Source organism: Cynocephalus volans, chromosome 7, assembly GCF_027409185.1.
Source record: "Cynocephalus volans isolate mCynVol1 chromosome 7, mCynVol1.pri, whole genome shotgun sequence".
NCBI classification, from domain to species: Eukaryota; Metazoa; Chordata; class Mammalia; order Dermoptera; family Cynocephalidae; genus Cynocephalus; species Cynocephalus volans.
In genome coordinates, this window is record NC_084466.1 from 152,413,892 (window position 1) to 152,558,070 (window position 144,179).

Consider the following 144,179-nt stretch of genomic DNA (forward strand, 5'->3'; position numbering starts at 1 on the left):
TAAAAGATGACCGGTAAGGGGATCTTAACTCTTGACTTGGTGTTGTCAGCACCACGCTCAGCCAGTGAGCGAACCGGCCATCCGTATGTGGGATCCGAACCCGGGGCCTTGGTGTTATCAGCACCGCACTCTCCCGAGTGAGCCACGGGCCGGCCCCATAATCACTAGAACTTTAAAGTATACGTAAAAAACATTTGCTGCTAGAAACAAATTAATTTTCTGTCAAGTAGGCTCTATTTGTGTTTGTTTTTTATCTTTTTTCACTGTTTTCAACAGAAACCTGGATGATTAAATCATTTCTGCCATATTTTGAAAGTAAACAATGTCATCAATCCATCACCAGTAAAACATGTACGGTATTCTTTTAAAAAAGGCAAAATGGGGGGAGGGGGGAGGGAGTACTTGTTTTAAAGCAAAAGTTTCATCTTTTTCTAAAGGCTGATGGGTTTTAACTACATCACCATATTGACACATTAATAATAGCAAGCATGTAAGGAAAGGTATTTTAGTTCTAATACACTGGCATTGATTTTCTAATTAATTCATGTAGACTCAGAAATTTAGGCTTAAGGGAACTTGGCTATCTTGCAAAGAGAACAAAACTAAGGTCTCAGCTCACATTAGTTTGAACTAAAGGCTTTGCCTCTCTAGACAAAAGAAAACAAAAAGAAATGAGCTATCAAGCCCTGAAAAGACATAGAGAAAACTTAAATACACATTGCTAAGTGAAAAAAGCCAATCTGAAAAGACTACATGCTATATGGTTCCAACTATATAACATTCTGGAAAAGGCAAAACTATTGACACAATAAAAAGATCAGCAGTTTCCAGGGGTTGCAGAGTGAATAGGGATGAATAAGTAGAGCACAGGGGATATGCAGGGCAGTGAAACGATTCTGTATTACACTGTAATGGTGGATACAAGTCATTACACATTTGTCCAAATCCATAGACTGTACAACACTAAGAGTGAAACCTAATGTAAACGACAAAATTTGGGTAATAATGTTGTCAATGTAGGTTCATCAATTGTAACAAATATACCTCTCTAGTGGGGAGTGTTGATAGTGGGGGAGGTTATGCATGTGCGAGGGTAGGGGATATATGGGAAATCCCTGTAACCTTCCTCTCAATTTTACTGTGAATCTAAAACTGCTCTAAAAAAAAAAAAAAAAAAAAAAAAAAAAAAAAAGCCTTAAAAAAACCCCCAAAATTAACTATGGTAACTTTTATAAACACATTTACTACAAAGGCTTGCAGAACGCATCTATAAGTTCTAAAATAGTGAAAATTTGTGAATGAAAGTCATTACAGAAATATCATATGTAGTAGAAAATTATCTTTTTCTGATTTCATAGGAGGAAACCAATTATTTCCCTGCTGATGAAATATATTTTGACAACTATGGAAAATACTGACTGTTAATAAATAACCCTGAACTACTCCTTGACTATAGTGCTATAGTATTTTACAGGTTTTCTGTTCATACTGGGGAACTAAACTGAATTAGCCATTTGAAATAGAAATGCTTTCAGGGATATTTTGTCTGATTTTTAACATAAACACTAAGCTAATTCAAATAACAGTTTCTCTATGTTGAGCTGGCATTGTTCTAAATATTAACAAATGCATAAAATCCATAGAATATGTAGGGAAGGGCCGAGCCCGTGGCGCACTCGGGAGAGTGCGGCGCTGGGAGTGCAGCAGTGCTCCCGCTGCGGGTTCGGATCCTATATAAGGATGGCCGGTGCGCTCACTGGCTGAGCACGGTGCGGCCGGTCACAAAAATGACAAAAAAAAAAAAAAAAATGTAGGGAAATCATAAATTTATTAATTTTCATATTGCCAAAATCTACTTTTTAAAATGGCTGTGATCTTGCTTCCCAATTACAATATTTCATCATCAAAACATGCAGAAGGAACTCAGAATCAGCCTTTCAACCGTCGGCATCTATCTTCATTAGTGGTCCTTAATCTGAATGCAGTGATTATGGCCACACTATAGTGAGGCATTCTGTGAATCAATGAACAGATCACAACTACCAGAAGCTACAGGACTATTAACTAACAGGTTCAGTCTTAAGTGAGACAGATTCCTCCTCAATAGCACAGGAAATACTATCTTATAGCTGTATATGTTATGACTGTTCCATAAATAATGGCCCATAAAGAACTAGCAAAAGTGACATTCAAATTGTCAAGTGATTGTGGTCAGAGTATGTTCCATATACTGTGTCACCTTTGTAGGATGATAAAAATGAACAAACAGTATATAAATTAGCCCTCATTTTAAAGAACAAATTTGCCAAAACAGTAAATAAATCTGAAATATCCCTTTTCTAAAAAATAAAACATTTTAAGCAAAGATTAGTTGAAAATAAAAGTTCTATTCACTTGAGACAAGTAGCTTCCAGAGTGAATGCATTTATTTTTTAGATGCAAATATATCACTCTTCAACACATATACAATGGTTATAAGTTCTGAAAATTAAGTCAGCCAAAGAGAACTGCAATCTCCTTGATTCATATTCCTTAATCCTCAGCATTTCATACTTTAAACACACCAGAAAAGGACTCTGGGGAGAAAAACTGTATTGGGCTCAAAAAAGAGAGACTTCCTGTTTGGGGTTATGCAGATCAGTCAAGACTACTGCTCCTGTATTACATGAAACACCAAATCCAAAGTAGTAATTGTAACAAGGAATGGGCCAGTTCTGATTTTTTACTTTCCTATCTACAGCTACACTGTAATGAAACAAATACTATTAATGGCCCCAGTGTGAACTAATTTTACACATGCCAAACACTGCATCTTATTATCACAGATAAACAATGCAAAATGTGAATTAATGATCTAAATTAAAGACTCCAAGTCTTAAGTATCTAATTTTCCAAGAAAAGGCAGAAAAAGAAAAAATATCAAATACTCTATGCATTATTTTTTCATACAAAGACTGTAAGGTCTTTGTATAAATAAAAAAATTCACTTCAATCAAACACATATACAAGCTATTGAACTGCTTTAGAAATCCTTAAACATTTTAAACACTCAAGCAACACAAGTATACATAAATTTCTGGTAAGAGTGAAAAATATTGCAAACAAAAATAACTTATGACCGTAACATGTTAACCAATAGTGTATAGTATGGATTTAAAATAACAAGTATAATAAAAATGAACACTGAGGTCACTTTATATAAGTAAAATAATAATCCTTCAAAGGACATGAAATACTTTTCATAACTTTTTTGGGTTCTGGCTTTGTAATAAATATGTAATAAATATCTGCAGTACACTGTATATGTTGACAGCTTATCTTTCGCCATTTGAAAGTCTTTCTCCAGAGTCATAAAGTCTTAGAGGCATCCCAGTGGGAGGGGAGCTGGGATTTTGCAGCAAGTCCATTAACAAAGCAATCTTATCGTCTATGTGCTCCTGGAGTTTATATATTCGCTGATCAATGTAGTCTGTAAGTTTCTTTTCCATCAGTTCCATACTTTTAGAAAGAATCTTTTCCAAGTATGAACAAACAGGCTGCTCTTCCATTCTAAAATTAAATTATAAAAAATATCAATTTCCCCAATATCAAAAACAATCAAGCTATACAACAAGCAGCAAAAATACATTGCTGAATCTGTCTCCACAACAGTATTGTCTCCTTACAAAACATTTCCGGGTTCTAATATCCATACACAACAGGTACCCATCGTCCTAAATGCCCAACGCATTCTTTTTCTTTAATTCTTTCAATTAAGTATACAAGTAAAATGGGAACATAAAAGTGAAGATGAACCCTTAAAAAAACAAGCCTTTAGAATGGGTCTTTTTGATTTTAAACCCCAAATCAAAACTGATCTTTCTTTCAGATTAGGGAAAATCAAAGGAAAAAACAAACTGATCTTGCCCAATTTTTAAAAAAGTCAACATGTATATTTTCCAAGTACTTCCTCAATCAACCCTATAATTTAAACAGTTTTTTCTTCTTTCTTACAATTTTATTAAAGTACTGAACTGTTCTTTTCTAACCTGATAAGAAAATGCTTAACAATTTAACTAGAATGAGCAAATTAAAATAAAAAAGTAAAGGGCCGACCCTGTGGCGCACTCGGAAGAGTGCGGCGCTGGGAGCGCAGCGATGCTCCCGCCGCAGGTTCGGACCCTATATAGGAATGGCCGGTGTGCTCACTGGCTGAGTACCAGTCACAAAAAAGGCAAATAAATAAATAAATAAAATAAAATAAAATAAAATAAAATAAATAAAAAATAAAAAAGTAAATAAAAAGCATACCAGTTTCTAAAGTTCAGAATGAACACAAACAGTGAATCTGAGTGTGGTCCACAAAACCCTGGGGGTCTCCATGACTCTTTCACGGATTCAATGAGGTCAAAAATATTTTTATACCAATACTAAGATGTTATTTGACTTTTTCATCTTCATACTCTCATAATTATACAGTAGAATTTTCCAGAGACTACAAAATGTATAATTCATTGCTGTGAGGACTAATAGAATTTGTAGCTGTATATTCTTCTCTTACCTAGAATTTCCTAAGGTAGTAGGTTTAGTGTATAAATATATGATTTTTCAGAGGTTAACTCAGTTTGTTCTCAGTATTCTTACTATGCTGTTACTAATTCTTGATCATACATACTACAATGCAGCATATATAAAAATGCAGCCAAAAGCTAATATAGATTTGCGTAAATTTAAAACAATACCATTCTCACTCAACTTTTTAATAGAAAATTGGTTTGTTTTTCATAAAGACTGTTATTTATTTTAATATATGACCTTATTGTTGTCATTTTAAAACAATAAACATAGCCTACATAAATAAAGTTTCTGGAGTACTCAATTAAGAGTATAAAGAGCAAAAGTTGAGAACTACTACTCTAGAATATACCAAGGAAGGCTTTTTAAAAAATTCTTTACTTTGAAATAATTAGATTCATAGGAAATTGCAAAAATACTAGAGTTTCTCAGTACCCTTCACCCAATCTTCCCAATGGTTACATCTTACCTAATTGATATAATCTCAAAACCAGGAAATTGACATTAGTACAATGTGTATATACAGTTCTATGCCACTGCCATTTTACCACTTGTATAAATACTCATGTCAACACCAGTGCAATCAAGATGCAGAACTGTTCTGTAACTACAAAGATGTCCTTCCTGCTACCCTTTATTGTCACACCTACTTCCCAAATCCCCTCCTTCCCTAACACCTGGCAACTACTAATATGTTGTCTCTATATTTTTGTTATTTCAAGAATATCATAAATGAAATCTTATAGTATGTGACCTCCTAAGATTCTCTTTTGTCACTCAGCATAATGCCCTTGAGAGCTATCCAAGGCACTGTTTTTTACTGCTGACCAGCATTTGGTATTGTTATCCTTTTTAATTTTTATCATTCAAGTAAGTGTATAGTGATTTATGGTTTTAATATGCATTTCCCTAATAGCGATGAGGTCAATGTTGATCATCTTTTCATGTGCCTATTTGCCATTTGTATATCCTCTCCAGTGGAATGGCTGTCTTTTTTGCCTGTGTTCTAAATGAATTGTATTTTTTTCAATGTTGACTTTTGAAAGTTCTTTATATATTTTAGATATAAGTCATTTGTTGGATTCGCAAATATTTTCTTCCAGTTTGTATTTTAATCCTCTTAAAATAAAAGAGTCTTTCACAGACAAAAGTTTTAAATTTAGATGGAGTCTAATATATCGATGTTTTATTTTATGAATCATGCTTTTGGTGTGATATCTAAGAATTCTTTTCCCAGTCATAGGTCCCTAAGTGTTTCTCCTATATATTATTAGAAAGGACTTACAGTTTTATATTTTACATTTTAGTTTATGATCCATTTTGTGTTCATTTTTGCATAAGGCAGAGGTTCAAGTCATAGTTCATTTTTTGCCTGTTGATATCCAGTTGCTCCAGCACCACGTTAAAAAGACTATATATAACTTTCCTTCACTGAATTACTTTTGCACCTTTGTCAAAAATCAGTTGGTGTAATTTTGTAGGGCTATTTCTGTGCTCTGTATTCTATGGATCTGTGTCTATCCCTCTGCCAATAATACCACAGTCTTGAATACTGTAGCTATATATCTTAAGATCAATTAGTGATTTCTCTCACTTTATTCTTCATTTTTCAGAATTGTTTTTTCTAGTCCCTTTATCCTTCCATTTATTTTAGAATTTTCCATTTCCAAATTTTAGAATCATATCATCCACATTTGCAAAAAATCTTGCTGAACTTTTGATAGGAATTGCATTAAACCTATCAATTTGGGGAGGTTTTTTTATTTTTTATTTTTCTGACCGATAAGGGGATCGTAACCCTTGGCTTGGCGCTGTCTGCATTGCGCTCAGCCAGTGAGTGCACCGGCCATCCCCATATAGGATCTGAACCCTGTGGTCTCGGTGCTACCAGCACTGCATTCTCCCGAGTGAGCCAGGGGGCCAGCCCTGGGGAGATATTTTTCGCTATACTGAGTCTTCAAATCCATGAACATGGTATGTCTCTCCATTTTCTTAAGTCTTTGATTTCTTTCACATTTTATAATTTTCAGTCCACAGATCTTGTACATGTTTTGTTACATTAATATGTATTTTTACAAACCTTATAATTCTTTGTATGGATTTGTATATTTTATATACACTTACATGTATTTCAATTTCTTTGGGGTCATGTAGCTTTGGTATCAGGGCTATACTGGCTTCAAAAATGAGTTGGGAATTCTTCCCTCCTCTTCTATTTTTAGAAGTATGTAAAATTTGTGCCCTTTAATTGTCTCGTAGAATCTTCCAGTGGAACCATCTGGGGCTGGATATTTCTTTTTCATGAGCTTTCCAGTCACAAATCCAGTATTTTTAGTGGTTACTGGACTATTTCATGTTGGTTAAATTTAGTAATTTGTAGTTTTTGAGGAATTAATCCATTCTAAGTTGTTAAGCTTAGAAGAAATGAGGATAAAGTTGTCTGTAATATTCCCTTATTATCTTTTTAATGGCCTTAGGATCTGTAGTGACATCCCCTATTATATTCCTGATATTGGTGATTTCTGTCTTCTCTCTTATCTTTGCCAGTCTTGCTAGAAGTTTATCAACTTTATCAAAATTTTCAAAGAACCAGCTTTTTGCTTCATTGATTTTCTTTATTGTTTTCCTGTTTTCAATTACACTGATTTCTGTTCTTTACCATTTCCTTCTTCCTGCTTGCTTTGGGTTTGTTTTGCTTGGCTTTTAAATTACAAAATCAATTTTTCTTGTGGTTATAGGACTGTTCAGATTATCTATTTCATTTGGTTGAGTTGTCATAGTTTTCTGCTATTGATTTAGAAACACTCCTGTTTCCTAATGTAAGTATTTAGTGCTATAAATATCCTTATCAATACTTCTTTAGCTGCATCCTACAAATTTTGATCTGTTGTATTTTTATTCACTTCCATGTATTTTAAAAATATTTCTGTTAATATTTCTTCTTGAATCATAGATTTAAATTTGTTTAATTTCCAATTATTTGGAAATTTTCTTGTTGTCTTCCTGTTATTGATTTCAAGTTGGACTCATTTACAGTAAAAGAATATACTTTGTCTGATGTCAACCCTTTTAAATTTGGTTAGGTTTAGTCTAAATATAACCTATTTTTGTGAATCTTCCATGAAAACCTGAAAAAAATGTATATTCTGCTATGGTTAGTACAGTCTTCTATAAATGTCAATTTGATCCTGTTGGTTGTTGGTGGTGTTTAGTTCCAAACTGATCCAATTACCTCATTTTCACATGAAAACTCTAAGCTATGGGAGATTAAACAGTGTGGGAAAATAGTTAAACCAAAACCATGACCAGAGTCCTGAATTCTAGTCTAGACCACTATTTTGACACACCAGATCTATGTAAAGGATTAGGAACACAGTAAGTATTTAGCCATCTCTTAATCAAACATGTGCTGCCAAAATAAGAGATTAGGATCAGGGGGTAAAAGCCTGTATACCACAAATAACTATCCTAATATAGTTTTTGATTATTCGAAAGTTAGACTAGACCAATATATTATAGATTTATTATAGATTAATACAGAAACTTTGTTACAATGACGTGCACAACACACCCATCCAAAAAAAGTACAAACAAATAAACAGTGTAAAGATTATGATTATCACTCTATTCAAACAAATAACTTTCTATTCTAACCCTTCTTTGATGCCTGTACCCCCTTCCACAAAACGCTTGAGAAGTGTGCAACACCTCCAGTTACAGGCACTTCCTTCAAAGCAATCCATTCTACTCTATAGAATAGTTATTCCCTATAAGTCTATTAATGGCAAAATGTAAAAGCTGCTAAAATTTTCTCTAGAAGCAGATTTTCAGGCAGTACTCATTGAAACAAATCTGTTTCCCTTCATCTGATTCTCCTCCCTACCAAAATCTAAACTATGTTTGTCTTGAAATAATACTTACCCTAAACCAAGAATGGCTTCGCTGGGCTTGGTGATGTTTCTCTGCCACTCAGCATTATGCCCCACATGGAGATGGTTAACTTGACTACATAAATTCTGGAGAAAAGGCAGCAACTCAGAGTTAGGTATATTTGAGTTGTCACTGGCTTTCTTTGGTAAGAAAGAAGATACTACATTTTTAAGATCATTTTCAAGAAGGGAGTGGTTTTGTGGCACAATTTTACACTCATCAAGGTATGCAGTATTTCCTCCACCAGGTGGCTGTGGACATTTATCAATGTAAGCTTTTAAGTTTTCAGTCATGTTTCCAAATGTCAATCCAGTTCTAAAAGGAAAAGATGTGGAGGATGACTTGTCTAAGGTTCCTGAAGCAGATGATGATTGCAGTCCAATGATATGCTTGTATGCAGTATTTCCCAAAACCGACTGAATCTGTTCTTCAATGGGAATACAATGCTAAACAAGGTAAATAAGTAAATGTTCATATTAATAATACTGACAGCTAACTCTTGGAGTAATTACTATGAGTCAATCACTGTACACTCTTTCATCTGATCTTCAAAACATCCTTATGAAGTAGGCTACTATTACTACTCCAATATTTAGTTGAGGAGACCAAGGCTAAAGGTACCTGGCCAAAGTAATCAGCTAGCAAGTGACAGAACTGGGACATGAACCCAGACCACTTAACTTCAGAGCCAAGGCTTTTAATCATTTCATGGTAGTTTTTCCTAAAAAAATGTATTAAAATAAATATTAGCATGCATAGCAAAATTACATTGACATATTTTAATGTTTTCACTACAAAGGCTTCCTTAATTTATGGTAATAGAATGCAGTACTCTCACCTGAGTCATAATAATTGATAATTTTCTTAGAATTCAATTATGTCACTCTTCAACTTTCAACATATGGTAAGCTACTCATTTTTACCTAATCATATCTTTTGCAATGAGTTTTTCATGGAGACTACACAGATAAGTTACACTATTTAAAGTCAAATGTTCTATGGGTACACTTACAAGATTCTCAGTGACTAAAATGAGCTATCATGTGGCTGTGTTTGCTTTAAGAATTTCCAGGATAATAAAAGTTATGTTTTGGAGCCTCAATTCAACTGCTTATGCAGTATTATTTCCTGAGAAGATTCTGGCTTACCTTCAAGAGAAAGTTATAATATCTCACTGTTATGCTCTTCAATTTTTCCCACTAGAGAATAGCAAAATGACCCCTAGTCTAACTAAGTGTTAAGGCATATGGCTCTGTCTTAAATTCAAAACACAGAAATCTACTACAGATTCTTATCAGGGGATATCATCCCATACTTAATGCTGTTAATAGCTGGTGAGAGAAAGACTGAAAAAATAATATTCAAGATTAGCTGAAGAAACTCAGTTCATACATTTATCTAGATATTCTAAAAAGTTATTGCTAGATGGAGCCAGACCGACATTCATTTATTCAACAAATATTTACCAGGAATCTAGTCTGTGATAGGCCCTGTTTAGTGCACTGGAAATACAGCAGTAAATAAAACAAATTAAAATCCCTGACCTCATGGAGCCTACATGATAGAGGAGCAGGGAGAGACAGACTACATGGAAAGAATGAAAGAAAATATATCACGGGATAGAGATGGTAATAAATACTTTAGGGAAAAATAAAACAAGATAGGGGAATAATAAGAGCCAGGGAAGTGGGTGGGGGAAAGGGAGAATTATAATGTTACGTCCCCATCCAACTTCTTGAACTGCACTTTGGAAAAATGCTCATTAATAGAGAAATGTTAACCTATTAATTTATCTTATTCTATCGAATGCAAGTTTTGAATAAACCTTAAAATCTTCCTGGAACAAGACAGATTATAAATCATAACATTTACGAAATTTTAACATTTGATGACTCTTCTGCAGCTCAAAGGAGTTTTACTCAGTCATAATAAAAAATTAATTTATTTCTCCATGATACCTCAAAAAAAGTATGGTAGAAAATTGACAAATCTATAGTAACAGTAATGTTATTTACACTAAAGTCAATGTCAAAATTATGGTGGCCATTAAGTAGGCAGAAAATTTAAGTAGAAAAATCTGTATGTAAGGTATTTGTTATGTAAATTTTTCTTTTCTGACATACAATATTCTGATTGTTTATAAGAAATTCACTGATTATAAAAATTAGTCATTGGTAGCAATGTAAAGTGGTATAGTGGTTATGGAAAACAGTAGGAGGTTCCCCGCAAAATTAAAATAGAACTACCATATGATCCAACAATCCCACTTCTGAGTATTTATCTAAAAGACCTGAAATCAGGATCTCAAGGAGATATCTGCTCTCTCATGCATACTGTGAATTGATGAAGCCAGTAGTGTTCACAACAGCCGAGATATGGAAACAACTGAAATGTCCATCGATTGATGTACTGATTAAAAAAAAAAAAGTGGTATATACTTGCAATGGAATACTATCCAGCCTTAAAAAAGAAGGAAACCTTGCCATATGCAATAAAATGGATAAATGTGGAGGACATTACACTAAGTGAAGTAAGCAAGTCACAGAAGGACAATAATGCATGAGTCCACTTACATGAGGTGTCTAAAATATCAGACTCATAGCAACAAAGAGTAGAATGAATGGTGGTTGCCAGCGGCTGGCAGGAAAGGGAAATGGGGAGTCACTATTCAACGGGTATGAACTTTCAGTTATACAAGATGAGCAGCTTTGAGAGATGTGTTGTACAACACTGTGTCTATTGTTAATAAAGGCACAATACTGTATTGTGCATTTAAAAATTCGTTAAGAAGGTAGATCTTATGTTAAGTGTTCTTACCACAATAAAAAACATGTCATACTTTCTGAGATGAGAGCTCTTCAGGTCATTTTTTCTGTTTGTATTAAATATCAAGAAATTCACATCTAAGTCTATAAGCCACTATAGGAAATGAGCAAACTTCAGGTGGCTCGTGGCTACTTGCTGTACCTTTTTTGTGAGCTTTTTCAATTTTTATTTTTGTTTTGTTAAATATTTTTTTGCAAGCCATATCAAATCCTTTTGAAAGTAAACTATAGCTGAATACATATTAAATAATTTAAAGGGCCTACCCTTTGCCAGAATAATTCCACTTCTAGAAATTTAAAGAAATATATAAAAATAGACATACAAGTTCCTTCTATGCACTGCTACTCATCAAAAAAAAAACTTAGAGATGCCTCTGGAGTTCTGAGGTGGCAAGGCCCACACTGCCCCCCACCCCCCATGGGCCTACTAATCAACCAGGCTGGTGACTGAGCCAGACCTGGGGTAGCCCTGCCTCCCCTTCCCCCTCCCCGCCAACATCTTAGAATATACTCATTATAAAAACATTTAAAAAATAAGTGACTTTTAAGTGAAAAATGTTTCTGAGTAACAGATATAGCATAAAAGCATTTAGACAAATTGTCCATATACTTATACATGGATATGTAAAGAACTGTATGTATATGTGCGTGTATATATATAACTACTTATGTCACACACATGCACCAATTTCTGAAAAATTAATAGTTTATCTCAATATATTGTAAAATTAATAAAAGTATAAATTTTCTATAACTTTTTGGTTTTTTTCATTATAAAGTGGTCAAACATGTATCACCTTCAATAATTGGAAAAAATAAAATAATAAAGTCATTTTTATTTTGTAGGGAAAAGAGTAATAGATTATAACTCCTCAATAACTGAACATTTTCTTTGAGAAAAGGGGATACATATCCTTTCATTTATATAATTAAATAACAATATGCTATGCTCTTTGATATAGAATTCCTATTTATTTATTCTAAGTTGCTAAAGCAAAAACAAATCAAGGCCAGCAACCTGGACTTCAAATACAAGGAAATAAGACATAACCTTAATATTTGTTGAACTATCATGAAGTAAGTTTTAGAGTATTTAACTTTAATAAACTTTCAAGGCACAAGTGAAATAGGGAGAGGCCAAGGACATCTAATGCAGTTCTGCAGGTTCTTTCTTTCCCTACGACAGGCCTTGCCCAAATTAATACACGGGGTTCTAAACAATGTATGTGATTACAACATTGACACAGAAAGAGATGTTCTGGTCATGAAACACCCCCACCCCATTTTATGCTCAGATAGTTAAACGGTTTACATCACCTTTTTCCATGCCTTAGAAATCCACAGATGCCTGGTTTGTTTACAAGAAACAATCCTAAACAATAAGGTACATCCTGTAAGAATCACTCCATAAATGAGGACTTTCCCTCTAGGAAGGAAGTCTTTCATTAGCATATTTAAAAGAATATTGAACTTGATCACCTTCTTTCTTCCCCAGGGTGTGCCCCATATGTCCCTGAGTGTAATGATTTAGTGGTGGGAGAACAGCAAGGCACAGCACAGTGTACAAAACAGTGACCCATGAGTGTTGGCTGGGAGCAGGGCTGATGTATGTTTCTATATGCATAGAAATCTCTAGAAGGGTGTATGCTAAACTGTTACCTGTGGTTACCTCTGGGGAATAGGATGGCAGCTGAGAAAACACTTTTATTTTTTACTTAATATTTCTATATTGATTGAAATTCAGGGCAAAGAAAACTGATCATTTATAGAATAAAATCATAAAAATTTTAAGACAAACCATACCTACCAGTTGCCAAAAACCAAAAAAAATTTAAAGACAAAGCTAAAACAAAAATTAGCCATCCATTTGGCAAAAGCCATAGAATTGTACAACAAAAGAGGAAACCCTAATGTAAAATTGGGTTAATAATAACAGATCAATATTGGTTCATAACTGTACTAAATGTACCACACTAATGTCACATGTTAATAAGAGGATAAGAAGCTGGGGGAAGAGGTCTGGGAACTGTCCGTACTTGCTGCTCAGTTTCTCTGCAAACCTGACTGCTCTAAAAACAAAGTTTATTAGAGAAAAAAATTTGGTGTCTAATTTCATTTTCCAAACTCAAGTTTTTAAAAGAGAGACGTCAGTCAGTAACTAGTTATTTTTAATTCATTAACTTCTTCTAAACATTTCCAAAATCATTTCACACATACAAAAACAATTTTTTCCTTTTTTAGATATCTTTTTTTTTTTTTTTGGTGGCTGGCCTGTATAGGGCCCTTGATTTTGATGTTGTAACACTGTGCTCTAACCAACTGAGCTAACTGGCCAGCCCTCTTCTTTTTAAAAATCTTTCACTAAAAGAGTTATTCTCAAACTACAACATGCATAAAACTCACCTAGGCGTGATTTTTTAAAATACTGATTCCTGGACCCCACCCTCTGGGACTGAGTAGGTGTGAGTGCCAGGAATCTGCATTTTAGACATTCCAGAGAATTCTGTACAGGTGTTCTATGGGACATACTTGAAAAAACACAACTGCCCTAAACTCTTAAAAAAGCTCAAATCTCACAAGCTTGACGATTTCTTCTATTATCCTCAATATTACTTTACACAATTATCTTCTAGTTTCCTCTTTATCTAAACTTATTGGGAAAAAAGCCATTTGCACTCAGTACCTCCAATCCCAAACACCCGGTTACTACCCTAATTCCTCAGAATCTGGTTTACATCTCACCACTGTTCAAACTGACCTCTGAAGATATCCTAGAAATATGAAGTTGATAAATCCAAGGGCATATATATGTATATGAACTTGGAGCCATAAATAAGACAGACAAAATAAACAAGAAACCAATACATAACAACAAGGTGGTCAATAGAGCACTGATGAAACTATGACAGAGATTTGGAAGAACAGGCTACTTTAAACTGTGTGACACAGAAGGTCTCACCAAGGATATAACATTTAAGAGGAGCACTGAATAATAAGAAAAACACAGATACAACATTACAGGGAGAGGATTTTGGCCAAAGAGAACAGTTAAGAGTGCAAAGATCCTAAGGTAGGAACACATTTGGATATTTGATGAATACACACAACAGATTGTCTGGAGCAAGGTACCCAAGAAAATGTGGCAGGAGATGAGATGAGGAGGCAAGCAGTGCCCAGATCTTAGAAGTCAGGGATACAAATCTGGATTAACTCTAGGTATAAAGGGAAGCAATCAGTGGGCTTCACATAGGGCACCTATGACCCTTTGAGATCACTCTGGTTGCACTGTGGAGAGTGGATTGTAGCAGAGCAGGAGGACCAGTTAGGAACCTCCTGAGGTATGGAGGTGAGCCAATGGTGGGGGAGGAAGAAAAGCACAGATTTCCATCTTTTTTGAAACTCCTTTCTGTGGTTTCCATAGTCTTCAGCTCTCCTGGTTCTCTGAATACTAGTACTAAATTAATATTTGTAAATCTCCCAATAATTATAAGGAGTTCTTTATCACATTATTTTAAATTTTCATATCAATCCTATAATTTTTATTTAATTCATTATGTATTTGGAGGGTTGTTTTGTTTATATAGCAGTTAACGTTATTTTACCTAATTCACCTTTTAATCTGTAATTCATGGCCCTCAATTCTAATAAATTTTTTTTTTTTTTTGGTGGCTGGCCGGTAAGGAGATCCAAACCTGTGTAGTATGCAAGCAAATGTACTTCACAGGGCCTGGTTTTCCAAAGACTTGCAGTTTCAAATATTGACCTTGCAAAGGACAGGAAATTTCCCCCAGGCTATATAGTCTCTGTGGTAAGATAAGAAATTGTTAACGCAGCGGCAAGGTTGCTGGCTCAAAGACAGACAGGTTACTGACTGATATGTAAAGATACTGGGAAATTGCTGTAAGAAGAGAATGTTCACTAAAATCAAGCTTTTGTTAGTGGATCGACTTAATTGCATTATAGAATGTCACCTTGCTTGTCTTACTGAATGTTACCAGCTTCTACTGTTAAACTTGTTAAACTTGTTAAACTATACTTAGCAAAAACCCCATCTATGTTCTCTTCCTGTAACTTCCTGGTCTGGAGAATAAATGCGGGAAGAGAACCCCAATTCGTGGTTAATTTCCCAATTGGAAGGAATGTCTTTCTCTCGAGGGTTCTCAGAAATTAACCCCTTTTTGGGGCTTCTCACTGCTCAGAAGAGATGGGCTTTCAGTAATCTTTGGTGGCTCCATCACCCAGGGGAAAAGGGGTGACAAATCTGTGGGAGGCAAAGCAACACAAACCCCCAATGTTGGTGTTATAACACTGAGCTCTAACCAACTGACCTAACCGGCCAGCCCTCCTGTGATTTTTACACAGTATTATCATTCAGATTTTGTATATGAAGAATTCATACTAAAAAAATATGAATGCCAAAGGATGCACAACTAATACGTGACAGAATAAGAACTTGAAGTCCTTTGCCTGATATCAAACCCTTTCTCTTCCTACTCTATCACGCTGCTGGTCTTCTACTCTTCTGCTTTCCTCTTCCCCGCTATATCCTTACCAAACATGGCTACTCTCCAAGGATCTTTCCTCCTTGCTTCAGTCTCTGCCTTCACCATGTTCCCTGTGAGCTGCTGTTGGGGAAAACTCTCAAACCTCCCTTCCAGCCACTGAAGGTTCACTCCACTTCTCCCAATTCCATGTTTCCAAATGCTTCCAACAGCCTTCCACACAATGTTTTCTTCATAGCTAAAACTCAATATTCCCAAAATTAAACTCCTTTTTCCCAGATGTCCTCCTCCCTTGGGTTACATTTATATACTGGTATCATCACCCTCAAAACTTCAATTTCGTGTTTGACTGTATTTTTCTCCTGCAATACCAACATTATGTTAGTTGTCAAGTCCCAATGGCTCCAATGTTTTAGAATCTCACAATCAGTTGCTATGTCCAATCTTAGACCATCATTATCTCTCATTCAAATGAAGGAAATCACATGTAGCTGATCTCCTTCTTGTAGTCTCAATACCTTATACATAGTAGCAAATTAAAATCTCTTAAAACATTTACAAATTTAAAATAGCATTTGAAACTCTACAATCCAGCTCAAATCTACTTTAACTTTCCTCAATTACTTCTTCACTCCAGGGAAATGAACTACTGTCCATTTCCCAGCTATATCCAATTCTTTCTAGCATTAAAGATTTTATTCACACTGTTTTCTTTCTCTGGAATGGCCTTCCTCCCTCCAAATTCACTTGCCTAATCCCACCAATGTTCTTTAAAGGCCTAATGAAATGCCCTTTCCTTTAGTAAGCCTTTCCTTATCTTCTTCAACATTCCCCACTTACATACTCTAAACTGTCAAAATCCTTACAGGCAGGCTGTAGACTAATTGACCATATTTGTACCCTCAAAAGTGCAAAAATTAATGCCTTGTTCACTGAGAAGGTGGTTAATAAATACTTGCTGAATCCATGATTGAATGAGTTCCTAAAAAATTGTGAAGATCTATAATCAAAACATTTTGTAAGGGGGAAAAGCTAAATAATAAAAGTAACAGTTAAAGCAATAATAAAAATTCAAAGAAAAATTTTAAGTCACTGCTCTTTCTTATTAAAAGCCATCACTTTGAAATTTTTAATGGTATCTAGAAAGAAATTCATTTCTACTTACCTGCTGCTGAAACCTAACCATATTCATCAACTGCTGAGCTCCAGGTGATAACTTTGACCCCATGGACTCCATCATAGTTTGGACCTTGTCAAGGTCTATCCTTGATCTTAGAGCAGGAGAACTTGGTGAAGAATTTGCTGAAATCAGTCTCATGTGTACCACAACTTTACTGATAAACACACACTGCTTTTCGCCAAAGGAGAGTAACTAGTATTAAACAAAAAGTTCCAGAAAATAATAATGATATTAAAAACAATCATCATTTAAGATCACTTCTTGATATTACCTAAGCAAGAGTGAAATATTCAAGAATCTAAAAATTAATTTCAAGTATGTTATTAAGTTTTCTCCAGAACTGTCATACTAAGAAAAAATTCCAATTTATCATGAGGTTTAGATGAACTATTTAAATAACAACATCCTTTGAAACTAAGAAACTATGTGTTAAATAACAAATGGAGGGTTAAGTAAAGTTTTACTTAGTTTCAGGAATTAAAAATACAGTAGCCCCCGCTTTTATGTGTGATGGATTTTATATACAGTACTATGTTTTTTCTTATACATGCATACCTATGATAAACTTTAATTTACAAATTAGGCAGAGTAAGAGATTAACAACAAAAACTAATAAAATAGAACAATTATAACAAAATACTATAATAGAAGTTATATAAATGTGGTCTTTCTCTCTCTCAAAAATCTTATTGTACTGTATTCACCCTTCTTGTGATGATGTGAGATGATAAAATGCTTAATGATGAGATGAAGTGATTTAGGCATTGTAACATTAGGCTACTATTGGCCTTCTGAAGATACCAATGGCTACTAAGTGACTAACGAGCAGTAGCATACACAGCGTGGATAATCTAGACAAAGGAATAGTTCATGTCCTGGGCAGGAAAGTATGAGATTTTATCCTGGTGCTCAGGATGTCGAGCAACCTAAAACTTATGAATTGTCTACTTCTGGATTTTCCATTTAACATTTTTGGACCACGTATGACAGCAGGTAACTGAAACCTCAGAAAGCAAAACCATGGATGACAGGGACTACTGTATACCAATCTGAGACCTTAATGTACCACAACTTGCCATAGTATTATTTAATATAAAATAAAGCTGTAAAAGTATTTACTGAAGCCCATGCAAAGTATTTACTGAAATACTAAATACAATTTGGTCTTTTAGAATTTAAAACTATAAGGGAATAGTAAGATGATCTAATACAGCTTACTGGTTTACACATAAAAAAGATGAATTTAGGAGTGATTTTCTAACTTGTCAAAGGGTACTCAATAAAGATCAGGCTTGGAACCTAGCTCTTCTGCTTCTATCACAGTAGTTTTTCCAACATTTTAATGCTGTGCATGTTTTTGAAACAGAAGACATTTCATGTGTGGTACAGAGTAGCAATGGAAAGGGAAAGTCCATCCCACAGGAAGTGTTTGCAGCACGGGCAGTAGGGGAGACGGGCCCACTGGGGGAATACTGGGGCACAGCAAAGACAGCTGATCTGCCTCCTAATCAGCATAGGACTACTCAGAGGAGAACAGTCAGGAATACAGAACTGAAGGGGGTGCAGTTTGATGAAAAGACTCTGGCCCAGACCAGTGTTTCTACACAACCCAGGTGCAGTGAATTTCACTAAACCTGGAAGTACCTATAAAGTCAACCATTAAAACCTGAGCTGCACAAAAAGCCTTCCCCAGGGAATCAGCAGCAAAGCAGCAATTTAGCTCAACCACAGAGCTCAAGCACTGGTCCCCACAGGAAGGTCCCCCATTTTAGAAGGAAGCAAAGGACAACAAATTAGTTTCAGCACAGAGTTTAAGTGGTGGGAACAGCAAATAATCCAACACAGAACTGTAAGAAAAAACAGAGTACCCATTGGGGCCCACCTGGGGTCCTGATGCATGGAGTGGAGACCAGACCCTCCACCCTCAACCAGGCACACTGCTTGTGCCATGGGGCCACCCAGGGTCCTGAGATCCGAAGCCAGAGACCAGACCCTCCGCCCACAACCAGGCACACTGTCAGTACCACGGGGCCTACCCAGGGTCCTGAGGCATGGATCTGAGAGCCACCAGCAACTAGGTAAGGAGCATACCAAAAACATCACCTTCATGTGGGTGGCCCACCACAGCCACCACAATAACCACGGCTGCCATGAAAGTGGCTAGATGCTACAACCACTGTGCAGATGGTCAGCCAGCCACTGGAATGCACTGACACAAGGAGAATCACCAGCAGAGACCAAAGGAAGGAAGAGGATGTCTCTTTCCACAAAGCCTATTCCAGAGAGACAGAAGAAGCATCTGCTCTACAATAATATTGGGGGACCTGAACACACCTCTCAGAATTGGACAGATCATCTAGGCAACAAATCAACAGAGTAATCATTACTCTTTCAGAAGGAGAGAAGAAATCTAGGGTTATCAGAGGTGGGAGGGGGGAGAGAGACGGGGATAGGGAGAGAGTGGACAAGGGGCATAAAGCATAAGTATGATTTGTAACAATATATATGCAAATAATATTGATTTGATCAATATATGTCAGCATTGAGCCCCCACAATATGTATAATCAATTATGTTTCAATAAAAATTAAAAGAAAAAAGAAAAAAAAGAAACAGACAAAACTGGGTTTAAATTATGACTGCTACTTACAACCTGTGTGACCCTGGGCAAATGCTAAACCTGAGTAAGGAATAAAATGAGAGAGGATAATAAGAATGATTTCACATGGCTGTTGTGAGGATTATGGTTTAATATTTCCAGGGTCTACTACTAAGTAAGTATTCAAAAGTCTGTATCAGTGACAATTTTTAAATTTTATCTTTCATATACTATTGCCCCAGAAGACCTAATAATACCAAGGTCACAGGTTCTGATCCCTATACCAGCCAGCACCAATAATAAATAAATAAATAAAATAAACTATTGCACCAGAATAAGCTTTCATACATATCTGAGGTTTCTCTAAATCAAACAACACATTGGACTCCCATGTGCTTCCATAGAACAATTACAAAAAACATTCGCCTTCGGAGACACTCACAAACCCATATGTCACACAAAGACATAGTTAAGTACAGACCTATGATCTAAAGACACTGAGTATGGCACCAAAGATGTGACCATCCTCAAAATTAAGGTAACATCCCATTAAATTTATACCCCACCTTCCAACTCCTCTATTATCTCCTGCTTTTAATCCCCAGACCCTTTCTCATCATCGAAAATAGTGCTTATTTTACTCAATGAGTCTACTTATTATTTGTCTTGCCCATTACAATACAATACAAGCTACATGAGGGTAGGCTTTCAATTTGTTTCATTACTGCTACTTCCTAAATATCTGGAACAGTATCTGGCACCAACAGGCACTCAAATATTTGTTGAATGAATGAATCTTTTTTTTTTTTTTTTTTTTTTGGCGGCTAGCCCGTACTGGGATCTGAATCCTTGACCTTGGTGTTCTAACACTGTGCTCTAACCAACTGAGCTAACCAGCCAGCCCAATAACTTTATTTAAATGGCTTTAGAAACTATTAGTATTTATTAACTAAAACAACATCTTGGAATAATCTGTTCTGTGAGTTTCCCTGCTATGAAAATAATTTATTTTTTCTCATTCTAAAGATGTCTCATAATCTTCTATAACTAATGATAACAAACACAGAATTTTACAGACAAAAAGAGTCCAAGAACTTATTTTCTCCAGCCCCCTAATTTTACCCATGAGGTAGATCCAAACAGGGTAAGAAAGTTGCCCAAGACTAGTCCACTAGTCAGCTGCAGAGCTGAATTATATTCAGCGCTTAGGATTTTCAACTCAGTACCCTATCTCCACATTCTGATGACATCACTATTGTTCACCTTAACAATATTTTCATGCTGAAGACCACATTCTATCCATTTATCTTTTTGCTCCCCTTGTCTGAAACTTCTCTAATTCCATTCTTTCTCGATAAATGGAGCAAAATCTGCTTGTGGTTTTTTCAGCACCACAGTTTTATTTATATTTTTACACAGTTTTATATAAAGATAAAAAAAATGGTTTCTAGCTCAGTTTCCCAAGGCTTCAAAATACAGCACTACTGTACTGACAATACATTTTCCACAGCTAATAATGATCAAATTTTAAAGAAAGAATTCAATGTGAAAAAGGATTAATAAGCTTTTAGAAAAGTAATGTGTTTTTACATGTCTAAGTATTTCTAAACTAAAACTAGGGACCAGTCGGACTAATTTTATTACCAAATCAACAGAAAACAAATACATATAGTACGAAAACAACTTTGTTGTCAAATTACTTAAAATTTAGTGATGACTTACTTTTATTTTACATACGTTTGTGGCAGGCTCCAATTTTAGATAATTTTTGTACAAAATAATCTTTTCATGATCACTAAAAATAAAAATAATAATAATTTTTTTACTTTCATACATTATCACTTTTAATAGTCACATTTAAAAATAGATGTTTCTAGGACAATACTTAAATCCTGAGATTCAGGTTTCCTGGTGAAGCATAAAGTTGGGGCTCCTTAATGAACAGCACCACCTATAAGGACTACATCTACCACTTACTAGCTATATGAGAAATAAATTAGATAATGTGTACAAAACCATGTAGCACAGAGCATATTTTAAAGCTCAATAAGCAGTCTTTGGCCATACCAGCATGAACATGCCCAATCTCGTCTGCTCTTGGAAAGCTCAATACCATAGCTATTACTTCCAACATGCACAGGAAATACAGTAGTTCATATTTTGGGTTACATTAAAGAAAGATGGGGGAAGAATATTGTAAAAAAAAAAAAGATCAAAAATTATAAGTGGATAACAGGTTAATAAATATTATGATATGGCATAGTCCTAGACTCCTATAGCATTTGTAATGGTCTTCCTAGAAGAAAATGAAACGTGTTCAAAGTTTCAGATTAACAGACAAAATGATTTTTGGAAAACAGATCCCTGTGAGTTAAAGGAAGGAGATAAGAAACTTTTATCAGAACGTCATTCTAATAAAACTCTTCCAATAACTAGTTATGACCTTCTACCAACTCACCTCCACTCTATTAGCTTTAAATTGTCACATTTATTTAAAAAAAAAAAAAAAAGGCTGATCTGGCCTGTCTTTAAGATTCCTAAAGGTCAGGCCGACCCCGAGGTTCACTCGAGAGAGTGTGTGGCGCTGGGAGCGCAGCGATGCTCCCACCGCAGGTTCAGATCCTCTATAGGGATGGCCGCTGAGCTCACTGGCTGAGCGCGGTGCAGACCACACCAAGCCAAAGGTTGCGATCCCCTTACCAGTCACAAAAAAAAAAAAAAAAAGATTCTTAAAGGTCTAACCTTATATGCCTACTGGTACGTTTTTATCTTCTCTCCCTTAAATGTCTGGCATCAATATCAGAGAATTATTAAATACCGCAAAAGCTGAGGAAAGTAAAAACACTAATTCCGAAGAACACTTTCAAGTGTGCAAGTCACAAACCTGTTATCCAGGACAGTACAAACATTCTTGCCCCTGCTGGTTCCACAGTACTCCTCTCCTAGATATACCTCCATATTTCTTGCTGAACTTAAAATGCCAATAGAAACGATTTCTTCACCTCCTTTAGGGTCACACCTCAGGTAAAGGAAGCAGGGGTTTTCATCTTGGCTGCTCAGGCTTCTCTTCAAAATCACCAGATCCTGGCTGAGAACAAAAGTGTTGAAAACATTACACAGTATAGTTCTCCCAACACTGCTCAGAACCCACGCTTTAGGCCACGGGTATTTCTTCTCACTTCCACTTGCCCTTGAGGTTCAACACCTTCCCGAGAACCCAACAAATGCTCAGTCCAGAATTGGTAAGGAAATGGAGGCTTCAGACGTCAGAGCTCTCCCTCTATTTTTCCCTCAATCACCGACATCCTACTCAGTGCCTCTAACTGATTCTCAGTGAATGAAGTAGATTCACTGCACACCTACTGTGCACACAGGAGCGGGGAGCAGAACACAGCAAAAGAGAAAAGCGCATCTTTTTCGAAACTAAGTGGACGACGGTCCTCTACGGTGGCACTTCTGAAAAGCCTGCTTTGGTCGACAGGAGGTTGACTTCTTTGTTTTGGGGGTAGATGGGCAGGTTGATGTTTCACAGGAGACCCGAAGAGCCGTCCTGACTGACCCAGGGGGATGTTTATGAAATTCCGAGGCTCCAGGTCACCTCCCCTCGCTCGGCTGCGCCCCCTACTCGAGCGCCCCGAGCCGCGGCCACTCCCCGTCGGACCCGCCCCGGCCCTCGCGAGGCCGGTCCTCGCCCCACCTCGCAGTCCCCGCTCCCCCGCAAAGACCCGGCACCAACTCGGCTCCCGGTTCCCGGCCCCAGACCTTCTCCCCTCGAGGCCCCCGCCTCCCCTCACGACTCCCCAGGAGCGTGGCTGTCACCGAGCGCAGCGACCCTCTCCTCGCCGGCCCCGCGCACCCCGGAGCAGGCGGCGCCAGCAGCTCCTCCCAGTCGAAGTCCGGGGCGCCGAGCCCAGCCCGGCTGAGAAGGAGGCTCTGGGTCAGGGCCCCACATGCGGCCTCCCAGGAAGAGGCCAGCGTCGGGCGGCGAGTCAGTCCCCAGTCCTCGGTCCCGGTCTCCATTCTGCAGCCTCCAGACGGGCTCGCTCCGGAACCTCTCTGCCAGCGCTTGAGTTTCCGTCAGTGCGGTCTGAAGTGAGGAAGCAGCGCGACTTGAGCGACTTCCGGCTGGTCCTAGTTCAAACTCAGGGAAGCCGGGGCTTCTCGCTCTTGTGGGGGAGAGAACCACCGCCGCAGACACGCATGCGCACGCCAGCTGGCTTCAGGAGCGACGTTCAAAATGTGCGGGGGAAGCGCTCAAGGGCGGAGCATGCGCACTGACAGCGCCTCGCCTGCCTCTGGAGACGGTGCGCAGGCGCGGCCGCTTCGCCCGGGAACGAGGGTTGTTTTTCGACGTTGGCTGTGGAGAAACGGCGGCAGGCGACGTGGACGACGATTGGCGGGCGGATGTGGAGGGCGGGTCCAATGAGGGGCGCCTGTGGTGAGGTAGGCGTGGTGTCGTCGCTCCACGCGACGTGTGGGGCCAACTCTCGACCTCGTTGTCTCGGGAACGGACGCCAGGGCCCTTCCCGCCTCCAGCCGGTGGTGGCTGCGGCATGTGGGGCGGCGAGCTCGGCGGGCGCGCTGTGGATTGGGGCATCATGTTTACTCCTCACCTGCTTTCCGCCGTGCCCACAGCCGTTCTCACGTTAGAGGGGAGCTGAGGCGGATGCTGGGAGGTCGGGGTTTGAACTGCGTGGTGGGCGGAATTGGGGCGGGGGCCTTTGCCAGGTGCGTCTTCGCTTAGGTCGGAGCGGCCGAGGGGCGCGGCCGGGACGTGGCCGACCTGCCCCTCCGGCTGCGGGAACCCAGGTAGCCAGGGTTGGGCGTCGTCGGTGACAGAAGACTGAAGGTGGAGAAAGACCCAGGTCCAAGGCGGGGACCGCACCATGAGATGTCCTCTGCTGGCACTGGGAAGAGCGAGTGGAAACGGGTCTCGAGTCTCTTTTGAAATGGAATCTGAACTCGGGCTGAAGGACTTTTAAGATTTGGATGCGAAAAAGTGGGAGTAGGTGGAACCTTCTAGGTGCTCCGCGGGTTGTGGAGTTAGATGGTGGGCCCCCCCATCCCCTCCCTGAGGAGGTTTATGTGGATGATTTTTACATATTTTGAAAGAAAAAAGTTCATTAGATTAAGAAAAGTGGAATGTCAGAGTTCCAAAGTTGCGTTAAGGTTGTCTAGAAAATAAAGTTTTTGCTCACCCATAATCTAATTTTGTCTCAGAACTTCCTACTCTAGGCTCATGATTCAAATTACTTTTTAATTTTATTTTTGCTTAAATTTTCATCTCAGTTTATATATTAGGATATGTACCCTCTAGCTAAAAATGAGAACAGAACACCCTTTTTGCGTTCTGTTTACCTATGTTGTGGGGCAAGAAAAATGAACACCGAATGTATTTTTCTTTTTTCTTTTTCTTTTCTTTTTTTTAAAAGATGACCGGTAAGGGGATCTTAACCCTTGACTTGGTGTTGTCAGCATCACACTCAGCCAGTGAGTGAACCGGCCATCCGTATATGGGATCCGAACCCGGGGCCTTGGTGTTATCAGCACCGCACTCTCCCGAGTGAGCCACGGGCCGGCCCCCCCTTTTTTTTTTTTTAAAAGACCGAATGTATTTTTCTATAGGTAATAACCAGAATGTACAGTAGGTAAATTACCCAAAATTGAAAGAGAAAGTCCACTGCAGTGGTTTGAGTGTCCCCACCAAAATTCATGTTGAAACTTAATCCCCAAGCTAGCAGTAATAAGAAGGTGGGAATCCAACCCTGGTATTTGAAAGATGGAGCTTTTAAGAGGTGATTGTATCATGAGAACGCTGTCCTCATGAATGGATTAGTCCATACATGGGCTACTGGGTTAATGGATTTATGGATTACAGTGGAAGTGCTACCGGTGGCTTGTTTTAAGAGGAGAAAGAGATCTGACTGCAATTAGCATGCTCTTGTTCTCTCACCATATGATGCCCTGTGCTGCCCTGGGATACTGCAGAGTTCCGACCAAGAAGGACCTCACCAGATGGCACCCTTCACCTTGGACTGCCTAGCCTCCAAAACTGTAAGAAATACATTTTATTCCTTTATAAACTATCCAGTTTCAGGTATTCTGTTATAAGCAGCAGAAGAAAAGCTAAGATATTCACCAAAGGTCTAATATGTGCAGAATACAAAAAGATCAAAGTCCCTAACTGTGAAGGTTCTAGTTTGCAAAGATTTTATAATGCTTCAGACTCATTCTAAGTTGTCTTGGTCATTATTTCTGTGTAACCTGTCCTGCTTCAGAGGTTAACTTTGATCCATATTAACATACATGGTCAGTCCAAAGGGAAATAGGCTGTTCTTCAATAACACTAATCTGCAATTTCATGAGCAATATCAATATTATCATCTGGATTTTGGCTTCCTTAAATAAAGCTATAAGATTAGGAATTAGAAAACCAAGACTTCTATGGTCTATGCTTTCTTTCATTCCCATACAGCCAATAAATCACCATGTCTTCATTTTCTTAAACACTTTTCTTTCTGCATTGTTTCTTCTGTTTTCAAGCACTAGCTTCATTTGAACAATTCCTGTAGTTTCTTTTCTGGTCATTCATTAGCTTTCCTTTTTATCACCTCCACATCATCTTCTGCACTGCCCTCTTCTGTTGATTGATGCTCCTAAGTGAATCACCATCCCCTCTACTCCTTAGCATGGCCTACAAAGCCCTCTGTACTCTGACCTTTGCCTGCTTCCTGTCTCCTACTTTTGCACATGCTCCCCCCTCTACCTAGAATGCCATTTCTTTTCAGTAGCAAGGAAAATTTTGTTTATCATTCAAAACCATGCTGACCTCCACTCTGCTATAGAATTAAACTAATTCCTCTGTGGGACACTTTAGGTACTATAATTCTCTTGTGGTCTCAGACTTTGCCAGTTTACATATTTGTATTCCCTACTATCTGCAAGCTTGTTGACATTAGTAATTATTTCGTGCCTGGTAGAGGTGTTGAGTACAGATTCTCTGTATGGAATTGATAGGTTAGTGAGGATTAGCTGACAGCTTTGTCACAAACAAAGAGGAGCAGAAAATGGCAAAAGTAGTAAATTAAATTTTATGGGTTGTTTTTTTTTTTTAAGCCAGGGTGGTTATGGTTCAGAGCTGACCTCAACCTTAAGATGATAAATTGCTCTTGTCATGAATTACAAATGGCTATTTTTTCTGCTTTATTTTTCCCCTGAAATAAATCATAAAATATGTGCTGGCAACTTCCCAACAATATCATGAGGATAAATTATGAAATTTTTTGGCTCACCTGTTTTAAACAGTTTTTTTAGTCTTTTTAAAGAGAGTGGAGTTGGTTGATGTTATTCGTAGCCTGTGACTCCCACACTTAGAACAGCAACAGCTATATCGCTTGGGGCCTGTAGTAGATTGAATTATGTCCCCGCAAAACTCCCTGAAGCTTGAATTGTGTCCCCCAAGTTTTATGTATTAGAAACTTAGCCTCCACAGTGACTGTTAAGAGGGTGGGAAATCCTATCATGGTAATTGAAAGGTGGAGTCTTAAAGGGGTGATTGGATTGTAGGATGGTGCAGTAGTGAATGGATTGAAAATGGTACAGGTGCGTGATTCTGAGGGCTTTAAAAGAAGAGGATAGTCTGTCTCTGTCTCTCCCTGCTCTCTCTGCTTCCACCATCTTGCAGTGTGAGACCCCTGCGTCACTGTTACCACCATCAGATGGACTTTGGACTTTCCAGCTCAGAAACTGTAAGCAATAAATTTTGTTTTTCTTTATAAATCACCCAGTCTCAGGTATTCTGTTATAGCAACAGGAACGGACTAGTACAGGGCCTCTTGCACATTGGTGTCTCCCCATTTGGTTTGTCTGATGGAGGTAGTGGCCAAGGAGGAGATGGTAACTGTCACTCCTGGTATATGTTTTGGTGCTGCAAATCCTGAAAAGTAAGGAGTAATTTGCTGCTGTGGTCAGATTAGGAAATTCCTTTGGAGTGAGCATAGCTTCAGCTGGATGTCTAAATACTCAGGTGTAGGGCCGGCCTGTGGCTCACTCGGGAGAGTGCGGTGCTGATAGCGCCAAGGCCCCGGGTTTGGATCCCATATGGGGATGGCCTGTTCGCTCACTGGCTGAGCGTGGTGCTGACAACACCAAAGTCAAGGGTTAAGATCTCCTTACCGGTCATCTTTTTAAAAAAAATAAAAATAAAAATAAATACTCAGGTGTAGTCAACCCGATCACCATAGTTTTCTTCACATATTCCTATGCCTCTTTATATTTGGGAATCTCAAGGGTTATAGATCAGATCATAATGGTCCCATCTGTGCACTGATCAAGATAGCCTGTAATGGTGTTATATGTTGTCATCTGTGCTCCCTTGGCAATTGTTCTGATTTGTTCCATGAGTCCCTTAGTGGAAGACTTACACTGAGTGTTGATGATGTGGAAGAGGAGAGGGCTGTCCGTGGTTGTGAGTTAATCCAGTCGATTGTTGCACCTGAGGGATACCCGACTGGAACGTTTCCTGTCTCCTTGTGCTTTTGGTGGCCAGTTGAGACCATGAAGGGTTTAAATCATTTTTGAACTTGTTCAGTATTTGCTCTTAGCTTGATGATCCTACTACTACCCCTATCATAATGTCACATATGACCTTGTACATTGAGGCAGTTTTGGTGATAGTAAAATAGACATTTGTATCTGTTAGATCTGCACAGAAAAGTGCCATCATTGCACCTATTTTAGGAACACTGCCTTTGAACATCTGGATCCCCATTCTTTCAGGAACATTAACCACTCTCAGGGCCGCGTGTAGACCCCTATATATAAATCAGAAGAAGAGAAAGCCTGGTGTTACATGATTGAATCTGCCCTTCCAATCTGCTCCCAACATAGATTTCACATTCCTCTTGAGATCTTCAGTGGTGCCTATTCTGGGACTCAGTTTCCCCAGGACTTGGGAATGGTTCAACTTCTCCTGTGGTTGAGGAGAAAGTACCAGACTCATCCATTATGGTATCTTCTGTACCCTCTCTGAAGGCATACTGACCATTGGGAGTTTTCATGGTGGTTTCTTTCAAACAGGTTATTGATATGTAGAAATTCAATATGCTCTTTAAGAGCATATTTCAAATCTGTTTTCAGGATACGAACCAGTGCATATTTTAAAGGTACATTTTAGAAATAAGTGACTTTAGGATATTAATCTTCTTGATCCCATGTATTTAGTAACGCTACAGTTTAGATATTTTGACTATCTTAAGTAGAGTCAGTTTTTACTCTATGAAAATATAGTATATACCCTGCCTTTTACCCAGGTGTATACTTTCCAGTAAGGTGGTTGTAGGAACTTAACTTTCCTCTCAGCTAGAACCACTTGGATTGTACTTCCACTCCTCCCTTTCCTCTTTCTGGTCCTTGCAGGTCCCACAGTTGCCTCAGTGGTTGGCCTGCAATTAAGGAAGGAGTAAGGAAGAAAGTTTAACCCTCCTACCCTTTTCCCCCAACTTCATTTATAGCCACTCTCCACCTCCGCCTCATTTATAATGTCTGGTTAGCAACATTGTTGAACTCTATACAGTTTTCAATACAACCTTTCAGAGGAAATATAGAAATGTTACAGAGGTTCCTGAACTATTCCTGAATATGTGCCCACATCCATGATTATTACCTATGTAGTACTTTCTTATCCTAAAGCTGTTATGCAGTAAAGGGTTAACTCAGGAAGTCTGGAAGGTTCATATCCTGCATCTTCCAAATAAACTGGCTCTTGACCAGCTCCTGGGAAAGAACCTCTCACTCACTAGAATATCCTGCCTGATAACAGTGTCTTTGTATACCTAGGAGCCTTGGGTCCCACAAGCTAGTTTATTGGAGGACAAGATGATTTATGATGAAGGCTCACACTTGAGCCGTACTGTATCAGTTTGACCTCTGATGGGGCTGTAGAGTGAGTAAATAAGGTCAGCACATGGGCGCTCTATGTCTGTGTGACTGACCCCAATAAAAATCTTGGACACCAAGACTCACTTGAGCTTCCCTGGTTGGCAGTACTGTGTACATATTGTCACACATTGCTGGAAGAACAAAGTGCTGTCCATGCAGTTCTACCAGGAAAGGACAACTGGAAGGTTGCACCTGGTCTCTCCTGGGTTTTGCCCTATGTGCCTTTGCTTTGCTAATTTTAATCTGTATCCTTTCACTATAGTAAACCACAACCATGAGTTAACTTCTTTTCTGCGTTCTATGAGTCCTTCTAGCAAGTCATTGAAGCTGAGGGTGGTCCTGGGGACTCCGAACACAGCTGTGATCAGTATATGTCAAGAATTGTACATTCTTCTATTAGTAACAGCAGTTAATTCTCAGTGGAAGAGTAGTAGAATTTTATTGGAGGACAGCGTGTATGGCTTTAAGAAAGAAACCCACATTATTCTTACATGCTTTCCTTGCTTCCCTATCTCTCCCCACCATCACTACCTTAGAATCTTAGTAAATACAGAAATTTAAAAATAAAAGTTAGGGGGAAAGGTTTTTTTGTTTGTTTGCTTGGTTGGTTGGTTTTTTTTCTTTTTTTTTTTAATACAAAGGTGGGTATTAAGGGTGAGATAGGTAGGAATCACATAATCTTGTCTAATTGTTAACTGTGCCTTATAACAGGTTCTTAAACACTTTGGTTTCAGGATTCCTTTATACCTTTAAATTATTGCAAACTGCAGAGAGCTTTTGTTTATATGGGTTTTATCTTCTTAATTAAAAAAAGAGATCAACAACCTTGTTTTTTGGGGGGTCTACCATAATGTACACTAATGTGAATGAATACTGTAAAGAGTGTATTGAAAAGGTAACCAGCATGAGTAACATAGTATTTATTATCTACGGGAAAAATCCACTCCAGCTTCAGAACACCTGGCTTAAAATGAACTTTCCATGGTATTGTTTTATTCTGCTTTCTTGTGAACTTGGCAGTAGTAATTTGGATTGTTTATCTAAAGTCTTAAAGAAAGGTCTAGGTGAACTAACTCTTTTTTTGGTAAATTAATAATGAAGGAAAGTAGCATCCAATCTAAATCAACTGTAGGATTTTGTCATTATTTTTGTTACGCTTTGTGGCACTTGCACATTCTAAAAAAGTAATCCATCAAAATTCTACATAATATGCTGACAATTTATTTTGAATATTGTACATTTCCTTCAGAAATTACCCTTCTTTATGCAGAATTATAGAATTATGAGGTATGTTTATGATTGTCCCTTCAGGGATATGTTATACTATCAGATGTCAGGTTAAGGGAAAGCTACAGAGTACTTTCCACCAGTTTGAACTTTGGTAGCTGTGCTTTTATATACAACATAATATGAATAACTAAGTGTAAATTTGTAATTATATTTTTCTCAATACACTATGGACATTTTACTTTTCTCACTTTCTCTCTTCAAATAAATCATAAGGGTTTTTAAGAGCAGAAGCTGTCTTTACTTATATCTGAATCCCCAGCATTTAATAGTCTGGTACACAAATATCATGTGAACAATGAATGAATAACTTTCACAGTGTTAAAGTACAAGGCCCACTTATTAAACTATTGTGTTTGTTTTACACATCTTTATAATTTAAACATAAAACACAGTGTTAGGAAGTAAGGGCACAGTGAGAAAGCTCATTGGAAATCTCTAGGAATTGCTTTCTTTCAAAGTTGTGTTGTAAGCTTAAGAAACTAAGGAATTGAAACCCAATTCACCATTGTTTCTAAATAGCAGAGGTAAAATTAAGATCCTCCCTTAGCAGAACTGCATCTTGTACCTTTGCTTTTTCCTCACACACTTTGGTAGTTCTTAGGGTTAGTGAGATTGATGATTATTCTGGGTCTAAGTACCCACTTTGAGCAGATTAGGTAATTTACTTGCTTTCAACCTCAGAAAACCAAGAGTAGATTGGTCTTTCGAAAATCAGAAAAACACTACATATTGTCAAGTTAGTTCAAGATCTGGTAATGTTTGAGTATCTGGCTCACATTTTAGGATACATTTGTTTTTTAAAACTCAATAGGGAGATAAGACTGGTGACATGAAGATGATTCAACTGCAAATGACATTGATGGTGAGTACAAAAGGAAGCCAGTAAGCTTATACATTTTACATTGGCCTAAACTTTGTAGGAGTTGTTGAAATTAGTATGTACAATTGAAGTGGGTATGAACAACATCTCATTGGAGAGTAAAGTAGGGAAGTTCATTTTCACAGGCCCATGGGTGGCTGGCAGCTGAGGGGACAAGCATATACTAAATGTAGGCTACTGTGTAACACATGTCTTAGTCGATCTCAGCAACTAGAAGTGAGATTTTTGCAGAGGTTGTAAACAATGCCATGGTGGCAAAGCCATATGTGAGCTAAGGTGAAACATTTCAAAGATGAAAATCTGTGACTAGAAAGAAGTTTCAGAATGCTTAGCTCTCTAGGAGTTAGTAAAGAAGGGTCAAGCAGCTTCACTCCAAGTTCAAAGCAGAGTGACTGTTCCAGCATGAAGCGTTACTGATCAACTTCCTCCTTTTCTGAAGATCAGAAGGGACATAATAATGACATCTGAGGCTGCACTTACTCAGTGACAGTTCCCATGTTACTTGATCAATCTAATGTAATAGTGATTTAAATCAAGTTTAACAACAAATCTAAGCAGGAGTGACCAGTGCCACTTCAGGTTATGTGTTTGTATGTCACGATGTCACATGTGAATATGTCAGTTCTTCCCAAATTGATCTATGGAGTCAACACAGTCCCCCCCAAATCCCAGCAAGTTGTTTTGTGGATATCAACAAACTGATTCTGAAGTTTATGTATAGAGGGAAAAGATCTAGAATAGCCAAGAAAATGTTGAAAGATTAGAACGAAGTTGAAACACTGATACTACCCTACTTCAAAACTTACTATAAAGCTACAGTAAGCAAAACAGTATGGTATTGGCAAAAGAATTGACAAATAGGTCAATAAACAAATAGAGAGCCCAGAAATAAACCCACACAAATATAGTCAACTAGCCTATGACAAAGGAACAAAGGCAATGCAATAGAGAAAAGATAGTCTTTTCAACAAATGGTGATGCAACAACTGGACATCCACATGCAAAAGAAAAAATGTAGACACAGACTTTACATCCTTCACAAAAATTAAAATGGATCACAGACCTCAATGTAAAACTCAAAACTATAAAACTCCTACAAAATAACATGAGAGAAAATCTAAAAGACCAGCCTTGGTGATGACGTTTTAGATATAACACCAAAGGAATAATCCATGAAAGAAGTAATTGATACGCTGGACTTCATTAAAATGTAAAAGGGCTGGTTAGCTCACTCAGTAGAGCATGGTGCTGATAACACTAAGATCAAGGGTTTCGATCCCAATACCAGCCAGCTGCAAAAAAATAAAGTAAAATAAAATTTAAAACTTATACTCAGCAAAAGACACTATCAGGAGAATACAAAAACTACAGACTAGGAGAAAATTACTTGCAACAGACATCTGAAAATATTTAGGGAGAGGCAGGGCAAGATGCGTACTAGAGGTACCTGGGGTGCATTCGTCCCATAGAAAAGGACCAGAACTAACAAACAGCTAAATATTGATGGGAGCATCTGTAAGAGAGCATAGAGTGCAGCAGGAGACTGGTGAGATCCCTGTGGAGCACAAAAGCCCAGGATGGTGGCCTAGTAAGGAGAGAGAGGCACACAGCCTCAGCTGCCATGTCTTCTACATCATGATTAGTGCAGGAGGAATTTTTACCTTGTAGTGAAAAGATAGGCAGTGGACCTAAACCAGCCCCCATCCTCACCACAGAGGCTAACAGATCCTCAGGCAGGATAAGCCCTGAGGCATGTATGATGAATGGCTTAGAATATACACACTGCACTGCTCTAGAACAGCACAAACACTGCAGGCCTGCCTAGCAGCCTCACCCACCAATTGGGAAGCTACTGGTTGGGGCCCCTTGCTGCAGGCCTGCCTACTGGCCCCACCCACCAACTGGGAAGTGGCTGATCAGGCCTCCTCACTGCAAGTCTGTCTAGTGGCCTTGCCAACAGTCTAAGAAGTGGCTGGACAGATCCCCTCACTGCAGACTTGACTAGTGGCTTTGCCCACTTCCTGAGAAGCAGCTCAGTAGCTCTGCCCTTCGTAGACCAGCTCCTGAACTGCAGATGTAAGGACAATCTCACATCAGGCCCCAAGAAGTGGCACAGTGAAGAGCCACCAGCAGACCCACACTCAGCTAGCTGAACCAGAGTGCACCCATGCCCCTGGCTCAGAGAAACAGCTCAGATGTCGTGTCTCTGGAAGACCTGCCTCCAAGTCTTTGAGTATTAGAGTGAGAAACAGCTTAGCTGATGTGCCTCTGGTGGGCTCACCCCTAATAAGAGAATCAGCACAGTGATCCTGCCACTGGCAAACCCGTCCTGGAGACCCTAACACACCATATGTCCACACCCCCAGCCTGACAGTCAATTCAGCAACCACATCCCCAGTTAGCTAACTCCTGAGATGACTGGCCCACAGGGTGCACATGCACACCCACAGCCTGTGAACCAATGTGATCCTCCCCCAGTAAAGCTGTGCCACTGCTGCCACAAACCTCCAAGAATAGGTCTCTGAGTCACTTGCAGACATAGTGAAAGTGGATTACAGCTGAAGAAATGACACAGAGTATACACTACTGCATCAATCCTAAACAAAGCCACTGGACTCTTATCTAATCAACACCCTAGGGCACATCTGCAGTAGAAAGAAAGTCTTTCCCCGTGCAAGCCATTCTGCAAAACTCAAACAGGTGACTGTTCCTCCAGATGCATAGATATCAATGCAGGAAGACAAGAAATATGAAAAAACATGGTAACATGACACCACCAAAAAAGAAACATAATAATGTTTCAGTACCTGATCCCAAAGAATCAGAAATAGCAGACTTGACAAAAAAGGAATTCAAATTAATGATCTTAAGGAAACTCACTGAGGTACAGGAGAATATAGACAGTTTGATGAAATCAGAAAAACAGTTCACAATCTGAATGAGAAATTCAATAAAGAGATAAATATCATTAAAAACTGTGGAATATACTATAAAGCACATGTACTTCACAGGTCCTGGTTTTCCAGGACTGTTGTTGGTAGGACCACTTAATTGACTTACACAAAGCAACAAAAAACCACTAAGCAGAAATCTTGGAATTGAAGAATTCATTGAATGAAATAAAAAATACATCTGAGAGTCTCAACAACAGACTAGATGAAACAGAAGAAAGAATTTCTGGTCTTGAAGACAGCAACTTTGTGTTGCTTCGCCCCCATGCAAAGGATTACTCAAAGCCCATCTCTTCTGAGCAGTGAGAAGCCCCGAAGTGGTTAACTTTCCTTGAGAATGCTCAAGCAAGAGGCATCCCTTCCTTGGGAAAATTAACGCTGAATTGGGGTTCTCTTCCTGCATTTATTTTCCAGACCAGGAAGTTACAGGAAGAGAACAAAGGTGGGGTTATAGTTTAACAATATAGGCTGGTAACTTTCTGTGAAACAAGCCAGATGACATTCCAGTAAGCCAGTAAGTCGTCCTATCAACAACAGTTTGATCTTAGCAAACGTTCCTTCTTAACAGCAATTTCTCAGTATCTTTACATAACAACCATTAACTAATCTGTCTTTGAGCCAGCAACCTGCTGTGCCATAATTCTTATCTTGCAACAGAGACTTATAGCCTGAGGAAAATTTCCTGTCCTTGCAAGGTCAATATTTGAAACTGCAAGGCTTTGGAAAACCAGGCCCTGTAAAGTGCATGTGCTTTATAGTATATTCCACAGTTTTTAATGATATTTATCTCTTTATTGAATTTCTCATTCAGATTGTGAACTGTTTTTCTGATTTCATCAAACTATCTATCTTCTCCTGTACCTCAGTGAGTTTCCTTAAGATCATTAATTTGAATTCCTTTTTTAAAATGGAAGTCTATAGCAATAAACACCTATATCAGAAAAAACAGACTTCAAATAAACAGCCTAACAGTGCACCTCAAGGAACTGGAAAAGCAAGAACTAAACCCAAAATAAGCAGAAGAAAAGGAATAATAAAAATTGGAGTGGAAGTAACTGAAATTGAGACTAAAAATACAATACAAAAGATTAATCAGATGAAAAGTTGGTTCTTTGAAAAAATAAAGTCGACAAACCATTAGCTAGACTAACCAAGAAAAAAAAGAAAATACCAAAATAAGTAAAATCAAAAATGCAAATAGAAACATTACAATTGATAGCACCTAAGTATAAAGAATTATCAGAAAGCTCTATGAACAAGTATATGCCAATTAATATGAAAACCTAGAAGTAATGGATAAATTCCTGGATCCATATGACCTACCAAGAACAAATCAAAAAGAAACAGAAAACCTAAACAGACCAATAACAAGTAAAAAGTAATGAGATTGAATCAGTAATAAAAAGTCTCCCAACAAAGAAAAGCCAGGCTTTATTGCTGAATTCTACCAAACATTTAAAGAAGAACTAATACCAATAATTCTTAAACTACTTAAAAAAATTGAAGTGGATGGAATTCTTCCAAACTTATACTATGAGACCAGCAAAATCATTTTGTTACCAAAATCAGGCAAGGCCACAACAAATAAAACTACAGGCCAATATCCCTAATGAACACAGATACAAAAATCTTCAATAAAATACTAGCAAACCAAATCCAACAGCATGCCAAAAAACACATCATGATCAAGTGGGGTTTGTCCCAGGGATGCAAGGATGGTTCAACATACACAAATCAATATGTGTTATATATCACATCAACAGAATGAAAGAAAAAACAACATATGATCATCTCAATAAATGATAAAATTCAACATCCTTCATGATAAAGACTCTCAACAAATTTCCTTCTAGGTATAGAAGTATAGTATAGAAGTATCTTTATACAACAAAGACTATATATGACAAGCCCACAGCTAACATCATACTGGACAGGTGAAAGGTGAAAGCTTTCCTCCAATGAACTGGAACAAGCCAAGGCTGCCCACTCTCATCACTTCTATTCAGCGTAGTACTGGAAGTCCTGGCCAAAACAGTTAGGCAAAAGAAAGAAATAAATGGCATTCAAATTGGACAGGAGGAAGTGAAGTCGTCCCTGTTTGCAGATGACGTGATCTTGTATAAAGAGAAACCTAAAGACTCTACCAAAAAACTCTGAGACCTGTTAAGCAAATTGAGTAAAGTTGTAGGATACAAAATCAACATACAGAAATCAGTAGCATTTTTATACACCAACAATGAATTTGCAGAAAAAGAAATCAAGAAATCTATCCCACTTACAATAACAACAACAACAAAAAATACCTAGGGATAAGTTTAACTAAGGAGGTGAAAAATTTCAACAATGAAAACTATAAAACAGTGATTGAATAAATTAAAAAAGACTCAGAAATGGAAAGACATCCCATGCTCATGGATTTAAAGAACATTGTCAAAATAATACTATCCAAAGTGATCTACAGATTCAATGCAGTCCCCATCAAACTACCAATGACATACTTCACACAAATAGAAAAAAACAATTTAAAAAATGATATGGAACAACAAGAGGCCACAAATAGCCAAAGCAATCCTGAGCATAAAGAATAAAGTGGGGGGTATCACACTCCCCGACTCCAAAATATACTACAAAAAGTTATAGTAATCAAAACAGCATGGTACTGGCACAAAAACAGACACACAGACTAATGGAATAGAATAGAGAATTCAGAAATAAATGTACCTACAGCCAACTGATTTTTGATAAAGGAGTCAAGAACACATGCTGAGGAAAAGACAGTCTCTTCAATAAATGCTACTGGGAAAACTGTAGATCCACATGCAGAAGAGTGAAACTAGACCCCTAACTCTCACCAAAATCAAGTCAAAATGGATTAAAGATTTAAATGTAAGTTCCAAATCAATGAAACTTCTACAAGAAAACATAGGGGAAACACTTCAGGACATAGGTCTGGGCAAAGATTTTATGAATAATACTTCAGAAGCATAGGGAACAAAAGCAAAAATTAACAAATGGGATTATATCAAACTAAAAACCTTCTGCACAACAAAGGAAACAATCAGCAGTTAAGAAACAACCTACAGAATGAGAGAAAATACTTGAAGGTTATTCATCTGACAGGGGATTAATATTCAGAATATACAAAGAACTCAATAGTAAAAAAAATAACTGATCAAAAAATGGCCAAAGTAACTGAACAGACGTTTTTCAAAAGACATAGAAATGGCCAACAGGTATATGAAAAAGTGCTCAACATCACTAATCATCAGAGAAATGCAAATCAAATCCATAATGAGATATCAGCTCACCCCAGTTAGAATGGCTATTATCAAAAGACAGAAAATAACAAATGCTAGTGAGGATGCAGAGAAAGGAGAACTCTTATACATCGTTGGTGAGACTGTAAATTAGTACAGCCATTATGGAAAACAGTATGGAGGTTTCTCAACTACCAATAGAGCTACCATACCATCCAACAATCCCAGTATTGGGTATATATCCAAAGGAATAGAAATTAACATGTTGAAGTGATATTTGCACTCCCATGTTTACTGTGGCTCTATTTACAATAGCCAAGAGTCAGAACCAACCTAAATGTCCTTCAGCCGATGACTGGATAAAGAAAATGTGGTTTATATACATAGTGGAATACTACTAACACATAAAAATGAATGAGATTCTGCCATTTGCAGCAACATGGATGAGCTTGGAGAAAACTTTGTTAAATGAAATAAACCAGGCACAGAGAGAGAAATATCATGTGTTCTCACTCATATGTGGAAGCTATAAGTTTATCTTATAGAAGTAGAGAGTAGAAGAGTGGTTACTAGAGATTAGTGGCGGGGGGGAGAAGATATGGATAGAGGATGGTCAGTGGATACAAATAATAGATAGGAAGCATGGGATCTAGTGTTCAATAGTAGTATAGTGAAAGTACAGTCAACTGAACAAAGTATGGTGTACCTTTGAATAGCTAGTTGAGATGATGTTAAATGTTCCTACACAAAGAAATGACAAATGTTTGAGGTGCTAGATATACTAAGCACCCTGATATCATAATTGCACACAGTTTGATTGTACCCAAATATCACATTGTACTCCATCAATATATATAAGTATTATGCGTCAATTAAGAAAAATAGAAGGAGAGAGAAATAGAGAATAGAATAGTGGTTACCAGAAGTCAGGGGGTGGGAGGATGGAGGATGGGCAAGGAAGGGAAAGGTTGGTAGACTGGTACAAAGTTACAGTTAGATAGGAAGAATAAGTTCTGGTGCTCTAGGATGACAATAGCTAATAATATATTGTATATTTTAAGATAGCCAGAAAAGAGGATCTTGAATGTTATAACCACAAAGAAATGATAAATATTTGGGTAATAGATATGTTAACTATTGCGATTAGATCATTATACAATGTATGCATGTATTGAAACAACAAACTATACACCATAAACATGTACAATGAAAGAAATAAAAAAAATTTTTAAAAGTTAGTCAAGGTTAAAAAAACATCTGATAAAGGACTGTTATCAAACAACCCAGTTTAAAAATCGGCAAAAAGATCTGAACAGGCACCTCACCAAAGAAGATATACAGAGAGCAAATTATCATATAAAGATGTTCCACATCACCTGTGTCATTAAGAAATTGCAAAATAAAATAGCAAAGAGATACCACTACACACTAAATAGAATGGCGAAAATCCAAAACACTGACACCACCAAATGCTGACGAGAATGTGGAGCAATAGGAAGTTTCATTCATTGCTGACGGGAATGCAAAATGGTACAGCCACTTTGGAATACAGTTTGGCAGTTTCTCACAAAACTAAACATACTCTTAGGATCAGGCAACCACACTCCTTGGAATTTATCCAAATTAGTTGAAAACTTATGCCTATACAAAAATCTGCACACAGGTGTTTATAGCAGCTTTATTTGTAATTGCCAAAACTTGGAAGCAACCAAGATGTCCTTCGGTAGGTCCTTTGGATTGAGTGTCCCCCCAAAACTTGATCCCCACTGTTGAGGGTGGGAAATCCTATTATGGTAATTGAAAGATGGGGCCTTGAAGAGGTGATTAGATTGTAGGACCGTGATCTAGTGAATGAATGAATAATGGTGGTCAGGGTTATGTTCCTGAGGGCTTTAAAAGAAGAGCACATGAGAGGTTCTCTCTGCTCTATCATTTTGAAATGTGATAACCTGAATCGCTGTAGTCACCACCAGGACAGAGCCCTCACCAGATGTATTCCCTGCACTGGGAATAGCCTCCAAAAGTGTAAGCAATAAATTGTTTTCTTACAAAGTGCCTGGTTCTGTGTGTGTAAGCAACAGAAATGGACTAATACAGTAGGTGAATGGAAAAATAAACTGTGGTACATGCAGACACTGGAATATTATTCAGTGCCAAAACAAACCAATCAAGGCATGAAAAGACATGGGGAAACCTTAAATGCATGTTTACTAAGTGAAAAGCAAATCTACAGAGGCTGTAGGATTCCAACTATATGATATTCTGGAAAAGGCAAAACTATGGAGACAGTAGAAAGATCAGTGGTGTCAGGGGTCAGAGGAGAGGGAGGGATGAACAGGCAGAGCACAGAGGATTTTTAGGGCTGTGAAACTATTCCCTGTGACATTATTATGGTGGCAGTATCTCATATATTGTCAAAACCTATAGATTGCACACCACCAGTAGTGAATCCCTGTGTAAACTATGGACTTTGGGTGATAATGATATGTGAATATGTAACAGCCTGAACAGAAGTGACTCTATTTTGTTAAACTCCTAAATTATAAAGTTTTTTTTCCTTACTCTTGTAACCCGAACCACATAGCCTGCAGTTAAACATTAGAATACAATGATTCTTGTTCACATGATTGCTAGAACATAATGGTTGCTCACATTGTACACAGTATAATTACAGAAAATTTATTAATCCAGATGGCCATTCTTTACTAGCTTACTAACTAGGTCTTTTTGAGGTTAACAGGAACTGAATCTGTGACTTAACTTCATAAAGGATTGTCCCCATGACTCAGCTCCCACCCGAGAAGTTCTTTGATGTTTGTCTGCAATTTTATGATTATGCCTGCAGGTCTCTGCTTAGGTCACCATGAATCAATCCCCTACCACTTGTCCCTATAAAATCCTTTGGCAAGACTGGGAAAAGTGGAGATGGCCTTTGAGACATAAGTCCACGATTTCCTCAGGCTGTAAAGGCTACCTTTCTTTATACCAACACTTGTCTCTCAATTATTGGCTACTGAGCAGCGAGCAGACGAATCTTTGGGGTTTCAGTAACAAATATATGTTCATCAGTTGTAACAAATATACCATTTTGGTGGGGGGGCAGTGTTGATAGGGGATAGGGTATATGAGAATGTATTTTCTGCTCAATTTTGCTGTGAACCTAAAACTCCTCTACAGTGTAAAATCCATTAAAAAAAAGAATAACCAGAATAAAGATAACCATCTTAAAAAGGGAAAAAAAAAAAAAAAAAAAAGATTTTCTGGGGAAAGTGGAGAAATGGGTGTGGGTGTGGAGAATGAGGGATAAAAGAGAATGGCAAATTAAAGGGAGGGACCTTGTACTGAACCAATAACAATAAAACGTCATGAACTGAATAACTCAGTGCTCTTCACGTTGAATCCAAAAGAAAAAGAGATTATGTTACAGGGCACAGGTCCAACTGCCTGGCCCCTTTCAAAAGCAAACCACTCAAAAGTCAAATGTTGGTGAAAATCAAAGCCAGCTTTTATTTAGGAATATGCATGACCTAAGAAGAGATGTTAAGCTAACCCATCTCTCCAGTAATCCTGAAGGAGAATGGCCAGATTAAAGCCATCTCAAAGACTCGGATTTACTGAGGGGTTCTTAAAGAGGGGGTTGAGCGAACATTGGAAATGAAAAGCAGGAGGGAGGAAGATGTAAGCTTTAGGGGCACCATGCGAGGAGCCAAGTGCAAGGTCTTGCCAAGACTCCATCTGTTTTCTGCTCCCATCTGTCATCTCGGGATCCTAGAGGGATGGAATCAGCCATAGCTTCATTGATGTCTTCCTTAAGTTTTCCAGGGTATGAACAGTATATGCAAGTCTGCAAGTTTGCAGGTTAAGGCTGGCTAGAAAACAACTTTGCATTTATGTAAATAATGTCATCTTGCTCGATAACCAAGGTTCAAAATATCAAATAGCCATGGGAGAAGCAGGAATGCAAAGAAATGTACACCAAGAAAAAAACTGCCCTTTTAAAATCTTTCAGAGCCCGTGCGGTTTTAGTTCCCAACATGGCTTAAGTCCTGCTCACTCCAACAATAATGTATGTGTATTTGCTTTGTAATCACAAATTATATCAGGTTTAGCATTGGAATATTGGTTGTATTTTGCTTCAGTATACATTGATTCTATCCTCACGTGTTCACATTTTGAACCCACCCCTTATGAGTAAGAAGTAATCCTCCCCTAAAATAAGGTGAAAAGTCGAATCTGTATCAAATCTGAATTTTTCTACACCACACCCCCCACGCAAAAATTTTGTTTCATAGCTCTCAACAACTTAGTACTACCTTTTTGCAACTAAAATACCTGTTCTCTGCATGCATGCATTGGAATTGAGGTCTAAGGATGTTCCTTTCCTGACTTTATTTCCTCACACTTGCTGACGACTGGTGGCGCAGGGCGCAATAACTAGTTTTTACTTTACCCTCGCCCTGTTCAAATCTAGGAAGGGCAGCGAAAAGCCGTCGTCGGGGTGTCAGCCTCACCCTCCATTCTTTGATTTATAGTATTTCCTCTCCAAAGACCGCTGGAGGAAGAGGCGCTAAGTCTCTTCTGGATGCTCCTGGGCAGAGAGACCTCGTCGCGACAAAACCGACGCGCGAATCTCTATGGCTTGCACGTTTCCGGCAGGGAGAACGAAACAACTCTAGGGTCCTTTACGACTGCCCAGGATATAGGAAACGCAGCGCCGTGGCCGCCTCAGCGAGGAGCCTGGCCTCCGGACAGCTGGGCGCCAGCGGCTCAGGTGACCACGGGGGTGACGCAGGGACAGGCGGGACCACGCATCTCTTTCTAATCTGAAGCCTCGCCTGTTCCTCTATCCGGCACCGGGCAGCGCCGCACAGCCGTGGGAGACGCTGCGCGTGCGCGGCTGGCGGACGGCGGCCTGCACCAACGTTCCCAGTCAATTTCGGGCTCCCTGAGTGACATGAAGGCCGCCGAGGACGCCACAGGAACCGGCAGCGAGGGGCCGCAAAAGCGAGGACTCTGCGTCCTCTGCGGCCTGCCGGCAGCTGGAAAATCGACCTTGGCGCGCGCCCTCCGCCACCGGCTGCGACAGCAGCGGGGCTGGGCCGTCGGCGTGGTCGCATATGATGACGTCATGCCCGACGCGTTCCTGGACGGGGCGAGCGAGCGAACGGTCAGTGCAGAGGGGGCGGGGCCTAGCCGTGGGCGCAGTGCGGGGGGCAGGCAGCTCCGGGCCACGCGGTTGTGTGCTGTGCTGATTGTTTGTGTTGAGCGCCCACTGTATACTAAGTACACTGTATGCCTGGTGTGGGAGGTGAAGCCCTGACAGCAGGGAGAGGCAGCCGTTCGAGAACGGTGGGGCTGGGTCAACACATTGCAGTGAGCGAGAGTTGGCCGTAGAAACATATCATAAAATAGTTACAAAACAACCGTTTTAGAATGATGCACTGCAGAGGTGTTTTGTATATTTGGTGCGTATAGGTATTGTGTATTCTATACATGTCTTAAGACAGGGTTAGGTTCTGAAGTCAGTGTGCAAGGCGGAAACCCTTTAGTCAAATAAACTCTTGAAAATCCCTTGGAAGTATTTTCTGAGGACAGGGAAAGAATCTCTTTAAAAAATTCCAGCGTAGCCAGTTTAACATCGAGCCACGAGCGGATCCAATCTTTGTGGCACTCGAAATTTATTCAATTTGGGGACCCCTCTTTAAGAAAACACAAATTATAAATAACAAAATTGCTAGGATCCCTCCCAGAATGATAGAAGGAAGCTGTACGAATAAAGGGCCTGGCCTCTGAAGCTTCATCTTCATTCATTTCCGGGTAAATCTGCCTCTGTCAGCATTGAAAAGATGGCTGTTCCTTAGTTGATCACTAGAAGAAGTAATGGGCTTGTATTTAGGGACCAACTTGTACCTTCCAAGTACATACTTCTCTTTAAGCCTTCAGCCCACACTCAGCACAATGAGATGGACCCTCTTGGAGAAGCATATGGAATCAGAGACCACTGGGGGAAGAGTATATTCATGTCTCCTATCTCATGCTCACTCTAGGGCAAATACCCTTCAAAACATTCTGAAATCTTTAAATTGTTATTTTTGTTGTTTAGTGCCTGAGCACAGATGAATTCACATAAATCAAATGCAAATATGATGTGACTCCACTCTATAAGTATATATGCAAAAATACAGTACATTTGTATGGATAAATTCTGGACCTCTCCAGCAAAGTTTATCTATTTCCTCTTGGTAAATTGTGAGGTAAATGCATTATAAGGGCAGCACAAAATTTACTTGGTTAAGAGTATTTTCACCACTCCAGAGAAAGCTGAAACTTCTTGATAGGGATTGTCGTATTGCTGGCTTTTCCCTCACTTTTATTATATTTTTTCTACTCCCCCAAATTTGTCTTTCCTTACAGACAAAGGCCGTGGGACTCAATCTGGTCAGCATGACTAGAATATCTCATCTTTTAGGAAATGATACGTGTTTCCTTTTTAGTGGTTTTAACAGGTGTATTTGTTGTGTGTTGTGTAAACTCAGTGATGTGGAAAGGCATAGACAGGCAAGAGAAGGACCTCGACATCCTGTCCTCTTGATTTCTCTCCAGCCTTGACTTCATGAGTACATCAGTACTTGCCACAGCCCTTGACCAACACAAGATTACTCAGTATTCTCAAGCTGTTTATTTTCTTCATCTGCTTCCTCTATCTTTCCACAACCTATACCAACCCAGTTGTTAGCTTGGGGTCTTTTAATCTTGACCCAGGGACCTTTCATTTGACCTTCTTGCTGTCCATACCATTCTCATTTCAATGACAAACCAGCATTGTTATATCTTAGCCAGATTATTTTATTTTGGCAGGATATTGATTTTGGCTCCTCCTTTCTCCTGGATGGTATCAGCTTTTCATTCTTTCATTTATTCAGTCATTCATCCATTTAATCCATGTTTCTGGAGCACCTATTAGATGCCAGATCCTCTGCTGAAGACTGAGTATATAGTGGACTAGTGATCTAACAGGCAGTAGAGATGTACAAATGCCTAAACAGTACAAGGCCTGCTAGAATGGAGACATAAAATGTACAGACCAGGGTATCTTGATGGGCAAGAGGGGCTGAGCTGCCTTCTGCATGGTTGAATCTGAGAAGGCATCACACAGCATTAGCATCATTAAGTAGGGGGTTTCCAGGCAAAGGCAATGGTATATACAATGGCATGGAGGCATGAGAAATGAGGTATGTTAGAGAACTCCAAATGGTTCTGTATTGTGAACTGAAATTTTCTTGTGGGGCAGGGTGGCAGTGAGGCCAGATGACCACCCTATTGGCCTAATGTAAATAGCAATTTTTTTGTCTTTTGTAGCCATCCTGTTGGAAGTTGCTTCGACAGGAGCTGCTGAAGTACCTGGAATACTTCTTGATGGCTGTCATTAATGGGTGTCAAATGTCTGCCCCACCCAACAGGACTGAAGCCATGTGGGAAAGTTTTACAACCTGCTTAAAGGATCAAGATCTGATATTTCCTGCAGCTCATGAGGCCCAGTCTTGCTACCTCTTAACAAAAACTGCTGCTTCTAGACCTTTGTTATTGGTTTTAGATGACAACTTTTATTATCAAAGTATGAGATATGAAGTCTACCAACTGGCTCGGAAATGTAATTAAAACTTTTTTTTCTTACTCATGGATACATTTATTCACATATCAAAATCACTGTTGTCTTCAGTGAGAATTTAATTGGATTAGGAGGTTTATATGGATTTGCTTAATTTTAAAAGCTAGGTGTTCAGAATTGCAAATGAAGTTCTTCCTACTGCAGTTGGCATAATTTGTCTAATATATATTTATTTCATATTTTGGAAAAATAGTACACCAGTAATTTTATGGTTTTAAACTGTTTTCAGATTCATTAGGCTTTTGCCAGATTTTTTTAGATTGTCCTCTTGAGACCTGTTTACAGAGGAATGGCCAGAGACCACAAGCACTGCCTGATGAGACCATCTACCTCATGGGAAAAAGGATAGAAAAGCCCAACCCTGAGAAAAATGCTTGGGAACAAAACAGCCTCACAATTCAGAGTCCAGCATGTTCTTCAGAGACCAGGTATCCTACTCAAAGCCATCCTTCCTTGGGTGCTCCCCTGTGCCAGGCACAATGCTAAATGCTTTACCTGTATTGGCTTGGTTAATCCTCACACAGGCCTTGGACAGATATTGTTATTTTCCACATTGTGTGCAAGAGGAAACTGAATCGAGAAAGTTTAATTTGTCCAGAGTCACTGAGCTTTTAAATGACAGCTGCATTTGAACTCGTTTGTTTGCAGATGTCTGCTCTGTCTCCCAGAGGTCGGAGCAGGGAATTCAGAGTGGAACACATCTTTGTACTCTTGCTACAATAGCATACTCTAAATAGATTGCCTGTTTTTTTGTTTTTGTTTTGTTTTGTTTTATTTATTTTTTTTTTTTGAAAGATGACCGGTAAGGGGATCTCAACCCTTGGCTTGGTATTGTCAGCACCACACTCAGCCAGTGAGTGAACCGGCCATCCCTATATAGGATCCGAACCCATGGCCTTGGTGTTATCAGCACCGCACTCTCCTGAGTTAGCCATGGGCCGGCCTGCCTGGTTTTTTTCTTATAGAAAGAAATCTGTGAAAGAGCAGAACTGGTACCGAATCCTAATTTGCCTCAGAGATTGCTATAGTTAAACTGCTTGTGCATTTGTGAGGCGTGTGGGCTATGGCACCTAATGCTTTTTCCTTTGTGATATATGTCTTGAGAGTTCTAGAGCAGCACATTTCTAGTAGAAATTTCACTAATGAGGGAAGTGGATTTGCACTGTCGATATGGTAGCCGCTAGCCACATGTAACTGTGGAGTACTTCAATGTAGCTAGTGCAACTGATGGCCTGAATTCTTTATTCAATTTTATTTTAATTAACTTAAACTTAAATAGCCTCACATGGTTAGTGCTATTGTATTGGACAGTGCAGTTTTAGAGATATATTGCCCACATTTCCTTAGTTCCTGCCTGTTGTCCATAGGGAATCATCAGTTCTTAAAAGGCTAATTTTTAAAACTCATTCCTCAAAATGTTTAGTTCCCAGGATACAGTTCCATGCATATTATTATTATTATTATTATTATTGTCTTTTTCATGACCGATACTCAGCCAGTGAGTGCACCAGCCATTCCTATATAGGATCCCTATATAGGATCCGAACCCGCGGCGGGAGCGTCGCCGCGCTCCCAGCGCCGCACTCTCCCGAGTGTGCCACGGGCTCGGCCCTCCATGCATATTATAAAAGGAACATAATTAAAAAAAAATTAGAATTAGATGACTACTGTTTATGCCATTTATGAGATAAGTTATTGGTGAGGTTTCTAATGTTAACTTGTCATGATATCCTGAAACTTTGAGCAGGCGCCCGTAATCAGTTGATTGCTACTCTTTCTGGAGTATTTAAAATTGTTTCCTTTGGGGCCGGCCTGTGGCTCACTCGGGAGAGCGTGGTGTTGATAACACCCAGGCCACGGGTTCGGACTTTAATTTAAAAAAAAAAAAAAAATGTTTCCTTTGGAAGTGAATGGCTGGTTGCAGCACTAAGATAGCCCATGAGAGCGCATAAGGTTATTATCACTGCTTTGAGACCTGTGAGACCCAGTCCTTGATAGAAGCAAAGAGAGTGTGAGCTTCTCCAGTGTCACTCCCAGCCCTTACTGTATAATCTGTAGTTTTGTCTCAGGTCTTAAGAACCTTGTCACCTATGCCCATATTCAAAATAGTCACAGTGTAACCATGAAGGGGTTCTGTGAAGTCTGGTGGCCCAGTATTAGAAGTTGAAAGATGAACCGATAAATGTACTTCCCTTAGGCTTCTGTGGAATAATAATAGTAGCAACAGCTATTGAGCACATACTTTGTAGTGAGCATGTTATAAACACACTTTGTATGTATAGTCTCATTCAGTCCTCACAACAACTCTTTAAAGGTAGAGACTATTATCCCCATTTTATAGATGGGTAACTGAGGCCCCAGTAAGTAAAGTAACATACCCAGGTAGTAAGTGGTAGTGCCAGGATTTGGACTTGGTGCAATCTCACTCACTCCAGAACCTGGGCTCTTTTCAATGTAAGAAAGATCATCTTGAGATTGAGATTTAACTTTTTGAGCTCACTGACTGAAAATTTTGCAGTACTACCCCTTGTACTCTGAGTGAAATTCAAAGTCGTTTCCATAACTGATGTGTTCTAACCCTGATTAACTCTCCAACCTCATATCCTACCACTCTCTCTCTTTGCTACTTTTCAGCCAAACTGGACTTCTCAGTTTTATTAACACAAGAAGCTTGTTCTGGCCTCAGGGCCAGAATTTGTTGTCCCCACTGCCCTTCTCACATATGTACACTTAACTGCCTTCACTGACCATCCTAATTGAAATGAAGAATGTTAGTTGAGCTACCCAGTCACTCTCTTATCACTACCACTTTGTCTTCATTCCCTTATCTACTTATCGCTGTCCGAAATTATTTTTTGCTTGTTTAGTCAACTTTTTTATCTGTCTCTCTTCATTAACATAATCAGGCTGGAGAGGGTAGGGGTCTCGCTATCCGTCTCCCCCAGCTTAGCACATAGTTTCATGTATGTAGTTGTACAGTATTTTTCATATAAGAAGGTGCTCAATAAATATTTGTTAAATGAATGAATGGATTCTACCTCAATCCATTTAGGTAGACCTAAAGATGTGGACCCTTTATCAGTGAGGAACTTTGCTAATCTATATCCAGTAAATAAGCAGGAGCTAGAAAGTCAAGACTGAACATCTTTCTTTAGGGAATAAAATAGAGTTCTGGCAGACTACAGTTCAGCACTGAATAGGGAAAGAGAATGACTTTTCAAAGCTTATTGATCTGAGTCTTAGGAAATTAATATTTTTTAATGAGTGGGTTTTTTTGGCTTATAATTTGTTTTCAGCTACTACATTTGGATTTTGCAAGTAGAAGGTAGCTTCCAAATCTTCAGGTTTGTTCCTTTTGTTAAGGATCTTGGATTAAAGCAGAATTATTTCTCTGGAATTTAATTTAGCAATCATAAATAAAAGTTCTTTAAAAACAGAGTGATGGAGTTTGGATGTGTTGTCCCCTCCAAAACTCATGTGGAAGTTTGATCTCCAATGTGGCAGTGTTGGAAACTGATTGAGTCATGGGAGTGGATCCCTCATGAATGGATTAATGCTCTCCCTGGGGGAGGGAGGATTAATGAGTGAGTTCTCGCTCTATTAGTTCCCGCGAGAGCTCGAGAGCTCATTGCTTAAAAACCCTGGCACCTCCTCTCTCTTTCTTGCTTCCTCTTGCCATGTGATCTGCTTGTACCCTCCCGCTGCCTGCCATTTCCTGCCATGAGTAGAAGCAGCCTGAGGCCTGTGCCAGATGCAACTGTCCCAGAATCATAAGACAAGAAAACCTCTGTTCTTTATAAATTACCCAGTCTCAGGTATTTCTGTTATAGCAACACAAAACGGACTAAAACACAAAGAAACTTGATATAAGAACTTACTGTATTTTGTCCCTCTTTCTCAGTAGCCTGGAGGTGACTGACCTATTGCTTATTGCTTTGGAAAATCCAGTAAAATATGTTGAAGACAATATGGAACAGAAGGTAAGTCTTCCAGTTCAGATTTAGTGTAAGTAAGAACGAACAACTTTTCATAGGACAATTTGAACTGGGTATAAAATGTGAGCAAAAGCAAAAGATGCTTTGTCATTGGCTTGGCATCTCACCAGCATCCTGCTACTGATACCTGGATGCAGTGATGCACTGCTGGCAGCTTGGGCCAGCTGGCTAGAGCTGATTGTTAAATTTTCACAAATGTTGGAGCCCTTTATGTCATGTTGGTAGCTTTTGAAATGGGCAAGGATGGGAGTGTTTATGTCAGAGAAATTGGCAAACACTACAGATAGCTTTGGGGATGTTTTGTTTTGTTTTTTTCTGCAGAGCCAGTTATTAGACATTCACCAGCATACCATTGCCTAGATGGAACTCAGTTTACAACTGGATGTAATTCATGTGGACCCTCTCCTAGGGTAGAATAACAAACAGAAAAGCCACTTTTCTTTTAGTCCCTTCCAGTACATGTCACCTACACTTTAGCCATTTCTTTTATAAAACTATATAATTCTTCCAATAACGGTGTCTATATTACATAGGAAACAGACAGAATTATTTGTTCAACTAACATTCTTCATAAAGCTGATCAGACACTGCGAAGAATTGTGTCTCAGACGATGAAGGAAGCAAAAGGTATGCTGGGTCATTTACGTGCTGTTTAATAGGTATGATATTCACTTTCTGTAGCTACTGTTGTTCCCCTGACACTCAGTAGTTGATTAATTTTCATCCTTAAAAGCTTACATCATGTTTTCAGTTTAAGTATGCAATTTGGTTAAATATAACTAAAAATCTTATCTCTGCAACTGGGTATTCATCCATCCAATAAATTTTTACTGAGTGGCTACTCTGTACAAGGACTTATTCTAGATGCTGGGGAATCAGCGGGAAGCAGAACATTCTAGTGAGGAGACAGACCAAAAAATAATTGTGTGAATATATGCCAGTACTCTGAAGAAATATAAAGTAGGATAAGACGGTGTAGAGTGATAAGATTTATTTTTTAAAGGGTAATCAGGAAGACTTCTCAGAGATGACATTTAAGCAGAAATGTGAAGGGAAGGAGCAAGCTATACAGATATCTAAAGGATCATTCCAGGCAGTGGACACATCAAGTGCGAAGAACAAAGTTGTTTGGAATATTCTACAATAGCAAAGAGGCCGTGGGGGGAGAGATAGTCAGAGCCCAGGTGTAAGATTAGCGTAGAGTTTGAACAAGGTCAGTGAATTGTAAATCTGAATTTATATAATAAGTAAAATATGTGGTAATTATAGTTGTATAAAATAATTCCTTAGGTTTTGAGTATGGAACTCATTGCTATATTTAAATTTTGATTAAAAAAAATAGCAGCTAACATTCCTTGAGCACCTTTTATGTTGAGAGCTTTATAAATATTGTTTCTAATCTTAACAATCCTACAAGTAGATGTAATTTTACAGATGGAGAAATGGAGGTTCACAGAGGATCAAAGAATTTGATAGCTACACTACCAAAGCTGAAGAGCTACTCAATGCTACTAGATACTTGGGCAACCTGGGGTTCAGAGTTAAGTCTGACTCCAGCCTGTGCTGTTATGCTCCCCTGCATCACCAACATTTCTTATTACTTTTACAAAAGCTAAGAACATTGGCAAAGGAAACAATATACTAACCATATTATGTTTTTCAATTTTTTTTATTAACCACGATCCATAAGCAGATTTTATGTTGTAACCCAGTGTATAACCCAGTGCACAAACTCATGTGTGAAAACAAGTTTCACAAAACACCCTCACCTGTTCAATGAACTTTACTATGTTCTATATGATTTCATTTTAGAAAAACACTGGTTGCCACTCACTAATGGGTTACAATCCAAAGTTTGAAAAGAGGACTGGAACAGAAATGGCAGCATAATTAGAATAAAAACAAAAATAGTTCCAGGAGTTCTGTCTCAACCACTTGCCTTTCTTCTGTTATGTCTATAAAATGAAGGGGGGGAGGGGAAATAGAAAATCACTCTTGACTCATTTCCCATCCATTGAAAAAAAAAAATATATATAATATATATATTTTTGGTGAGATGAGGTGGTACTAATTTCTAGATATGTGCTTAAGTAAAATTAAATCTTCAATACCATCAAGAAAGTAAAAAGACAACCAACCCACAGATGGGAGAAAATATTTGCAAACATGTCTCAAAAGGGACTTGTATCCAAAATATATAAAGAACTTCTACTACTTAATAATAAACACAAATAACCCAATTTTTAAAATGGGCAAAGGTCAGAATAGATATTTTTCCAAGAAAGATATACAAATGGCCAATAATCACATGAAAACCCACTTGTCATTAGTCATCAGGATAATAAGGAATCAAAACCATAATGAGGTACCACTTCACACCCACTAGGATGGCTAGAATTGAAAAGTCCAGGTGTTGTTGAGGCTCTGGAGAAATCAGAACCTTCGTACACTGCTGGTGGGAATGTGAAGTGGTGCAGCTGCTTTGGAAAAATGCCTACCAATCATTCAAATGTAGAGTTACCATGTAACCCAGTAATTCTACTCTTAGGTACATACCCACAGAAATGAAGGCATATGTTCACACAAAAACTTGTACACAAATGTTTATAGCAGCATTATTCATAATAGCCAAAAGGTAGCAACAACTCAGATGTCCATCAGCTGACAAATGGATAAACAAAATGAGGTATTATCCATACAATGGAATATTACTCAGCTGTAAAAGGAATGAAGTACTAATACATGCTACAACATGGAAGAGCCTTGAAAATGTGATGCAAAGTGAATTCCAGTCATATGAAATGTCCAGAACAGAGAAATTTTGAGACAGAAAGATTAGCAGTTGCTTAGGGATTAGAGGTGGGGATAAGGGAAGTAGGTAGGAGAATGACAGGTACAGGTTTGTTTTTGAGATGATAATGTGCTAGAATTGACTGTGGTGATAGTTCCACGTAACTGTGAATATACTGAAAACCACTGTATTGTACCGTTTAAATGAGTAAGTTATATGGTTATGTGATTTATATCTCAATAACAAAAAATAAAAATTCAGTTTCTCAGTAACACTACCCACATATAGCTAGTGGCTACTGTAGAACTCTATTCTCTATTGAATAGAGCAGATAGAGAACATTTCCATCATTATAGAAATTACACTGGACGGTCTCCGGTCGTTCTAGATAACAGTTTCAAAACCAAATTGTTATTTTCAGTTTTTTCTTTTTTGTCTTTCTGCCCATTAGTTCAATAAGATAATAAGTCAGCCATCTTGGCTCTACTCAACTTGTCAACAACAAAAAAATCCCTTTCAGGTTTGTCACTAATGTGACCTTTTATCTATATATTACACTCAGTTGTGACTATTTATAAAAGAATCTGATTGGTTTGTCTGAAGTAATCAATTAATTTCTTGATGTCACTAGACTGCCCAGATTTAATTTATACAGGTAATTTGAGGATATCTTTTTATTTTAGATGAACAAGTTCTTCCTTACAACTTGAAGCTACTTGCAGAAGAACTTAACAAGCTCAAAGCAGAGTTTTTGGAGGACATAAAACAAGGAAACAAAAACTATTTGTGCTTTCAACAAACCACTGACATATCAGATGTCATTTCTTTTTTTCTTTATGAGAAAGATAACATTGTACAGAAGTATTTTTCAAAGCAGCATTAAAATTTCTGAATTTCCAATCAAATGTCTGATTTTGGCAAACTTTTGCAAACTACATAAAAGGTCTGTATTACTGGATGTTTTCTAGGCCAATAATGTCAATTGCCAAAGACCATTCTTTAAAAAAAAGAAAATAAGAAAAAATCAGCTCATTCTAAAAGATCCATTTGTCATAACAAATTACTTCAGTCACTTGTCACATGTGACATGGATAATTAAACACAGAGGCAGCCCTCCTTATTTATGTGCCAGAACCTTCAGGGTTCTTGAGGGATAGGAGTCACAGTAAATGGATCTTGAATAAAGAGAAGAAACTTGGAGGGAGACAAGTTGTAGATCTATGAAGCTGTTTCTGTTTTTAACATGTGACAGATCTTCTCATGGGTAAGGCATACTAGAAATTCAAACCAGTGTTAGCCATAAAATCTATCTATTTACTTAACATTTTATATCCTGGAAAATTACTAAAAAATTTGATCTTCAAAGAAGAAAAATCGAGGTCGTTAGAAAGTGTTATTTTTTATTCATATATTACAAAAGCAAAGCTTCATTCACAATATGAACTACATTCTATAGTTATTTCAGCATTAAATTGCTTTCTAAACAGCATAGTGTATTTTACAACCATAATGAAAGTTTTGTTTTGCATACAAAATATGTTCTTTACATCAAAGTACATATTAACCAAAACAAGTTCTAGAAAGCATACACCCTCTAAGACTAATGAAAAAGTCTTTAGCAGGGAATTTTTTTTTTTATTTGTAATAACGCATTTATTTGATAAATATTTTTGTAGAACTTAAAATGAAGTTTATTTCTGAATATTTTTTAAGTTATATTCCCTTTGTCAAACAATTCTGCAGATGAATGGCTAACACTTATTTCTAAAATGAAATAGCGCTGGAAATACCTAATGGAATTTTTTCAAAGTAAAAGTCAAGCCTTTACTTGAATTTCAAGAAATTGTAGCTACATACTACATTAGTAAAATCTGAAATAAAATTATTCCCTGTTAATCTCTTCACAGTTTCTTAAAAAAATATTAGTGGAGATAAATTATCTACCAACTTTAAAAATCTAAACTTATGTTCACTGAACAAAAATAAATTTAGTTTCATAACATTGCCTGTTAGGGCAAAATACTATAAATAGTGCATGTTAAACTTTTCCCGACAACTCATTTCTATAAAATATTTGATTGAAAATAAAATGAGAGAAACATATTGAATACATAAGGGAAGAAACTAAAATCTTTCCAAATACAGAATTTAACTCACAGGAAATTTAAGTAAAGTCTAAATCTATTAAAAAATACAATACCAAAGAAGTTTCTAAAATAGATTTGCTTCAAAAATTTTAGTGCATTTAGAATAATTGTAGCTTTTAAACATCAACACCTTTGGAATACCAATTGTGCTTTTTAAGTCATAGGAAAATTAAAATTTACATTCTAATTTGTAATTATGAAAAGTATCTTTAAATTAAAATGCACCTTCAAAATATCTATCTTTAGTAGTTTTTAAAAAATGTATCTGTCATTATTTGGCCCAGAATATGTCGTTAATAAGCTGGTTTTAACAAGAGTTTTTCTTCCTCTTTGTTTAATGAAAATTTTCATTTTCTATTTAGGGGTATTGCTTTTATTCAAATAAAATGGAAGAAAAAAATCATCACAAAAGCTTCCAAATGACAACCTGTTTCTTTCTGGCAATTGATTAAATACTAGAGCAAAGTTATACATTTGGAGGAAAGTGCTGCACTAAAACTGATCTGAGCAGTGACTTAAGCAAGAGTGAAACAGAATTGTAGAATTTTAGGTTCACAAGATCTGACAAGGTACAGAGTTCCAGTTTGGAGAAATGTCCTTGATGCTGCTCTTTATAAACAATGCCGTTGAGATTAGCTTAGATTGGATACTAAACCACAAGAACTCATTTTAATGGCTTTCGAGCATCTGGAAGGGAGGGCAGAGGATGCATTAACTTGGCACTTGGGGTTTCTATGGGCATATACCATCAATACTTTCCTTTTATTTACTACAAGAGTAGGGATTCTTTTTGGTTAATAGATGCTTAATAGTTAGGATATTCTCTTTATAGAACCAATTAGGAGCACTTTTAAGATATGAATCAAATTAAAAATAAAGTTTTTGCGAAGTACACAGAAACCAACAGTTAATAACAATATATTTTATTGTCTGAGCAAGCTCTCTTCAGAGTAAGCTAATTATTACATAATATAAAAACAATAACCTCCTATACAAAATGAATTACTCTAGATTTATTTAACAAGTTTTACTTTTATGAACAATTTAAATATCATCTTTAAAGGTATTTAATATCCATTTTCACACCGTTTTATCCTTTCCTACTAAGGCGATGATTCAGTCACAGTCTCCATATAGTTTTGTCACTGTAACATGAAGATTGGTAAAACTGCAAATAAGAATTACAACTTGAATTGACAGAAAATATTTTAAACGGCCAATTCTAAAGAGGAGACCAGAATCCACTTTGGATACATGTTTTCATTTTTACAAATATACCTCACTATCACATTTTTTCTGTGTTTCTATACCCACCTCTTCTTGGAAATTATGGGCAATAAATGGAAGGCAGAAAAAGGAAACTTCAGAGATTTTTTTGAAAGACTGCATTTTAATAACAAGATGGATGACTTCCATTGTACCTCTTTGGTCATCAAAGTAATAAGAATAGATTCTCATGATAGTTACCAACTGCACCCAACGCTAATATCAGAATGAAGGATTTAAACAAGATTGAAAATGAAAAGAAAAAGGGCATCTAGCACTCTAGTGTATTTACCTGTAGTTTTTAAAAATAAACAGAGTATAATAAAAATCCAATGGAAAATTGACGTGCTTAAACTAGAATTGAATGAACAGGTATCTTAAATATTAAATACAGTTTTCAATTTAAAGTCTTGAGTTTCATTTCTTTTCAGAACTTTCACCTCACATTTTTATAAGTTTAATTTTAAAATAATCAACTGTTTTACATTTTCCCTTGTGGAAAAAAGAAAGACTTACTACACTGAAATAGCTTTACTATTATAAGTGAAATGAAACTGATACAACTTAAGATATGTGAACTAAATAGTATTTCAATTAAGAGCAATTTCAAAGGCAATTTCTCTACTAAACACTGAAATAAGTTGTAACAGATTTTGTAACAAAATAATTTATTCTACCATTTTGAAATATGGCAGAAATTACATCTAGTTGCAAGGTATATATTGAAATATCAAGAGTATGGTAAGCCTTGAAGTTTTTATGGACCATTAATGTGGGAAATTTAAATGCACACTTATAAGATTATGATTGCACTATAATTCTCAACTGTCTAAAAAGAAAAAAGGAACACCAATGTGTCTAACTTTCTAATACATAAATGACCCTGACCAGATTTTTATGAAAAAAATAGAAAGGGAAATTTTTGTTTCCACTGTCAAATCTATATTCTATTAAGTATAACGTGTAAACTTTAAATTAGCAGATACCTTATTAGGGATGACCAAAAAAAAAAAAAGGTCAAAACCAAGTAAAACAAAATGATATGATTGTTTTCAATCAGTGTTGGTTATGCTGCCCTCTTGCAAAATGACAGGCAAAATCATATTTGTTTTTACATTTGCATCCACATATATTACACTGAAAAGGATTTTCATACCCATGACATCCCATATGAATAGTGTAAAGGATATTGTCTGCAAAGTACATATCACAGTGCTGGCAGTGGTGCAGAAGCTGGGGATCCTGGACCGGCAGTGTTGGGGCTGGAGTGCTGGGCTGGCTGTTTCCTATGCTAGGAGTACTTGTGTGGGCACTTGGTTCACTGCTTGGACCTGCCACAGGACTATAGTTCCTTTGACTATGTGATGGCCGAGGTTCAGGGCTTGTGGGAGAGGAGCTCTGAGGAATACTTGCTGACACGGAAGAAACCACGGCCTGTGCAGAGGGCTGCTGAATCATGAAAGGCTTTTCGTCGGGGCAGGGAACTACATCAGGGGAGGTGGGGTTTTGGTTTTCAGGTGGCAAACTGGACAACTGTCCTGCTAGAGTTGAGAGCTGATTTAATGGATTGTCAACCATCAGTTCTTGGGGGTCCCTTGGTAAGCCACCAGTTGGTGTGGTTTTTGCCATACTTTCATAGGAGTCAGTTTGGATATTTGGGATTTCATGAGTAAAATCATTAAGGTAGTCTGGTTTCTGAACCACCATGGAAGGTGGACTTAAGTTGATTAGTGCTCTTCTGCTATACCCCAGATTGCTTGTTTTCTTCTGTAAAACGCCCCACATTTTCTTGCTGCTTAAGGAAGACCTAGTACCTTTAATTGGTACCATTTTATGCTTGCGCCTTCGATGATGGGAGAGGTTACTTCGATCACTGCAGCGGAAGGAACATAATTCACATTTGTATGGTTTTTCTCCAGTATGGGAACGCATATGGGCCTCCAGATGACGCTCATAAGCAGATGCAAATGGACATAAGTGACATCTATGAGGTTTCTCACCTGTTTAAAAAGAAAGATGGGGGAGAAACTGCAAGATTAGCTCATTTATGGAAAGTTTCATGTTTGTCTATTCACTGGATTTGGGAATTGATAAAAAATAAAATGCTTTTCAGAAATTCACATTTCTGGAGGCCGGCCCGTGGCTCACTCGGGAGAGTGTGGTGCTGACAGCACCAGGGCCACGGGTTCGGATCCCACATAGGGATGGCCGGTTGGCTCACTGTGTGAGCGTGGTGCTGACAACACCAAGCCAAGGGTTAAGATCCCCTTACGGTCATCTTTATTAGAAAAAAAAAAAAAAAAAAAGAAATTCACATTTCTGTAAGGGGTTAAAATTTGTAAAGAAACCCACAAACAGAAATAATGCTTAAGAACTCATCAGCAACAATCTGAAATATGCATTTATATTCTATTAGCCAATATAGTATAAAAATCGTTATGTTATGACTTCAACTGGTATTTGGGGAAAGAAGAAATGGTGCAACTGACACTAATATCTTAGTAATTCCTTCCACAATAATGATTTTATTAGAAGTATGTTTCAGAGTTATATGTTCATATGTACATCTACACATAAACACTTATTCATACATATAAGTACACGTATGCACATATGCATACCCTTTCCTCAGGAAAAAAATTACAAAAAACACTTCTTTTTAAAGTCCTTATATGAGACAGAAAGCTCAAAATCGAAATCTGCTTCCTAGACCAAGTATGAGTTATGCTAAGTGTCCCTTCAAAATTGCCAGCACTTTTCCTCCACCTTCCTACTCTTCAGTTGCCAGAGGAACAATTTTAGTTAACACTGTTAGTTGAAGACTGCCCAAAAATGTAAAACAAACATTTGGAACATGAGATTTGGAGTTTCATCTAACAAGTATTAAGTACCCACTATGTGCCAGATGCTCTGCAGGGCTCTGGGGTACAAAGATAGTTTCCTCACAATCTCTGTCTTCAGGAGGCTTTCAGGCCACCACAATGATGTGATGAATGAGCACAAGATGGCACAGAGCACACAGGGAGGACACCTGACCTGGTCCTGGGCAGAGGCCTGGTGCAGTTTAGGTTTTTCACAAGAAAGGATGACTATGATGAGACCTGGGTTTAGCAGTACAGTCTGCACCTGTATAGAAACTTTTTCTCCTTCTGCAACTGAAACATACTAGGGAGGATAAAGATAAAAACATTTTATCACTTCATACCGCCTTTAGCCTTAACCTCCCCAACACAAGAAGCAGATAGATGTTGAGAGATTATTTGGATCAAGAAGGAAAATGGGTCAGGAAGGAGCAGCTCTACAAAGGGCCTCACTTCTGACCTGTTTGTATGTTGCTATTCTGTTGCTTTATTAAAATGGAGTAACTTCCTCATTTTCAAACCTTATATCAGCCGTCCTTTTTGAACCATTGGGACTATTTAAATGACAGACCAACCTGCCCTCCTTGGCCCTGCTCCTACCCACAAAAAAATGCCTCCTCCAGCTGCTTCTCCATTACCTGTGTGGATTCTAATATGTTCAATAAGCCGTGCTGTTCCTTTGCTGGCATAGTTGCAGTACCGACACTTGAGCTTCCCATCAAAGGTCCTTTCAAACCCGTCTACTAACATTCCTGAGTTTTCATCCAGGGAAACTTCAACAGATGGGTGATCAAGTCCATTTTGATCACCATCTGTTCCAGCTATAAACAAAGAACAGCAAAAGAAATTATGTATTGCAGAATGAACTCAATTTAGCATTTTAGTCTTAAGTGGCTGAAAATCTTTCATAAACTGACAGTTCACTTCCTACAAAAATTAAATTGATAAAATAACACAGACTTTCTGAACTGAGGCAAATTTTATACAAAAGCAGTAATATATTCTGCATCTTATTTTGAGAACCTTTTATAGGGGGATCTTAAATTTCATAAATTGTACTGGTCCTCAATAAACTTTTTTTTTTTTTTTTTGTCGTTTTTTCGTGACCGGCACTCACCCAGTGAGTGCACCGGTCAGTCCTATATAGGATCTGAACCCGCGGCGGGAGCGTCGCCGCGCTGCCAGCGCAGCACTCTACCAAGTGCGCCACGGGCTCGGCCCCTCAATAAACTTTTGAAGAGAATAAGTGAGAAGACATGGGGCGTTAAAGAGATTCATTTAAGAGTGATGACATAGTTACACATAGGTGTTTAAGATTCTAGTCATTCCTATGATTGTAACTGTCAGTCATAATAATCTCCAAAATCCTAACTTTATCTACTTTAGTCTAAAACAATTAATAAGCTTTCCACTGTCCCATTCAGTTTATACCTGTGTTCTCAATTCTGGGTTACGCTTAGTATCTTAAAATTCTAATGAAGACATCAAGGAAAATATTGTATCTGATACCTCTGAATGTTAGCACTGTAAGAATTTCAGAGTTAAAAGATGTTTGTCTGTTTGCTTTAAATCTAATCTGACTACTACTTTGTACAGATGCTCCTGTACTTATGATGGGGTTACCTCCCAATAAACTCATCTTAAATCAAAAATATCAAAAGTTGATAATGCATTTGATACACCTAACCTACTGAATATCACAGCTTAGCCTAACCTACCTTAAAGGTGCTCAGAGCACTTACATTAACCTACAATTGGGCAAAATCATCTAACACAAAGCTTATTTTATAATAAAGTGTTGAATAGCCCATGTAATTTACTAAATACTGTACTGAAAGTGAAAAACGGAATGTTGTATGGGTGTTCAAAGTAGTTTCTACTGAATGCATATTGCTTTTACACTATTGTAAAGCTGAAAATTTGTAAGTCAAATGGTCGGGGACCATCTGTATAAAAAAACTGAAGGAGAAGGCTGGCCACGTAGCTGAGGTGGTTAGAGCATGGCCTTGTAACACCAAGGTCAAGGGTTCAGATCCCTGTAACAGCCAGCCACCCCCCTACCCCACCTCCCCCCCCCAAAAAAAAAAAAAACTAAAGGGACAGATGTTTACAATTAGGAAAACCAGCAAATGGCAGGGACTACAACCCTGGTCTCTTGAATCCCAGTCCACGAATCTGTACACTGGCATTAGGAGGAAAATTTGTACTCCTACAGCTTCATGGGAAAAGGTCTTTTACTCCATTCCAGAGGTAGCAGTGCTGGAATGCACAATTCAAACCTCCTGCTCCACTGTCTTCTCCACCCCTCACCAAGGGAAGAGAAGTGATTTTGCTGGTTGGGGCAAGTCCAGTATGCAACAGGGCCACTCCACTGGACAGACAAGACTCAACATCTCCCTCTCTACCATTACTTTCCCAAGCCAGTGACTCTCAGATTTCAATGTATACATGAATTACCTGGGGATCTTATTAAAACACGGATTATGATTCAGTAGATCTGGGGTAAGGCCAGGAGTTTTCTATTTCTGCAAGCTCCAAGGTGATGCCTGGCCCCTGCTACCCATCCCTGAATCACAAGGCCCTAGAACATCTAGGTCAAGGGTCAGCAAGCATTTTTATACAGGGGTGAGACAGTAAATACCTCAGGCTTTGTGTTCCACAGGGCCTCTATCACAACTACTCAACTCTGCTGTTTTAGCATAAAAGCAGCTACAGAAACTATGTAAACATAGGACTGGCCTGTGGTTCACTTGGGAGAGCATGGTGCTGACACCAGGTCAAGGGTTAAGATCCCCTTACCAGTCATCTTTAAAAAAACAAAACAAACAAACAAAACCTATGTAAACAAATAAGCATATCTGTGTTCAAAAAGAACTTTATTTATGGACACTGAAGTTTGAATTTCATATGCTTTTCACATATTGCTATGGGTCAAATGTGTCCCCCAAAAGTTCGTATATTGGAAACTTGATCTCCAGTGTAACAGTGTTAAGGTGGGTGGGAAATCCTATAATGGTAATGGAGAATTGGGCCTTTAAGAGGTGATTAATTTGTGAGGACTGTACCCAGGTGAATAGATTGATCCATTAACAAGTAATGGGCGTGGTTCTGATGGCTTTATAAGGAGAGCAAGTGAACAGGGTAGCTCTCTTGCTCAGCCCATTGTCACCATGTGATACTCTGGTCACCAGGGGCTCTGTACAGTTAGTTTCCACCAAGAAGAAGGCCCTCACCAGATGTGCCCCCTGGACCATGGACTTCCCAGCCTCCCAAACTGTAAGAAATAAAGTTTGTTTCTTTATAAATTACCCAGTTTCAGGTATTCTGTTACAAGGAACAGAAATGAACTAATACATGTTATTATATTATTATTATTTTGATTATTTTTCAACCATTTATAAATGTAAAAGCCATTATTAGCTTGCAGGCCATACAAAAACCAGAAATTCATATGGGGCTATGGCTATATAGTTTACTGACCCTTGAACTAGGTTTGGGAATACATTCCAGTCTTTATGTAGTAAGCAAAGTAGACAAAATTTACTCTAGCAGGCTCAAGCATGTCACTGCTTTCTCTATTCTAGTTTCTCTTCTTGGATAGGTAAACGTGGTCAGCCCTTTCTTCATTTTAAGAAGAAAGAAACATAACCTATTTTGGTCTCAGATGTAATCTAGATTTCCTGAAGGTTGAATTCTATATGTAGTGAAGCCAGTGTTTTGACCCCTCCTTGGGTTCCATGTGTCTCTTGTTAGCTCATAGAACCTGGAGGACAGAAAGGGTATTTAGAACCCCTAATCTTCCAACAAGACCACAATGCATTTCTGGACCATGTTAAGTCAATCTCCCTCAGCAAAAATGTCAGCATGTTTAAAAAAGGACAAAAAATGCCCTATACCTTTCTATAAAAAAACTAAATGATTCAGTTAGTGAATAGTGATCTTCAGTCCTGGCCAGCTGCACCCCCCCCCCAAAAGTGTGTGAATAGTGGTCTTTGTAGTATAGATAACTACACACAAACATTAATACATTTATAAAAAGTGAATTATTTAACAGTATTAAAATGAGTCTACCTCCCTGAAGAGCCTCTGCTTCTTTGTCCCCACTAACTGATCCAGAAATCATGTTCACATGATGGGTCTGTTGAGTCAGGTATTCCTGAAAATCTTTCACGAAGTCCAAAGGCTCTGGTTTCTTTTCACCCATCTTTGCTTTTTGGTTTTATTTTTAAGTTTACAGTTTGTTATACCTAGAAAAAAAAACTGAAATAATTTTGCATTATTTAAAGAGATCCAGTACACAGCAAAACAACAGCAGTGACAAAAACTATTTTGGGCAAAACAGAATACAAAGCAACAGAAAACATGGTGCCTGACTTTAAATACTTTATATTATTTCTGGTGAACTAAGGAAGACATACATGCAATGGTGAAAAATCAATATATTTAATAAACATAAATTGGGATTCAAACCTAGTCATAGAGGATGGAAAGAAAAAGACAGAAAAAAGAGGAAATAAGTCCAGATGAAAGAAATAAGCACATCAGCAAGGATTATAGATGAAGGAGACAGTAAAGAAATCAAGTGGCTCAATGAGGGCTCACTGAGATAATCTTCTGGATGATGCACATGTCCCATATCTGTACTGTCTAATACAGTTGCTATTAGCCACATGTAACTACTGAGCACTTGAAATGTGGCTAATCCAAATGACCTAAGTTTTTTATTTTATTTAATTAATTTAAGTTGAAATAGCCACATGTGCTAGTAACTAACAGCAAAGTCTCTTAGATCATAGTGTTCACATGAATGAGTAGTCTAGACATGAGTGGTCTAGAACAGAGGGTGGCAACACTTTTCTGAAGAGCCAGAGAGTAAATATTTTAAGCTTTCCAGGCTATGCCCATCTGTGCAACTACTCAACTCTGTCACTGTAACTAAAAGCAGCTATAGACAATATCCAAACAAATAGGTATGGCCAATAAAGTCCTTATAAAAAGAGGCATTGAGCCAGATTTGGCCTACAGGGCATAGTTTCCCCACCCCTGCTCTAGAAAATAACCAAATCACCACCTCTACCACACATCATCCTACCCACTCAGAGACTGGGAAAAAAAAGAGAAAAAATCCCTGGTGCTGGTGTAGAGAAGGGAAGGCTCTTGTAAGATTTTCCTTATATAGGCTTATGGCCTAAATTCACAAATCAAATAACCAAAATGCTTTCCAGTAGGAACAAGATGAGGAAGTCTAGCACCTGGGAGACAAAAGGTCTTTTCTTCCAGTAGAAATATTTTCATGCAAATAAATATGGTCCTCCTTAAATACACCTTATGCTAAAAATTTTAACTTTTTTTTTTTTTTTTTTTAACTTTTTAATGAGTAATTTTCCACCTAAAAATGTTTTCATCTTTAATAGCCAGTAGTAGGCAACTAAAGATAAAGATTACTCACTTCTCAGCATATATGCTTAACTTTTTCTTGAGGTCTACCACATACCCAGAAAAGCACATAAATCATAAGGGTAGAGCTTTATGAATTGTCATAAAGTGAACACATCCATGAAATGAGCACCAAGATCAAGAAACAGAAGGCTGCCAACATCCCAGAAGCCTCCCTTGGTTACCCTTACAGTAACTAGGCCCCCTCTACCCTGTCAAGGGTTACCACTATCCTGACTTCTGACACTGTAGATAAATTTTGTCTGTTCTTCAACATTATGTAAATGGAATCATACACTATGAGCCTCTGTATGGTTTGTCACTCAACATTATGATTGTAAGATGCATCCACAGTGTTGCATGTAGCTGAAATTTACTTATTTTCATTGCAGTAGTCCATTATGCGACCATACCACAACTAATCTATCTATTGTACTGTTTGGGGGTCATTTGGGTAAATTCCAGTATTTGGCTGTTGTAAATAAAGATTCTGTGAACATATTACTACATGTCTTTTGCTTAACGTTGTACTCATTTCTGTTGCACAGGCATAAAATCAAAGTAAAATTCAGCTTTAGATAATGCCAAATAGTTTTTCAAAGTGATTATACCAATTTACACTCCCACTAGCAGTGAACAAGAGTTCTGTTGCTCCATATCCTTGCCAACATGTGGATTTTTTTTCCTTTTTCATTTTAGCCATTCTGGTAGGTGTGGTGATGGTATCAGACCAGTTTTAATTTGTATTTCTTGATGATTAATGAAGTTGTGAACTTTTTAGTATGTTAATTAGCCGCTGAGATACCCTCTTTTGTGTAATGTCCAAATCTTTTACTCATTTTTCTACTGGGTTTTTTTTCTATTTAATATGAGAATTCTTCATAATATTCTGGATATGAGTCCTTTACTAGATATGTGTATGTTAAGTGTTTTCTCCCACTGTGTGGCTGCCTTTTCACTTTCTTAATGGTAACTTTTTTTAAATTTTAGAAATATTTTTTAGTTTTTTCATTGATTATACATATTCACAGGGCACAGAACTGACCATCAGAACCTGTGCCCAAGTTAATGGTAACTTTCGATGAACAGAAGTTCTATTAAGAACTATATTAATAGCCCAATTTACCTGATTTTTCCCCTTTACATTTAGAGTTGTTTGTGTCCTATTTAAGAAATCCTTGCCTACATCTTACTTGAAGAGTTCTCCTACGTTTTCTTCTAAAGGCTTTAGTACTTTTTTTAATCTTTCATAGTTTTATCTGCAATTGAGTTTTGTGTATGGTGTGAGGTAAGAGTGAAAACTTACTTTATTCCAAGGAGATATTTAATTGTCTCAGCAATGCACAACTAATAGACCAGCCCTTCTCCACTGGACTCCAGTACCACCTTTCTAATGGTTATGCCTTGGATTAAGAAATTCATCACTGTCCAGATTCAAAGATTTTCCCTTTTTCTATCAGTTTATCAGCTTGCTTGGAGAATATACTCAGCATCTATCTTCCTTAGTTACAACAAAAAAAAACATGGTCCACTTTAGTTTCATTAATTCATATTTCCCAATTTGCAATTTCGCATACTCATCTTTTTTTACTTTTAGGCCACCTTTTTAAATCACTTGCTTTGGTCTGGCTCTACTTTCTCAATCTCATGGATTATTGATTATTGCTGGCTTTTGAACCAGTTTGTTTTAGTTGTTCCCCCCTGCTCCCTTTACCATGTTTACTTGAATTGGTTCTATGTTTCCTGATCATTGTATTACTATTTGTTTTGTGAATATAGTTGATTCTGCTGATTATGTGTCCTTCAAATTTTGCCCCTTGTTTAGAAAATGTGAGCTAGTCATCTCCAATGAAAAAAATGGTCAAGAGTAAGATCTGGGAAATTATTTTTTAAATTGTAAAAGCTGTAAAGCCCTAGTATTCACACTGCAACTTAGCATCACTTCTTACCAATCAGTTCATATGAATACTAATACATTTCCACTGAAAAGATAAACCTTACCAAATCTTGATTAGAAAGCATAATGTGGCTACAGTACATGTGACAGTGCAATAATAAGACACAAGATTGCCAGTAAGCAAGCAGAAGAAAATGATATTTTTATACATGCATCTCAAATTTAAGAACACAAATGAGCCTAATTACAGAGGTTGGTTGGCATATTTTGACAGTCTTGGCTGTTATCACATTGTCACATAAATTTCACTGTGTTCCTTGCCATAAATTGCATGCTGCTTTTCAATCATAATGCATGATTAGACCAAAAAAAGGGATGACAGTGAAATAAGATAACATTGCAAACATGAAGAAAACTATTCTTAAACTAGAATTTTAAATATACTGATAGTGTTTATAACCTCAGACATCCTGCCATGATATCAAAATAAGGTATCATTTAATCCCTAAGCATTTTCCTGCCCACTTGACCTGTATCACTTATTGCACATATCCTCATATCCCAAGGCATGACAGGCCCTTGCAGAGTTCTAGTCAATGAAACAGACGCATAGGAATGAAAGGTGCTTAAATCTAAGTGGATTCTTTGGTTCAAAACTCAGCTTTCTATATCTCAAATCAATATTTCGAAGCACAATAAATGGAAAAAGAACAATAATTCTAAAACTACAGAAGACTTTCTGTTATAGAAAGAAAATAAAGGTTTTCTATCCAAACCATTTTCCTGTCTTTAATATAATCATCATCAGTCTCAGGACTGAAAGTTTAATCTAAGAACTCCACAAATTAACTGATATCTGGAGATGCTTCTAAGGCAACGATAAATATAAAAACTTTGCAAACATAACACACACACACACACACACACACACACACACACACACACACACACACGCTCTCTCTCTCTCTCTCTCTTTCTCTCTCTTCAGGAAATCAGCAACCATATGTTTTTCCAATGATATCTTTCCTACTGGCTATAAACTCAACACCCTGGAACTTGTTAGTCAAAAAAATTACTTCCTTTACTTAAAATTTCAATGTGTAAAATAATCACATCATCAGAAAAAGAAAGATATTTAAACATTTTCCAGTACTATTATAGATTTAGGTGGTGTATTCCAACCCACATCTACTCTTTCTGCTGATATTGCTATGGACTCACTTTCCCAAAATCCATATGTTGAAATCCTAATCTCCAGTGTGATGGTAACTGGAAGTGGTGCCTTTAGGAATTAGATTATGAGGGTGGAGCTCTGTGAATGGGATTAGTGCCCTTACAAGAAGAGACTCAGAGAACTAGTTTCCTCTGTGCTCTCTACCACTTGAGGATACAACCAGGAAACAGGCCCTCACCATTCACTGGTTCTGCCAGCAGATCTTTGATCTTGGACTTCCCAGGCTCCAGAACTGTAAGTAATAAGTGTTTGTTTAAACCACCCAGTCTATGGTAATTTGTTATAGCAACCTGTACTAAGACATATATCTAATTATATCAACCAAAGAGAAGAATATTCCCATTCCTCATGATTACCATTCCTTATGATATAGCAACATTCCTGAGTCCTTCCTAAGATTACTCAGATTAAAATTATGCTGAGTTTTGTCCAGGATATTTAGGTTTATGTATATATAGAAACTGGCTAGAGTACACCTAAATCATTTTTATGACAATAGCTTCCCCCACATTATCCATTTGTAGCTCAAAATGCTTTTACAAAACAACCAGAGGCTACCCAAGTCAGTGGAGGAAAAAGAGGTATCTGAGAATTAAGCTTTGATATCCCAAAAAAACATGAAAACCTTTTACCTTCAAGCAGATAATTTAAGCTATTCTCCGACTTTTCTTGGATTTATCTCATATGAAGTCCTCTGATCCCTTTTCAGTATCATATTGTAAGTGGGAAGTTGTCAATCAATATGTACATACACACACACACATATCCTCTTAACTAGGAGCTAATAATTTAAAGTAGATATACCAAGATGCAAAGTAGAAGGCAACCACTACTATGAAACAGAGGTAATATAAGAACCAGAAAAGAGGCTCTTTTACCTAACTTCCTCCTAAAGTCTGTCTTTTTTAATAAACTATGAGAAAATTTTGAGAACTTGATTAGGGAACAGAAGGATATGTTTCATTCATTTAACATTTCTTTGAGAAGTGTCTAAGGGTTACTAACTATAAGGAAGAATACTTAGAAACTAACTTAACTTACACAACAACTTAATTTGGGGTTAGGCAGGCCTATAAACATAAAGTGATTATAGTACAATAGATGTATTTACTCCTATAGCCTAATAATTATGGTCATTGAAAGATTTACTCTGCAATACAATACAGATTAATAGAAAAGGCTGACAAATGAGGCTTGGTTTGTATAGAGTAACATGGGTCTTCAAAAAGAATTAGACACAACTTCTGATTTCAGAACTGTCAAAAACTCTTTGAAGGCAAACAGGGACATTATGAAGCTTTGAGAAATCAAAAAGCATAGTATAAAATGGAAGTAAAACCATGTTAGAGTTGTACAATCTAACCTTTTCACCCCAAATCAGTTCCTTTTTCTTGCCACTGCAACATCGATGAAATATGGAGTAATCGAAATTCACTCTGATGACATGCCAAAGGACTCCAAAAGGCCATGGAGGGAATTTCAACTAAAATTTAAAAGCCATACAGAGGTCTGCAAAGAAAAGCACACCACAAGTCAAAATCTTTAAGACAGAAACTTAATTAGCATCTATAGGTTTAATAAGCTAACAACTTGTGCCAATCTTACCACTACCATTAGCTGGAAAGGGTACTAAACTGACAGATTAAAGAACTAAGCAATAGCTTCAACAAAAGCTCTATACAATCGTCAAAAAATAACATACCCTAGATTAGTGCATGTTGTTTCACTGCGTTTTCACTGTGGATTTCTTAAGATTTCAATTTTGACAAAAATTTTAATGTTTTTCTAAATGTATTTCATTTGTTCACAGTGCACTTCTAAAAGGTTCAGGCTTAGTACCACTAACAGCTATAGCTGCATAGAAACAATACATTCGCTCTACACAGGGAAATATTTGTAGGAAAGGGTTAAAAAAAAAAACCCCCAAAACCCCACCACTCACACCTAACAAAGACATATCTGATTCCCATCTTTATTGTCCTCTCTACTGCAATACAAAACAGTTATCGGGTTCTGGGCAACACTCTGGATTGCTAGGAGAGAAGATCACTGAAATCTCAATTCACTGGAACGAACTCCCATGAATATACGTATTAGTCTCTAGCTAGTGTTGAAGACACGACATAAATCAAAATTAAATGGAATTTAAAAATTGTTAGTCCAGATATTTCAAAAAGTTGTTTTAAAGAAGTTCTGTTTCTTCTATACTGAATTTCCTGAGATCTCACATGAAGTATGCATAAAACAAATGTACTTCACAGGGCCTGGTTTTCCAAAGCCTTGCAGTTTCAAATATTGACCTTGCAAAGGACAGGCAATTTTCCCCAGGCTATAGTCTCTGTTGTAAGATTAAAAAATTGGAACACAGCAAGGTTGCTGGCTCAAAGACAGACAGGTTACTGATTGATATGTAAAGAATTGCTGTAAGAAGAGTATGCTTAACAAAATCAAGCTTTTGTTAGTGGATGACTTAACTGAATTATAGAATGTCACCTTACTGAATGTTGCCAGCTTCTATTGTTAAACTTGTTAAACTGTACTTAGTAAAAACCCCACCTATGTTCTCTTCCTGGAACTTCTTGGTCTGGAGAATAAATGCAAGAAGAGAACCCCAATTCGGGGTTAATTTCCCAAATGGAAGGAATGCCTCTCTCTTGAGAGTTCCAGAAGATTAACCCCGTTTCGGGGCTTCTCACTGCTCAGAAGAGATGGGCTTTGGCGGCTCCTCACCCAGGGGAAAAGGGGCGACAGATCCGTGGGAGGCAAAGCAACAATCTCACATTTAAGAAGCCTTCATTTTTTTTGCTCGCCTGTCACTCCTCTTTCGGGTTCTGACCAGTTGTTAACGGTACACTAAATGGACCACGTGGTTAGTGGGAGCTGGAAGAGGTTTAACTTCAGATCCACAGTTATCGGGCAGTCACTAGGTGCACGGCTTGGCTCCTCGCACTCCAGACAATTTATCAAGAGACCTGAACCCCGAATAAACCTAAATCGTTCTTTGCTACAATACCCTTCCAAACGTCACAGGTGCCTAAAATTAGAATGCACGTGCAGTGGAAACGCACCCGGGCAGGCTCATTACATGAAAGACGAGGGTTCTAAAGTCCTCCCAACGAGCAGCCCGGGACCGGCGTTGGGGCAGCACCCTCACCAAGACTGGGAGGAACATCCTCATCGGGACTCGGAACACATAGGAGGCCCGCTCCTGGGCGGACCCCCAGCCCCTGGGACCCGGTGAAAACTTAAACCTCGGGGCGCCCCCCGCACAACCACCTGTCAGAGCCACAGGCAGCAGTCCGCACCCCGGAGCCTCGGACAACACAGGCGCCGCCCCCTCGGGGGTCCCCGCGGCCACAAGCCCCGCAGGCCTCCGCACTCCGGCCTGGAAGGTCCCAGGTCGAGACACCGCCCACCAACGGGCCACGCCCGACCCTCTGCTGGACCTGAGTCTCGGGCGGGGTCTCACCTCCCGCCGCTCCTTCTTACGTGCCCTCCTCAGCTGCGTCGCCGCCGTCCAAGCCGGCAGCCCGCTTCTTACCTCCTGACAACTGCACCGTGGGACCCCCACCGCCTCGTTCAACGCCGCTGCCGTCGCCGCCGCCGCCGTCTTCGTCACCGTCACCGACGCCGCCGCTGCCGCCATGTTTGTTGTGTCTCCAGCTCTCTTCCCGCCCCCGGCCTTGCCCAAGTATCGCGTGAGCAGTACGTAGGGCGAAAGCGAAGGAGGGGGCTGTATGTCTCTCTTGGGGTTCCGTAGGTGCGAGTGGGCGGGGTTTCGGAGGGTGTGTGAGGGGCGAGGCTGGTGGGCGGGGCCCTGGCTCGGCCCGCCCCCAGGCGCTGGTGCTGGCGCGGTGCCCAGAGACACAGAACAGACCGGAGCGATTGAGCGATCCGGGCAGCGGCAGCGATGGAGGGTCCCGCGGTTCGGCTGCTGCGCGGCAGTGGGCTGGTGAGTGCGTTTGTGGTGGGCGTCCAGAGGGCCCAGGGCGACCTTGGCCTTCGGCGTCGCCGACAGCTATGTCTCCTAACGGGCCGCGGTGCCAGCCTGAACTCCGCTCCACGTCCTGGGCCCGCGCCTTCCTCGCTCCGCCGGCCGGTCTCCTCAGACCCTTCACCCGCGGGCGGTCAGCGACTCCTACCTCCCTCCAGACCCCCGGCAGGGCTGTCCTCCGCTTCTTTGGGGAGAGCTGGGGGCGGCATTTGGTGGGAAGTGGGGCCGGGGGCTGGTCTAGAAGCTTCTTTGGCGGAGCCGAGTCAGCAAGGTGTCCTTTGCAAGCCATTGAGTCCTGACAGCCACCGAGTCTCGGATCCCTGGAAGCACTTGTCACAGATGTCAAACCTACCTGACGACCTAAGCCACCTTCCCTCGATGATTCCTTTTGACTCCCCTTTCAAAAGCAGATTGTTAAAATATAGGCACAGTCTCATTCTGAGCAGAGTGTGTCCCTTCTGCGGCCCCGCTCGAAAGGGAGGAAGGGACTTCGGAGTTGGTCGGACTTACCGGCCAGGGAGAGAATTCCTCCCGTCCTTTATCTCGCGGCTGGGGCCTGAGCATCTTCCACGGATGGGCTCACCGCGGCCCAGAGGAGCCAATCCCAGTCCCGCTTGCTCGAACTTGCTGAAACCAGCCTCCTGTTGTACGTACCTTTTTTTTTTTTTTTTTTTTTTTTTTTTTAGCAGCTGGTTGGTATTGGGATCCAAACCCTTGATCTTGGTGTTAAAACACTGCGCTGCAACCAACTGAGCTAACTGGCTAGCCCCCTGTTATATGTACTTAATTCTGCTCTCTGGACCTACACAAACTGTTGATTCTTTAACAGCCCTTGTGTCTGGCTTGTCATTGCCACACTAAACAGCCCTATCCTCTTCAGCCCCTCGTCCTATGGCATGTTTTCCAAAACCCTCTCACGTTTGGGGAGACTTAGTTTGTCAGTACATTTCATTGAAAATTTTTCCACTGCTGACTTTTACTTTTTTTATTTCCTGTGCACTTGTTTTAATGAGTTAAAGGCTCTTCAACTGCTGCTTAAGTCTTATGCCCAGAGGCAGGACTCTTTATCTTTTTGTCTCACATTAGAGATAATTAATGTTATTTGACTGTTTTACAGGCTTGGGAGGTTCAGAAAATTAGTAAAGTCATGTCAGTATATTGTCCCAAAGGAACAGAAGTATACTCTTATAATTACAGTTTAGTAGTGTTTATAATCGTTGGATAATTTAGCAAAGAAGTTTTCCTGGGTTTCAATTTAACTCTGTTTTAGAGCCAACATTTATTCACTGTGTACTGTGTGGCAGGCATATTGCTGATGTGCTGTCTGCATCATCTCATTTAATTTTCACAGCGTTCTAACAAGGAGTTTAATCTTGCAGGTGAGGGGTTGATGCAGAAAGGGATTGATTAAGTGACTTGCCCAAGGCTAGAAAGTGATAGAGCTGTATTCAAACTCTGTCAGATTCTAAACTTAACCTTTGTGCTGTACTGCTTCCCCTTCCTTAGAGTTATCAGGGACCTATTTTGTTTGGATTTATTGTTTTTTTGTGTATGTCTCATAGTCCTTCATAGTTTTTAAAGCTCTTTTACATAAATTAGCTAATTTAATTGAGTGAATAAAATGTGGGTTTTTTGGGTTGGCCCGTGGCTCGCTCGGGAGAGTGCAGTGCTGATAACACCGTGGCCATGGGTTCGGATCCCATATAGGGATGGCCGGTTTGCTCACTGGGTAAGCGTGGTGCTGACAACACCAAGTCAAGGGTTAAGATCCCCTTATCAGTCATCTTTAAAATAAAAAAAAAAATGTAGATTTTGCAGCCAGACTGCTTGGGTTTTGTTTTAGTCCACTTCTGTTGCTTATAACAGAAAGACCTGAAATTGGGTGATTTATAAAGAAATATAGTATTTATTGCTTACAGTTTCAAATGCTGGGAAGTCCAAAGTCCAGGGAACATATGTGGTGAGGGCCTTGGTGGTGGTGGCTCTCGGCAAAAATGGCAGGAGCAGAGACTAAGCTCCTCACTCACTGTCCTTATAAAGCCATCAGAGCCACACCCATGACCACCATTAAACCATCAATGGATTTATCAGGTCACTAGGGCAAGGTCTTCACCATCTAATCACCTTTTCAAGGCCCAACCTTTCAATTACGTAATAGGATTTCCCACCCGCTTAGCACTGTCACAGTGGGGGTTGTTTCTAACATGGATCTTTGGGGGACACAATTCAATCCATATCAGGTTTGAACCCAGGCTCTGTCACTTCCTAGTGGCATAACCTTGGGCAGTTTACTTAACCTCTTTGGGTCGCAGTTTCCTGATCTGTAAAATGGGGAGAATAATAGTACCTACTTTCCAGAGTTGTTATGAAGATTAAATGAGTTCATTGTTTGCGTAAGGCTGCTGTGTATCAAATGTCCCCCCAAAACTCATTGAAGCTTGATTCCCACTGTAACAGTGTTAAGAGGGTGGGAAATCTGACATGGTATTTGAAAGGTGGGGCCTTTAAGAGCTGATTGGATCATGAGGACTGTTCCTCCAAGAATGGATTAATTAATTCATGGGTTAACGGTTTAATAGGTTATCACAGAGTAGACCAGTGGCTTTATAAGGAAAGCAAAGGAGCATGTGGAAGCGCTCGGCTCAGCCCTTGTTCTGTGATACCCTGCGTCACCATGGGACTCTGCAGAGAGTTCCCACGAAGAAGGATGCCCTCACCAGATGTGGCCCCTGTACCTTGGACTTCTCAGACTCCAAAACTCTAAGAAATAAATTCTGTTCCTTTATAAATTACCCAGTTTCAGGTATTCTGTTATAAGCAACAGAAAACGGGCTAATACCAAGGCACTTAGAATATTCTCTGGCATATGGTCAGCTCTCAATAAATGTTAGTTCTTATTGCCATTCGTAAGGCATTGTCTGCTATGGCACATATAATAATGACTAAAACACCCTACATTCAAGGAGTTTATCTTTTAGTGAAGAGGCTAGAACTTTATACAACTAATCTCTTATCATTTAGGTGTGGAACAAATTCTAAGCGGTCTGCAGTCATCCTGTGGGTTCAGAGGAGAGACTGATGACTAGGACCACTCAGAAAGAGACAGGCTGTTTGGAAGCTGGGTTAGAGTTTAGGAGGGGCAAGGGGCGGCAAGAACACTGCAGGAAAAGGGGAATGAGGCCATTTTAAGGAATTTTGGGGTTTATCCTTTTGGGTTGTGGAAAGCCATTGAAGGTTTAGAGCTTCAGAGATACTTTATCAGAGCTATAGTATAGTTAGATTGTTGTGGCAGCAAGTGGCATGGAGGGTAGAGAAATGCAAAGTAGGGCTAATTTTGGTTCCCACCCAGAAACAGAAGGAAAGGCAGAATTTATTGAGAACTTACTGTGGACCAGGGAGAGCGTTTTACATCCACTACCCTATTTATTCTTCCAATGAACACTGTGAAGTAGGTATTAGTAGCTTCATTTTGCAAATGAGGAACTGGGAGGCAACACCCAGTGTTCCCAAGTCATGCAGCAAGCAGGCCACAGCACTGGCACTCAGCCCACCTTTGCCTTCTTAGAAGGTCTCTTCTGTTCCTACAGGTGGGTTAGAACTTCCCTGCCTATTTTATTGGAACAACCCTATTAGTGGAGAATTGAACCTTGTAGTCAACCTGTGGATCCAAAGCATTTTTAGGCAACTTGAAATTAAGAGGTGATTTTTGGTTCCTTGTTCAGATAATTCTCTAAAAGTTCTGCCAAATAGCCAAACTAGATGTAAGTCTCGTTCAACTTTTTCCTGTCTGGACATGTATTTGGCATCTTGGTAGAGAAAGCTTGACAGATGCTATGGTTTCAATGTGTGCCTCAAAGTTCATGTGTTGGAAACTTAATCCCCAGTACAGAGCTGTTGGGAGGAGAGGCCTAATGGGAAGTGTTTGGGTCATGGAGGTACTGCCCTCATGAATTAATTTATGCTGTTATCACAGGAGTGAGTTCCTTATAAAAGGAAGGGGTGTGATGGAGTTTGGATGTGTTGTCTCCGCCAAAACTCATGTGGAAATTTGATCCCCAATGTGGCAGTGTTGGAAACTGATCGAGTCATGGGGGCGGATCCCTTATGAATGGATTAATGCTCTCCCTGGGGGATGGGGAGTAATGAGTGAGTTCTCGCTCTATTAGTTCTCGTGAGAGCTGGTTGTTTAAAAAGACCCTGGCACCTTCTCTGTCTCTTGCTTCCTCTCTCTTGCTTCCTGTCACCATGTGATCTGCTTGTACCCGCCAGCTGCCTGCCACTTTCCGCCATGAGTAGAAGCAGCCTGAGGCCTGTGCCAGAGCAGCTGTCCCAGAATCGTAAGCCAAATAAACCTCTTTTCCTTATAAATTACCCAGTCTCAGGTATTTCTGTTATAGCAACACAAACGGACTAAAACAGAAAATTGGTACCAAAGAGTGAGGTATTGCTATACAGATACCTGAAAATGTAGATGAAGCTTTGGAACTGGGTAATGGGCAAAGGTTGGAGGAGTCTGGAGGACTTAGAAGAAAAGAAAAAGATGAGGGAAAGTTTGGAAGATTTTAGCAATTGGTTAAATGGCTATGACCAGAATGTTGATAGAAACGTGGACAGTAAAGACCATGTGGATGATGAGGTCTCAGGTAGAAATGAGGAACTTCTCAGGAATTGGACAAAAGATCACCCTTGCTACACCATAGCAAGGAACCTGGCTACATTGTGTCCATGCCCTTGGACTTTGTGGAAGGTGGAACTTAAGAGTTGTGAACCAGAGCATTTGGCCAAAGAAATTTCTAAGCAGCAAAGCATTAAGCAAGCTGCATGGTTGCTTTTAAGAGCCTACTCTGATTTATGGCAGCAAAATCATGATGTAAAGCCAGAATTTAAAAGGGAATCAGAGCGTAAAGATTTGGAAAATTTGCAGCCTGGCCATGCGGGTAAAGAAGCGAAGAGCAGGAGAACACAAGGGTGAAGCAGATAGACTGGTTGCTAAAGACATTATCTTGGCGGTGAGGCAGCCAGATGCTAATAGTGGAGACAATGAGAGGAAAGCCCTGCAGGCATTTGAGAAGTATGGAAGGGTGCCCCACCCATCACAGGCCCTGAGGCCTAGAAGGACTGAGTTATCCTGGAGGAAAAACCTGGGTGCAGCTGTCCTCAGGAACCTGCTCCCTGCATCCCAGCTGTTCTGGCTGGAGCGGCCCCAAGTGTGGTTCGTGCAGCAGCCCTGGAGAGTAGAGGCCCAAAACCTTGGTGGCGCCCACGTTGTGTTAAGTCTGCAGGCCGGCAGGACGTGAGAGCAGTGGAGTCATGGCAGCCTCCATCCAGATTCCAGAGGATGTCTGGAAAAGTCTGGGGGCCCAGGCAGAGACCTGCTGCAGGGGCGGAGCCACTGCAGAGGACATCTACTAGACCAATGCCAAGCAGGAAAGTGAGTTCAGAGCCCCCACAGAGAGCCCCCACCAGGGAAATGTCTAGTAGAGCCAACACAGCAGGGCTGCTGCCAGGACCCCAGAACTTCAGGGCCACTGGTAACATGCAACGCAGGCCTGGAAAAGCCACAAGCACCAGCGTGGCCCACTGGGCTGTGCCTGGCAGAGCTATGGGAACAAGGCTGCCGGATGCTTTGGGGTCCCAGATGCCCAATTGTGCCCAGGATGCAGGACTTGGGGACAAGGAACATTATTTTGGAGCTTTAAGACATAATGTCTGCCCTGCTGGGTTTTGGACTTGTTTGGGGCCTCTTTTTCCTTTCTTTTGGCCTATTCCTCCCTTTTGGAATGGGAATGTATACCCAGTGTCTGTTCCACCATTGTATCTTGGCAGTAGATAAATTTGGTTTTGTTTTTCAGGTTCACAGCTGGAACGACTTTTGCTTTTGGTCTCAGATGAGACTTTGGACTTTGGACTTTTAAGTTGGTGCTGGAACAAGCTAAGACTTTTGGCACTGTTGGGATGGAATGATTGTATTTTGTATGTGAAAGGAACATGAGTTTTGGGGAGCCAGGGGTGGAATGATGGAGTTTGGATGTGTTGTCCCTGCCAAAACTCATGTGGAAATTTGATCCCCAATGTGGCAGTGCTGGAAACTGATTGAGTCATGGGGGCGGATCCCTTATGAATGGATTAATGCTCTCCCTGGGGGATGGGGAGTAATGAGTGAGTTCTCGCTCTGTTAGTTCTCGTGAGAGCTAGTTGTTTAAAAAGACCCTGGCACCTTCTCTGTCTCTTGCTTCCTCTCTCTTGCTTCCTGTCACCATGTGATCTGCTTGTACCCGCCAGCTGCCTGCCACTTTCCGCCATGAGTAGCAGCAGCTTGAGGCCTGTGCCAGAAACAGCTGTCCCAGAATCATAAGCCAAATCTCTTTTCCTTATATTACCCAGTCTCAGGTATTTCTCTTATAGCAACACAAACGGTCTAAAACAGGGTGTCTTTGCTTTATTCAAAGTACTTGGATAAATCTGGGAAATCTATACGTTTACAACAGGGTCTTTTACATCAAGGATGTTACATTTTAATTGGGGAGACAAAGTATATGTTAAAAAATGAATATTAGGACAGTGGAAGATAGCGTATTGCTAATGCTAAATAAATATTACAGGCAGATGTGCTTATAGAGGATGGGGTTTGAACTGACCATCCAAAGAAGGGATGGCTTAGGGTAAGGTAAAGCAGCAGAGGGTGGAGATTCCAGGCCAAGGAGGTGTGTAAGCAAAGCTGTAGAAATAGGAATATGCTCTACTTGTACTAGAAATAGTATGTCAGGAGAGCTGATATGACAAGTTTGCAGAGGCATGGAATGGGTTCAGATGGCAAGTGCCTATCAGGTGAAGGGGTTGTGTTTGTACTTTTTCCTGTAGCAGTAAGGAACTGGTAGCTGCCAAGCAGGTTTGGCTTCTCCAATCTAGGATGCTAGAAACAGTCACAGTTGAAGCAAGCCCAGATTTATTCTGTTACTTCCTACATGAGTGAGTCTTGCCCAGCCAGACAGTGTTGCCCACAGTCCTGGATAACAGCCCCTTTGTTTACCAAAACACAAGCATTTATAGTGTTTATTAGTCATCAGTACAAAAATGGTATTTTCTTTGCAGATGCAAATATATTTGTTTCCTACCCTTCTTTCTCTCTGGTGCCAAGAAGACTAAGTAATCATAAAGATCCTCTCTGGCAGCCATAAGATTCTTTTCTCCTTTTTCTTCGGATCCTGGCATACTAACTCTGCCTTGGGCCTGCGTTGTCTTCATTCCTTCTTTCCTAAGGGTTAGTCCTGGTCCCTGCAAGGCATTGGACGTGCAACCCTTGGTCTGGAACTCAGATCTCCTGACTTCTATTTAAGTGTTCTTTCTGCTTTACAAACTGTCTTCCCTGAAAAGGAAGGTAGGTCAAAGAAATGCCCAGTACCTGGTAAAGTGGTAGACCCAAATAATTACACAATGAAAAAAAAATTAAGTTCCGTAATAGGATCCTGTCTTTTAAGATTTCTTTGGGAATAGCTGTGTGTCTGGTTTCATTTTTGCATACTGGTAATTTGGGAAAGAGAGCTGGTTGAATTGACCAAGCTCACACAGAAGGCAAACAGATCTTTATGTTGATTGCCTGGCACTGTGCCCTGTCTTGGTCTATTTAGCCCTCTTATGAGGCAGTCACTATAATTCTTCTAGAAGGTTGAGGCATTTTTAGGAATTCCTAAGGATTGGAATGAGGAGCCAGAGACTGGTAGAAGGGAAAAGTTAAATTTTTAGTAGTTTTGGAGAACACTTAGAACAGAAGCTACTGTTTTTGGAGAAAGCAAAAAGAGGTTAGAGAAATTCTGGTATAGAAGTTTGGGCTTGGGGATATGAAAGTAGGGAAAGGATCAACTTAAAATTAAAACTGAGATATGCAATATTTCAATCAGGTCTTAAAATGGATGTTTCTAATTTAGTCAGAATTCAGTAAAAAGTCTGTGTAGAAGAAGATCAAACATGCTTTAAGTAGAGGAAGAAACACTGCATAATTTACTTCACTAATGAACACATATAAGCCCTGAAGTATAAACAGCATAAAGAAGCAAATCCTCATTATCCTTCCTCCTTTTCCTAGTCATGTTTCATTGTAAGAGAAACTGCTGCTGCCTTGGCAGGACTGTGCTTCTGCCAACCACAGAACCTAAGGCTGTAAGAGAAAATGTGGCCATCTCTATGTCAGATCCAAAGTCTTTATTAAGTATTGTTCCATATGGGCTGGCCAGTTAGCTCACTTGGTTAGAGCATGGTGCTGATAAAACCAAGTTCAAGGATTCAGATCCCTATAACAGCCAGCTGCCCCCCCACCAAAAAAAATCTAAATATTGTTCCATAAACCAGCAGAACTATTTATATCCCATTGATTGATCCTTACATCCCAAGGAGCATAAAAAGTCAAGAAAATCACTGTTCTCATTTTGATTAGGTGAATTAACCTAAGGTAACAGTAGGCAATGAGCATAATTAACCATATTGCCATTTAACCCTGTATTTGTTATATTTAAAAAAATCACCCTAGAGGACCATCCGTTTTCTACTACTGTTTCCTGTTGGAATACTTCCAATACATGTTTTAGACAACAGGTACAAAATATTTGGCATAAGAAATACAGTGTTAAGAATTTTTTCATCAAATTCTTCTAAATTGTTGATATAGTTCTCGTAAATCATACCAATTCCTGTAATTTTAAAGCCATAATTTGTTTAATTTACTTGGGGGGAGGGGTGATAGAATTTTTTAAAACTTTATTTTCAGATAATTGTAGATTCTCATATGGTTGTAAGAAGAAATGCAGAGATCCTGCATACTCTTTATCCAGTTTGCCTCAATGGTAACACCTTACCAAACTATAGTACAATATCACAACCAGGAAATTGACAGCGATGCAATTCAGCAATCTTTTCACATATCCTCAGTTTTACATGTGTGCATGTATATATTCCATGCAGTTTTATCACATGTATGTTTATGTATCCACCAGTACAGTCAAGCTACAAGACAGTTCCAACAGCACATGGATCTTTTATGTTGCCTTTTTACAACCACACGCCAACCCTAACCACCTTCCCTGGCCCCCAACCACTGGTAACCACTAATTTCTTCTCCGTCTGTACAATTTTGTCATTTCAAGAATGTGTGATAAATGGAATTGTACAGTATAGTTTCTTTTTCTGCTGAATAGCATTCCATTGCAAGGGAAGGGAAAAAACATTTCTTCTACCCTCTTAGGTTCAAGTAAATGAGGCCTGGGAATTAAATGATAAAAGACAGATTAACAGGAGTAAAAGGTTTATTTTGTATACATAATGAGCAAGTATCTAATTTGTTAAATGGTTAAATGCTTACATACCTAATTTAGGTGAAAAGGAAGGAAGAAAAAAGGCTTCTGTGGGAAACACCAGTAGGTTTATTTTGGAAAGACAAATAGATTTACAGGAAAACAGACAGGTGATAAGAAAGTTTGTGATAATGTTTACCTACACAAGTGAGCAGAGTGGTCTATCCATCTTCAGGGCCATAAAACTCCCCTGGAGAGATTTATGGCAGCATCCCAGAGGTTGCTGCTTTTAGTCAGCAAAGGGAAGCTCCTAGAAGGCTTTTTCTACACTTGTTGAATCTCAAATGTCTTCAGCTTAAAATAATCATTATACCAACTCTGGGCTTCCAAGTGGGTCCCCACACCATGATAGGGATGTACCACAGGTATTTAACCATTCACCTATTGAAGGACATCTGGATTGTTATATATTGTATATTCTGGATATTAATCCTTTGTCAGATGTATATTTTACAAATATTTTCTCCCACTCTGTTGGTTGTCTTTTAACTCTGTTAATTGTTTCTTTTGCTGTGCAGAAGCTTTTTAGTTTGATATAATCCCATTTGTTTATTTTTCCTTTGGTTGCCCGTGCTTTTGGGGTTGTATTCATGAAGTCTGTGCCCAGTCCTCCTTCCTGAAGTGTTTCTCCTATGTTTTCTTTAAGAAGTTTTATTGTTTCAGGGTGTATATTTAAATCCTTAATCCATTTTGAATTGATTTTAATAAATGGTGAGAGGTGTGGGTCTAGTTTCATTCTCCTGCATATGGATATCCAGTTATCCCAGCAGCATTTGCTAAAGGGGCAGTCTCTTCCCCAGTGGTGCTTTTGTCAAAGATCAGATGGCTGTAGGTGTGTGGGTTGGTTTCTGGATTCTCTATTCTATTCCACTGATCAGTGTGTCTGTTTTTATGCAAGTATGATGCTGTTTTGGTTATTATAGTTTTGTAATATAGTTTAAAGTCAGGTAGTGTTATGCCTCCAGGTTTAATTTTTTTTGCTCAGTGTTGCTTTGGCTATGCGTGGTCTTTTGTTATTCCATATAAATGTCTGGATAGTTTTTTCCATTTCTGAGAAAAATGTCATTGGAATTTTGATAGAGATTGCATTGAATTTGTGTATCACCTTGGGTAGTATGGACATTTTCACAATGTTGATTCTTCCAATCCAAGAGCATGGGATATCTTTCCATCTTCTTGTATCCTCTCTAATTTCTCTCAGCAGTGGTTTGTAGTTCTCATGATAGAGATTTTTCACCTCCTTGGTTAACTCAATTCCTAAGTATTTTATTTTTTTGGTGGCTATTGTAAATGGGCAGGCTTTCTTGATTTCTCGTTCTGCATGTTCACTATTGGAGAAAAGAAATGCTACTGATTTTTGAGTGTTGATTTTGTATCCTGCTACTGTGCTGAAATCATTTATCAATTCCAGCAGTTTTTTTGTAGAGGTTTTAGGCTGTTCGATATATAGTATCATGTCATCTGCAAACAGGGACAGTTTGACTTCATCTTTTCCAATCTGGATGCCCTTTATTTCCTTCTCTTCTCTGATTGCTCTGGCTAGTACTTCCAACACTATGTTGAATAGGAGTGGTGAGAGTGGGCATCCTTGTCTAGTGCCTGTTCTTAAAGGAAAAGCTTTCAGCTTTTCCCCATTCAGGATGATATTGGCAGTGGGTTTGTCATATATGGCTTTAATTATGTTGAGATACTTTCCCTCTATACCTAACTTATAGAGGGTCTTTGTCATGAATGAGTGCTGAACTTTATCAAATGCTTTTTCAGCATCTATAGAGATGATCATATGGTCCTTGTGTTTGAGTTTATTAATATGGTGTATCACATTTATTGATTTGCGTATGTTGAACCAACCTTGCATCCCTGGGATGAATCCCACTTGATCGTGATGAATAATTTTTCGTATGTGTTGCTGTATTCTGTTTGCTAGTATTTTAGTGAGGATTTTTGCATCTATATTCATCAAGGATATCGGCCTGTAGTTTTCTTTTTTGGTTATATCTTTACCTGGTTTTGGTATCAGGATGATGTTTGCTTCATAGAATGAGTTTGGGAGATTTGCGTCCGTTTCAATCTTTTGGAATAGTTTGTAAAGAATCGGTGTCAATTCCTCTTTGAATGTTTGGTAAAATTCTGCTGTGAATCCATCTGGTCCTGGGCTTTTCTTTGTTGGGAGCCTTCTGATAACAGCTTCAATCTCCTTTATTGTTATTGGTCTGTTCAAATTTTCTACGTCTTCACGGTTCAGTTTTGGGAGCTTGTGTGTGTCCAGAAATTTATCCATTTCCTCCAGATTTTCAAATTTGTTGGCGTATAGTTGTTTATAGTAGTCTCGAATGATTCCTTGTATTTCAGATGAATCAGTTGTAATATCGCCTTTTTCATTTCTAATTTTTGTTATTTGAGTCTTCTCTCTTCTTTTTTTTGTTAGCCATGCTAATGGTTTGTCAATTTTATTTATCTTTTCAAAAAACCAACTTTTTGATTCGTTGATCTTTTGAATTGTTTTTTGGTTTTCAATTTCATTCAGTTCTGCTCTGATCTTAATGATTTCTTTCCGTCTGCTAACTTTAGGATTGGATTGTTCTTGTTTTTCTAGTTCTTTAAGGTGAAGTGTTAGGTTGTTCACTTGCCATCTTTCCATTCTTCTGAAGTGAGCGTTTAATGCGATAAATTTCCCCCTTAGTACTGCTTTTGCAGTATCCCACAGGTTTTGGTATGATGTATCATTATTTTCATTAGTTTCAATAAATTTTTTGATTTCCTGCTTGATTTCTTCTTGGACCCATATGTCATTAAGTAGAATGCTGTTTAATTTCCATGTGTTTGTATAGTTTCCAGAGTTTTGTTTGTTATTAATTTCTAGTTTTAATCCATTGTGGTCTGAGAAGATACATGGGATAATTCCAATTTTTTTGAATTTATTGAGACTTGATTTGTGACCTAATATGTGATCTATCCTGGAGAATGATCCATGTGCTGATGAGAAGAATGAATATTCTGGGGTTGTTGGGTGGAATGTTCTGTAGATATCTGCCAATTCCAATTCGTCTAGAGTATTGTTCAGATCTTGTGTTTCTCTACTGACTCTTTGCCTAGATGATCTGTCTAATATTGACAGTGGGGTGTTCAGGTCCCCTGCTATTATGGTATTAGTGTCTATTTCCTTCTTTAGTTCTAATAGAGTTTGTTTTATAAATCTGGCTGCTCCAACATTGGGTGCGTACATATTTATGATTGTTATATCTTCTTGATGGATCAGTCCTTTTATCATTAAGTAGTGTCCCTCATTGTCTCTTTTTATGGTTTTTAGTTTTTTTTTTTTTTTTTTTTTTTGTCTTTTTCGTGACCGGCACTCAGCCAGTGAGTGCACCGGCCATTCCTATATAGGATCCGAACCCGCAGCGGGAGCATCGCTGCGCTCCCAGCGCTGCACTCTCCCGAGTGCACCACGGGCTTGGCCCTGGTTTTTAGTTTAAAGTCTATTTTGTCAGATATAAGAATGGCTACTCCAGCTCTTTTTTCTTTTCTGTTTGCATGGGAAATCTTTTTCCATCCTTTCACTCTTAGTCTATGTGAATCTTTATGGGTGAGGTGGGTCTTTTGTAGGCAGCATATAGTTGGGTCCTCTTTTTTAATCCAGTCAGCCAGTCTGCGTCTTTTGATTGGGGAATTTAAGCCTTTTACATTAAGAGTTGTTATTGAAAAGTGTTGATTTATTCCTAGCATTTTATGGTTGTTTGGTTGTCTTAGGTGTCTTTTGTTCCTTGCTTTCTGATTTACTGTTTGGTTTCTGTGTTTGTTGTTTCCTTAGGTTGTAGATAGCGTTTTTGTTTGTTTGTTTTCTCTTCGTGAATGCCATTTTTATTATACTAGTGGGTTTTGATTTTTCTAGGGTTTTTATGGCAGTGGTAGTTATTTTTCAGGAACCAAACCCAGTACTCCCTTGAGGATTTCTTGTAAGGGTGGTCATGTGGTAGTCAACTCCCACAGTTTTTGTTTGTCTGAGAAATATACTATTTGCCCTTCATTTCGGAAGGATAGCCTTGCAGGGTAGAGTATTCTTGGCTGGCCATCTTTGTCTTTTAGTATTTTGAAAATATCATCCCATTCCTTTCTAGCTTTTAGGGTTTGTGATGAAAAGTCTGATGTTAGCCTGATTGGGGCTCCCTTCTAGGTGATTCGACACTTCTCTCTTGCAGCTTTTAAGATTCTCTCTTTGTCTCTGAGTTTTGCCAATTTGACTATAACATGTCTTGGAGAAGGCCTTTTTGGATTGAATATGTTTGGAGATCGTTGAGCTTCCTGGATCTGAAGATCTGTGATTTTTCCTATATCTGGGAAGTTTTCTGCCACTATTTTGTTGAATATGTTTTCAATGCAATCTCCGTTTTCCTCCCCTTCTGGAATACCTGTGACTCGGATATTTGAGCGCTTAAGGTTGTCTGATATCTCTCTCAGATTTTCTTCAATGTCTTTGATTCTTTTTTATTTTTTTTTGTCTGCCTGTGTTATTTCAAACAGCCCATCTTCAAGTTCAGAGGTTCTCTCTTCAACTTCGACAGCCTGCTGGTTAAACTCTCTGTTGTGTTTTTTATTTTGCTGAATAACTTTTTCAGTTCAGCAAGTTCTGCTACATTTTTTTCCAGGACATTGATTTCTTTGTACATTTCCTCTTTCAGGTCCTGTATACTTTTCCTCGTTTCATCACTATGTCTAGCTGAGTTTTCTTGTATCTCATTCAGTTTCTTAGAATTATCACTCGAAATTCCTTGTCAGTCATTTCAAGGGCTTCTTGTTCTATAGGATCTAGAGTTTGAGATTTATTAACTTTTGGTGGTGTACTTTCTTGATTTTTTGTATTTCTGGTATCTTTTTTTTGGTGTTTATTCATTGTGGCAGGGGGTTTCACAGTCCACCAGTTTGAGACTATTGACTAACTAAGATTTTGCTGTGGTTGCCAATTTGGTATGGCTCCCTCCGTGACTGCTCAGTTGGCCTCTAGTGCCTTGTGTGTGTGGTTGCCTTGGGACTTGGGCCTCTCCGGGGAGCCACCTCTCTGGTCAGCTTGGACTCTGCTGGGCTGCTGGATCACGGGGCATTACTGCAGGGTGTGTGGTCTGTGCTGAGCTTCCACTTCCCATGCAGGGCTGTTGAATCATGCAGTGGAGACCCCACAGGATGTGTGGTTTCTGTCGAGTCTCCGCCTCCCTAGCTGGACCTCTCCCCGCTCTGTGTGCACTGGGCTTGGCTGGGACATGCCTTCTGCAACCCTCGTCTATCAGCTGGGCCTTCAAGACCCTGCTCAGCACCACCTCGCCCAGGAAGTCTACCAGGTTTCTGCTAGGCGCAGACGACTGGTTGCTCTGGGTGCCTTGGTGGCACTGTGTAGATCTTTCTCGGGATTTATCACCTTCCTCCTGGTATTGCGGTTATTTGTGTACTTGTCTTATCTCCCACACCAGAGCATGAGCTCCTCAGGAGAGGAGCCTACAGCACACGGTTCACCTTTGAATCTCCCCGGCGTGGACCGAGTCCGGTGCCTGCCTGCAGTCAGCTCTCCGGCAGGTTCAAGCGAACTCGGGAACTCTCCGACCACACTATTCCTAACTAGAAATCGGTTAGGTGTTTTTCTGAACTGCTGGCCACAGAGATGGTATCTGCCTCCCAGTAACAGGAAGTTTACTGGGGGCCGGAGCCCAGGGTGCGGTGGAGTGACAGTTGGCCCAGCACGTACTTCCTTGCCCTCTCGACACTGGCTGGGGGTGCCCCACGCCACCAGCGCCGCCAGAGGACCGCGGAGGGAGTTGGAGGGGAGGCCGGCCCACAGGCCCTGGGAAGCCCTGTGCTGGGGCAAGCAAGTGGGAAGGCTCAGTGAGGAGCCGAGCCGGGCAAGGAGGACAGGCTTGGCCGAGCCGGGCTGGAGCCGCCACCACCTGATAAAATGGAGGCAGCCCCGGGGCCGGTGAGTGGCCCGGTGGGGCAGGCGGAAGCCGGGCGGGCATCCGCCCCCCGAGCAGGGCCGGGTTGGGGGTCACTCACGGGGCTGTGCCAGGTCGGTCGGCTCCCTCTCTGCCTCTGCGTCGTCGCCGTCCCCATCCTCGGCCGCCGCTGTCTCGGGCTGCTCACTCGGTCCCGTGGCGCGGCTCGGGCGCTCCCAGGAATCTTCTTTTATGCCGGACTGAAACTTCGAATCCTGAATAGGGCAGCTGCCCGGCCTCCGGGATCCTGGCAGCGTCAACAGCGGCCTGGTGCCGTGTTCCCTGTTTAGAGACTCGCTTTTGCAGCTAAGAAACAGTTCTTTTCCTGCTCCACACTTCAAAGCTGTTGCCTGTAAATGAGGCAGCCTGTCCTGCCAAGGGCAAAGTGGCGGTCAGCCCCCACGACCGGCCACCAGCAGCGGTCCTCCCTTAAGAGATGGCAAGAGGAAGGTCCACAAGTTTCCCGGCTGCCTAAGGCCCAGTGGCTGCCTTTTCCACCTCAGCTACTCCGCGCCAATCACAGCAGCCACCGCCATCTTAGGATCGCTACAGATTTTTTTTTAAAGAAACAAAACAATACTGACACACACCTACGTTCCCACCCTCTCCTCAGATGTAACCACAATCTTTTTTTTTTTTTAAAAAGATGACCGGTAAGGGGATCTTAACCCTTGACTTGGTGTTGTCAGCACCACGCTCTCCAAGTGAGCGAACCGGCCATCCCTATATGGGATCCGAACCCGGGGCCTTGGTGTTATCAGCACCACACTCTCCCGACTGAGCCACGGGCCGGCCCAACCACAATCTTGAAGGTGATGTATATGCTTCCTGTTCGTGTTTTAAAACTTTTACTACACTTGTTTATACCCATAAGAATATATACTCTCATTTAATATGTTTTAAGGTGCACATAAATGCTGTCATTCTGAACAAATCCTTTTGTAGATTCCTTTTTTTTACTGAATATTATGTTTTCAAGATTTATCCACATTGATATGAGTACGTGTAGCTCCCTAGTTTGCTTTAACTGCTGTAAAGTATTCTGTGGAATCAATAGACCACAATTTGTGCATTCCTTTGTTGATAATTGGATTTTGAAAATTTTTACCTTTACAAACATCACTACATCCTTTGCATATATTTACTTGTGCATGTGAACTAAAGTAGAATTTCTGGGCCTTAGTATAAGTATGTTACCTTAGTCCATTTTGTGCTGCTGTAAGAGAATGCTATAGACTGGGTAATTTATAAAGAACAGAAATTTATTTTTCATAGTTCTGGAGGCTGGGAAGTGCAGTATCAAGGCACTGGCAGGCTCAGTTGTCTGGTGAGGACTTTCTTGCTGTGTCCTCCCACGGAGGAAAGTGGGAGGACAAACAAGCAGAATGCTGCCTTCAGCCTCTTTTATAAGGGCTGTAATCCAATTCACTTTAGTCACAGTTTCAACACCTGAATTTTGGAGTCGACACATTCAAACCATAGCATATGTCTTTATCTTTACTATTACTAAATTGTCAAAAGTGATATTGCCCCGGTTATTTATTCACTCAGCCCACAGAGTATAAGAGTTTCTCCTCCTCCTCCTACCCTCTTCCCAACCCTTCAGGGTCAAGTAGTGGGGGAGAAGCTACCCAAGAATGAGAGAGATTGGAGTTGGAAAGAATGGTAGAAAAACGGGGGCAGAGCAAACCATGGAAATCAGCGATAAGAGCGTTTGGAAGGAGGAGGATGCACTTAATTTAACTAAATTGACTCTGCTGAGGGCCAGTGAGTTGAAGACTGAAAAGCACGAAGATGTTTGGTGACCTTACAGGGGGGAGATTGTGCAGAGTGGTGGTGGGGAATCATCCTGGGGTGGGTGAGGAGTGAATGCGGGGAGGGGATGAAGGAGTGGAGACAGCAGGTAAGGCCACTCATTGGCAATGTTTGGCTTTGCAGGGGAGGAGAGAGAAAGAGGGGTAGCTGGAGATGGATGCAAGGTCAAGGATGGTTAACATGGTAAGAATTAGAGCAGGTTTTCATGCTGATGAGAAGCATGAGGAAGAAATGGAAAAAACACAAGAGGACAAAAGTGATGGCCAAAGATCCTGAGAAGGTAGGTGGGATGGGATTCAGAGAAGAGGTCTGGACTTTCTTAAGAGAAGGGACACTATTTATGTTATAAGAGGAAGAGAGAAAGAAAAGGTGGTTGTATAGGCAGGATGATTTATGGGTTTGGCAGTAAAAAGTCAAAGTAGTTCCATTGTTGGCATACGTTTTCTTTTTAACAGCAGGAGAGGTCATAAGCTGGCAGTGAGGGGTGGAGCTTTGAAGAGAGTAAGAGGTTTGAAGTAATTATTTCAGAGAGTGGGAAAGGGACTGCCTACAGAAACTCCAGTGCCAGACTATTGTGAGCACAAAGTTGTGGTTGGTGGCTATGAATTTATAGTTGTATGAGCCTCCCTCTGCGTGGTCTTCTTCTGACTGTGCAAGGTCACAGCGACAATTGAACAATGGTTACATAAGGCACTAGCAGTTAGGGAAGCTAGGTGAAGGTTATACTGGAACTCTGTTACTTTTGCAAGTCTTAAGCTGACATCTCAACATAATGAATTAAAAACAACAATAAGGGGCCGGCCCATGGCTCACTTGGGAGAGCGTGGTGCTGACAACACCAACTCAAGGGTTAAGATCCCCTTACCAGTCATCTTTAAACAACAACAACAAGAAAATAGGGGTTAGAATGTTTAGGATATTGTAAAGTGAATGAAAAGGTTAACCCTAGAACATAAGCTGTTGGATATTGAGGGTAATGAAAGCAGGAGAGACTGTCCAGGAGAAAGAAATTAGATGTGTGAAGGGACTGGAAAGCTGGCGATGTTCTAGAACAAGTTAGTGGCATAGTTTAGCAGGGAGGCTGGAGGGACAGGAAGCTGTGATCTTAGAAAGGACTGTCTGAAGTAGACACTTTGGGAGATGGTGGTACCGAGAGTCAACTTGGAATGGATGGCCAATAAAACTGGGTGACGGTGGAGAAAGCCACTGCAGAATCACAGTTCAAGGCCGCGGTATTACATAAGCTGGCCTCATGGACTCTGTGCTCTCCTAAGATACTGGCAGGTATTGGGTGAGCATGTTTGGGAACTGAGTTGCGTAAATAAAGGAAATTGTCCAGGTGGGCAGAAGGCCAGCGATGAAGGGTGGGACGGGTGCAATTGATAGCTGGCCAAAGCTTTGAGGACAGCAGTTACCTTTCTTATTCTTTTTCCTCCTCCCTTCCTCCCACAGAGGATGGAGGTGTAATGTTCTTGAAACTTCACTGAGAAGTAAAGAGGTAATGGACCCTACCTCTCTCCTGGAAAGGTAGATTGTGAGAGAAGAAAGTTGCCACTTGAGAGAGCTTCAGGGGAAGTAATGTACACTGAGGAAAGTGCAGTTGCCCTTAATTCAGCAAAGGGCGAGGAATGCTGTAAGAAGTTGAGGGAGCTTTGTGTGGTGCCCTGTGGTGATTGGCAGAAGTGCCTCTGGAACCATCTCACAGCAGAAGGGAGCCAGAAGGGCACAGTTGGGTACAAACCAATGACTACAGGCCTGTAAAGTTAAGCACTGCTGTATGCTTTGGAAGCATTTCCATGTGAAAAGTCTAAACAGGTCTTTGCAGGTCAGCACAACTTCTCTGATATGTTTTCCTTTGCCTTTCAGATATTGAGAAAGTGTCTAGATTTGAAGCACTTTAAGAATGTTTGGAACAATACTTCTTTATGCTAGAGCATAATGGAGAAAGGGTTATGACTAATACAATGGCTAAACCTATCAAATTAGCAAAAGACTTTCCAGAACATTCTGCAGTCAGGGGTTCTTAATCCTTTTTATGCCATGAGTGAAAGGTATCTAGAGATGATTTAAAGTGTATGAGAGGATATGCATAGGTTATATGTAAGCACTACACCGTTTTACATCAGGGACTTGAGCACCTGTGGATTTCGGTATCTGCTAGAGGTCCTGAAACCAATCCTCCACAGATACCGAGGGACAACTGTATGTGCTTCTTAATTAAGATCTGGCAGCAGTTCTACTAATTGCTGTAAGGTAATGATGAGCATAAATATTATTTCAAGGTATTTATACCAACTCAATATGATATAAAAATATCCTTAATTTCTTTCGATGACAGAGTCACAGATACTGCTAGTACTACTGTCACTTGTTGCCTACGTTCATAAGTGAAGGAAATGCTGTATTTCAGTTAGAGGTTAGTGGAATAAAGACGTAACTTTCCCCCCATCTGAGTTCACGGACTTTATTGTTCTGTCTACAGGGGTCCACGGCCCCCAGGTTTGATCATCAGCACTTCTAAGTGCAACAGAACTCTGGTCAGATGAGTAGGAAACAGTTCAGACTCAAGCTCTGAAACGTATTTGGCAAGGCATAAATAACCATTATTCCAGTCAAGTAGCAATTGCTGCTCTGTACAAAAAAATGTGATGATGTGGTGCAATGGGTTATAACTGTGGAAAATCATTTTGATGGAGAGGACAGCAAAGCTGCAAAGGCTGAGATCAACACTGAAGGGCAGGGAACACTAGAAAATCAGCATCAGAACTTCAAGCTATACGGCTAAAGGCAAGGAAAGGAAAAGCTTCCTTTCTGAAAGACTGTCATATTAAATGGATTTTTTTTCCTGCCATAAAAAGGAATAAGTAATATCTCTTAATGCTTTGGTTAAAGATGGATTCCAGGGGCCGGCCCGTGGCTCACTCGGGAGAGTGTGGTGCTGATAACACCAAGGCCATGGGTTCGGATCCCTATATACGATAGCTGATTAGCTCACTGGGTGAATGTGGTGCTGACAACACCACGTCAAGGGTTAAGATCCCCTTACCGGTCATCTTTAAAAAAAAAAAAAGACGGATTCCATTCACTTAGCATATAGTCACTGTATTTTATGATGAGCATCTTCAACAATCTCACCCTATGATTGTCTACCATTTCATACTTTTTAAAGTACATTTGCCTGTTATCTGGGAACCTAAAATAATTGCTGTGTGTTGAATGGTCATATACTTTGTCAGTAGCAGTACTGAGACTAAGGGGCTTACAACTGTGTCATTGGGAAAAATAGATATTATTTAAGACGAACTGGCTTCTTAAGTTTCTCAGTCGTGGGCCTTCTTTTAAAGATTTACTGAGATACAAAGATGATATGTTGACTAAGACACAAAGAATTGTGTAGTGGATTTAGTGAAGTAAATAATCTCCCGTAGAAATAAGATATGTGGGCAATGTACTCATATTGCAGTTTTAAAAATAATTGTCAACTTTTATGAGCATTTTGTGAGGACTAGTTGGCTTATTCTTTCATTCATTCAAATGTATATTGGGGAGCCTAACCAAGACTCTCCCAGCAGTCATTGAACAAGATGGTCCCGCATACGTACCTCTCCAACTTCTCCATAATACTGCTGTTCCTTCTCCCTAGTTCTTCCTTCTTTGTGCCAGCTGCTACCTAGCAACATTCCTCCCCTTCTTGAGCCCCTGTGTACTTCCATTTCTTACGTCTCTTTGCCTTTACCCTACTTTTTAATTTGTCCAGTTTCTCTTATCAGGAAGAAGACAATATCTCATGTATGAGTACCCCTTCCTTCTTTATAGTCCAGAGTTTTCCTGTCCCAACTCTCTTTTAATGAGAAAAATATATTTCATGCAACTTTACCCTAAACTATCTGTCTCCTAATTCTGAAAATAAAACAAAAAAATTTTAACTGAAGACACATACAATTTTCATCTGACTGGCCAGTGTTTCTTTTTCCCAGTGAATCCAGAGCAGAATATGTCTGCTCCTAGCACCTAACTACAAAGATTGTCCAATAGATAGCAAAGATTGACAATGGTTCCAAACATGATGACTCATTTCTTTTTTCTCAGTTTTCATTGTATAATCAACACTACTGAGGAAACATATTTCGGAGTATTACTACATGTGTTGAAGGATTGGAGACACTGCAACAGAGAGTCATTCTAATGACGGGAACTGGTAGCTGTCAGTTTAACTACATTATTACTTCTACTATTTCTATTATGACCACCAAGTAGTAGATACAGTCATTAACATTTATTGAGCTCTTACTATATGATAGATATTAAGCTAAACTCTGTATATAGATTGTCTTACCAATCCTCACAAAACTCCAAGACGTTGTTATCTGCATTTTATAGGTAAGGAAACAGAATCTGAGAGGTTTGAACTGAGAGGCTGAAAATTACTTGCCTAAGGTCAAATAGCTATTTTCTTAGCCCTTATGCTGCACTGTCTCTTACTAATGAGAAGCAAGAAAAGCAAAACTAGCCATGGAAATCACAAAAGCACAGCTGCCTGGATCCAGTCAGATAAGGCAGGTAGTTTTGTCCCCCTTAGTTGCCCATGTGCCCTCACAAGACTCTTGACAGTGGTCAGTCTTAGACATCCAGCGTGTTATACAGTATTCTGGTTTTCCTTTCTACACCGTCAGTGAAATGTGAAATAAATTTTGAGAATGAGTTCCACCTAGAAAATTCTGTGTCCTTGACTGGTAAAAGTTAATTACCTGGGAAATTTATTTACAACAGCACATTGCTGGATAGAGGAGATAACATATAATGTTAACAAACTATTTTCTGGTTATGTCCAAAAGACAGTGAATTAAAAATGTACTAGGTTAAGCTCCCTTATTTTAGTAACACAAAGTATAAGAAAGGACTGTAACGTTATTCCCAAAGATACTGATATTTAAATACCTTTCTTACTTTTGTCTCTGTGTGTGTGTGTATGTTCCCTACTCAATGGGGGCTGTTTCCATAGCTAAGAAGAAACTTCCCAACCGGCCTGTTTTCATGCAGAATTCCTCCTCATGTCCTAAAATCTACCCAGTCAGAAGCTGCACTGAATATGACAAATAATAGATCGCCCTTGGCCCCACTGCAAACATTTACAGATGACGAAATGATGATAAAGAGCTCAGGTAAGTTTCTGAACTTCACCTTATTATTCTTTTGGTCGTGAGTTGGGTCTACAATATGAAATTACATATGGCACAATTGGAAGATGTGTTCATCTAAGTTTGTGAATGGAATTTTTTGACAAAAAGTATTACATATCCAAGATTAAAAAAAAAACAGCAGAATAAAAGGCTATATAGTTAAAAGTTAAGTCTCTCCCACCTTCGTTCCCTGTTTCCCCAGTTCTTGCCAAAAGCCGCCTTGTTACCAGTTTCTTTTCTTTCTTTCTTTTTTTTTTTTCTAAAAGATGACCGGTAAGGGAATCTTAACCCTTGGCTTGGTGTTGTCAGCACCACGCTCAGCCAGTGAGCAAACTGGCCATCCCTATATGGGATCTGAACCCGTGGCTTTGGTGTTATCAGCACCGCACTCTCCTGAGTGAGCCACAGGCCGGCCCCTACCACTTTCTTTTATAGCTTGCAAAGTTAGAAGTACATACATATTCCAGTTTTTTTAGATAGTGAGGTTTTAATATTTTACGTGGAATTTTAAATTTACCTTTATAAAATGCCTGTGATTGAAACAGGGACCTGAATCAGGAAACAGAAGTTGTATGCCACTAAACTTTTAAGCAGTTTACATTCATTATTTATATGCATATAAGGGGTATTCAAAAAGTTCGTAGAAAGATTTGTCTTATCTTTTCTTTTCTTAAATTTCATTTTATTTTATTTTTTGGCGGCTAGCTGTTACAGAGATCGAACCCTGGACCTTAGTGTTATCAGCACCACACTCTAACCAACTGAGAAACCAGCCAGCCCTTGTATTATCTTTTGATTCCATTTTTCCATGAACTTTTTGAGGTACCCTCATGGATTTGTGTGTTTGTAAAATTAAGACATACTAAAAATCTGTAGCCCAATATCAAAATTGTTGTTCTTGGAGAATATGGATGGTAAGTGAATTAGTTTTCTATTTCTATGTAAGAAATTACCACAAACTTAACTCACAGTTATGTAGGTCAGGAGTCCAGGCCCAGGGTCTCACAAGACTACCATCAAGGTGTCAGCTGGGCTGTGTTTTCATCTGGAGCTCAGAGACTTTCCAAGCTCACATGATTGTGACAGGATTCTGTTTCTTGCAGTTGTAGGACTGAGGTCCCTCTTTTCTAGCTGGCTATCAATTAGGGGTTGCTCTCAGCTCCTAGAGACCTTTGTGTCCTTGCCGTGTGGCTCCCTCCATCTTCAAAACCCAGGGCTCTTCCTTGCATCAGACCCCTCTCACACTTAAAACCTTTTTCACCAGGAAGAGCCTTATCTCTTTTGAGGACTTGTGTGCTTGGGTCAGGCCCACTAATGATCATCTTTCTGTTTTAAGGTCAGCTGATTTGGGACCTTAAACATATCTGTAAAATTCCTTCTCAGCAGCACTTAGATTCGTGTTTAATTGAGTTACTGAGAGAAGACATGTATACACCAGGGGCTTGGAATATTAGGGCTACCTTAGAATTCTGCCTACCAGAAGTAAATTTATTTTCCTTTGCTCACCTGAGCTATTAGATATGGTCTCTGAGGGAAGTGAGTTTGGGGTGGATAAGGAAGAAACAGGGTGGGTGGTCAAATATTTTACGTAAATCAAAAGAATTTTCTTAGAGTTCCTTGATTCCGTCTTTAGTCACTCGTATATCTATTTATTTAGTTAGTACCTGCCTTGTCTAGTCACAGAGGCCATGAAGATGGGCAAGAAAAAAAGTCATTGCTGTCAAGGGACTCATAGTCTAGTGGCAAAGACAGTCAAGTAAAAGAAATATGGTAGTTTCAAAATAACATGGTAAATGTCACAGAGATATTTGGGGAGCAAAGAAGAGAGCACCTAATATCTGCTAGGGGTGGCAGGAAATGGTATGGGGAAGCAGTCAGCATAGGCTTCCCAGAGAGTGCAGTGCTTAAGCCGTAACAGAAGGATGAAGAGGAACTTGTGAGCTGCAGAAGAGGAGGAAGTACATTCTAGACAGAGGGAATAGCTTGTGCAGAAACAAAGGAGCAAGCCGACATGCCTCAAACTACATTGAAGCACAGTTGCCTTCTCTACCACACGCAGTACTTGATATTATGATGGTAGTAAAGTTAAGGTACTTTCATCAAAATTAATTCCAGATGCATCCAAGACTTAAACATAAAAAATGAAACTGTAGAGGTCTAGAACAGTGGTTTTCAACATTTAGGAATATCTAGACATTTTAGTTGCTACAACTTAGAAATGAGGGGGTGCTACTGGGATAAAGGCCAGGGATGCTGCTGAATAGCCTACAATGCACAGGACATCCCCCCATGACAAACATTTACCTTCTCCAAAATGTCAGTAGTGCCAAGGTAGAGAAACCCCGTTCTGTGTGACAATGGAGCTATTAAAAGGACCAAGTGAGATGGGATGTGCTGCACAGAAAGATCATTAAGATATGGGGGTGTGTGGACGAGGGGCAAGGCACAGCTGAATGTATACCTTAGGATTCCTTTGTGTAAAAGAGACAGACAGTCGGTCCCTGACTTGCAATGTTTCAACTTCACCATGGTGCGAAAGTGATATACATTCACTAGGAACCATGCTTTGAATTTTGAATTTTGGTCTTCTCCCGGGCTAGCGATGTGCTGTGAGATATCCTCACGATGTGGGGCAGCACAGCCAGCTGCAGCTTCCGGTCGGCCACGTGATCACGGGAATAGACAGCCCACACAAGCATTCTGCTTTTCACTTTCAGTACACTACTCAGCAAATTACATGAGGCCGTCAACACCTCATTATAAAATAGGTTTCGTGCTAGATGATTTGCCCAACTGTAGCTTAATGTAGGTGTTCTGAGCACTTTAAAGTAGGCTATGCTAAGCTATGATGCTCGATAGGCTAGGTGTATTAAATGCATTTTCAACTTAGGATATTTTAAAGTTGTGATGGGTTTATTGGGACTTAACCCCATTATAAGTTGAGGAGCGTGTATATGTATATATATATATATATATATATATATATATGTATATATATATATATATATATATATATAATGTATGGGTCTATATAGATAGATATAAAAGAAAGTTTTTCAGAAAGAATACATAATAAACTTAAAATTAGTTACTTTTGGGGAGAGGGACTAGAGGGCCAGGGCAGGGAGCACAGCTTTTATTTTTCATTTTGTGCTTTCTATATTGTTTACATTTTTGCACCATATACATGTATCATTTGGTTTTTAATGCTATCAAGAGTTATAAAGAGGGGTGGGGAATTATACCTTTCTGTGTTTTAAAAAAAACTGTAAAATCTATTTTAAAAGAATAAGAAGTGCACCTATGTATATTTTAACTTATTAGTTAAAAACTAAAATTTGTCAGTAAGCTATTAATGAACTGTTATAATCTTTATTAATATGACTGCTAATTGAACATAGACTTACCAGTAATTTTTTTTTCTTGCAGTTAAAAAATTTGCACAGGAGCAAATTGCTCCTTTGGTTTCAACCATGGATGAAAATTCAAAATTGGAGAAATCAGTAATACAAGGATTATTTCAACAAGGGGTATATTTTATAATTTTTCTAATTTTAAGCTTTTATAAATACATTTCAGTGTTAAAATGTACGCATATTTTTTAATTTGGGTACTGTAATGATAGCATAATGAACTCTTCATTTCCTAGTCCACATCATCTGTGTTCTCTTGTTAGACTGAAATTCTAGTTAATATTTATATAGTTAAAGATTTATTTAAAATGAAATCAGCATTTTAAATTAGCAATGCTGTGCTTTTTAAGGAAAAGGTTAGAAGTGAGAGAGTGATTTCTTTAGACAGTGGTTCTCAACCGGGGGCAATTTTGCTCCCCAGGGGACATTTGGCAATGTCTGGAAACATTTTTGGTTGTCACAACTGGGGCATGCTACTGGCCTCTAGTGGGGTAAATCTAAGGATGTTGCTAAACATCCTATAATGTACGGGACAGTCCACCCCAAAGAATTATCCAGCTGAATGCCACAGTTAAGAAACTTCACTTTAGATAGTAAAATTTCATAGCATAGTATATAGCCTACCCAAATCCCTATGTAGATGGTAAAGTTAGAAGCAGAGGTGATGTCTGAATTCCACATTAACCAGGACAACAGGTTTCTAACTTTTCAAGCCACACAGCCTTTTAATGGAAGCATGACATATACAATAGGTCAAGGTAAAGCTGCTCCAGCTGTGTGTAGGGGGAGAGGTTATCAACACGGGAGCTCCAAGGAGAACATTTTAAAAATCACTGCACTTACTCATCATTTCTCCCTCTCCACAGGTATGAAGAGAGATTTATTTCTTATTTTGAATACTGAGGGTGTCCCAGAATGGGGGTCTGCTATTTAGAGCCATTGGCCCAAATCTTGTCTGTCATCCTGTTTGAAAAAATAATCTTTGCCACTGAACCAGATAGTTTTATTTCTTTCCACCTTAAAGCTACCAGCTTTTTTATACCATGTATAGTGGTGATTTTTCCAGCTTTCTTTTAGCAATGAAACTCTTTGGAAAATAGAATCTTCTGTGGCGCCACAGTGGGTCAAACAGAAGTCCAGTGCATAAAACAGATAGACTCTGCAAGTCCATTCATTTCTCAGCCAGGTTTCACTTTCGTTGTTTGCAGACACTCTAGGCTTCTCTAAAAAGTCTTATTGTTACACTGTTTGAAAGTCCCTCTCCTAAGGTGGTAGTTCTTGCAGCCAGGGCTGTCTGCAGTGATCCAATGCCTGTCCCCTCCCCCATCTCCATAAACTGCCCTTGCTTAGGTGCAGCCTCACCTGCCTCCTACCTTCCATTATCCCAGCTCTTTGGTCACCTGCTAACAAAAATAGCTAACAAAAACACGATTTCCAATTTAGGAGAGATTGGTGAAATTTTTAGAGAAGCAGTGTCTCTACATGTGTTCAAGATGTTATAATTATATAGTGACCAGGCCTTCCTCAGTCTCCAGGCACACCCACATCCTTCAGTTCTTCCTCACAGAACATCATTTCTGGTTCTTTCACCATTTTAATCATCCCCCTTTGTATGATTCTACCTTCATGTAAGCTAAGTTTTCCTTTAGCCTAAAACATAACAGCCACAACCCTGACTGTAGAATGGTGTGATTCAAAGAGTGTCCAGAGAGAATGGGAGCATTATCCTTTTATCTGCTAACAGCTGTGGATCTTGAGTTACATGTACACACATTCTCTTTCTGAAATGAAGACACTTCAAACCGGAGTACTGTGGAAGTGTCATGTATGTAACTACTGAATGGTCAGGCTTGCTCAGGCTTGTTAGAAAGTCATGGCCACCATTTGGTCCTGTTTACCAGGCACCTGTGTCTTGCCTAGTGTGGCTAGCAAACACTACCTAATGTTGTCTGCTAACCATCCTCAACTTGCTGAAGTGGCCCAAAAGGAATAGTCATTTGATTATTATCTCAGCTGAAAAAGTCACGGTGGAGGAGCCTGACTGGAAGAGATTATACTAAATGAAGGTGTAGACATTCCCACTGAGGGGTAGGTTACTCTCTTCTGCTTCCTTATTACATTGAAATCAGTGTAAAAGGGCCCTGTTGAAAAATCAAAACACAGTTAAGCAGGCAACAACAGTTCAACATGAAAAAAATCATGTTTTTCATGTTGAAAAACAAAAACACAATTACACATTTCAACAACACTTCTTCAACAACGAGAAGGATCTTCAGCGTAGATTTATATAAGACATTTTCTCATTCCATTCAATTACTCTTCAAAGCATTTCTCCTCTCTTATTTTCATTTTTTGTATCCCAGAAAGAAACAAACGATAGCATGTAATCTCATTCTTTTTAAATATACAGTCATCCCTCAGTATCCCTGCGGGACTGATCCCAGGACACAAATCCATGGTGCTCAAGTTCCTGATATAAGATGGAGTGGTATCTGCATATAACCCTATACACATCCTCCCGAATATTTTAAATCATCCTAGATTACTTAACACACCTAATACAATGTAAATTTTATGTAAATAGTTGTAACACTGTATTTTTTAGGGAATAATGACAAGGGAAAAAGTTTGTGCACGTTCAGTACAGACACAATTTTTTTTCCACATATTTTTGATCCCGGTTGGTTGAAGCCACGGGTGCGGAACTGTAGATATGGAGGGCTAACTGCATATATTTCTGCTATAGATTTTTTTTGTTACTTATAGTGTAATAGCCATTCAAAATCAAAATTAACTATACATACAGAATTTTTAAATTAAGAACATACATGGTTATAATTTATTTTTGAACTTGTTCTTGCAAGAAATTTCCCCCTCTAAAAATAGCTCTCTTAATCTATGTTTTCCTGATTTTCCTTCAGTTGATGGGCATTGAAGTTGACACAAAATATGGAGGAACAGGAGCTTCATTCTTCTCCTCTATCCTAGTGATAGAGGAATTAGCCAAAGTTGATGCATCTGTGGCTCTCTTTTGTGACATCCAGAACACGATAATTAACTCGCTGATTAGAGAACTTGGAACAGAAGAACAAAAGGCCACCTATTTGCCCAACCTGGTTACAGAAAAAGTGAGTTGAGACAAGCTGCTGAAACGGATCTTATCTTTTCAAAATTTACAGTATTTTGGGGAGAATCAAGTAGCTGCAGTATTGACTTTCCTGTCCAAGACCACAGTGCAGCACTACTAATTAATCAAGCAGTGCTCACTAAATTAATGGTCCTAGAAAAATGCACTGTGCCTCTCACTTGCCACTCAGAAATTTAGAGAATAATTATTAATTGATAAAATTATTTCTCTTTTGTCCCAATTATATTTTCCAATACTTTTGTTAATGGTTCCATTTCTATTGAGATGTCTTTCTACTGTGATTCTTAGAATCACTTTAAATAAACTTAAGTATGTGTTCTTAAGTCTTTAAATTTGTCTTGGACAAATAGTAGGGTATATTTTGGGAAATAATAATGTCAAGATACTATAACGATTTTGATAAGTACAGCCTTTTAAAAAAAGTAGCCAAACGTTCAATTTATAAATGTTCATTCTGCCATATATATTTATTATACACAGGGTAAATATAGTTATTAATTTGGCATTTTATTTATCACCTATGTAGGTAGGAAGTTTCTGCCTTTCAGAGGCTGGAGCAGGTAGTGACTCATTTGCTTTGAAGACTAGAGCTGATAAAAAGGGAAATTATTATGTCATCAACGGGTCAAAGATGTGGATTAGCAGTGCCCAGCAAGCCGGGCTCTTCCTTGTGATGGCGAACATAGACCCCAACCGTGTAAGTTGGAAAACTTTTGTTCTCATCGTTTTTCTTTTCCTCCTTCCATTTCCTTTTTAGGACTTAGTCTTAAATTCTTCCTTCTCAGTACTGAAAATGTTAGACTTGAACTGGCATCTTTTCAATTCCTTATTTATTAAATCTCCTAAAATAAATATTGTTGACACAATTATTAATTACATAGAGGACCATTTATTATCTTCTAATATGTTATATATGAAGGTAATGTTTAGTTTTGTAGAATTTCAAATTTTCTACTTAATATCAAAGAATTTAAGTACCTATTAAATACTTTTAAGAATATTTTATTCTGTGGGAAAAGAGAGCAAAATGGTAAATACATTTTATCTTTTGTTTTTTCACTAATGTAACATTTAATTGAATTAAATTGTTAAAACTTTAAAATATTCAGTAAAATTAAATTTAAAACATGAAATTCTCATGATCATGTAATGCCTTAGTGTAACAATAATATCCATGGTTTCTGAAAAAGTAAAAGAAATGGTGAAGTTTTTGATTTTGGATCTAATGTCCTCTGATCAGTCTTGTTTCATAATGCACATGTTGCAGTTCTGAGTTCATGAGTATTTATTATTAAAGTCCGTTTTTACTTTTCTTTTTTACTTTGAACTCTTTAGAAACAAGGGATTTTATAAATCCAAGTGGTAATAGCATTTAAAAAATTTTTTCAGGGACATAAAGGAATTACCTGTTTCCTAGTAGATCGTGACACTGAAGGCCTTCATGTAGGGCAGTCAGAAAACAAATTGGGGATCAGAGCTTCTTCCACCTGCTCATTAACATTTGAAAATGTCAAGGTGGGTATCTTAGAATAATAAGTAAAAGACCGACGTGAAATAAGCTTTGCCTGGAACCAAAGGGAAGGTGCAAGAGAGGTGTGAAAATACTAAGTAGCTGTAAGCATGCACAGGAGAGTATTTTGTGAAAGTCCTGAACAATGTTCTTAGGTTAAGTCATGAGTAAATGTACTTTTCACAAGAGTTTAGGCTAAGAGTGGAGACCTTTCTGCCCAGCAGCTGTTCTCGGGAGCAAATGCCGAGCATTAATCCAATTTATATTTACAACTTACATACTTCTTGATACTGTGCGCCAAACAGGGCTTCAGAGAAGGAAACGTGGTATCAGTACACCAAAGGCCACAAGGTGGGGATGTTGCTCAGCGAGAGTGGAGAGCAACCAGGCAGCAACCCGTTTAGAGGTTTCTGCTAAAAACAAGGAAAAGAAGATTGCCAGATGCTTATGCTTGTGCTTTAGAACTTTACCTAGATAGGACAGGTGGTGATGGGTTTTCTACAACTCACATTAGAGCTTGATCAGTCTCCACGTGGGGGGCAGAGAATGTCTTTACAGATGTGTTTTGAATCTCACCACTGGTCTCAATCCTTCCCACTTTCCCTTTTCTTTCTCCATTCTCCATTCTCCACACTCTGTCTGCCAGCTGCTAATATTATAATGCTCAGGGTATTTTCTATTGTTCCTAGTCTTAATTTTTTTAAACTATGAAGAAACATTTTAGTCTGTTCTGTCTCCTTCTTCTTCCTCCTCTCTCTTGTGCACACACACACCCCTCAGTTTGTCTTTATGAGACTGAATAGTCTCAACACAGGAAAGGTTTACTACTCTTGCTTCCGCAAGTACTTGCATATTTTTTGTACTCCCTAATATGTTCTCACACTATAGCATACAGATAAGAATTGGGGAAAAAAAACTATTATACATTTATGCTATTGACGGATTGTATGAGATTCCCTTTTCCTAGATTCATTCATTCATTCAACAGATTGTCTGAGGCTCTGGAGGATGCAGTAGTGAACAGCATGGACTTGAGTCCTTTTCCTCAGAGAGCTGTAGGGGAAACAGTGTGGAGGGAGAAGTCGGCAGGCAATCTCATTGGAGTTTACTAAGTACTGTGATAGAGTATACATGCATTTAAAAATATATAATCAAAATAAGTTATGTCAAATTAAATTGAGAAATAAGGGCGTATTGGTATTTTCAGGTTCCAGAAGCCAATATCTTGGGACACCTTGGACATGGTTATAAGTATGCCATCGGGAGTCTTAATAAAGGAAGAGTAGGAATTGCTGCACAGGTGAGTCAAGGTTTAGCTCTTCCAAGGTGTGAGTTAATTATAATGTAAAAAGACAAAAGTGTAGCAAGACCAGTGAGTATTTGCAAGCTTGTGAGCACAAGATGGCACCCTTCCCTTAACATGAGGTGGAAGAATAGCTGCTGATTATTTCAAATTCTACCTTAGCCAATTTATAAGTAACTGGGAGCCAAACAACGGCTTAGTAGTAACAGAGTCTCTTCTTTGAGACCATTAAAGTATTATCCAATACCTGAACTGATAACTTCTAAAATGTATTGTAAATTAAATATGGCATTTTTGAAAAAAATCAACTTTTCAAAGCATGGAAGTCATTCTAAAAGAATTTTTTTAAATTAAGAATAAATAGTATTTATTCTACTGTGTACTAAGGATATTTAATTTATAGGTAATGAAAGATTAGTTGCTTAGTGTTTTGCAGGTGAAAATTTGGCAGTTTTTTCCCTGACACATGAAATAAAATAGCCACCACAATTAAATAGACATGTGAGATGGGCAGTTTTTTTTGTTTTGCCAAGTTTGTTCTTTGTAATACATTTTTATATTAAGTGATATCAGTTATTTTCTAGATAAACAAAATGAATAAAGTGTTTGGTTTTATGTCATTTTTGTAGAGTATTTTTAATCAGTGAGTATGCAAAATTCAAGAACTTACAGCTTTTGGATTTTTAAGATGTTACATATATATTAGCTATTGGAATAGTTAAACATTGGATTACTGTATTACATGAGACATTTTTCCTGCTGCTATTACTTTGCTGATTATTCATAGATCAAAATTTAACCTGGTTTTTTACAAAAGTAGATAGTATATTATTAAAGAGTATTGGTTTATCTGTTCTTAAAGTTTTTATATGATGTAACTTCATCAGATATGGCATTAAAAACTACAGTGCTGGACCTCATTGTTCCAAGACATATAAATAATACAGATGTTCTGGCAGTAAAGTACACAGCCTGGGCTTTAGTCTAATTACTTCAAGTTGTCTAATAACCTAATTAAAAGTTAAGGTCAGGTAGTTACTATGTCTCGGTGAATGCCTTTTAGAGGAAGAGGCACATATAACAAGTGAACTGAAGGCACCCGCCCTCAAAACCCTGAAATCAGAGAGAATTTAGTTTTTCAGTATTTGTAATGAAACGTTTTACTGAGATGGAAAAGCCTATTTTGATTGACAACTGGTAATTTCGGTCTTGATGTCAATATAGGATATTATTTATATACTTTAAACAAGGTTATAGTTGTGTTATTTTATCTCATCACCGAAAGCGCAGTTAGTTTGCCGCCTCACTTTAATCTGCGGTTTCTGGGGTTTGGGGTGCTTTTAATTTTTAATATAATATTCAGTTTTCCAGAGAGTTCAAAATAAAAGGCTAAAAGAAAATGTGAATGAACACTAATGAAATATTGATAAATTTGAGGGCATTTCCCCACAAAGCTTTGACTATTGATTTTTTTTTTCTTTCCTAAAGCCTACATGGTTTGACATAATTAGATAGTGATTTCATGTTGAAATCTAGAAACCATTTCTAAGCTTGAATTGTTCAATAGATACAGAAGTTTGTTAGCAATGAGACAGTTAAGCCAAAATTGTCACCACATTCCTGATTTGTTCTTTGAGCATATAAATTAATGTTTTTACCAGATGCTCTCAATCAGTTGTTTGCAACCCTAGCTGTGCATTAAATCACCTAAGGATTTTTAAAAATGCTGATGTTTAGGCCACGCTCCCCCACCCACACTCCCAAGATTGGATTCAGTTGTTAGGTCCAAGTATCAGTACATTTTTTATCAAGTTCCCCAAATGATTCTGATGTGCAGCCGGGACTGAGCAATACTGCTGTCTTATGTTCTAACGCTCTTTCCACGGAAGCTCTTATTAACCCTAATTATATACAAAATAGACAGGAAGGTAGAATGTTAAGAAGTGACCTTCTACATTTGACTTCTAGAAGGACTGGAGGGAGCTCCTCTATAGTCTTTGAGGACAGTTCCGAGTAAAACTTCTGTGGCTCACTTTATGCCTGGAGAATCGAAGCTTAAAGGAGAAGATTCCTAAAAAGTAGCCTGGTAGTGGAACACAACCATGCCAGGAGATTTACCTCTGTCCTAGAATTAAATGTACTCATATCCATACAAAATCACTGAAAGTTTTTCCCTAATTATTTGAAGTTCACTTCTACAAATGCAGTGGGTGACACATACCACACCTCACCAACTTAATCTCTCCAGTTCTTCTCCTACCCCAACTATTAAATTTACGTGTGAAAGGAATTTGCAACTTGGATAATTAAAAGCATAGACTTGTATGTAACAAAATAAGAAATTCTGGTGTTTTTGGTTTTTTTTTAACAGATGCTGGGACTGGCCCAAGGATGTTTTGACTACACTATGTCATATATTAAAGAAAGAATGCAGTTTGGCAAAAGAGTATTTGATTTTCAGGTATATAATTATTAGGCCCTTTCTACTGTACCGGACTCTCTGGCTTCCTGTTAATGAAGAGCTGTGTTGAAAAGCTGTGGAGGGAATCCCATCAAGGGGATTTTAGTGGGAGAGGGATGGAGAGGAAGGTCTAGGTCTCAGGGACTACACTGTGAATGCCTTGATCTTTTCCGAGGACAGAACAGTAGTCCTTGAGGCCCACTTGTGGCGTGATTAGTGATACCTTGGTAAGCACTGAAGAGTTATCTCCTCACTGCTTCGTTAAGTTCCAGGGCATGCAGTCTGGAGCCAGACTTCTTGGGTTCAAATCCTGGTTCTTCCACTTACTAGCTTTAGGCCTTGGGCAAGTTACCTCACCTCTCTAACCCTCAACTGCCTCATCTGTGAAATAAAGATAACACTACCTATTCTGTTTTAAATTAATTATAAAGTGTTTAGCACATTGCATGGGTATAACAAATGTTCAGTGAATGGTAGCACTTGTTATGAGTCCCCTGTTCAGACTAGAACCATGTGGTAATCCTGAGAGGACTACGCTTTGATCCACATCTTTCTAGAGTAGAAGATACAGTTTGCTGCAGTAAAAGGAAACGAGATGCTCTCAAACAAGAATATTAGGAAATACTGCCTGGTCCAGTAATGAGGTTTCTCAGAGCTCCCAAGGCAGTCCGAGAATTCACTGGTAGCCATGATATTCTTCCTGTCCGTGTTGAGGTCTTGCCAGAGTGGAGCAGCCTACAGTGGCAATTTACTCAGCCTGTTAGGCAACCTGAAGCATGTCACCTTTAATCCAGAATAACCTTTACATGGTTGCATAACCCCCTTTAAACAGCCTTAGACTCTAAGCATAATTTCTTGTTATACTACCAGCTCCGTTGTGCTGCATTGTCTTCAGGTTTGTAATAATCACTAGGAATCATATGAGCACCTCAAATTGCATTTGTGTAGAGATACTAGACTATGGACATGCGCAATCAGTTCAAGACCCAGAAGGCCTGAGAGTGGCCAGTCTAGCCAGTGCCTACCATAGCACGTGCTGTCATCCCCATCTTAAACATGAGAAACTGAGGCACATGGAGGTTGAGTTCCCAAGGCCATACAGCTGGTATGGTGCCAAAATGACAGGTTTTTGTCTTGGCTCCTGGTGTGATTTTTATTTCATTATGCTAGAGTCCTTTCTCAGAGCCAGCTACGACATAGATTGCAATGAAAAGGACATAATGTAAAGACAGTTTGAGGCTGGCTGGTTAGCTCAGTTGGTTAGAGCATGGTGCTGGTAAAAAAAAAAAAAAAAAAGTTTTGAGGGAGGCTTTTGATCTCCCTTGTACACAGGAAACAGTGTTTCCATATATGTATATTGAAAGGTCAGGTGTACTAATAGATATAATCATAACATTTTTAGAGATGCTTAGTATAGGTAATTAAAAGAAAACGTAGAAATTTGATCTTAAAAAGCAATATTGTCAACTATGCGAAGCTTTGATTAAAGTTAGTTCGGTGTTTTCTACCTACCCTATCTTATTAGTGTGATTTGTTTTTTGCTTTGCATGCGTTCATTCATATCTTTCTCACCTCTAGACTATAAGGTCCTTGAGAATAAGGACCAGGCCTATTAATCCTCAGTCACTTTTCTGCCTCTCATGGTGCCTAATTTAGTAATTAGAATAGACAACATGGATGGCAACTGTAAGTTAAGTTGAACTGAATGTACAGATGCTCGTTGACTTAGGATGGGGTTGTGTCTTGATAAACCCATAGTAAGTTGAAAATGCATTGAAAATACACCTGACCTGCCAGACACCATAGCTGAACCTAGCCTACCTTAAATGTATGCTACCTTAATGTAAGCACAGAATGCTTACATTAGTCTACAGTTGGGCAAATCATCCAATACAAAGTCTATTTTGTAATAAAATGTTGAATATCTCATGTAATTTGAGTACTATACCAAACCATCATAAGTCAAACCATCATAAGTTGCTGACTGTCTGTACTTTGCAAAAATAATCAGAATCTCTAAACTTTACATAAAAAGCCCTAAAAAATTTCTAGAACAGTGATACTGGCATAGAAATAGACAAACTAATTGATGGAACAAAAGAGAAAGGCCATAAATAGACCCATGTATGGATGCAAATTTGAAATATGGTAGAGATGGCATTGCAGATCACTGAGTGGGAATATATTCTTTCCATGTGGAAAAAAATGAAACTGTATCCCTATCTCACACCATATACAGAAAATAGATTTCAGATGTAAAGACATCATGTAAAAAGCCAAACATGAAAAATTTTAGGAGAAAACTTAGGAAAATATCTTTATGACCTCAAGGTAGGAAAGGATTTTATAAATGAGATGCAAAAAGGACTAACCATAAATATAAGATTGGTGATAAGATTGGTAAATTTCTTTTCCTCAAAAGATGCCATAAAGTGAAAAGACAAATTGTAAGGGAGAAGATATTTGCTCCACACATAAGTTTGTGAGAGTTCAATTTATTATTGTGCTTCATAACCTATATGTATGTAACAATCTTTTTTTTTTTTTTGGTACTTTCCAATTTTAATATATATCAAATATTACAGAAGGAGAAGGAAAAGAATCTGTAGGGTATTTGTGAGCAGTGCTGTTTTTCTCCAGCTTATCCCTCCTTTCTGTTTAGGAAAGGTCATTCCTGGAATTATTGAGTAATTGCCTTAATCAAGGTTCTCTGTCTTAATGTTCATCACATTATTATTATAATTATTTAATTATCTGTTCTCCTTGTTGAACTATGTAAATCGTGAGAACAAGGAACTAACTGTAATGTTCAATGTGATGCCTCCATTGCTCAGCACAGCGCCTGGCATGCTGTAGGTGCTCAATAAATATCTGGGTGATTGGATAGGTCAGGCATGAGAAACATTTCGGTTTATAATAAACATCTGTGCCTATCTTTCCAGGAAATTATTTGTAACTATGAGTGTTAATATTCATGTTCTCACTCACTAAGTCACCCGTTTCTTTTATTGACAAACATTTAGTGTGCACCTAATCACCCTCTAAAATTTCAGAGTGGTAGTAATTTCTTTAGGGTGGTTTTTTTAAGCAGTTATTCTCATTTTCTACAACCTTAAAGGAACTGGTGCCCTGTTCATGGGTATTTTAGTGGAGTCCCATTAGTAAAGTTACTAGAAGGAAATTGGTGCTTCATTATTTTGCAGCTAACATCTTTTAATGCCTTGAGGCCATATGCAGAATCAGAGCTTTCTTAATTTAAGCAAATAATGTATTAACAGTTTTGCTGTACTAGGATTTACTTTAAGCTCAATTTTGATCAGAGTTGAAAATAATTATTAACAGTCAAGTTTTTAAACCTAACCGTATGATAATTTATTTAAATCTTGACAATTGTAAAGAATTACATGCCCTTTGAAATTTTTCTAAGAGGATTTAGCAATACTAGTAGTGTCATATTTCATTTTATATTGCACATTTTAAAGTATTTTTAAAAATTGAATGTGAATTTCTTTGGGATATATTTTGAGACTGTCAGTATTGTCTATCCATGCAGGACTTTGAGGATGAGCTGTGTTTTTAGGCAAGATCAGGTGCATTAGGGTGGTAGGGCTATAAACGAGCTGTGTTTTTAGAAATCATGCCTCTCTAACTTGGGCCTGAATGTTACAGGGTCTCCAACACCAAGTGGCTCATGTGGCCACCCAGCTGGAAGCTACAAGATTACTAACATACAATGCTGCTAGGCTTGTAGAAGCTGGAAGGCCATTCATAAAAGAAGCATCTATGGCCAAATACTATGCATCAGAGGTAAAAAAAAAAAAAAAAAAAAAAAAAAAAAGAAAAGTAACTCAACCTTTTTTTTGCAGATATGTGCTTATTTACCTTTTCACTTAGGAATGTTGATTGAACTTTGGTAGTTTTTCAAGTAAGAGAACATGGAATTTCCAGTTCCTACAATAGAAAAACAAAAAAGTAAAGCTGCCATAATGCTTTAATTCTGTGAAGTCTCACTGTTTTCCTGAGTAGCCCAGTTCAGGTAGACCACCCACCACAAATCCAAGGGTGAGCCTCCTCTGAATGATGGTGTCATGCCCAGGGTTTCAAGTGGGAGCAAAGGGAATGCCGCGGAAGATGATGTGTTCATAATGTGAGAAAATGAGATTAAAAACAGCAAGGAAAGATTGTCCGTGTTTGTAATACTTTCTGTTCATACACATGCATTCTATATTTAACACATTAGGCTTGGGTTGGAGAACTTAACCAAGTCATTGGGCAGCTGTTTCCCAGCCTCGCCAGTATGTCTTACTCATTCCATGGCTTTAAATACTCATTTTACCTCTCCAGCCCCTAAACTTAATCTCCTGCCTCAGCCTCCCTTCTGAGTTCCAGACTAATCTATCCAACTTCTGCTTTACCCACCACCCAACACAGCAGTCAGAAACCTGAGAGTCATCTCAACACCTCCTGTCCCTCATCCCCCACAGTGAGTCCATCATCACTTCCTATGGAATCTACCCCCAAATGATCTGAATTTCTTTAGCTCTGTTCCTCTTCACTACCACCTATCTGGTGCAAGCTGCATCGTATCTCAACCCGAGTACTGCAGTCACCTGACTGCTCTCTTGGTCCCTGCTTCTTCCTCCAGTCCCTTTACAAAGTGTACATGAGACCACGTCACTCTCCAGCTTTAAACCTTCAGTGGCTTCTCACAACAAATGGAATATTTGTGTTTGTTTCCTATTACAGCTATAATGAATTCCCCAAAATTTAGTGGCCTAAAATAATACAATTTTATTATCTCTTACTTCTGGAGGTCAGAAGTCTGAAATGGGTCCCAATGGAATAAAATTAAGTTGTCAGCAGGGTTGCCTTTCTGGAGTTTCCAGGGGAGAATCTGTTACCAGCTTCTAGGGGCTGCTTGCATTCCTTGACTAGTAGCCCCTTCCTCCATCTTCCAAGTCAGCAATATAAAATGTTCATATCTCTCTCTGACCTGCTTCCTATTTCCATGGTTACATCACCTTCAGTGACCAACACTCCTGCCTCTTGTCTCTTTCCCTTATAAGGATGCTTGTGATTCCACTGGACCCACCCATCGCAAAGTCCTTAACTTAATCACATCTGCAAAGTCCCTAGGGCCATGTTCACAGTTTCTAGGGATGAAGATGTGGACATCTTGGAGGGGGCATTATAGTATTCAAACTGCTCGCCACCCTGTAAGGCCAGCCTGCCCTCCATTATCTTTTCACAGCTTGCTCTCACTCCAACCCGCTGGCCAGTCTTCCTGTGGAGGCTTTCCACATGTGTTCAGCTTGAAATGCCCCCTAACTCATCCTTTAGGTCTCAGACACGCTGTAATTTCCTTAGATATTCCTAGCAAGCTTGTCTTTTGCCCCATGCAGTTTACCAGTTTCTGTGCTTTCTGGTTTAATGCTTGTCTCTAAATGACCACCAGGACCAACAGGGCAGTGACTGCCCACCCCTACCACTGTATACCCAGGGGCTGGCAGAGTGTGTGGTATAAAGAAGGCCCTTGATAAATATTTGCTGAATAAATGATATCTGTCAGCAAGCATGAGTGTGAACAATACTCTGATTTTCTTAAGAAAATAGGAATTTTGTGAATTAATAAGCTATTTTACTGAAATGGTATAGAGAATGGGACTAAAGAGATAATGCTAGTTTATAGAATCACTTCAGCCCCTCCGATTGCCAATAACAGTGAATCCATGTGTTTATAATGCGTAAATCATGTGGTCTCAGTGTGTGATTTGCTGTTTTTTGTGGGGTAGATTGCAGGGCTGACAACTAGTAAATGTATTGAGTGGATGGGAGGAGTAGGCTACACCAAAGATTACCCTGTGGAGAAATACTTCCGAGATGCAAAGATTGGTGAGTAGATTTTTCACATTTTACTTTGTTTTGTTTCATTTGTCTTTGTAGGTTTTTGAGCTGTTGTATTTGGTGATTTTACAATACTTTTACCTAGGCAAAGGCAGTTTTAATCTCCTCAGTCTATCCTGATTGGCCCTCTTCTCTTGTGGCTGAGTTTTTTCTCTTCCTCTTCCTACAAAAAAAAAATGGATTTCTACGAGAGGTCTTTAAAAAGTTCATGGAAAGATGTGTATTATCTTTTCAATTCCATTTTTCCGTGAACTTTTTGAAGCACCCTCATATATTTAAAAACATCAAATTGCCTTTGAAAATGCTTCAACAGGCCTTTTAGTAAAACTGCAACAAAATCTACTACCTGAATTTCTCTTTTACTAAAACTTTTAATATTTTTGGTTAGTGTAGTCTAATACTGTTCTTTGAAATATTGTTCTAATTTCAGAAGCTAAGTGCCTAAATCTAGCCTGAGTGGTGCAGGGCTCTGCTACCAGATAGGAAAATAAACACAACAGCTTCAAAAACTGCCTGTTCCTTAATAACAGTCTGAGCTTATGCATTGGTAGTTTTAAGAACCAAAATCTTCAACTGTTTATTACTGATTCTGAACATCTATAAACCAAATGGAAAATTGTCATCTCTTGGACAAAATTACTTTGTTAAACAGTACCATATCCAGAGGACATTGATTGAATGATTTACTGTTAACAGTTTTGTAGCAAGTGCAGAGGTAATGTTGATAAAGCTATTTCTTGTATAGACTCTAAGCTAATGGTCACTCCTGATTTTTCTTTTGCTGCCTTTTGTTTAAGGTCCAATATATGAAGGTACTTCCAATATCCAGCTGAACACCATTGCAAAGCACATCGATGGGGAATACTGACATCCATAGGAAGGGGACCCCTCTCTGGTGTCACTGGTATAAAATTTTCAACCACTGTGCCTCGTTGGGAGAGTAAACCTCCATAGTGTTGAAGTTTTGTTTTCTTTTTTTTGATGGCTGACTGGTACAGGGGTCCTAACCCTTGGTGTTATAACACCACACCCTAACCAACTGAGCTAACCTGCCAGCCTAAAGTATTTTATTTAAGCCCTTATTCACAGACCTTGGGGAAAACCTTTTCTCTTTTATCTTCTCAGTCTGCTTAACTCGAGCACAGGAGATCGTTTTTTAAATTTGGGAAGAAATGCAACCAAATTTTCTCCAAAACTGCTTTTATAGCTCTATACATATTTATATTGTCATTCCAGTTTCAGAGTATACAGAAGTTTCACTTCATCAGCATTTCTATTACTTATAGAAATAGCTATTTTATATTCCTATTAAATCTTTATCCTGTGGCATCAGTCAGAGAAACATTTGTTATAGTGGGCAATTTTTATTTAATACTTTATGGATTCAATTCTAAGTTGCTAAATGAGGTAGAAACTAATAAAAATTTATTTAGAAAAATCTAAAAATTCTAGTTCTAAATATCTGAGAATGAGTGGAAAATAGGGGTATAACTTTGTAGGTCATATAATTGAAGAAAACATCATTTTATCAAAGTAAAGCAATGCAATTTGTTACTACAGTTGACCTGCATAAAAAGTAAGTTTTGTGATGGTTTCAGCAGGTTATTTTAAAAACAGGTCTCTGGGGGCTGACCAGTTAGCTCAGTTGTTTAGAGAATGGCCTCACAATACCGAGGTCAAGGGTTCAGTTCCCTGTACCCAAATGCTGCCAAAAAAAAAAAAAAAGCTAAAAATAAGTCTCTGCATTAGTTTACAAATATGAAATAATTTGGTATCTGGTTTGTTCCCTGGTTTCAGCACAAAATAATAATAATTTGGTGTAGCAATCAGAAGATATTCAATATTGTCATATTCATTTTATCATGTACAATTTGGAATACTACAATTTATTTCTGTATATTAATTGAATACTGTTTCCTCAAACTTGGTTATTGGGCTTTATCCTGAAGAATAATTCTGAAATTGGGTTTTGGTTCAGTGATTCTCAAGAGATATCTTGCCCCATAAAGTAATGTCTCGAGATCTCGTAAGGAGTAGGGGATAGAAGTTGGCTACACAGTTTGAAAAAGCATATTCAACATTAAAATAATTTTATATTTGGGAAGGCAAAATCTATTGTTTTGTGATACAAATCATAGGCAGGCAGAACTCAACAAAAGATACTGCTTCTTCAGTACTAAGGGTTCTCACTCAGGAGGAGAGACCCTTCTGGGGTACAGATCCTGAGTCCCCTGAGGAGGGAGATGGACAGTGGAGAAGTGAAAGTTTTATATTTCCTGGAAAAGGGGCATGGATTAGAGATGAAAAGTGTTTTGAGTATCATGCAGTTTCTTAAAATAATCATTACTATTAAATGGGAAGCATTTTAGCACTTTAATGAAATAATTATGTTTGTTAGGAAAACCTGACATTTTCAAAGTAATTTTGCTTTGCACATTTATGTTTATTGAGTTGGATTAATTTCTGCAATACAAATTATAGTTAAATATTCAAAATTCTGTAAATATAATTGAGTTAGGAATTACATTAAAATATTAGGAAGAAATAACAAATTTAGGCCTTGAGTCCAAAGAGATAAAAGTCTACTTGACTTTCAAATAGGGAGATGATGAAAACCCACTCAATTATGTCTTTCAGAATAAAAAGACAGTAATCTGATAAGAAAGGTAGGGGATGGATGAAATGCCCTAAAGGGGGGCTTGGACATCTTTAATTTCTGTGATTATGTGAAAAAGGTGGCCTTTTCAGATAATGGAGTAGAAGCCCACATTAGTAAAAAGAATCCCAACTTCTTCCTGTAGCATTATAAATACATGAAAGTACAATAAACCTCATATTCAAATTAGCAGCATCAGCGAGCCTCCCAGATACATCTGGACCTTGAATTTTTATTTAGTATTAATAAAGTTTTAATTCTGTGTATATATCTTGTGCACATTCCCAAAGAACAATTTAAATTAATTATATTATATATTATAGTTAATATATGTGTCTACCTTCTATTAGTGAATCACTGTTATTTTATCATTTTACCAAAGAGGATGTTGTGAGTTTTCCCTGTAGTTCTTCCATTATAGCTTTTCTTCTGATAAGGACAGTGTCTTTAAAACTATCTTGAGTTTGTGTTTGGTGGATCACAGTGTTCACCTCCTGAAGCCTGTTGTTATTGCTTGTTAATTTGAGGTTTGGTCTGTCTTGGGGCTCAGATTTGTGTGGGTGGAGCTGGACTTAAGCCTGCTGTCAGGTTAGTATTGTTAGTGATTTCATTTTATAGCATGAAAATGGATTAGTGTCAAACATTTTTGAATCATGGAAAGTTAAACCTAGAAAGATGAGAGAAGCATCTACCCAACTATCATTTTAAAAGTGAAGGATTCACTTTAGGACCCTAGGTTACTTGCCCAAGATCATCCATCCACAGACAAAGACAGGAATCCACATGCAGCGGTTCCCATTTCAGTGTTCTCATTATTAAACATTTTCTCATTTCAACAAATTTTGGATTTTATCCTTGTCATATTTTGTTGATTTATTTTAGTTTAAGTGATAAAAAATTAACGTGTAAGAAGTATTATAATTGATAAGTGTCATCACTTACATGTGTTAATCACTTGCCAAAGACACTGGCATATAGTGAGCTCTCCTAGGCTGTGTAGCTTGTATGTGAAATGTGAAGATTATTGTGTGTGATCATTTGGTTTCACTGATATGATGTATTTTAATAAATGCACTAGTTATATCCTTGCTGATGTATCTTTGCTGATCTTTCATGAAGTCAAAGTTTTGTTTTAATGGTATGTTTCAGACTATATTCAATGTTACAAAATAAGTATTCTATGGAGAATGAAAAAATAAAGCACTAAATTAACTGGAGATTTTTGCCATCCTGATAAAGCAAAATTGTTTGTTACACATACAGATGAAATAAGAAACTAATGTAATCTTCCTGCCAGATAGATACAACAACTTTGTTTTCAAGCCAATAGCCATTCAGGTAAGCCAATTTTGTTTGTTTTCAGAGAAGAGGCCTTGTAATACAGACCAAGTTTAAATTCGTGATGTTAAAGAACATTTTGTCACAGGACTCTTTTTTTTTAATGGCAAAATAAGCATGTGTTCAGTTGAGAGATTACCTCTTTTGAGCACATCATCACATGACAGATATTATCTGGCTGGTATTTATGCCTGTGCTTTATAGTATTACTTTTGGAAATTTTATATTATTGCACTTTTTACTCAGTGATACACTATAGTCTAAAGCCATAGGAGATTTCAGCTTACTTGTTCCTCATTATTTTCTGCATTATTTTAGGATCTAGGCTTTCAGTCACTTTTTTTCTTTTTGCCGTTCAGCAGCATGTACTGAGTGGTCATTATGTCCAAAGTGCTATGGGCTTTGAGCCACCATGCAAAGATGAATAAGAACAGCTCTTTATTTAGATGTGTGCCCATCTCAGGTGTCTTTTTTTCTGCATTCATTAGTGTATCTCCACAAAAAGACTGAGTAGAAACCTACCAAGGTCAACCCTATGCAGAAGTATTTCTTTAGATCCATTAGAGTGATAACAATAACTGCTAACATCTCTTGAGCTCTTACCATGTGCCAGTCATTCTACACTCTCGACACATATTAACTCTCAACAACCCTATGAGGTAGGTGCTATTATTACCCCATTTTACAGGTAAGGAGACTGAGGCATAGAGAGGCTAAGTAAGATGCTTATTGGTTCATGGCAGAAAAGGGGTTCAAACTCGGGCCCTCCTAGACTTCATCCCTTTGCGTCTTTAAGGCTTATTCATCTTCAGGAGCCTCCCAGTAAAATGCCATTACCAACTAGTCCTCTTTTAGCTAATAGTTCTTCATGGATGAGTTTCAAATCTTTTCAAGCAGAGAAACTAGCTAAGAACAGGGCCTGTGAGACAATAAGTAGGTGTGGTGGGAACGTGTATGTTTAGGAGGAAAGGATGGGGAGCAGGTGGACAAGGCAGCAGGCAAATGCAATTCGAGGGACAAGAAAAGTACTAAGATGGTAACTAAGTAAACACCCAAACATGTCATCTCTTTTAGAGTTCCACCTGGGACATGCTGTATTATGCCATGTTTGGCTCTTGATTTGGAGGGAAAAAAATATTAAGAACATGTAAGCTGCCCTGGTGTAGGAAGAATGACAGGAAAGCACAGTAAAAATCTGAGCAGTGGCTGCAGCATGTTTGATTTGCAATTATTTGTACAGAGAGCTCGCAATATAAAGAAAAAACCTAACTTTAACAATATTTTTTAAAGAAATCATGGTTAAGTGGAAAACAAAATAAGGTGGGAATATAGTCAAACAGTAGTATTAGTAGGTGCAAATGGGTTAAATTCAGCCATTAAAAATAAAAGATGTTCCAATAGAGCCAAAGAAATATTTCATTCCCAGCTATAAAGTTAGAAACACCTAAAACAAAGCAGCACAGGAAAGTGGAAATAAGACCTTATATTAAAAAAAACTATACAAATGGTACAAAAAGAAAAGCAGGAATAGCAATGTTAATATCTAACAAAACTGAATTAAAAGCAAAAATAATTTTAAAGGATATCTCATAAAATGGAAGAGTTCACCAAGAAGGTCCAATAGTCATGAACTTTATGTCCCTAACAACATAACTGGGAACTATATAGAGCAAAACAAATAGAAATGCAATGAAAAAAATTGACGAAGCCATAACCATAGGTGCTGACTTGGAAATCAACAAGTCAACTAGGAGAAGGCAAGAACAGATGTAGAGGATGTGGATAGCATAATTAACGAATTTGATATATACAGAGAGAGCTTTTTGTTTCTTTTCGAGTGCAAATGAATGGTCATTAGCATTTCTACAGATTCCAAAAAGACAAAATTTTACAGGCAGCATTCACTAAATACAATGATAAGTAGATAAATAAACAACAAAAAGATAGGATATAAAAAAGCTAGTCATAAAATAAAGAAAAACAAAGCAAAACAAAATAAAAGCTAGTCATAACTTTAAATAACCTGGAATAATTAGAAAATAAAAATTAAATTTCAAATTGTTAACAAGGGCATGACAAGCCCAGCTACCTCATTCAGTGCTTTAGAGAGAATGTCCGAGAAGGCATGGCAGGGACGTGCTGGGCAGCATGGTTTGTAGTGAAAAATTAGAAATGGCTTGGTAGGAGAACAAATAAGTCATGGAGATAACACATTGTACGATCCTTTCAGCAGTTTAAAAGAATAAGATCCATGTGTGGAGATGAAATCATCAGCAAGTCTGATAAAATAATAAACCACACAGTGTTTGTACATCTCAAGTTGGAGAACCCAGGTCTGTGGTTTAAATTGGATGGGCAAAGTATGACCTGTGGGCCAAGTCTGACTCCCTGCCTATTTTTGTTATGGACTGCAAGTTAAGAATGTTTTTTTTTTTTTTTTTCCTGTGTTAAATTATATATAAATATGTACATAATACCCTCAATGTCTTTTTTTTTTTTTTTTTTTTTTTAAAGATGACTGGTAAGGGGATCTTAACCCTTGACTTGGTGTTGTCAGCACCACGCTCTCCCAAGTGAGCCAACCAACCATCCCTGTATAGGATCCGAACCCGTGGCCTTGGTGTTATTAGCACCGCACTCTCCTGAGTGAGCCATGGGCCAGGCCCTATCCTCAATGCTGCCTTTTGCCCACAAAGCCTAAAAATACTGTCAGGCCCATTAGGAAAATTTTGCTCACCCCTGATTAAATGATTGCCTCTAAATCAGATTTTACTAAGAAGGCTGGTCAGTCAGTGTGTGTGGGTGTGATACCTAAAAAAAAAAAAGAGAGAGAGAGAGAGAAAGCGAAGCCATCCCTGGGAAGTTGGGCCATTATTTTCCTCTCGGTTTCATTTGCAGACTCTTGAGTCCTGTTGGCTCCCTCCTTCGATCTGCATATATGTTCGTATCTCCCCATCCTTAAAAAATAAGTGTCCCATGATCCAATGCTCTGTGGTACTGAAAGGATGGACAGTGGTTGCTTTCTCTACATCAGCTTCTCAGCCTTAATCCCTTTTTACCTAGTCTTCACTTTTGTCAGTGGCTTTAAACAGTGATCTCAAAAGTCATCTTTTTACCCTTAATTGGTGGCCTATTATATTCATCCCAACTCCTATAGTTTTGGACACCCCTCTTCTTCCTAAGGCTCTTTGTTTCCTACTAAGCCCTTCCTTCTTTTAACTGACTCTTCCCTGGTTTCTATTTCCTCTAGTGGAAATGTTTATCGAGATTCTACCACTGTACCTCTTCTATTCTCTGTACCAGTCGTTCTCAAACTTCACTGTCCTTTAGAATAACTTTGAGTCTTAAAAGTGCAGACTGTGGAATAACATTTCACAGAGTTTCTTAGTTATTGGATCTAGTGCTTATTTTCAGTTCTGTCCTGGCAGTATGTCCAGCAGTCTTTGGAAATTTATGTCTAAGATGCTGGTGAGGGATTAGGGTAGGAAATAGAGATCTGGGAGTCTTATGTGGTTATTAATGGAGTAAAGTCAAAGTCCTTAGGAAGAGGCCTGCCCCCAAATGACCTGCTTGTGAAAAGGCCTACTGCCTGATCTATAAGAACTATCATTGTGCCTGGGGCCTGGGAATCTGCCTGTTTAAGAATCCCCCAGGGGATCTTCATCATACACTAAAACTTGACTAGGGTGCTCAAAATGATTCCATTCCCAAAGTCCATGTTTCTTTTCAACTTCTCCCCTAGCACTCCAATCCAGCAAGGCCAACTAAATAAATCCTGGAGCTCCCTAAAGACCCAACTGCTTAGATGGAGAGAAGGGCACCCACCCTTTCATCCTCCTGAGTCCCGAGGTTCATTGCAGATTTCCCATTTGCCCTCCTAATGCTACTGAGAAGCCACGCACCAGCTGTTTTCCTAGCTCAGTGGAACCAAAAGCAATTTACAGCAGCGTGTTCATAATGCTTCCACACCAAAATAGGACCCTCGATGGGGCTCGCTTTAATGAAATTTTGCCTTTATTAGCAAAAGAGTTAATGAAGAAACTGCTGATAAGATAAATCACCTTAGATTTGGTGTTTAAAATCTAACCATTTCTCTTTGCAATGGATTTTTCTCCTGGAAATGCAAACTAATGATAAGGGAGTAGCAGGGTTGTAAGGTTTTGTGCCTTTGGAGGGTTAGGGAGTCTGAAGGGAGCATCTCTGGTTGAGTTAGACGGCCCCTTCAAGTCTTGCTTTATTTTATACTTGGTCATATAACAAACCTACCACTGTAAAATCTATGTACAGTTCCTTTACACATTAATACTCCATCTTTTCAACCCAATTGATTTTTCCAAGTAGACAAAGGCTAAGGATATGCTTATTGATTGCTGCTGAGCTCATTTTAAGTGTATTTTGTAATAAGAGCATTTTGACACTGAAACAAACCTTCACTTGTCCAATGGGCAAGAAGTCTTGGGAATTTCTCATGTTGAAATGTACCAATATTAAAACAGTTGCTAGATATAAACAGACGTGTTTATTTTTATTTTAACATTATGTGAAAGATTTAGACTCTGTTCATCTACTGTGATGTTCTCACAAGACAAGCCATTGTTTGGTGTGGACATCCAAGCTCTCCTTGGATTAACACTCTTCTTGTCTCGGTCGACCACAACTTTATACAATTGTTTGCCTCATTCCAGCTGGTTTTGTGGTTTTTTGGGCCTTAGCTATTCAGGGAAATCTCCAGAAGAATAAAAATTTCAAAACAAGTTTATTTCCTCCTCTCTGACGAATAGTATAGACGATGGAGAGCCTGCATCCAAATCAAGTGCTGCTGCGTTCACCACCGGTCCCGTAGAGGAAAGAATTGCACACTATTATGCAAAGGCCAGAATATTCCACTGGCATCTAAAAGGAATATCTCTTGAAAAAAGATCCTCATAGCTCCTTGTTCATGTCCAGCAGGAGAGGGAAGTACTCTTATGGTTGGTTTGAGGCTTTTATGTCATTTCTTTCAAGACTCATCTCTCTTGTACTCTTCCAAAGTTGTCCTATGCTCCTGACTTCTAATGTTTTTGACATCCAGTTCCTGTACCATTTTTACAATCTCAGTTTGTGACTTTCCTCTCTAAGGCTTTATGGTCATTTCGGCATGCTCCATGTAACAGAGATCCCCAGACCCCTCCAGCATCTCTCTGCAGGGCCTTCTGAAAGTTGAGCAGGCCCACGCCTGATGTTCCTGGGCCTAGGACTAGCCTACAGATGGAGGCTCGGCTATGGGCTTATTGTTTTGATCAGTAATTATATTTTTAATTAGTAAAAAAGGTAAAGTTGCAGGGATTTCCACCTGCTCATGAGTGGGTTTAATGAGAATAGTTTTCATATCCAGTTTTGTTATTCTAATCAGTAACTAAATCTTCATTAAATTAAAAAAAAAAAAAAAAAAACTTGTAATGTCCTGTTTGTGCTTACTTGTTTCTGGGTTTCAAAAATTTAAGTGGATAGGGTTGGCCAGTTAGTTCAGTTGGTTAGAGTGTGGTGTGCATAACACCAAGGTCCAAGCTTCCATCTCTGTACCAACCAGCTGCCTAAAAAATAAAAAGTAGATAAAAATAAAAATTTAAGTGGACCACCTCTTTGAAGATTTTCTCTCTTTTTTTTGGTAGGTTTTGTCTTCTGAGATCCACTGTTGTACTTTTTGCTTTTTGGCGGCTAACTGGTAAGACAATCCAAACCCTTGACCTTGGTGTTACCAGCACCATGCTCTCCCCAGTGAGCTAACCAGCCAGCACCCACTTTTGTATTTTTTATTTCTATTATGATCTTGCCATGTACTCATTATGATCCACAGGATTATTTTTAAATGTAATTTTATTTAAAGTGTCAAAATTAGAATATATTTTCATTAAAATTGTAAATTAAAGTTTATATAAAAATTATTTTTATCTGTTTTTTAAAAAATTTAGTGTACTTCTAAAGCATTTAAAATTAATATTAAAAATAAAAATAAAATTCTAATTAACTAAAAATTTTAATTAAGGTTATTTACATAAAACTGAATTTTTTAATTTAATTTTTTGGAATTTTAAGTAAATGATAATAAATACTTTTTATAAAAAGTAAGACCATTCCAGCATTCAGTGCCCATCTGCTAATGTAAAGATTTGGTATCATATGCCATGCATGTTATAATTAGACTTATATAGATAATCAAATTTAAGAGTAATGTGAATCATTAATATTGTAAGATGTTATTTTGCCACCATGTGAAATTGTCAGACAGCCATGCTTATTCATGGGAATTTCTGGACCTGCCCATCAGAACACAAAGAGAAGCTGGAGAAAAGAAGCTTACTGCTATGGGAAATGATCATTGGTTATGTGACAATTTATTGCAGTTTTGTTATCTGAGAGGAAGGATTTGAGGAGTTTGTAAATTTGTCTTCTACTTAAGCAATTCCTTCTCGCTTTTAAAGCATCATCTCTCTCTGATAGTTGTTTTTCTCTGATGTTGTCCACATTTTGGATGCAGGCTCCTTATGTATCACCCACTTAGAGCGAAGGAGGTGGAGAAGTCTCCCAAGGCTTGAAAGGTGTTAGTCATGAGAGTGGATGTGTAGGGTTCAGGTCATGCTGTGCCAGCACTGAGTGACAAATCTCAGTGAATGAAGGTATTACGCTGTGTGTTTATGAGATGCAGACCTAACCAAAGCAGCCTTAGACCTGGACTCTCTTGCCCAGGTCTAAGGGCAGTACTAACATTGAGAATATCTGGATAAAATGCTTGAAAAAATGTAGGGTTCATTATTCTGAAATGATCTGAGACAGTTTGCCAAATTCTTAGAACTGGTGAAATAAGTTAACATTTTGTCTTTTGTCTAATTAAAAAAATGCATATTTCAATATTATACTGGAAGTCCTAGCTAATGCAACAAGAAAAGAAAAGATATACCGATTGGGAAGGAAGAAGTAAAACTGTCTTTGTTTGCAGATGGCATGATTGTCTATTTATATTATCCAAAAGAATCAATAAAAACACTTCTGAAAGTAATAAGTAATTATAGCAAGTTTGCAGGATACAAGCTTAATATATTAAAGTCAATGACTTTCAGGCTGGCCTATGGCTCACTTGGGAGAATGTGGTGCTGATGACACCAAGGCCTTGGGTTCAGATTCCTATATAGGGATGGCTGGTTAGCTCACTTGGGTGAGCGTGGTGCTGAGAACACCAAGTCAAGGGTTAAGATCCCCTTACCTGTCATCTTTAAAGAAAAAAAAAAAAGTCAATGACTTTCTGTATACCAGCAATGAACAACTTGAATTTGAAATTAAAAACACAATACCATTTACACTAGCAGCCACCAAAATGAAATACTAAGGTATATTTATATATCTAAAAAAATATGAACAAGATCTATATGAGGAAAACTACAAAATTCTGATAAAGGAAATCAAAGAACTAAATAAATGAAGGGATGGATATTCTGTGTTCATGGATAGGAATACTCAATATTGTCAAAATGTTCTTCCCAAATTGACCTATAGATTAAATGCAATTCCAGTTAAAATTCCCAGAAAGTTATTTTGTGGGTATTGACAAACTGATTCTGAAGTTTACATGAAGAGGCAAAGACTCAGAATAGGCAGCACAATACTGAAGAAGAGCAAAGTTGGAGGAGTGACACTACCCAGCCTCAAGACTTAACTATAAAACTACAGTAATCAAGACAGTGAGGTGAAGGAACAGGCAGACCAACAGAACCAGGATAGGGAGCCCAGAAATAGGCCCCCATAAATATAGTCAACTCATCTATGACAAAGAATCAAAAAAGCAATACAATGGAGACAAGATAGTCTTTTCAACAAGTGGTGCTAGAACAACTGGGCATCCACACGCAAAAAAATAAATCCAGACACAGACCTTACATACTTTACAAAAATTAACTAAAAATGGATTACAGACCTAAATGTAAAAGGCAAAACTGTAAAACTCCTAGTAGGTAACAGGAGAAAATCTAGATGACCTTGGGTTTGGTGATGACTTTTTAGATACGATACCAAAGGCATGACCCATGAAAGAAAGAATTGATAAGCTGGACTTAAAAATTTTGCTCAGCAAAAGACACTGTCAATAGAATGAAAAGGCAAGCCACAGACTGGGAGAACATATTTGCAAAAGACGTATTGATAAAGGACTGTTACTCAAAATATACAAAGAACTCTTATAACTTAACAATAAGAAAGCAAACAACCTAATTAAAAAGCGGGCTGAAATTTTAACAGGCACCTCACCAAAAAAGACATACAGATGGCAAATAAGCATATGAAAAGATGCTCCACACCGTAGGTGATCAAGGAAATGCAGATTAAAAGTACATACCACTACACACTCATTAGAATGGCAAAAATTCAAAACACTGACAACACCAAATGCTGGCGAGGATGTGGAGCCACAGGAACACTCGTTCGTTGCTTGTGGGAATGCAAAAGGGGACAGGCACTTTGGGAGACAGTTTGGCAGTTTCTTACAAAACTAAACATACTCTTACCATATAATCTGGCAACTACACTCTTTGGTATTTACCCAAAAGAGTTGAAAACTTATGTCCACACAAATACCTGCACATGGATGTTTATACCATCTTTATTCATAATTGCCCAAACTTGGAAGAAGCAACCAAGACGTCCTTCAGTAGGTGGATGGATAAATACACTGCGGTACATCCGGACAATGGGATATTATTCAGCACTAGAAAGAAATGAGCTATCAAGCCATGGAAAGACATGGAGGAAACATAAATGCCTATTACTAAGTGAAAGAAGTCAACCTGTAAAGGCTACATACTGTTTGATTCCAACTGCATGACATTCTGGAAAAGGCAAACTATGGAGACAGTAGAAAGACAGTGGTTGCCAGGGATTAGGGGGAGGGAAGGATAGGTAGGTGGAGCACAGAGGATTTTTAGGGCAGTGAAACTACTCTCTATGATACTGTAATAATGGATACATGTGATTATATATTTGTCCAAACCCATAGAACACACAACACCAAATATGAAGTCTATTGTAAACTATGGACTTTAGGTGATTATGATGTGTCAGTGTAGGTTCAATCAGTTGTAAGAAATGTACCCCCTGATGGGGAGTGTTGATAATGGGGAGCCGTGCATGCTTGGCAGCAGGGAGTATATGAGATATCTCTGTACCTACCTCTTGGTTGAGTTTTAATGAACCTAAATGCTTCTGTTGCCATATCCTCATATAGGTGGGTATTTCCTGACTCAAGTCTTGGTTGGTGACACAGGAAAGCAGAGCTTGATACCACCCACCATGGTGAGTTGTGATAGAGGAATGAGACACATGGTGTCTGCAGCAGAGGCATGCTTCTGCTTCTCAGCCTTCCCTGGGTAGTTAGGATCAAGCCTAGCGAGGACGTGGAGCCTCTTTCCCATGCAGCTCTATCCTAAAAGCAGTTGAAGTCCTTTGGGCAGGGGTTAAGGTAAGCATAGAAAAGGAGTCCACCATTTCTATTCTTACTAGGGGAAGGTGAGATGAGGCCCAGAGCCAGGGATTGTTAGGTACTGGCTTTCAGGTGTAGGGTAAAAGGGAACCAGCTCTTAAGAACAAGCAAGGCGGCAACCTCAGGAAGCAAGCAAGGGTCTGGAAATGCCCAGTGATGCTGACTTTGGGAAAGGTCGGGAAGCAAGAACAGCATTCAAAGAGAAGAGCTCCAGCAGTCCTGGCTCTAGAGAAGCAAAACAATCCAGGAGCAGGGTCTGCAGGATACTCCAGGCCGCGATCTGAAGGTCTGTTGCAGCTGAGCCTGCGCTCACCAGGATGCTGAGGAGGTTCATTTAGACTGAAGGACTGAGTTTTTATTAGGGAGAGAAAAGGAGGAGAAATAATATATCAAAATGAGTTTGGAGAATTTAAAGTCAAGGTGGGTTGTAAGGACTTCTGAAATTAGGAGATGTTTTTATTTGTTTTTGTTTTTGTTTCTACTGGCTGAGAAAAACTTCAGGGATAGTCAGGGACAGGAGGAGGAAGGAGATGTCAGAACCCTGATAAGCTTTGGTAGGATCACCTAATTTGGGGTAAAAGAGAAAGAATCTTCCCCTCTCCCTATCCCTTTCCTGGCCTAGCCTCCAAAAAAGCTGAGAACAGGTACTGAGAAAACACATCTGTAGGACGGCTGGCCGGATGGGCAGTGTTGTTCAGTTAGTGCTTTTCCTTAAAAGAGTAGCTGCTTAGTAGATGTTTCTTCTTTCTTTGACTCGTTGTCTTTGTTCACGTGGGGGCCAGCTGGGATTTGCTTGGGACACTAAACATCATTTGGAGAATCAACCAGATGAGACGATGGTATTTGCAGCATTCCTGTTAGTGGGTTTGTAATTTGATAAACCTTTTTGGGTAGAGGAGGCGTGATCCTTGTCTCAGTACCTCGCATGGCTTGAAATAGTGTCCACCACTGAAAGAAGACATGTCTTCCGTCAAGGGGCAGCTATGAGGATCCATGATGGTTCCAAAATGACTTCTAAAGAGGGTGGATCTGTTTAAGTGCAGATGTGGTTTCCAGAGTGGACTATGGCAGCTGGGTCCCGTCACCAGGGGTCCTCCTTCACTGGTGCTACCTCCAAAGTAATTCCTTAATCTGTCTAGTCTCTCATCCCTGCTAACACCGTGGTCTAATCTAAGGCACAATCTCTCACTGGAACAGCACAATACCTCCTTAGTTGGCATCCAGCTTCCACTCTTCCAGCTACCAACCCCATTTTCCATTTGGCAGCCTGAGACATTCTTTTAAATGTAAATTGGATTATATCACTCTTCTATGATTTCTCTAGAATTGTGCTATCCAATATGTGAGCCACTAGCCTATTTAAATTTAAATTTGTTAAAATTAAATGAAAATAACAATTTGGTTTCTCAGTTGCACTAGCCATGTTTCAAGTGCTCTTTAGTCACGTGTTCAGCATTGTTTAGCACAGACAGAGCATTTCCATTATCTCAGAAAGTTCTATCAGTCTGTGCTGCTCTATCTTGAAGATGTAGCAGCTTCTCCCTCAAAAGAGCAGGAGGTGCCCAGAGCTCCTGACCAAGAAAGCTTTGCTGGCCTCCAGGAACTTTTGGCTTGGAAGCAGAATGGCAAAATTGGTTTGAGGAGGTACTGCTCTTTTTGTTTGTTTGTTTGGGTTTTTTTTTTTTTTTTTTTTCTCCTTTCTCTTCTCCCTATTCAAAAAGGCTCTGGGCTCCTTGCCTGGGTGAGGTTGGTGGCAGCACTTCCTGACTTGTCTAAAAGTCTAAATCTATTGAGGAAAACGGGATTTGAAAGGAAAGGGGGAAACCTAAGTCTGACATGGAGAATAAGGCTTGAGGAGAGAGGAACTTTCCTCAAATTAAAGAGAGATTTCCCCAGCTTGGGAGAAAAAAGGGAGGTCTTCAGGTCCCACAAGTAGCCTAGACTAGCACCCTGAGAATGTGCCAGAGAAGAGGAGGGGAGGGCATGTGAGGCACCAGGAGGCTGGATCCTAGAGTCCCCTGCCTTGCAAAAGATACTGAACCTCAAGCATGTCCCAGATGAAACAGAGGAGCCAACTGGACGGAAGTGCTTGGGGCAGGAGGTGGAACCTCTCCCACAGAGTAATGAGTGCAGTAGATGACAAGGTTTGAGAGGCCCCCTTTACACCACGGTGCTGAGTACGACACCAGAACCCAGACAGAACTCCTGGGGAAAGGAGCTCTGCACAATCAAAGAGTTGGGATGGGGGCTCAGAGGTGACATCATGCTGACTGGTGATTTAAGAGGATGTCAGGTATGATTTTTACCCTTTTATAGAACCAGAGCTAGAGTCCAGAGCTGCTTCAGGATGGGGTGGCCATAAGTCTCATTTCCCTGGATAGTCCCAGCCTGTTGTCCCAGAGATTTGTTGGCTACCTCCTTATCTTATCTAGAGGGGATCTGAGCCCAGAGAGTCAAATGCCCTGGCTACCAAGTTCCTGCAGCAGATGACTAAGAGCCGAGGCTTTGCTATCACACTGCTGGCGTGTTGATGTCTGCTCCGCCACTTCTTAATTGTATGACCTGGGGTGGCTGGCTGATGTCCGTTCAGGCTGCCATAGCAAAATACTTGAGACTGGGTAATTTATCAATAGTAGAAATGTATTGCTCATGGTTCTGGAGGCTGGGAAATCCAAGACCAAGGTGCCAGAAGATTCAGTGTCTCGTGAGGGCTCACTCTGCTCTATAGATAGCACTTTCTCACTGCATCCTCACATGGCAGAAGGGGTGAACAAACTCCCTCAGGCCTGTTTTCTAAGGACACTAATTCTATTCATGAGGATGCAGCCCTCATGACCTAATCACCTTCCAAGGCCCCACCTTTTAATACCACCAAATTAGGAATTAGGTTTCAATATATGAATTTTGGGGGGACACATTCAGACTATAGCAGCGTTACTTGACCTCTCTAAGATTCCGTTTCCTTAAGTGAAAGTGGGCATGATGATTATACTAATGCCCAAGGGTTGCTGTAACGGGTAAGTTATTCAATGTGTGTTAACCCCTAGCAGAGTATGAGACATGTAGCAAGCCACTGAATACATGTTAGCTCTTATTCCTAGCTGGGCCCACAAGCTGGTCTCCTGACTCCTCAGTCAGTGTTCTTGTCTCATAGAGTCAAAACAACTGCTAATGAGCAGATTAGAAAGTAAAGTTGAAGAACTTCTGAAATACCACTTTTTCTCAAATTACAGCAGCTACCTTAGCCAAGGGGGAAGTATCCTGACCCACTTGGTTAGAGGTTGGCCATCAAGGCCACTGCCGCATCTAGCTGTGCAGCCAGCAGAAAATGCGGAGCTCGTTCAAGCACTTTGGCCTCCACTCTAAGATGATCTGCATGACATTTGGGTCAATCAATCTAGAGATAATGATTCTTGCTGCAGAGCTGTGCATGTCCAATCACACACACACAAAAAAATAGGGGTCCCCAATTGATTTTTGTGACTAGTTTCATTTTCTCAGAAAGCTTTTCAGGTCAAACACTGGCAGAAGCTAGGGTGCTGATAGGAGGTGGCATATTTCCATCTACTTTTGCCCAGGAGTGTCTGGCTATCATTGTGCTCTGTTCAATAAAATTGGAATCATCAAGCGCTTTGAGGCATTGCAAGGACATTTTTAAAGTAGGAATTTTAATCTGGGGGGAAAAACACAGAGCATCTGCCTGGAGATACACACACACACACATATACACACATTGTCTTTTCCAAAATAAATTTCTCACAGTAACAGTGAGATTCAAGAATCTTTGGGGCTCTTCTCCTGTGCAGATTGTGTGGACTCATTTACACATCCTCACAATTAAAGTATAAAGAAGCCTAAATGAATAGTTAAAGGGGTAATTAAAAATAGGCAACTGGCCTTGTTTCTCTCCTAAACTGGTTGATTTATGCCTTGTTGTAGTTTTTTTTTCTTCTTTTTCTGAGAACACAAAACTATTAATTTATGTGTGAAAAGAACAGTGAATTAATCCTAAAGAGCCCTGCAGCCTTTAAAGACCTGAATCATATGTTGAGCTCGTTTAAAACTTGCATAGGAAATTAAGGTAGAATAAAGCCCTTTAATTTGGAAAGTGCATCTATAGTTGCCGTCCCTAGGATATCTGCAGGGTCATTATTCAGAAAGGTTAAGGAGGACTTTATTTTTTTATATTCACTATGTATTTCCCAGTTACAGCTCACCATGGTGCATTTCAACTTATAAAGAGAAGGAGATAAAAAGGGGGGAAGGGGAGCTTTTTATTCACTTTCCACTTAATTTCCTTGCCGCCACGGCAGTCCCAGCTTAATGAATGTAATTGCTACCTTTGATGAAAATACTATTATCAAGATCACACATTACATTGGAAAACAGTTTTTCTTTAAACACAGCTACTGCAGTCTCTAATTATGCATGTAACAAGTGTCTCCCGAACAAAAGAGCATGTTGTCTACAATTGCTAGGAATTGGAGCAAGGCAAATTTGAACAAAGGACAGATTAGATTTGCTCCCCGCTCCACAAAGCCCATCCCTCTGATTAATTTCCTGCAAAAACTAAAACAATTCTCTTAAAAGGCGCTCACCCCCTTCTCCAGAATGATCCATATGCCATTTGGATCTTTCTATAGGATGATAATGGCCCCTGATTTGAACCCGTGTTAGAAAATAAGAAAGGGCTTTTATGAACTTCCTCTTTCATATGCAAATGAGCAGCACAAGATCTTGAGGGATAATGAGCCCCCCAAAAAGTGACTTTTCAGTGGCTATAAAAGAGATCACTGGTAGGGGAAAGTCTGCATTGAGCATGTTGAACCTTATTATTTTATTAGTTTCAGGAAATGAGGCATCTTTGAGAAAATACCTCTGTGCCTCTTGAGACTAAGAGACAGCAGATTTTCTGGGGTGGCCCTTCCTAAAAGACAGTTTTCTGACTTACACATAGAGTTTTTATAATGAATTCAGGATTAAACAAAAAGTACAGTTGCTTGTCAAGTGTTTAGGAGACTTTGGATTTTAACTGCACTTTGCAACTGACTTGAGGGGCTGCATTGGGCAGGTTATTGGGCAAGATGGGCAAGATCTCCCTGGGTCTCCATTTCTTCACTTATCAAACGCAGAATGAGCTAGATGATCCTGAACATGCAGCTCCCACAATGCCCGTTCTGCTCCCCAGCATTATTCAAACCCTGAAGGAAAAAGCCAAGTTAGTGCCCAATATGATATTAGTTATGCACGTGAGGTCTAGAGTCAGACTACCTGGATTCAAATCTCAACTCACCGTTTGCCACTTGTACTACACTGCCTGGGGAAAAAATCATCTTTCTATATCTTTATTTCCTCACTAAAACACTAAAAGGGCAGTGAGAATTAATTTAGATAATACCTATGAAATGTTCACAACAGCACCTGGCACATAATAAGTACTCAATAAATTTTACCTATTACTATTATTACGTAAGGCCTGGAAGACCACTGGAGTTTAATGAAATGAGTTTCACAAAGTACTGCCCACCACCTCCTTGAGTCCTGGGAAAATGGACAGGGAAATGTCATCTCAGACTGAATCTGAAGCCTGTCTAAGGATGAGAAAGCCACCAAAATCCAATTTAACGAGGTCCAGGTAGGTCTGGAGCTCTTTTTGGCAGAACGCTACTGTGTTGGGTTTGGCCTGATTCTTGTCGGAAGCTCGCCTGCTCCGTCAGGATGAGTCTCAGAGGCAGTCCAGATAGACCCAGCAGAGACAACACAGGATGGAGCATGTTGCCATCGCTGTTCTTGTCATAGGCAGGAGGATCTGGGTACATAAAAAGAGAACCACCACACACGAGGCTCCCCATTATCCTCGGATTCATTTTCCATGTCTTCCAGATAGTTTTCTTAGGGCAACAAAAGTCATCATAGTGCAATGTTTGCTAAAGGACTATCTGTGACAGCAGCACCCACTCGAGCTTCCCCTCCTGCCAAGTGCTAGTGTCTGTCTTTGCTCAAACCATGTCATCTTCACTGTCCGTCCACTACGTGTCAGATGTTCCAGTGATACATGGCAAAGCCCATGTAAATCGATGGTGAAATGAAACGGCAAATCGTGCCACAGTTGCAGGATTTCGGGGAGTCGCAAAAATGATGCTGGAGAACCATTCGATTTCGGTGAAAAGCCATTGACAAATGAGAATGTGACCATTTTTGAGCTGAAGAAAAAAATGAACAAGAGGATGACACAGCAGACACTCAAAAGAGAACGATTCGAGTGCCGCAGATTAAGATACGCCCTTGTGAAAGTGCATGAAGCCTTTGGATAGTTTTGCAAAAATGACACTTTCTAAGACCATGCTGAGAAAATCAACCTCAGAGAATGGCCTACAGAGTGAGCCATCAGACAATTTCATGCTGAAAAACCTACACCTCCCCAAAATCGACCTTTGATTCATTCTTTGCTCAGAAGTCTAAGATTATAGATGCAATTATAGCCTTCACTTAAAACATAAATTTATTTTCATAAATGGTAAGACAAATTTTAAGTTCTAAGAAAAATTTAAGTTTTAAAACAAATTCTGTATCAAGCATCTTTTGTTTCCACCGTTTATTAGGAAAGAGGGTCCCTGTTTTAAACAGATCCATTTAAAGTGAGATTTTTCCAGCATCGATTTTCTAGGATGACAAGGACCTCGTGTAGCCCAGGTGGTATCTTGGGGTCCCCAGGAGACAATGCGTACATTTTTGTATTAGGGGCTCAGTGCTACAGAGCTCCATCATTTACATGCCAATGGCCAGTGTGAGTGGGAAACACATGCACGTGCCAGCATGTGTGGGCAAGTACACACACACACACACACACACACACACACACACACACACACACACAAGAATTAGTTCTCCTGAGGTTTCACCTCCATGTTCTAGGCAGGGCCATGCTCTTTAAATCTGCTGTCCTTGAAGGGAGGACCTTCCCAGTTTGGGTGTCCTCCCCATAGCAAAGGAGGCATACAGAAGTCTCTATGACTGGTCGTCAGAAGGAAAGCGGCCAGGAGCGTTTAGCTCGAGTCCAGAGTGCTGGGGCTGAAGGCTTGCACTTCAGAGGGACTGAGTGGCAGCCCAGGGGGCAGCCCTGGGACGGCCTCAGGCACATCACAGAATCTGAAGACCAAACTCTGCAAATACCAGGCAGCATTCGTGGCCCACCCTCACCCACCTCCTCATGAGCAATGGAGAGGGGCCACCACGGGGCTGAGAGTCAGCAGGGAGTTCAGAAATCTGGTGTGTACCGGCAACATTCTGTTCTCCTCCGGGAACCTTCTGGCCTTTGAAGCAGCCCACCTGCCACCTGGTCCTGGCCACAGCCCTGGACGAGGCCTAGGGAACACAGCAAGCCCATTTTCTCAGAAGCAGAAGTGGAGATGATGGGACTGGCCCAAGGGCACCCAGCTGGTGCTGGGAGCCAGGCAGTCTGAGCGCAGGTGAGGGCTCCTCGCGGGCCCCCCTTGGAAGCCCCACACATCCATCACTTGTCCCATTCCTCATGCTGCCTGCAGCTCTGGAAATTGGCTGGAGTGATCGCTCTAAGGAGCCTCAACGGGGACAGCATTAAAGACAAGTGAGCTTTGAGGCAGCATCTCTGAGTCTTGATGGCGGCACAAATGACTGGCCATTTCTTGGTCCGCTGGTCAGAGAATTAGCATACTGTGAGTGGGAGCAGCCTGCATCTGTCATCTGTGCTCTTCATTACCAGCGGCAAGGAGGAATCAGCACCTAACCTTTGAGTCCATGAAGGATAATGCCCCAAACACTCCTGAGAAGACACACTCACCTATGATGGCCACATCATGGGACTCTGCAACAGCCTCAGTGGGCCCACGCAGGCCACATCTGCAACAGAGGAAGCTGATGTTCATTGGGGGCTCAGGGTGCAGGTGGACCTCAAGAGGAACAAGGGGTGGAGGGAAGAGCCCTGGGTTTACAGTCAGAAGACCTGGCCTCTCTGCTTGTCTGTGCACTGTTTGCAGGTGACTCAGGCTGGGTCCTTGTCCTCTCTAGTCTCATTAGTAAATCACGGGTCATCCCAGCAAGTCTGAGAGGTCCTCTAAGCCCTGACTCCAGAGCTGCCTTCCCAGGCTGCTGTCCTCAACTTCTTGCTGAGCCCAGGAGAACCAGCCAGTCCCCTTCCACTCTCCCCTCCACCCCTCCTGTCCCCCCACCCTGTGGGCTCTCAGGCTCTGTCCTGGCCCCCACCCCTATATTACATTCTCTGGCTCAGCCTCAGCAGCTCCCCTTCTTTATTCAGCAGGAGCAACTGGCCCTGGCTTCCTCCCTGTGTTTCCTTCTGGTCACAGCCATAGGTTGGGTTGGACAGTAGAATCCCCAGGGAGAGGAAAGGGGAGAAAAGGCTGAAATGAGACAGGGTCCCCAGGATGTCCCATCTGTCAGGGGCTCCTCCCAAGGTCAGCTAGCTCCTGGAGGTCAGCTGGCCTCTATCCTATAAGGCGGCTTGTATTTGTGGGTGGTTCAAGCTGGGCTGCCTGGGGCTTACATCCTGGGCAGGGCAGGGGTCTATGTGGAAGATTTGACTACCGCCAGGAGCCCCAGACAATTGGTTGGGGAGTGTTATTTATAGCTCTGGCTGGATGTAGTTTCTGTCATTGCACAGGAAGGCTGGGAAGGTGTGGTGGCCAGGAAGGCCAGGCCTCAAACAGGGCTGTGCTGGACCACGCTATGTGTTGTGACCTTGGGAGAATTCTTTCTCAATTTGGGGTCAGTTTATTCATCAGTTAAATGGGTGGTTAGACCATATTGTGGCCAAGAAGCCTTCTAGAGGACACCCCAAAAGGCTGGAGGGGACTGGAGGATGTGCCAACTCAGAGGCTTTCCAGTCTCACTTTGTGGTGTTAAGTTTTGGGTCAAAGAAACTGGACCATGTGATTCAAATGCCCAGCAGCTCAGGGCTGTCACAACAGAGGCGTGACCGCAGCCCAGCCAGAGGAAGGGAAATGCCATCTGGCTGCCAGGCAGTGCTTTATCCACCCTGTGGGGACTCTGAAACCTCCCTGGGTTTGACCTTCTCCCCATAGGGAGGAGAAGAGAGGCTGTGGCCTCATCTGCTTAGCTGACTTCACCTACTTGTTCTCCCTCTGATGGCTGCACTCACACCTCCAGTGCTTAGTGAGCTGCTGGTTATCCCTCACCACCCCACTGTGATGTTGCCCTGCCCTTGACCTTGCCCCCAGAAGGATGAAGCCCTCCTCTCCTTGCCTACACCAGCATCGTCACACAGGCCGTGCCTCTCTGGTAGCCCCTGCAATGGGCAGTGAGTCTGTAAACTCCTGAAGGATGGTGCCTCTGTTCCTCAGCACATGACACAGCAGGCGCTTCATCGGGGTTTGCTGAATGAATGAATGAGTGGGGAGCAGAAGCGAGATGAGCAGGTGTGTGGGGTGAGGACGTCCTAGGGTGAGGGGTAGTGTGGGCAAGAGCCAAGGGAGGGGGACAGCCCAGCACTCAGGGACCCGGGAGTAATCGGTATAAACGTGCACAGGAGCGCCTGGCGCTCCCTCTGTGTTATTCACCTCACAGGTGCCCGGGCATTTGTTTTCAGACTGTGACTCCTATGAGCCCATCTGACTGTGTCCATAAGGCTTTGCCTGAGACCTAGCACACAGTAGGTGCTCAATAAATGCTCCTTAAGTGGATTAATTAGATAGGGTGGGAGGGTGAGAAGGTGGGAAGCTTAAGGCCTGTATGCATTGGAGACCCAGGTCTCTTACGGGGCTGCCAATACATAAGAAAATGCAAGATGTTCAGTTGAACTTGAATTTCAGATGAACAACAAATACTTTTTTAATATAAGTATGTCCCAAACATTGTACCGGATATACTAAAATAATTGCTTGTTGTTCATTTGAAATTCAAATTAAACTGGTGTTTGGGATGTTTTTATTTATTTGCTTATTTCTTTGTGGGATTTTTTTGTATCTTATTTTGTTAATTTGATGTTTTTGTTGTTTGTTTTGTGCTGATCTGGCAACCTGCCCCTCCCTCTTTCACTTTGCCATACTTATTCCTGGCTTTTAGCATCAGTATTACCCCGGAGGTACAAGACGGCTGCTGGAGCTCCAGCCTTCGTGTTTGTGATTTGGGAAAGCAGAAGGATGAAGGGAGAGGGACACAAAAACACCTGGCTCCCATCTGAGTCAGCTTCTGTTACAGAGATCCCCTCCATTAAATATGGGCTGATTATTGGAAAGTAACGAGGAATTGTTGTTCATTTTGTCAGGTGTGATAAACATTATAAACATATCAGAAAATATCCTTCTTTTTTGGAGATTCATCCTAAAATATTTAGAGGTAAAATGTCATGATGTCTGTAATTTATTTTGAATTACTTTGGGGAAAAAAAGAAGCACATGTGGCAAAATGTTAACAACCATTAAATCTGAGAGATGGGTATATATGGGTACCCATTACCCTAGTCTCTCTACCTTTCATTATACTTGAAATTTTTCTTAATAAAAAGTTTTTGTTTTGTTTTGTTGTTTGTTTCTGTTTTTTAAAGGAGAGATTACCCATAATCCTTGCCCAACAACATTTGCTTTCTTCTGATTGGCTACCCCTTGAAGAAAGGGTGTTTGGGAAATGTAGTCTTTCAGTGGGGCATATTGATGCCTGGATGCAAGCAGGGTCCTGTCAATGAGAAAGAAGGGGAGGATGGATGTCAGGCAGGAGCTCACGGTCTCTGCCCAGAGCAGTTTCTGGACTCCCTCTGCACAGCACACAGGAGCAGGGGCCACAGTGCCTGTAGCTCTGCTTTGCCTTCTTTATTAGAAACAGCCCCTCCTGGTCTCATGCAGGCTCCTGGTAGGATTTCTGCCATTAGTACAGTGACTTAGGCATAGCCAACCCCTCCCACAGGGGTGGATGTTGAGAGGAGACCTGCTGAAGCCCACATCTGTGCATCCCACAGCTTGTTCACCCTGTGTGACCTTTGCCAGGGTGCTCAACCTCCCTGGAGCCCTGCAGCCACCTCTCTAGAGGGGAATACAGAGCCCAGCTCCTCTCCCCCTTCACTGAGATGGGCTTGCATTTCCCAGCACGCTCGGCCAGGCTCGCAGCACAGAAGAAAGATCCCTGAACAGAAAGCGACGTTCTGAGCTGTAAAACAATTTGGGCAACTTGGTTGGCTTCCTGCCTCAATGTCCCAGTTGTCACCTAACCAGGAGCAAACAGTTCAGTGTATATAACAAGACCTGGAAGCCATAGATAAATACACGCTTTACTGCACTTCTCCTGTGTGGCACATAGTAGGCCTGCTGTGAGGATTTGGGGTGGGCCAGGAATGGAGAGAAGCAGGCCCTCTGTTCCATCAATGGATGAGTGAATGAATAAAATGTGGTACATCCATGAGAGGGTACATTATCCAGCCATAAAAAGGAGTAAAGTACTGATTCATGCTACAACAAGGATGATCCTTGAAAATATTGTGCTAAGTGAAAGAAGCCAGTCATGAGGAACCACATATTGTTTTATTGCATTTACATGAAATGTCCAGAATGGACAAATCTACAGAGACAGAAAGTATGTTAGTAGTTGCCTAGAACTGGGTGGGGTTTTGAGGAGAAACAGGGAGTGACCTCTAAAGGCTACTGGATTTTTTTTTTTTTTTGGAGTAAACAAATTCTAAAATTCACTGTGGTGATATTGTACATATCTGCAAATATATTAAATCCCATTGAACTGTACACTTTAAATGGGTGTATTGTATAGCACGTGAATTATATCTCAATAAAGCGGTTTTTAAGAGTGAAAAAAAAAAAGACAATCAGAAAATAAGAGATATTTTTATCCACAGCAACACTATCAACAACATGTCGACACTGACCAGGACTTGGTGTGTGTGGACCCTCAGGAAGCCTCAGCTGCTACCACCCTGGGAGATCCGCAGCATGGACTGGAAGTGCAGAAGCTGAGTCCAGCTGGAGCAGAGGCGTAGGGAGGGGACAGGGAGCCCTGCCTGGCTCCCACCAAGCCGAGAGTGGCTCCAGCTGATGCGCCTCCACTTACATATATCGATCGTTTACCTCCCTCTGTTCCCAGCGCTAGATCTATGATCGAGAAGAAAGGAAAAAGGAGTTCAGGTTTAAACTCTTATCACTAAAGTGAGGCTCCCTCTACATTAAAAAACTATCCAGACCCTGTGGCAGGAATGGGCTCTGTTCCTGGGGCATAAATTTGTGTGTGTGGGAAAAAGACTTATTGGTGAATTTAGCAGTATTTTTCGTTGAACTGGCAGTTGCTAACCATTACACCAGTATTTATTTGATTCTTAAAGAGTACAAAACCATGGACCACAAATAAAGAAGATGGAGTAATAGTTTGTGGCTGGGCCACTAGCTTTAAACTTGAAATGAAGTGTCCAGTTTTGAGTTACTGTGTCCAACCACCATTTGTACAGTTTGAAAAGTGGGGGCATTTTTCCAGGCTGTCAGTGTGACTGTAGTTCATTCCCGTGAGTGATATCGCTGAAGGAGCAGTTGTTCTGCTACGAGCACCTCACTCATGACCAGCATATATTTAATGTATTAATCTGTGCCTCCAGCGTAATTTAGGAAGGCCTCTCTTTGACACATTCCTGTACATCCTTGTTTTATTGCCTGCTCCCGCAGGTAACAATGTCTCAAAAGTCTGGCTCCTGAATGAAGTTAAAATTACATGTCACCAATAGCATATGCAGTTTTGTGGCTTATTTTGCTGTCAAAATTACCACTCTGCCACAACATGAGACCTTAATGGGGACGTAGCATGATTTACCTTGCCGGCTCCAGGCCAGGTGGCGAGAGGACTCTCACGTACAAGAGGCCACGTGCTTGGGAAGCCGTGGCCATCTCTACCCTATTGCTCCACCTTTAGTGCCCAAACTGTGTCATCAGACATTTCCTGAGATGAAAATAAGAGGTATTTGAGATACTCTGCCAAATAATTGCTAAGCTTGTTTTAAGTCGCTAGGGGAAAAAATGTATATTTCAAGCAGGTTAGTCCTCCACCAACAGACAGGATTTATACTCCATTTCCCAGTCGAGCTGGTGACTATTGTCTGTTAAGAATGTGCGCAAGACTTCATGGAGAAATGTCTGATTTTAAGGCTAATGGGAGCAGCCTTGATTTACAATCTGACAAGATATTTTCCTACCCTGCCAAGCCAGCGTCTTTGGAATGTTTATGATCTCAGGTAATAAGAGAAGGCCACAAAGCCAGGATATGCCTCTTAATGAAATTATGGATTACCCTCTGGGAAGAATGTTGGGTGTAGTTTAAAACCACCTGGGAGCCTGGACCAGTGGCTGCATTAGGATGTTCATGGGTCCTAGGTGTGTTTGCCTTTGTGGGCCTTTCCTCCACAAAAAAAATTAAAATTGTATTTTATGACTGCTTTGCTATCAAAACCAATATAATGTAGGCTGGGCTCATTATTGTGTAGTCATTACCATTATATTCATTTTTTCCTTTCAATTTTAAAAGAAATGAAAATTAAAACACATCCATGGACCCCAGGTGCTATGTCATCCGTGTCTGATGGGGAGGTCGGCATTGACCTGGGCTGCAGGGTCCAAGCTTCCAATCTTTCTCCAGGAGCTTCTTTCTTTCAAGACCAGGACAGTCTGGCCGTGGCAGCTCATGGAGGGGCTTAGGTGAAGAGCATCCCACTTCTCCAGCTTGGCCCAGAGTCTCCCCACCTCCCCCTTACTCCCCACCCCTGGGTGAAGTCGGAGCCACTCCTTCCCTGGCCTCCTCGCCCTCCTGTTTATTTGTCTTTATTTTAAATAAATAGGCCAAGGCCACTGCTATGAATTTTCTGGTGCATTTGCGAGCTGGGGACGATTCATGAGTGCAGGAGCAGAACGCTCCACCTGCGGGCGTGGTTGTCGTGATGATGGGAAAGGGCATTAATGATGGGCCACAGCGGCTGACCCCTGACCTCATCGACCGCTGTCCCTCTCCCAGCCGGGTTTCTGTGTCCAGTCAGCTGCACAGGAGTTTAAAGGGCAGCCGTCATCCCCAGTCAGCCAGCCTGCCATTAATAATGTTTTCATCTGTGACAGTGACAAACCTGCAGTACTTGAGGGGAGTTTATTAAGGTCAGTCTATAAATAAGAATTAAAATTTTTTAAAAAATGGGGTGACACAGATGATCAGATGAATGAATAAAGTGATTGGATGAAATAAACATAAGAGTGGACAAGGGGCGCCTGGAGCCGGAAGCGAGAGGCCCAGCCCCCCTTTCTCTGGCCTTGCCCTAAGTTTAGATTTCAAGAAGCCACTTCAGAACTTGTAGGTTTTGTGACTCTAAGCCCTGGCTAATATTTTGTCGTTTAATGCCTGTTCTCTCTGCTGATAAAAAGAATTGCAGCCATTTCTCTATGTCAAGCCCATAACTGAGAGCTGGTAAAATTTAAATGTCTCATCTGTCCTCAGGCTTGCATGCAGATGGCCTTACCTAGAGCTTGGCTCCAGGCCTGTGGGCGAGTGACAGTCATCCCCTGGCTTGTCCAGCAGCCTTTGCTATCTCAGGATGGACTCCCTGAGCAAAGTGGCCGAGGGAGTTGCAAGCTGGAACTATGTCTTTCTGCAGCTTGGTCCTCTGGCTCAGAGAACAGGAGTCTCCCCTGCAGTGACGTGTCTTTGGGGTGTGGGTACAGGTTCAGACCACCCCATCCTACTTTCTCAACCATGGGGCTCCTCCTATGCAGGGTCTTTCGATGATCATGGTGATTTTTAATCATATATTCAAGCAACTGTTTTCAAAGCTCTTATGTATGCGTTAGCTCATTTGGCCCTCACAAGGATCCCAGGAGAGACAGCAAGTTTGATTATGTCTATTTGGAAGATGTACAGGGCACAGAGAGGTTAGGTTAGCCTGAGGTCACTCAGCATGTAGAAGCAGAACTAGGTCACTGTCCACTGAATGTAGGGAGACAGAAGTGGAAGAAAGCAGTGGGTAAGCAGTCCAAGCGCTGCAGGAAAACGGGACTTAGCCAGCATTCTACCAACCAGGAATGTCCATTAGCAGGAAAAGTGACTTGTCATTGCTTCAGTGATAACTGGGGAGCATTGTGGTGGCCCTTGGGGCTGTCAGGCCCTAAAGAACCTTGTGAATCATCACATTATTAGGATTTGGGTCTGGTCAGTGCTTTATCCCAAATAAAGGAATAAATGTCATTGTGTCTCTTCTTTCAGAAAGGACAGACTGAAGTAGCCATGGTAATTAATTCCCAGGTAAGCAGAATCCTCAACAAGTCAGAATGCTGTGGTAAGGAAGCGGGTGATAGACTGGGCGGGGAGAGCCCCTAACTGTTCTGCTCCCTGTTAGTTCTCAGATCCTCTGTGACCCAGATTCATGCTGGAGGGTCTCAGGGCTACACAGAGATGGGCAGCTGTACAGAACTCCCACCAGAACCACAGGCAAGAAAGAAGGAAGACTCCAGAGCCTGCAGTCTAAAGGAGAGGGCTCTGCCATTCACGTCAGCATGGCAAATGTCTAGCGAGCACATCCTCCACAACAGGCCCTGGGCCAGGAGTTCTGCCCTGAAGACCTCTATGGAGAAAGGAATTCTAGGAAGGCTTCACAGAGGAGGTGTCCCAGTGGGACTGAGCCTTCAAAAACAAGTGGGAAAATGCCATGGCAGAAAGGAAGGGGCTGCCAGGTGCTATGGGTTGAACTGTGTCACCTAAAAATTCATATGTTGTAACCCTGACCCCTGGTACCTCAGAATGAGACTCTTTCAGAGACAGGGGCCTTAAATAGGTGATTAAGTTAAAATGAGGTCATAAAGTGGGCCCTAATCCAATCTGACTGGTGTCCTGATAAGACAGGACAGGTTCGGTCATGGACACACACAGAGGAAAGACTGTGTGAAGACACAGGGCCATTTACAAGCTAAGGAGAAAGGCCTCAGAAGAAACCAACCCTGCTGACACCTCAATCTGGGGCTTCCAGCCTCCAGAATTATGGTAAAATAAATTTCTGTTGTTGAGGGGCCCAGTCTGGGTGCAGCCCTAGAAAACTAATACACCAGGGAAGCAAAGAGCCCCAGCAAAGTTCTGGAAGTGTTAATGTGCCTGCATGTTTAGAGAACTGTGGTGCTTTGCAGACATCAGAGTGGCCAGAGGGGATGGGATCTGCTTGCCGGAGCATCTGGAACCCAAGTTCTTGGCTCATTATGAATGGTTTCCCTCATGGTGTCTTTCCTGGCCATGACCTGCCTACTCCTTGACTCTAGTGAAAGTCAGGAACTCCCCCTCTGCTTTGCTTCCGTGCAAATTTAAAAGCAGGTCCCAGCTGATCTCCTTCCTTGGGGTCTCCCCAGTGGGCAACATTTGTATCCCACTTGCTTGCTGGAGGTGGAGCCCACAGACACCCATGTGAGTTTGAGGTTACCTGCTCTCCTCCAACAACCCTGGCTTGCTAGCCTTCCATCCCTGGGAGCCTCCAGGCCTCCCCCAGTGTATAGCTGCTGGGGTAAATCATCTAAGCTCAAAGCCAAGGGCAAGTTGGAGGGTGTTTTGGAAGCTCTCAGCTGACACTGCAGCCTCTGTGGTGTGGGAGAAGGTGGTAAACTGAATAACGGCCCCTGAAGACATCAGGTTCTAATTCGCGGAATCTGTAAAATTTCTTTGTAAGGAAAAAGGGTCTTCCCAGGTGTGATCTTGATATGGGGGCATTATCCTGGATTATCTGGGTAGGCCCTAAATGCAATCACATGTGTCCTTGTAAGAGGGAGGCAGAGGGAGATTTCACACACTAGAGGGCGATGTGAAGACAGAAGCCAGGGAGAGGTGAACATGCTGTTCTTGGAGATGAGCGTGTCACGGCCAGGAGCCAGGACGTGCTGGCAGCCACCAGCAGCTGGAAGAGGCAGGGAAGGATTCTCCCCCAGGGCCTCTGAGGGAGCACGGCCTTGCCCACACCTTGATTTTGGCCTAGTGATACTGATTTCAAACTTCTGGCCTCCAGAACTGTGAAAATAAATTCTATTGTTTTAAACCACCAAGTTCCTGGTCATCTGTTACAGCAGCCATAGGAAACATACGGAGGCAGGCCAGGGCTCCAGTGGGCTCTGACACCTGCTAGCTCTGGGACCTCCATGCTCTGTCTGACCCTCAGTTTCCTCCCCGTGCAATGGGAATAATAGCCAGTCCCACCCTGCCCACTCTGCACCTTGTTCTCCGAAGCTCAGAAAGGGCCTCCTGAAGTCAGCATACGCAGCAGGTCACAGGGCGCCCACAGCACTCTGGCCAGGCCGGCGCTCTGCAGCCACTCCCAACAGGCAGCAGGACGTCACGTCCTTGAGCCGCTGTGTCATCTGAGAGCCTGAGTGGCCCAGGCCACTGGTACTCCCCCAAATGCTCCCATTTGTTGCCCCCAATTTGATGATAAATGTGGAGGCCCCAGGAGCACTGGCCTGAAAAGGCCCTGACAACTGAGGGATGCAGCTGAGGCAGGAGGAAAGAAGAAAATGGTATCTTCCCTCCAAAAGGCCGGAGTCTCCTTGAATGACCGGTACCCAGAGGGCTGCAGTGTGCATCTGCGAGGTTTCCTCCAGCGGGTCCCAGAGGTGTGGCCCCCGAGGCTCACCCACGGCGATGGGCAGTGCTGATGCACCACTGAGCTCTGAGTCAGGGAGGTATTGGTCTCTCCGGCACAAGTCACCCATGTATGAGAGACTGAGGGCACTGAGAATTAAGGGGAAGTGGGGGCACCATGGGGTGTGAGCATGTGATGGCTTTGCAAGCAGGCTGCTCAGGAGCCACTCACCACCAGCCTGGGAGCCTTTCCAGGCCAGAAAACATGCAGATGTCATGACCAGGTGCAGGAAACTCTAAGAGCAGACACACCTGTGCTGCCTGGCAGCACACGCTCTTGGGGTCCTCTCCTAGCTCACGGTCACCCCACACCTTGACCCCACTCACTGCCGAGTCACACTCTACCACATCATCCTTGCTCATGTTCTTCACCGCACTTAACCATGGCCTGAAATCACGTATGCCTCTCCCTGTAAAAAATGTAAGTGCCTGGATAAACCAGGCTGCGTCCTCAGTGCCTGGTCTCTGCCACAGAGGACTCTCACAGGACATATTGAATGAATAAGTAAATGAATGAGTGAGTGAATGAATGAGTGAGTGAATGAATGAGGGGGCACTCAAGACTCAGAAGGATCTTCTACAGATGATGAAGGGGGTCCTCAAAATCAGTAGGAAACCTCAGCCGGAAAGTGAGACCCCCCTTAAGCAAGCAGACATGTCCCTCCAGCTCCCAACCCTGCTGTCTTCTTCTTTTTTTTTTTTTTTTTTATTAACGATGACTGGTAAGGGGATCTTAACCCTTGACTTGGTGTTGTCAGCACCACGCTCTCCCGAGTGAGCCACAGGCCGGCCCTGTGCCTTCTTGATTCCAAGTTCACTGTGCCGTTTTCCAGGATTCTCTATAGAGCATTCCGGAAACTTTGTGGAGCCTCTTGTGGGGTGGGGGGTGCAGAGGAGTGAGGAAGTTCCCACCCTGCTCTCTGATCCAATGACAAAGTCCAGGGGCGGGGAGACCCACTAGCTGTCACTGTAATGTAAGGCAGGTTAGACGGTGGCTGTGCCTTGAGGGGTCAGGCCTATGGGGGGGGTGATGGGGGTGAGAGAGATGAGACCGGAGGTCTTGGGTGAACTTCATTGATGTGTCACAGTGTTCAAATCAAAAAGGCAAAAGGCAAGGACTTGGTCTTCCATACTCAGCCTGTAATCCCACCATAACTGGCTATGTCCGGCAGCCCGTCCACAGCTGGCCGTGTCCACCCTCTCTCTGAGCCGGCACTCACGGGTCCCACCCACCTCATGGGAATAAAGGTGCCCCTTTCATTTCTTCCCTGCATCCAGTTTCCTCAGTGACATTTTAATCAGTTCAAACTGGAAGGAAATCTTCCCCGAACCACCCTCTGAAAATCTTTAATTGTTAAAAGTCCTTTTTTTTTTTTTGCTGCTTAAAGTTTCATTATTTTTAAACAATCCAATTTTACGGGCATTGCATCCTTAATGTGACCTAATGATGGGGGATGTTTTGGTAAAGCAGCAGCAGTCTGCTTCATTCAGGAAGTTTCACCTTCCCCAGGAAGGGGCTGCTGTGAGAACTTTCGGGGGTTCCTACATCATTACACACTGTAATTACATGAATTTTTACGAGGGGCTGTGAAAATGCTTCGTTACAAATAATTAAATTCAACACAACCAGAACTGCACTGGGAAGGTACAAGCTTTGAATACAGTCAGTAGCTTTGAACTACATCTTCAGAACTACCTTCATGAGGCCCCATCCATCCCCTGCCTTCTCTAACCCCCAAGAAGCAGCAGGCGAGTTCATCTGCTATGATGCACTCGGGGGGCTGGAGT

General features: G+C 40.0%; 4 protein-coding genes across 7 annotated transcripts; 2 read left to right on the top strand and 2 right to left on the bottom strand.

Annotated features, from left to right (window-relative positions):
- Positions 1–3,078: 3,078 nt before the first annotated feature.
- On the bottom strand, positions 3,079–23,766 carry LOC134382484 (ATPase PAAT-like). Of its 2 annotated transcripts, XM_063103051.1 has the most exons (6): positions 23,446–23,766; positions 22,474–22,677; positions 21,312–21,384; positions 16,977–17,183; positions 8,476–8,930; positions 3,079–3,549 (listed from the first exon to the last, which is right to left on the bottom strand). In XM_063103051.1, exons 1-6 carry the CDS (start codon positions 23,607–23,609, stop codon positions 3,315–3,317), a joined length of 1,338 nt encoding a protein of 445 aa, XP_062959121.1. In that variant the 5' UTR covers positions 23,610–23,766; the 3' UTR covers positions 3,079–3,314. The 2 variants fall into 2 exon arrangements, with proteins under 2 accessions (XP_062959121.1, XP_062959122.1); XM_063103052.1 differs by lacking the exon at positions 16,977–17,183.
- Positions 23,767–42,754: 18,988 nt separating this feature from the next.
- PSTK (phosphoseryl-tRNA kinase) lies at positions 42,755–59,891 on the top strand. Of its 2 annotated transcripts, none has more exons than XM_063103009.1 (6): positions 42,755–43,073; positions 45,266–45,557; positions 45,805–46,003; positions 49,477–49,555; positions 50,104–50,197; positions 59,757–59,891. In XM_063103009.1, the coding sequence occupies exons 1-6, from the start codon at positions 42,861–42,863 to the stop codon at positions 59,780–59,782; spliced, it is 903 nt and encodes a 300-aa protein (XP_062959079.1). In that variant the 5' UTR covers positions 42,755–42,860; the 3' UTR covers positions 59,783–59,891. The 2 variants fall into 2 exon arrangements, with proteins under 2 accessions (XP_062959079.1, XP_062959078.1); XM_063103008.1 differs by lacking the exon at positions 59,757–59,891 and adding an exon at positions 53,045–53,244 and having other exon boundaries at positions 49,480–49,555.
- On the bottom strand, positions 56,471–70,864 carry IKZF5 (IKAROS family zinc finger 5). Of its 2 annotated transcripts, none has more exons than XM_063103005.1 (5): positions 70,744–70,864; positions 68,566–68,711; positions 62,707–62,895; positions 59,274–59,456; positions 56,471–57,774 (listed from the first exon to the last, which is right to left on the bottom strand). In XM_063103005.1, the coding sequence occupies exons 3-5, from the start codon at positions 62,837–62,839 to the stop codon at positions 56,831–56,833; spliced, it is 1,260 nt and encodes a 419-aa protein (XP_062959075.1). In that variant the 5' UTR covers positions 62,840–62,895; positions 68,566–68,711; positions 70,744–70,864; the 3' UTR covers positions 56,471–56,830. The 2 variants fall into 2 exon arrangements, with proteins under 2 accessions (XP_062959075.1, XP_062959076.1); XM_063103006.1 differs by having other exon boundaries at positions 68,566–68,742.
- Positions 70,865–71,065: 201 nt separating this feature from the next.
- On the top strand, positions 71,066–114,996 carry ACADSB (acyl-CoA dehydrogenase short/branched chain). The gene is made up of 11 exons (XM_063103223.1): positions 71,066–71,154; positions 93,336–93,495; positions 96,943–97,043; positions 99,848–100,054; positions 100,601–100,771; positions 101,464–101,589; positions 102,792–102,884; positions 105,259–105,348; positions 109,018–109,155; positions 111,141–111,240; positions 112,050–114,996. Exons 1-11 carry the CDS (start codon positions 71,113–71,115, stop codon positions 112,118–112,120), a joined length of 1,299 nt encoding a protein of 432 aa, XP_062959293.1. The 5' UTR covers positions 71,066–71,112; the 3' UTR covers positions 112,121–114,996.
- The last annotated feature ends 29,183 nt before the right edge of the window (positions 114,997–144,179 follow it).

What these genes read in the sequence shown, in the direction of transcription:
- LOC134382484 (XM_063103051.1), bottom strand. Translation starts at nt 23,609, where the DNA reads ATGGAGACCGGGACCGAGGACTGGGGACTGACTCGCCGCCCGACGCTG. An exon ending in TGTACTGTCCTGGATAACAG is followed by an intron (nt 21,385 to 22,473) that starts GTTTGTGACTTG and finishes TTTTATTTTTAG; the next exon opens with TGATCATGAAAAGATTATTT. An exon ending in TGGTTAGGTTTCAGCAGCAG is followed by an intron (nt 8,931 to 16,976) that starts GTAAGTAGAAAT and finishes TACCTTGTTTAG; the next exon opens with CATTGTATTCCCATTGAAGA.
- PSTK (XM_063103008.1), top strand. Translation starts at nt 42,861, where the DNA reads ATGAAGGCCGCCGAGGACGCCACAGGAACCGGCAGCGAGGGGCCGCAA. An exon ending in GCATGTTCTTCAGAGACCAG is followed by an intron (nt 46,004 to 49,479) that starts GTATCCTACTCA and finishes CTTTCTCAGTAG; the next exon opens with CCTGGAGGTGACTGACCTAT. An exon ending in GACGATGAAGGAAGCAAAAG is followed by an intron (nt 50,198 to 53,044) that starts GTATGCTGGGTC and finishes TTTTTATTTTAG; the next exon opens with ATGAACAAGTTCTTCCTTAC.
- IKZF5 (XM_063103005.1), bottom strand. Translation starts at nt 62,839, where the DNA reads ATGGGTGAAAAGAAACCAGAGCCTTTGGACTTCGTGAAAGATTTTCAG. An exon ending in AGCAGAGGCTCTTCAGGGAG is followed by an intron (nt 59,457 to 62,706) that starts GTAGACTCATTT and finishes CTTTGTTTATAG; the next exon opens with CTGGAACAGATGGTGATCAA. An exon ending in ACATATTAGAATCCACACAG is followed by an intron (nt 57,775 to 59,273) that starts GTAATGGAGAAG and finishes CTTTTTAAACAG; the next exon opens with GTGAGAAACCTCATAGATGT.
- ACADSB (XM_063103223.1), top strand. Translation starts at nt 71,113, where the DNA reads ATGGAGGGTCCCGCGGTTCGGCTGCTGCGCGGCAGTGGGCTG. An exon ending in TAACATTTGAAAATGTCAAG is followed by an intron (nt 101,590 to 102,791) that starts GTGGGTATCTTA and finishes TGGTATTTTCAG; the next exon opens with GTTCCAGAAGCCAATATCTT. An exon ending in AAAGAGTATTTGATTTTCAG is followed by an intron (nt 105,349 to 109,017) that starts GTATATAATTAT and finishes TGAATGTTACAG; the next exon opens with GGTCTCCAACACCAAGTGGC.